The 141,823-nt window shown below is 46.6% G+C and overlaps 4 protein-coding genes across 21 annotated transcripts in view; 3 read left to right on the top strand and 1 right to left on the bottom strand.

The window, feature by feature from the left end:
• Window positions 1-1,822: 1,822 nt before the first annotated feature.
• On the bottom strand, window positions 1,823-5,923 carry CETN2 (centrin 2). 2 transcript variants are annotated; one of them, XM_026487509.4, is made up of 5 exons: window positions 5,818-5,923; window positions 4,730-4,888; window positions 4,276-4,404; window positions 2,788-2,925; window positions 1,823-2,333 (listed from the first exon to the last, which is right to left on the bottom strand). In XM_026487509.4, exons 1-5 carry the CDS (start codon window positions 5,914-5,916, stop codon window positions 2,244-2,246), a joined length of 615 nt encoding a protein of 204 aa, XP_026343294.3. In that variant the 5' UTR covers window positions 5,917-5,923; the 3' UTR covers window positions 1,823-2,243. The 2 variants fall into 2 exon arrangements, with proteins under 2 accessions (XP_026343294.3, XP_026343295.3); XM_026487510.4 differs by having other exon boundaries at window positions 4,730-4,870.
• A 138-nt stretch (window positions 5,924-6,061) lies between these two features.
• Window positions 6,062-37,145, top strand: NSDHL (NAD(P) dependent steroid dehydrogenase-like). Of its 5 annotated transcripts, none has more exons than XM_026487503.4 (11): window positions 6,062-6,197; window positions 13,806-13,846; window positions 14,180-14,279; window positions 15,063-15,177; window positions 15,971-16,082; window positions 19,435-19,593; window positions 27,010-27,156; window positions 30,710-30,838; window positions 33,020-33,162; window positions 34,260-34,362; window positions 35,445-37,145. In XM_026487503.4, exons 3-11 carry the CDS (start codon window positions 14,186-14,188, stop codon window positions 35,775-35,777), a joined length of 1,335 nt encoding a protein of 444 aa, XP_026343288.1. In that variant the 5' UTR covers window positions 6,062-6,197; window positions 13,806-13,846; window positions 14,180-14,185; the 3' UTR covers window positions 35,778-37,145. The 5 variants fall into 5 exon arrangements, with proteins under 5 accessions (XP_026343288.1, XP_026343289.1, XP_044235816.1 ...); XM_044379881.3 differs by having other exon boundaries at window positions 6,086-6,197; window positions 14,180-14,303; XM_026487506.4 differs by lacking the exon at window positions 15,063-15,177 and having other exon boundaries at window positions 6,086-6,197.
• Window positions 37,146-64,281: 27,136 nt separating this feature from the next.
• Window positions 64,282-123,314, top strand: ZNF185 (zinc finger protein 185 with LIM domain). Of its 12 annotated transcripts, none has more exons than XM_057314515.1 (23): window positions 64,283-64,489; window positions 77,942-78,020; window positions 78,189-78,312; window positions 78,695-78,760; window positions 80,805-80,843; window positions 80,935-81,012; window positions 81,637-81,726; window positions 82,602-82,688; window positions 83,684-83,767; window positions 84,082-84,120; window positions 85,295-85,378; window positions 90,962-91,048; window positions 93,461-93,565; window positions 94,620-94,715; window positions 100,051-100,248; window positions 104,302-104,373; window positions 110,778-110,975; window positions 113,737-113,847; window positions 114,920-115,000; window positions 117,204-117,275; window positions 118,916-119,018; window positions 119,851-119,949; window positions 120,895-123,314. In XM_057314515.1, exons 2-22 carry the CDS (start codon window positions 77,987-77,989, stop codon window positions 119,947-119,949), a joined length of 1,947 nt encoding a protein of 648 aa, XP_057170498.1. In that variant the 5' UTR covers window positions 64,283-64,489; window positions 77,942-77,986; the 3' UTR covers window positions 120,895-123,314. The 12 variants fall into 12 exon arrangements, with proteins under 12 accessions (XP_057170515.1, XP_057170511.1, XP_057170498.1 ...); XM_026487529.4 differs by having other exon boundaries at window positions 84,079-84,120; XM_057314517.1 differs by lacking the exon at window positions 84,082-84,120.
• A 15,366-nt stretch (window positions 123,315-138,680) lies between these two features.
• Window positions 138,681-141,823, top strand: part of PNMA3 (PNMA family member 3) — a 69,865-nt gene continuing 66,722 nt past the window's right edge. The window contains exon 1 of one of the 2 annotated variants that reach the window (XM_057314510.1): window positions 138,681-139,818. In XM_057314510.1, the coding sequence (XP_057170493.1) occupies window positions 139,256-139,818 (563 nt within the window). In that variant the 5' untranslated portion in view covers window positions 138,681-139,255. The remainder of the gene's footprint in view (window positions 139,819-141,823) is intronic. The other variant, XR_008960159.1, reaches the window with a different exon arrangement.

Here is a 141,823-nt window from a genome sequence, read left to right as displayed (position 1 = left end):
CTCCCTCCCCATCGCTCTGCACCCGCTCTACAACCCTCTGCATCATCTGCACCTGCACTGAACTCTCCTAACATTTCTTCCCCATCCCCTCCATTCCCTTCAGCTATCTGGTCCAGCTCTTCATAAACTGACCCCAGCCCCCTCACCATCCACATTCCCCCACCCCCTTGCAGCTCTCTTTTCTGCCTCCACATGAAGCAGTCCCAGCTGCCTTTCTGTCCCCATATTCTTGACCCCCACATGACTCTCTGTTCTAGTCCCGCACCCACTGATCTGTGCTGCTCCCTCTGTCCCCATCCCTTCCACTGAGCAATGGCAAACCTATTTTAAGGTGGCTGTCAGGCACCAATATGATGAGTACTTTATGCTTGTTTTTCTCCTTTGAGGATAACATGTTACTTATCACTCTCCCTTCCCCCAGTATTCCTACTCTATCTCATTTATGAGAACATTAAGGAGGAGGAGATAAGAATGTTTCCAGGGTGACAGCAGTAAAATGGAAAGTAGGGCCCAGTCTTCTCACTCCTTTCCAATAGTGTATGTCTTTTATCAGATCATATGCCTCTTATTAGAAAATAGCAATACGACAAAGGTCAAACCCTTCTGGTAAATGCTGTCAACTCGGCTTTGGGGGACAGTAAACATAAAAGCTTCACGGTTCCACATCTAACAACAAAGCTATGTGACAATCACACCAAAGAAATGAGATAGAGAACAAACACTTCTGAAATGCCTTCTTGGCCCTATGTGTGAGTCTGCCTTGGGTCCTCAGTGACTCTGACTTAAGCACAACTCTTCTCCCTGCTATGCAGACAAGGAACCCAAGGCACTTGGAGAAGGAACTTATCCCCAGTTACCCAGCCAGGAAGTGGTGGAGCCCATGAGGGAACCCAGATCTGAGGCTACTCTGGGCTCTCCTACCACACCCCAGTGTTTCTCAGGGAATGATCCCTCTGCAGGAGACCTATCTGGAGGGTGCCCAAGTCCTTCAGGATGCCAGTGTCCAGGGATGAGGCCCAGGGTCATGCCTCTTTGCCTGCTCCCTCTGTGGGGGGTACCACTTGAAATAAAGGAAATCCAAGTAAAGTTAAATTTCGGATCAACAATGGATAAATAACAAAAAGTCCAAATGAGATATACTTGTACTAAAAAATGATCTGAAATTCAAATTGACTGAGGTGTTCTCTTTGCATTCTAAATCAGGCAACCCCATCCTGGGATTAGGATGCCCCCAGAAGTTTGAAACCTATTCTCTCCATCTCCAGGTTTTCCATTTCCCCTTGGCCTTTCTTGTTCCCCACCCTCAGCCTGGGGCAGAGACTTTAATTTTATCTGCCAGGGCTTCTCTTATAGGTCTTCCCGTGTAGGGCCAAGAGGGGGCTGGACAAGGTCACTCAGCCCAACCTAACACTGAGTTCTGAGACACTGACCAGAGGTTGGCTGAATTCAACCTACTGTCATAGTAACTTGCCTTTCCCCAATTTGTCAAAGCACGAATTACCAATAGGACTCTCAGCTTTACACTTTGCCCAAACTATTTTTAAGGCAGCATTTAGGTGTAGGTAAAATGGAAATTCTTCTAGTTTTAACCCTGACAGATTCGCAAGGCAAGAAACAATTCAAGTCAATAGTAAAGGATGATTTCATTTTCAGTCCATGGGCTGGGAAGGAGTTGGGGATCTACCAGCCTGCCTTCAACACTGGTTTAGAAGATGAACTCATAATCAAGGCCAAGGAACTCATCCTTAGAGAACAAAAGTTTAAAATAAGAAAGGCTTTAAGACAAAACAAATAGCACAAACACACATCCAAACGCACGTGAGTAAGTTCACTGGGTTTTATAAAAGAGAAAGCTACACTCGGGTGTCAGTTATAACCAGAAACATCAAAGAGATGCCCCCTGCTTCTGGTGGCATGAGTACAACATGTGCTTGTCTAACAAGTCGTTCTGTGGTGGCATCAATGTGGAAATGCATGACAAGAGTGAGGTGCTACAGGCAGAAATGCAGGTGGGTGAAAGCTTTAAGTCACTTTTCGCCACCCTGGTGTGCTCTTGTTTTGCTCTGGGGAACTAAAGCAATCAGAAGGTCACCTTACAAAGAACTTAAATGTCAAAGAACACTTTCAAATACCCAAAAGAGATTCAAGATTGTTATTAAAGTTATGCAGGGAGGTCAGTAGGAGAAAATAGTTTATGTTCTCAAAACCCAGGTTTCACACAATATGGAAAGAAGAGACTGATCTTAGTAAAGGCTGGTCTTTTTCATGATGCGCAGGAACTCCTGCTCATTGACTTCTCCATCTCCATCTCGATCAGCCTCATCGATCATTTCCTGCAGGATAATAAAGATTCAGCTCAGATTAATTCATAAATGAAACTAAAATATGACTGAGCAATAGGTCTTTATAATGTTACATGAATAGACAGTTGTGGTCCACCCAATGCAAATATGCACTTTTTATAACAGCTTGGTTCCCAAAAAGCTACTTAAAAATCAGGCAATACTTTGTCACACATATCATCTAGAAGGCAACTTGAAGATAGTCCTGACCAGGGGAATTCCTAAAGCCTAAAATAGTAAGTAAAATTGTACATGTGTGCATTTTTCTGGGAGCAGGGCCCATAGGTCTGTCACTCTATCAAAGGAGAAATTAAGTGGTCAACAGAGGTTCTCTTGTCCCTCTTTTTCCCTTCACAGTGGGGCTCACATCACAGAAAATGCAACTCAGAAAAGTCACACAGGGGCTCCAAGCAGGAACTGAGCTCTGGTCTGATGCCTTACAAACCTGCAGCTCCTCATCAGTGAGGTTCTCACCCAACTCCTTGGCCACGCGCTTCAGATTTTTGAATGATATCTTTCCAGTTTCATCATCATCAAAGAGCTTGAAAGCTTTCAGAATTTCTTCTTTGGTATCTTTCTCAGACTTAACAAGTAAAAGAGAAAACACAGGAGCAATTATTCGTGCAGCAGCCCCACTAGCACCGAACCCCTCTACATGGTCTTGATGTTGGCCTTCATGACATAAGTCCTAGCTCACAGGAAATCAAACATCATCCAGGGTAGAAGAGGACAAACTCGGTGACATTATTATAAACACAGAGGCTGAAAAGGAAATATAAAGGATTAACTTAAAACATTCTTTCTGTACAAACCAAATAAAAATAGGAGTAGAGGGTAAAGTTAAAGCTAGGGGAAATACACTGCTTAAGGTGGTGGAAGAGGGATCCTCTTGGAGGGGGTAGGGAGTTGCAAGGAGGAAAGAGAGGGCTATTTAACTTGTTATAGGATCACAGAGAGTTATTGGGATCCCAAGTACTCTAAAAGAGGAAGAGAGGATAATCCCCAGGAACTCAAACTCCAGAAATTCCTGAAAGGTAGGTAAAGATAGAGAGAACCCCTCTAAGAAGAGCAATTTGGGAACCAACCCTCAATGTGGGATGGCTTTACTAGATAGTTACAGAATGTTAAGCTTCCTTATCTCTTAAATTGGTACACACAAAAAAACATAAGTATGATTAGATGTTTTCAAAGCAACAGAATTACCAGAGTAGGAATAGACCCATAACCTGAGACACACATGGAGTTACTTTTCCACAGGCCAGTCGAGCATAGATGAGCCACACAAAAGAGGAACCAGAAAGCCAAAGAAAGAGCAACGGCCCAAGGGGAACATAAATATACATCCTAGATGGGATGACATGCAGGGGCGTCAGGTGGATTGTTCAGGTGACATAGTCTTTCTTGACCCTCTGGATCCTTTAAAACGGTGACACCTGAGGGACTAGACAATGGGTGACTTCAACCTTCAAAGTGCTGAAAGGCCAAATTCCCAGTGCAGTGAAAAACACAGCTGTTGAAGTAACCTGCCCTCAGGCTAAAGATTCCCAGAATAACAAATGAGAGAGAAAAGAATTTTGACCTTTAATGTATAGGCATTTCATCTCGTCAGGCAGTGCAATATTGCTGTGTTTACAGGTTTTACTGCTTCTGGTTATCACATTGACTTATCATTTGGAGAAAAATAATCACAAGAGTGACGGCGGTAGTACTTTTATGAATTTGCAGAGGGTAAACTGACTTTTCCTGTGATTCTGTGGCCTTGAAGAAAGCCAAGTGAACCTAAGCATCGAATTGTGAGTCATAAATACCATCCTTTTTCAGCTAAACCCTCCAGTTTGTATTAACTTTTCTTCAGTGAGGCATTTTTATATCTAGATTCAAATTTATTCACCATTATGGGTGGAAAATATGCTAGTTATCCTAGCTAACTTACCATTTTCTGAGTCATCACAGTCAAAAAGTCACTAAAATTCATTTTTCCTGTACCTTCCTTATCGATTTCGCTTATCATTTTCTTGATCTCTTCTTTCTTCGGTTCAAAGCCCAGTGCCCTCATTGCCACCTACAATGAAAACAGGATCATCTCAATATGCACATCCAAACCTAGTAGGAGCAAAAATGACAGCATTCAGAACATTAAGCCAGCATCTGACACAATCATGTTAAAATGACTGGGAAACACTATAACATTACACAGATTGATATTTGTGCTCAATTTTATTTTATAGCACTTGAGGTAAATAAAGACAGGAAAACAGAGTACTGTACACCATCCACTGTTACTTTTTGCAGGGAGAAGAGCGCAAAAGGGGTAGAGCAGTGATGGGGAAGAATTAAAAGAAGTAGAGGAAAGGCAAGGCAGCAGAGTGGGAATGTAAATGGCTTGCCTTAAGTTCCTTAACATCTATGGTCCCAGTTCCATCAGCATCAAAGAGATCAAAAGCTTCCCGGATTTCCTGTTTCTGCTCTTCAGTAAGCTCTGGCTTAGGACTCATCCTTTTTCGCTGGGCAGATGATGCCATGCTTGCCTTTTTAAAGTTAGAGGCCTTTAGATATTTCACAAACACAGAAGCACAATATTATGTAATACAATCCATATTTTACATAAAATAGTTACAAAGTATTTTAAAAATATTTACACCAAGCAATTCCAAAGCTTTGCTTAACAGGGAAGAGTTAATGCTTTGCTGGAAAGAACAATGAATCTTTTCATGCACCTCTATCCCTTCCTCTTCTTTCCTATTGTTTCTAGAAGCAAGGAGACCCCTTGTTCCTTTGGACATCTCTTATTGAAAATCATCCCCAAAGAGATCTAGCCAAGGAGCTGACTGTGGATAACTATACAGATAATCAGCTGTCCTTGAATTTGGGGATCCTAATGCTAGAAATATCCTTATAACACCCGGTCGCAGGACTCAGCTTCCCTCTATGTACTCTGACTTTTTCTACATTTGGCCAAATATTACTACGTAGCTAAGGTGTATACTCTGCTAATACCGAATAATAAAACTCAATCCACTCGACACATCTGTGCCTCTTTCAAGAAGCTCAAAACCTCTCCCGAATGTCCCTGTACTTACTTAGAATGCACGTTAACAATCAAACATAATAAATCTCCCCCCGGTTCTGTGGGTAAACTTTGGTAGAACAAGGCGGCCAGCGGCTCAGGGTCTGAAGGATTAGCGCATGCGGGTAAGTTTTCTTTGAGCAAGGGCGGTCACCGAGGGGGCTGGCAGGCGGAGACCAGGAGAACCCGAAGAATGGGTGGGCGCAGACTGGGTGAAGGGGAGGCAGCGGAGAATCACAGGCCCAGCTGGGCGGCCGGCGTCTCTACCCTACTCTTCCGGGAAAGAGCTCAGAGGAAGTAGGGTCACTCCAAAGCCGAGAATGGCGCAAGAGAGCTGGCAGGGCCCGAAGAGGCCTGGAAAGAACTCAGCCTCTGGGCATAGGGCACCAAAGAGCGGCCCCCACTCACCATTGCCGATGGACTCCGCTGCCCGTTGTTACGGCAACCGACGAACACACTGACTCTGCGCCGTTCCCACCGCCCCCCGCGCGCGGCGCCGCTCCCCATTGGCGTAGGGCTGTGGTGGGTGGGGCTAACCGGACAAAGGCCAGGCCCAGGGCTCGGGGGCTGTGTACTCACAGCCGAAACCTGATTTTATTGGGCAGGATCGTGTTATGAGCGCTGATTGGCTGAGCTAGCGCCGAGCTGAGCCAATCCTCTTGGCGGAGGCGTCTCGGCAGATCCTCTGCTCATGCGGGCGGGGAGAAAAGCGTGGCCGCTGGGGTCGGAGGTCTTTGGGTGCAAGCTGAAGGTGCTCTGAGGCTGGCCAGGGGATCACCTACGGACGGGTAAGGGTCACGTCCTCACCCTTGGAGGCTGCCTTCTATCGGCTACTGAGCGGGAGGGTAGGGGGCTGGGTGGGGCCTTCCGGTCCGGGACTTTGTGAATTAGGGCCAGAGGGGCCGGAGAAGACCGTGACCTTGTGTGTTAGAGCGGAGACTGTACCCAAAGGGCAACTGAAACCCAGAGAAGGGAATGGGAATGTCACAGAGGTTTGGACGACTGGGACTTAGAAACCAAATCCAGCTGAGACTCTTTGAGGGTGTCCATTCTAGAGCACCGCCCCCTCCCCCGAACAGATTTTAAGAGAGGATCACTCCTCCTGACTAAAAGCAGCCCAGGAAGGTGAGATGGGGCTTGGGAACGGACTTTGAAGGAAGTGAAAGAGATATAAGCGAGCATGAGGGGAGAGGTCATCAAAATATATTCTTTTTGACACCCAAACACTCAGGCCGAGACACGGTCGTGAGCAAAGGCACACAAGAGTTTTGGAAGTGTGAGGAGTGATTGGAGACTTTTTTTTAATTTATTTTTTAAATTTAAATTTTAATTTTAAATTTATTTGTTGTTGTTGTTGTTTAATCATGATAAGTTTAGTCTTTACTCCCCATCACCTATGTAACTCATCCCCTCGCCTACTTTCCCTTCTGGTGACAGTTAGTGTGTTCTCTATAGTTAATTTTTCTTCGTATGCCTCTCTCTCTCTTTTTTGTTCCTTTGCTCGTTTCTTTTGTTTCTTAAATTACACACATAAGTGAAATCATATGGTATTTGTCTTTCCCTCATTTATTTCGCTTAGCAGAATATTCTCTAGCTCCATCCATGTCATTGCAAATGACAAGATTTCATTCTTTTTGATGGTTGAGTAATATTCCATTGTGTATATATGCCACATCTTCTTTATCCATTCATCTGTCGATGAACACTTGGACCATTTCCGTATCTTGCCTATCGTAAATAATGCTGCCATAAACATCAGTGTGCATGTATTCCTTTGAGTTTTTATTTTTGTTCTTTGGGTAAATACCCAGTAGTGAAATTACTGGATCATAGGGTAGTTCTATTTTTAATTTTTTGAGGAACCTCCATACTGTTTTCCAGAGTGGCTCCATCAGTTTACATTCCCACCAACAGTTCAAGAGGGTTCCCCTTTCTCCACATGCTCACCAATACTTGTTGTTACCTGTGTTGTTGATTTTAGCCATTCTGGCAGCTGAGGTGATATTGTAGTTTTGATTTGCATTCCCGATGCTGAGTGATGTTGAGCATATTTTCATGTGTCTGTTGGCCATCTGGATGTCTTCTTTAGAGAAATGTCTGTTCATGTCTTCGGCCCACTTTTTAATTAGATTATTTGTTTTTTGGAGGTTGAGTTGTATCAGTTCCTTATATATTTGGATACGAGCCCTTTATCAGATATGTCATTTGCAAATATCTTCTCCCATTCAATAAGTTACCTTTTAGTTTTGTTGATTGTTTCCTTTGCTGGTCAGATCCTTTTTATTTTGGTGTAGTCCTAATAGTTTATTTTTGCTTTTATTTCCCTTGCCTCAGGAGACATATCCAGAAAAATGTTGTTATAGGCGATGTCAGAAAGATCATTGCCTGTGCTCTCTTCAAGGATTTTTAGGGTTTCAGGTCTCATATTTACGTTTTTAATCCAAATTTCTAGTTTATTTTACTGTATGGTGAGTGGTCCAGTTTCGTTCTTCTGCATGTGGCTGTCCAGTGTTCCGAACACCATTTGTTGAAGAGACTGTCTTTTTCCCATTGGATATCCTTTCCTGCTTTGTCGAAAATTAATTGACCACATAGTTGTGGGTTTATTTCTGGGTTTTCTATTCTGTTTTATGGAGCTATGCGGTCTATTTTAATGCCAGTACCATACTGTTTTAATTACTACCTCTTTGTAATATAATTTGAAATCTGGGATTACGATACCTCCAGTTTTGTTTTTCTTTTTCAAAATTGCTCTGGCTATTCGAGGTCTTTCATGGTTCCATGCAAATTTTAGAATTGTTTGTTCTAGTTCTGTGAAAAATGCTGTTGGTACTCTGACAGGGATTGCATTAAATGTGTAGATTGCTTTTGGGTAGTGTGGACATTTTAACAGTATTTGTTCTTTCCGCCCATCAGAATGGAATGTCTTTCCATTGTTTGTGTCATCTTGAATTTCTTTCATCACTTTTTATAGTTTTCAGAGTACAGGTCTTTCACCTTTTTGGTTAAGTATCTTCCTAGATATTGTATTGTGTTGGTGCAGTTGTAAATGGGATTGTTTTATTAATTTCACTTTCTGCTGTTTCATTATTACTGTATAAGAATGCAACAGATTTCTGTACATTGATATTTTATCCTGTGACTTTACTGAATTCATTTATGAGTTCTCATTTTTTGGTGGAGTTTTTAGGGTTTTCTATATATAGTATGTCATCTGCAAATAGTGAGAGTTTCACTTCTTCCTTACCAGTTTGGATGCCTTTTATTTCTTTATGTTGTCTAATTGCTGTGGCAGGACTTTTAGTAGTATGTTGAATAAACTGGCGAGAGTGGGCATCCTTGTCTTCTTGTTTCTGACCTTAGGGGAAAAGCTCTCAGGTTTTCCCCATTGAGTGTGATGTTAGCCATGGCTTTTCCATATAAGGCCCTTATTATATTGAGGCATGTTTCCTCTAGACCCACTTTGTTGAGGGTTTTTATCATGAATGGGTGTTGTACTTTGTCAAATGCTTTTTCTGCATCTATTGAAATAATCATATGATTTTTATCCTTTCTCTTATACATGTGATATATCATGTTGATTGATTTGCAAACATGGACTCATGCTTGCATCCCAGGAATAAATCCCACTTGATCATAGTGTATGATTTTTTTTATTGTTCGATTTGGTTTGCTAAGGTTTTTTTTTTTTTTTAAAGATTTTATTTATTTGACAGAGATAGAGACGGCCAGCGAGAAAGGGAACACAAGCAGGGGGAGTGGGAGAGGAAGAAGCAGGCTCATAGCGGAAGAGCCTGATGTGGGGCTCGATCCCAGATCGCCGGGATCACGCCCTGAGCCGAAGGCAGACGCTTAACCGCTGTGCCACCCAGGCGCCCCATGGTTTGCTAAGGTTTTATTTAGGATTTTTTGCATCTATATTCGTGAGAGATATTGGCCTGTGGTTCTCTTTTTCTGTGGTGTCTTTATCGGGTTTTGGTATCAGGGTGATACTGACCTCATAGAAGAAATTTGGAAGTTTTCCTTCCTCTTGTATTTTTTGGAATAACTTGAGAAGAACAGGTGGAATTTACCTATGAAGCTGTCTGGTCCTGGACTTTTGCTTTCTGGGAGTTTTTAAATTGCCGATTCAATTTCGTTCCTGGTAATTGGTCTGTTCCAATTTTCTAATTCTTCCTGCTTAGTTTCGGTAGGTTATATATTTCTAGGAATTTATCCATTTCTTCTGAGTTGTCCAATTTGTTGGCATATAGGTTTTCATAATATTCTGTTACAATTGTTTGTATTTCTCTGGTGTTGGTTGTTATTTCTCCTCTTTCATTAGTTATTTTGCTTTTTTGGGTCCTCTCTTTTTTTGATGAGTCTTGCCAGAGGTTTATCAGTTTTATTGATCTTTTCAAAGAACCAGCTTCTGGTTTCATGCATGCTTGGAGAATGACAAGGGGGGTGTGCAAGGGTATGGGCTGAAGCAGTGGAGCTGGAGCTCCAGGATCTGCCCTTTGCAGCTAACCCAGTGTAAGAGGGTTCTGAGCCCTTACCTGCTTCCCCTTTGGGCATCGGGGCAGTATTTAGGGTGGCAGGGGACAGAATATGAGTTTCTCAGGCTGAGAAAGGCATGAAATATATTAGCATCCATTAAGTGAAAGTGTTGGCTGAATTTTTGCCCTTTTTTCCCTTCCTCTTTCAACATGAACCAGGTCCAAAACCATTCAGTCATATTTGACTCTTTTCCTGTCCCCTCCCCGTTAACTATCCTCCAAGTTCTATCAGTTCTCCCACTTAAATGCCATTCCTTTTCTCTTTTCCACCTCTGTTGCTCCTCTTCCAGTTCAGGCCTTTGTCAGCAGCCTCCCAAGTACTACAAGCCAGAGTTCTCACCATGGTCTGCAGGGCTGGCATGACATGCCCCTTCCTTTCACCAGGCTCACTCCAGCTGGGATACTAGGTTCCTTGCTGGGCCTCAAACATGCAGGCACACTCCTACCTCAGAACTTTTGCTTCAGCTGCTGCTTCTGCCTGCTTGTTGCACTTCTTTCCTCCCTCCAGGTCTTTGCTCCACTATCACCTTCTTGGGAAGCCACCTTAAACATCCTGTTCAGCACTGTAGCTCCCAACATGCTTGAGCCCCACATCTTGCTCTGCTGTTTTCCCATGGTACTTACTTATTTTGTTCCTTATTGCCCATCTACTAGAAGGTAAGCTCTAGAAGGGCAGGCATCTTTGTTCTGTTCACCGCCGGTACTCCAGTATCTGGAACAGTGAGGGGCATGCGTTAGGTGCTCAGTAAAACTTAGTTGAATGACTGGTGAATAATCTCCCTGTGCCTGCTTCTCGCCTGTCTAGTCTACCAGCTCCACCAGGTTTATCTTCCTGGTGACCAGCTTTGGTCAGGTCACCGTCCCCTGCTCTTAAACCTACAGAGTCTTCCTGTGACTACTGAGTGAAGTCCAGACTCAACCTGGCATCTGAGTCTCCTCCCCAGTTTTGCCTCTGCTAGTCCTTATACATCATGTCTCTCCACACCCTATTTTCCAGTCAGCGTGTGGGGTGGCAGCCTGACAGAGTAGAAAGAACAGTCACAAGTTCTGCCTTGGCTGTGTAACATCTGCGTGACTTTCGGCGAGTCAGTTGACCTCTCTGAGCCTGGGTTTCTCCTTTGTTGAATGAGGCCTAATTGGGTGCTTTTGGGATCTTAATGGTATAATATATTTAGATCTAAAAGGACTTGACATTTAGCAGCTTTTCGGGCAATATTATTTCTTTTCTTTGATTTGCTCTTTCCCCTACCTGGCATGCCCAAAGCCTTAGACTTGGGTAAAATCCCTTCTCCATGCTGCAGCCAGAGTGATGCTTCTGATCTTAACACTCACCCTGCTTACAACTTCCTGGGGCTCCCCCATCTCCTCTTAGTGTAACCCCTTAACGTGACACACAGCCCCTTCGTATTCTCAACTTTGCTCCCAATCTTGCTTCACACTCGTTGTGACACAACTTGTCACAGTTGCCAGAACATGCTGGCTCTGTGTCATCACTTTGTCCTTCCCATCCCTGGCCGTGGAATGTCTTTCGGGACATCCAACCCTGTGTTTGACTCACTCTTCCGTGGCCTTGAGAATTTGGCTCAGGGATCACCTTGGGCCAGCCTCCCTGCTCTGGGTTTACCTTCATCAGCGCTCAGAAGCGCTTCCACAGTTTCTGCTAAGTCCATCTCCCATACTACATGGTGGGCTCCCTGGAGGTTGGTGCTGTGCCCTATGCAGGTTCTGCTTAGCAGTGGCCAGCATTCAGTGAGTGAGCCGATATCTGAGTGCTCTTTTACAAGTTACCACTCTCCCTTTACCCTTGGGGCTTGTTTGAGGAACTCACCAAGGAGAGGGAAGATATTCCAGATGGAGGGAACAATATAAGGTAAAGTTTGCAGGCATGCTGATGGTTTTCTCAGGGGCCACCAGAAATTCAAAGCCAGGGCCTTTCTGTGTCCTAAAAATAGGCAAGCAGAGAGATGAATGACTGACAGAAACACCAGATACCTCAGATCTATGAAAGGACAAGATCGAGCTGATTTGAGTCCTTTGGGGAAGTGCATTTTGCCTTCATTCCTGTTTGTGTGTTCGTTTCTAGCACTGACTTCATGGAAGACAGCAGAAAGGGCCGCAATCACCCCCACACATCCTAACACGCCCCTCTGAATTGCTCTACATTTCATCTTTACAAAGAAGCTGATCTCCCATGTTTTCAAGGGAGAGAACACTTGTCTTTCTATCTGGTTGGAAATGGACGGACTGTCCCTTCCTTTTGCCTCCAGGACTTAGTTGTTGGGGACTTGCCCCAGCAGGAAGGAGGAGATTGGGTTCACTTGGTCTCTTCCTAGGAAGATTTTGCACATTGTGTGCAACTGTTATCACCATCCATCTCCAGAACTCTTCATCATGTAGAACTGAAACTATACCTACCATACACTAACTCCCCAGTTCCCTCCTCCTCCCAGCCCCTGGCACCCACCATTCTACTTTCTATGTGTATGAATTTGACTACTATAAATACTTCATAGAGGTAGAATCATATAGTATTTGTCCTTTTGTGACTGGCTGATTTCATTTAGCATACTGTCTTCAAGGTTCATCCATGTTGTTGCATATTATAGAATTTCCTTCCTTTTTAAGGCTAAATAGTATTCCAGTGCGTGGTTAGACCACATTTCCTTTATCCTTTCATCTGTCTGTGTATATTTAGGATGTTTGCATCTTGGCCATTGTGAATAGTGCTGTAATGAGCATAAGAGGGCTAATGTCTATCTCTTCGAGATCCTGGTTTCAATTCTTTTGGATATATATCCAGGAGTAGAATTACTGTATCATATGGTAGTTCTATTTTTAATTTTTTGAGGATCTTTTATACCGTTTTCCATAGGAGCAGTACCATTTTATATTCCATCCGACACTGCAAGGCTTCCAGTTTCTCCACATGCTCACCCACACTTACTTTTTGACTTTTTGATAATAGCCATCCTGACAGGAGTGAAGTGATATCTCATTGTGGTTTTGATTTGCATTTCCCTAATTGAGCATTTTTTCATGTACCTGTCTTTGGAGAAATGTCTGTTCAAGTCCTTATCCCATGTTTTAAAAACCCTTATTAGATACATGGTTTGCAGATGTTTTGTTCCATTCCATAGTTGCCAGAATTTCCTTCCTTTTTAAGGCAGAATGATACTGCATTTTGTTTATCTATTCATCCATTGGTGGACGCTTGGGTTACTTATACCTTTTAGCTATTGTGAATAGTGGTGTCAGTGAACAGGGGTGTACGAATATCTGTTCAAATTCCTGCTTTCGGTTTTTTGGGCTATATACCCAGACATGGAATTCCTTGATCCTGTGGTGATTCTATGTTTCATTTTTTTGAGGAACTTCATGCTGTCTCTCACAGTCCCAGCAGCAGTGCACAAGAGTTCCAGTTTTTCCACAGCTTTGTCAACACTTGTCATTTTATGTTTTCTGAGTTTCTTTGGATAATAGCCGTTCTAATGGGTGTGAGGTGCTATCTTGTTGTGGTTTCAATTTGCATTTCCCTCATGATGAGTGATGTTGAGCACGTTTTCATGTGTCTGTTGGCCATCTGTAAAGTATATCTTTTTTGAAGAAATGTCTATTCAATCAAAGCTATTCTTGGTGTTCATTTTAATTGGAGTGTATGTCATATGGGGGATTTAGGTTGGGTGAGGGGGTTACTAGTAGAATCTGACTCATTTCCTGAGGTAGTCTTGGGTACCCTAGTCCCTAGAAACAACTAAAGTATCACGAACATTCTGAACTGGCTCATAGTAATTACAACTTCAAAATAATTTGTATATAATTTGAGACAAAGGAGATTTGATTTTGTTTTTGTTTCTACAGGAGGCTGGTTTGCTGAGGATTGAGAGAGCACTGTTTGAACGGTATGGATCATGGCAGCAAAATGGGTTTCTTCTTTCACCTCCCAGATCTTCCCCTAGAGAACAAGTGGGGAATAGGCTTAAAGGCTTTTTGCTTTTCTAGAAGTACAGGGGGCTATGGAATTGGCAGCTGTGCTATTTGGATTTCAGAACTGCAAAGAATATTTGTTTTGATTTCCTATGGCTGCTGTAACAACCAACCACAAACGTGGAGGCTTAAAACAGGAGAAATGTTTTCTCTCCCAGTTCTGGAGGCCAGAAATGTGAAATGAAGTGTTTACAGAGCCATGCTCCCTCTGAAGGCACTAAGGCAGGAAACTTCCTTGCCTCTTCCAGCTTCTCATGGCTCCAGGTGTTCATTGGCTCATGGCCACATCACTCCAAATGCTATCTGCCCTCTCATTTCTTCATGCTTCTTCAAGTATCTGGAAACAGAGTAAGAAACCAGCAGTGGGTATTTGTGAGTATAGCACTGCCAAAATATCATAAACCCGTTGGCCCTCAGTGAAACTCCTGCATTTTAGATGGGTGTCTGTGTGGTAGAGAGCAGAAGGTGGTCTGCATGAGTGTGTACTCATGAGTCCAGTGGATATGTGAGTGCCCACTTTGTACCAGGCCCTGCACTTCACGCCAAAATACAGTGGTGAACAAGACAGACGGAATTCTGAGAGCTGTTTGCTAAGCCTTGGTGCAAGTACCCAAAAGTGCCCAAATCCTCATTCCCCATCTGATACACATTGAGCCAAATGAGTTAAAGCTCACCAATCACATCTGTTTAGAGTGAACAGGTGACAGAGCCTCTTGCCAACATAAAGAGGGTTATGAAATAGAGGGATGGGATAGGCATAGAAGTACAGGTCAGCTTTGCTTATTCATAATATGTATCTGAAAAGGTCATGAAAAGTGAATTTTGAAATACATTTTCCTGATAACTTCCATTATGTTTTCAGAGATATGTTTCCCTAAAACGGTCCCCATGGGACCTAGAGGTTCGTAATATCCATTTCAAGGCCTTTTCATCCACCCACAAAATCATTTCCTACAAGGACAGTGTGTGTGTGTGTGTGTGTGTGTGTGTGTAACTACAGGTGTGGAATTGGATTGGAGCAGTCATGGTGTTAGAGACCCAATCATGGCTGCCTGGCAACCATCTTCTCACCAATGAGTGTTCTCTGAGTCTAGCTTTTTGCAAGCAGTTAGACTGTTTTCTTTGTCACAGATTTCACCATCTCCAGATGCTACAAGATCCATGACTTAAGTACATTGACCACTATGAAGAAAACAGATGTAAGACCAAATACATCTCACCCAAAATTGAACGCTGCTCTTTGCAAGTCAGTATTATGGGTGAATGAAGAGAGGAGCATATCCTAAGGGCTGTCACAAAAGCTTCTCTTATAAACTACTCTTCTGTTTGGCGTTGTGTGTCTTTGTCAGCCGATAGACTTCACTGTCTCCCAGTTGTGAAGTGCTAGGTGCCCACCATACTGGGATCACTTCCTGAGGGCTTCTGATGGCCCCAGACACTGAGTTCTTCCATACATAGTTAGGGTGGCTTTAATTTCACCAAGAAGAAGAGCTCTGTCTCCTATTACACTCTTCCACTCCCAGCAGCCCCTGCCCTAGCATCGTGGGGATGAGCACTTAGTCCATTTAGGGGAAACTCGGTTGCAGCAAAGAGACAGGACTTGAGCAGATTTACTTAGTTTGTGGTAGGGCTGGCACCAGAACCTGGAAATTCCCAGGTCTGTGCATTTTCCCAGCGTACTACCACAGTGTAATGATAACACAGAGAAACAGGACAATGGAGCATGTGAGTGCCATGAAAAAGCTACAGTGCCATAGATGTTCCTTTTGTTGTAAATGACGAATGAGATCATTTAACTCGCTTTCCACTCTGCCTCTAATCCAAGTGTATGGTGAGTTATGGGCCCCGTTGTGCCCTTGCGTCAGAGAGAAGCTTGTTACAGGAGTGTTAAGTGGAGGGCTTCATTTAACAGCTATAGCTGTAGTTCAGCTCTTTGTGAAAACTCCACAGGAATGGCATCCACACAAAAACACAAACACCTAAAAGATGTTTCAGTTTATATAACACAAATGTCTGTCTCTAAATATGTCTTTATGAAGAGAAAACTTCATCGCAAGCATAACCATATTTGGAGCTGAAATGGAAAAAGCATTTGATGAGCCAATGAGAGACCAGGTCACACGGACACATTTGACAGAAGACATTCCAGATGTGAGTACTGACACAAAAAATGTTAACCAAAACAGATAAGGGGAAAGTCAAGCACACATACACCAGCAAGCCATTGATACTAGCTATTGGTCAAAAATTGCATTTGGTACGTTTATTATATTAATCAATGATGACTTTTTATGTAAGATACATGTATTTCTGCGATTCCAGCTGGGCCCAGCTTGGGGGTCCTTTGCTGATCTCATCTGGGCTCACCCACACACCTGCAGTCATGGGGACCCCCTGAGGTGTGTGTTCCACACAGCCTCACTCACATGCCTGGCAGTAACTGCTGGCTGTCAGCTGGGTGCCTCAGTTTGCCTTCGTGTGGCCTCCAGCAGGCTAGACTAGGCTTGGTAGAAGGCTTCCCCAGCAAGGACTCCTAAGATCTTGTGTTGCAGGTGTCAGAAAGGATTTTAAGGAATTGTCAGGCCCCCTGGACGTTCTTTGTGTAGATCTGCAAATGTTGGGTTTGATTCTTTGATTCACTTTTAATGAATGCTAACACTTCAGAAATGAAATCACACCAAGGTAAAATGTGTTTATATCAAATGTTAATAAATTATAGATGCCCAGGAGGTTTTCTGGACCACCAGATCATCCTGGTCTTTGTGTGTAGCTCAGAATAAAGCCTCTAATGTGCCTTTGTAGTTAAAGGTTAATGTGAGAGTCTAGTTGCCAAAAAAAAATGTAGATTTCAGTGGTTGTATCAATGGTGTTCCTTCTCATTGGTTGACTTTATAAGAAGTATAAGTTATAAATTTAAACTACTAAAATGAAAAGAACACTTTTGTCTTACCTTATGATATGTTCTGTGTAAGACTTCTCTGAAAAGAGACCCACTGCTAGAGACAAAGGAAAACAGAACAGGTTAAAAGAAACCCGGGAGCCCAGACCATTCTCTTAGCTCAAGGTCATAGTGCAATTGAAATCATTTGGACGGCTTTCTTTTCTATTCTTAAAACTCTCTCCAAGGTGTTGATTTTATAACTCCCCTCAGTAACCCGTTCTTGAGTCTCACTACCTGTTTTTAGTTTGGAGTTTTATTCTTACTTGTTAGTACATATTCCTTCTTGTCCGCTGTGCCCACTTCTCTGCATCATCTTTCCTGGCCATAAAAAGCAAGTAGTTATTTCACATGATCTCTAACCATGTAGTATTACAGGTGTGATTAAAGACATTATCCCATCACATACCTGACTTCTCTGGGGTGAATGCCAGTTAAGTTCTCATCGTTACAAAAAACTCTGAGGAATAGCCATTGGCCTGCTTATCCCAAGCAATATTGGTGCCGCATTTCAATATAACAAAAGAATCCACACCACTCTGTCAAAGGGAAGAATTAAGGATTGCCCCCATTTGGGGCTCCTGGGTGGCACATTCGTTAAGCCTCCAACTTTTGATTTCAGCTCAGGTCATGATCTCAGGGTCCTGGGATTGGGCCCCAAGTTGGCCTCTGCTCTCAGTGGGGAGTCTGCTTGGATTCTCACTCTCCCTTCTTCACCCTGCTTGCACACATGTGCTCTCTCCCTCTCTCTCAAATAAATAAATAAATCTTTTTAAAAAAAGGATTGCCTACATTTAAAATCATGAAATAAAATTACACTGGACATAATAGAAAGGTTATTTGATTTTTTTAAAAAAATTAGACTATCAAACTTTGAAACAACTGTAACTAGAAATGCCAGATAATATAAACAAAAGAATTTGAAATCCTTTGGGGTACTATCAGAACATGTCTCGTCTGAACCTCTTTGGATTCAGGCAAACCATGAAGATTTTAGCAAACCATGGAAAATCAGTTTGGGGAGCAGGGAGGCTTGGAGTTATTCTTAAAAACTGCATTTGCCTGTACAGCTGACTTGAGGAAAGGAGAAGGGCTAGCCCAAATGAGGATCAAATAGAATTTGCATATTTAATTTGCCTGTGTCCTGAGAATGTCTTAGAAATTTCAGTTAAAGTGCAAATTATTTAGCATGGTATGATTACACATAAATGGGAGTAATCAAAACAAAACTTAGACAGAAATGGGTTGAAGAGATCATTTGGTGGGGGGAGTGGAATGGCAAGGTTGATTATGTCAGTAGATTATGCATGCCTGAACCAATGATGTCAAAGCTCCAGAGCCATCTCCAGGTGGCCTAGTGGGCTCCAGTAAAAATGCCAGTCTAGACGGGACACCAGGTTGAAGGGTGAATCTGTAGAAGGGGCCCTGGCACCTCTTGAGTCTGCTGCATATCTCAATTGTATAGGTATTTAAGGAATAAATAAGGGGATTGGTTGTTTGCTTTCTAATCAGGAGCAGAATTTCTTTAACATCTTTTGTTTCCACACTCCCAACTTTGACTATACATGAGCTTAGGGAGAATGGGGGTTTGTCATCTTCAGGAAGCCCAGATACGGTTTTAGAAAGACCCCAGGGAGGAGGGATATCACAGGTCCTCCTTTGGAGACACTCAGAGCCAGCTTAATCAGTATGCAACAGACACAGTTTTGCATTGCCTCCCTGATGTCAGAATATTGAAGTGTCTGCATCTGGTGCTCTGTCCTTCCATTATCCCTAGTTACCAGAATTGGAATTTAGCCAAGAAAGTGCGCATGTTGCAAAAGCTGAAATGTAAACACTGTAACTTTTCCCTGATACCTCAACTTGCACAGAACTCAGAAGGGAAAGCAAAGCCCTGGGCCTGGCTGATTAACAGTTTACTGATCCTGCAACCCTCCAGGAGATCCCATCAGACAGCAACAGTCTTGGATATACTAAGGCAGGAAGAGGGTAGGTGACAAGCCTAAAGTCACACAGCCCAGCCCTGTAATGGTTGAAGAGGAAAAGGGGCTGACTCTCCTGAGAGTATAGAGACTTGGCTTTCTTCTCTCTGACAGTTTAAGTGGACATTATCAATTGAGTGGGTGGCATGTTGTATTGTGTTTTGGTTTTGTTTCTGTTTGTTTTGCCTTAGAAGTGCTCAGGGATCAGTTATTAGGAGCAAGAAGTTATCACTTTGGGGTTTTTTGTATTGTCCAGTTTTGATCATTGGTAGTTTCATTTTTTTCAGAGATATTTCCTGCTCCTTTCCTTAAACATGCGGTGTGCGCGTACGAGATCATCCAATCCGGCCAAAATCTATCTCAGTCTCATTTGCTATCTCTTTTTCCTCCTTAACTGATCCCAAGAGACGAGGCTGCCACTGGCGATAGAACACCAGAATTATATAAAGCTTCCAACTGGATGCAAGAAGAATTTCAAACAAGCAGATGGATGTGCCACGATAGTGGCTCGTGAACACGTGAGTCGAGCCTCTTTGGAGCTTCCAGTTCTCATGTACCACCTACCACCCCTTTCTTTCTGCAGGCCAATAAGTGCACAGTGATCGGAGGTTCTGGATTCCTGGGGCAGCACATGGTGGAGCAGTTGCTGGCAAGAGGCTACACTGTCAATGTATTTGATATGCGGCAAGGGTTTGACAATCCCCGGGTGCAGTTCTTTCTGGGAGACCTCTGCAGCCAACAGGTAACGGACCACCCAGCCTTGCCAGTTTTCCACAGGCCCCCAAAAGGAGACTACCAGGCTTCCTGTGCTCAGAGGTCAGTCACATTGTTTCAAAAAAAAAAACATTTTTGGAAAAATTTTAAAGTTGCAGGAAAGAACTTAACCCACATTCAGTCAGTACAACTCCACTCTGCCATCGTAGTGTGAAAGCAGCCGTGGTCCACACATGAATGAATGAGTGTGGCTGTGTGCCAATAAAACTTTATTTACAAACAAAGTTGTCCACAGTCTATCGTGTACCTACTACTGTTCCAGAGAATTCAGTTGACCTTGGAATGACATGGGTCAGGGGCACGGACTCCCATGCAGTTGAAAATCTGTGTACAACTTTTGACTCCCCAAAAGCTTGACTACTGATAGCCTGCTATTGACCAAGAAGCCTTTCTGATAGCATAAACAGTCAGTTAACAGGCATTTTGTATGTTGTATGTATTATATACTATATTCTTACAATAAAGTAAGCTACAGAAAAGAAAATGTTATTAATAAAACCACAAGGAATGGAATTTAAACAAAAACTTGAAAAAGAAAACCATAAGGAAGAGAAAATACATTCATGGTACTATCCTGTAATTATGTAAAAACCTCATGTAAGTGGTACAGTTCAAACCCATGTTGTTCAAGGGTCACCTGTATACCCAAAATGCAGTTGCTGGTTTTTAGGGTTGGTCGTTTTTTTTTTTTTTTTTTTTTAATTGAGATATGCTTCACATTCTGTAAATTTAACATTTTTTAAATATACAATTCAGTGGTTGTTAGTATATTCACACAGTTGTGTGACCATCATCTCTGTCTCATTCCCGAATATTTTTGTCATCCCAGAAGAAAATCCTGGGCCCATTAGCAGTTGTTCCCCTTTTCCTCTACTACCCTCCCAGCCATTGGCAACCACCCGTCTCCTGTTTCTATGAGTGTGCCTATCTAAGTGGAATCATGCAATATCTGTCCCTTTGTGACTGGCTTGTTTCAATGAACATCATGTTTGGAAGCTTTACCGGTGTCATAAGGGTATTAACATTTTGAATTTTATTAGATGTTGCCAGATTGCTCAACAAAGCTGCTATGTCAGTTTTCCATTCACACCAACAGTGTAGTAGGGTAGGATCACCATTGTTATATGTCTTTGCCAATACTTGATGTGGTTAGACTTTTTGGTGTTGCCATTCTGAAGGGTGTGGAATGGTACCTTGGTGAGGCTTACAGTCATGTGCCCTCCCTATTCAGGATTCCAGGCTCTGTGCTCTTTGTTGATCCTTTGTGAAGTTGCCTGTTGGTGACCTTTGTCCATTGTGTTTGGCTTACCTTGTTTTTCTTATGGCTCTGTAATTCCTTCCTATGTGGAACGCTGTATCACAGTTAGCTTCCCACAGCCTGTCAGTGTGCTCTTATTCTTGGCTTTGGCATCGTTTGCTATAGTTTTGTTACTTTGAATTTTAAGGACAAAGCTTCCCCTGCAGGCTTTTTTCTCTCCCACACTGCCCACGCCTCTGAGCCTGGAGATGGGGTAGAAGTCTTCCTTGTTTGTCATTGCCACTTCCTCACTGCCCTAAGATCCCTCTGGCTGTGCAGGGGATGCCAGCAGACTGTACATACCGCAGTGCCCTTCCTTGTGACAGTCCTCCATGGGCACCTGCTTCCTTTCCCACCTTTCCCAGGTGGCTCCATCTCATTGCTTAGTGATTTTAGTTCCTGGCCGAGGTCAGCTTTGTCATGATTGTTGATGAGTTCAGTATTCACATAGATGACCCTGCCGATACCCTCACTTCACCTCTCCTTGGCCTCCTCTCATTCACTCCTCTTGGCCTCCAAGGCCTGTTGTCATCCCCTGCCCCAGAGCTTGTTGTCACCCGTAAATGTGTCCTCCCCATGATCTTACTTGCAGGCCCTCCACTCTGAGCACCACCTCCTGTCTTTCTAGTTGAGGCCCTTTAATACCTGCACTGTACCAATTCTGAAGCCACACCCAGCCGTCTGGCTCTTTGCCATTGCCCCTCACCCGGTTTGTGTCCTCACTGCCTTTGAGTCCATGACTGACTTGCTTTCTTACATAACACTTATCCTCCTTGCCTCTTTCTTCTTGTCTCTATCAGTCAGGGTTCTCCAGAGAAACAACCAGTAAGGTATGTGTGTATGTAGACAGAGAAGAAGAGGGCAAAACCATGGTTTGCTCTGAAGGCCTTTTGAGTGATTAGATGAAGCCCACCCATAGTACAAGGGATAATGTCCTGTCCTTAAAGTCAACTGATTACAGATGTTAACCACAGCTGTAAGATACCTTTACAGCAGTACCTAGACCAGTGTTTGATGGACTAATGGGACTGGAGCCTCACCAAGTGGACACATAAACTTCTGTACTCCTAGGTATAACCCCAACCCTGTTTAAATGTGATTCTCCCTCCTCCCTGGGAGCCTTCAGGCAGCTGAACAGGGCTGGAGAAGAAAATAAAAGGTTTTTGCTTCTTTCGTCACAACCACGGCCTTCAAGACGGCCCCATGGTACCTCCAGACACCATATTCACAGACCCATGCAAATGCTCCAGAAGCCGCCCAGAACCGTCCCTCTTCCTACTCAGTGATTCCACTAGGGATTCTGGCCTTTTTCTCCCACATCAGCGGTGGATCCTTCTCTACCCAGTCATAGCCAACAGCACACAGACATGTTGCAGGATCACCCGTTTTAACAAAGCAAAATGCCCTGATGTGAGGTCCCACTTCTCTCTGCTGTCACAGGAGAGCTCAAAGAGCCATTTGCACTTGCCACCTCTGATTGCTTCATTCCATTGTGTCTTACAAGCCCTCCAGCTAGGTTGTCACTAACAGCCCCTGTCACAGCCACCGGGGACCTGGAGGCGACCAGATCCAGTGGCCAAGCCTAGGATGCCCCACTTGCCCATTTGTCCTCCTGCCATTCTGTCTCCTTATCTCTATAATTTCTAAATGTGGCAGTCTCCAGAGCTTATTGCTTAGATCTCTTTTCTTCTCCGGGCACACTCAGTGTCCAAACAAATCCCTCCTTCCCCTGGTTCACAGATGAAATACAGTCTAGGGGCTGACAAACCCAGCTGTCTGCTGGACATCTCTGTTTGGATATATAATAGACATTTTGGACTTGCCAAAATTCAGCTCCTGGTTCCCTGCTGCAAGTCCCCTCCCCGACTACATCAAATCTATTAAAGTCCTGTCCATCTCAGTAAATGGCCCACTCTGTCCTTCCAATTGCTTGGACCAAAAACATTAGATTTACCTTTGATTCCTTTCTCTTTTACCCTCCATCCCATTCATTAGCAGATTTTGTTGACTGCACTCTCGGAATAGATCCCCAGTCCAGCAACTTCTCATTCCTTCGTTTGTTACCATGCTGGTCCAAGCCACCACCCTGTTAACGCATGAATCAAATCACGATACCTCTCTGTTCAGAAGCCTCCAGTGATCCACTTCTGTTTAGAGCAAACATGTAGGCCCTTATCATCACCTTCAAGGCCCTGCATGATCTGCCCTCACTGCCTCTCTGGCCTCACCCTCTCCTATACTCTCTCATTGCTCTGCTCCCAGCATGCTGGCCTTTTTACTACTCCACAAACTCACCGAGTTTCTGCCTCAGGACCTTTGTACTCACTGCTCTTTCTGCCAAGAATGCTCTTTGTGAGCCACAGAGCTTGCTCCCCAAATTTGTTTAAGTCTCTGGCCAACTTACGCTAAGCAAAAAGCCCCTCTAGATCTCCTTTATTCTATCTTAGGTTTCTGTATAACATTTGGTACTGACATACTCTGTTTCTCCCGGTTTTCTGCCCACTGCCCCCATAGAAGGTAAGCTCCATGAAGGCAGGGATATTGTCTCTTTTGATCATTGCTGTGACCCCTCAAAGGAGATGAGGCTCCTTAGCAAACTCAGCTTCCCACCAAACTGCTCCCCCAACTCTCTACTAACTCCCATGTTCCGGGTATTTATTTACAGATTTTTTTAAAACACAAACTTAAAGTGAGACCCACCACCATGGTGCGTTGTTCTCAGGCACCAGCAGGGAGAAGGAGAGAGTTGCACTTAACCAGGGCTGGAGTTTGCCAGACCAACTTGATAAAGATAGACATGGGCAAGGCCAAGATTGCTATGATGGATCATGAAGTCCAAGCTAAGGAGGACATGAAGAGGGTGAAGGACATTTAGAAATGGGTTTGAAAGTCGCTGCTTAGGTTTTGTGCCATATTCCTAAATTCATTCATCAGTACTTCTTGTTTCCCATTTCTTTCTTCCAGGTTCCTTCCTCCTTCCTCTTCTTCCCGAAGCATTTCCTTTATCATCCCTCATTGAATATCTGGGCACTAAACTTTCTGAGTCCTCGTATGCCTGAGAATGTCTTTATTTCACCTCTCTCATAAATGCTGATTTGCTGGAGGGCGGAATTTTAGGTTCATAATTATTCCTCCTGACACTCAATCTGATCATCATTCCTTTGAGGGTCAACTGGGTTTTCCTCTCATGCCTTTTAGGATTTTCTTTTTCATCCTGTGTGTTTTGTAGAGAATATATCTAGGTCTTTGTTTTAGTTTTGTATTTAAAAGCCACTCAACACCTAGTGAACCTTTAAAATCTGAGGATTCATGCCTTTCCTCATTTCTGGAAAATTCTTCAAATATTGACTCTACCTCCATTCTCTCTTTTCTTTCTTTCTGAAAGCCTTACCAGACATATAGTAGAGTCTTTCATTGAAATCTACATGCCTGTTAGTTTCTCCTTCATGTGTTCTTTCACTTTCTGTCTTTGTAATATTTTATAGATTTCCTCTGTTTCATATCCACTCACAGACAGTCTTATTTCACCTATATCCCCACCCCACCCTCAGATTATTTTGAAGCGTATCCTAGGCACCATTATCCTTTTTTCCATAAATATTTCAGTATTCGTCTCTAAAAGATAAGGCAACTTTTTAAAGATGTATTTATTAATTTGAGAGAGAGCATGAACCAGGGGAGAGACAGAGGGAAAGGGAGAGAATCTCAAGCAGACTCAACTCCATGTTGAGCATGGAGCCCAACATGGAGCTTGATCTCACAACCCCCAAGATCAGACCTGAGCCAAACCAAGAGCCAGATGCTTAATTGACTCTGCCACCCAGGTGCCACCCCCCTTTTTTGTAAGACTTAAAGGAGCCTTTTTAAAAACACAATTCCATGACTACACCTAAAAATACCGACAATTCCTTAATTTCCAGCCTATGTTCAAATATCCCTGAATGTCTAATAAGTATTTTTATGTAGATTTCTTTCCAAATAAGGAAACAAAAAGGTTAAGATATTGAAGTTGATTGAACTAGTTAAGTCACTTCTGTAAGTTCCCCTTCACATTTTGTTTGTTGAATAACTGATGTTTATTTAAAACTGGATTATTCTCCTATAGCATTTCCCATGGACTGGATTTCACAGATTGCATGCCCATGGTTTGTTTGCTATGGCCCTCTGTTCTCTAGTGTTTCCTTTAAGACTGTCCAGTAAAGCAGACTTAGAGTAGAGAAAGGGAATATAGATAATTCATTAATAATTTTTCTATTGGTTTACATGTCAAAGTGGTAATATATTAAAATACATTACAATTATTTTCATCTATTTCTTTTTACTTTTTTGATGTGCGTACTACTAAATTTAAAGTTACATCTGTGCCTTGTATATTTCTAGTGGACTAAAAGCTGGATCTGACTCTGCTCAGATTTTGATTTCTAGACACCATTGCCCATATAAGGAACCAGGGCTCCCATTCAGGACTCTGAGCAGGGGTAGTCCATGTGAGCCTGAGACGTTTTCTTAGGACAAAATTAAGAAAGTGCTCAGGGGTGGTTCTATTCATTAAGCGTCTGACTCTTGATCTCAGCTCAGGTCTTGATCTCAGGGTTGTGATTTCAAGCCCCACGTTGAGCTCTACTCTGAGCATGGAGCCTACTTAAAAAGTGTTCAGAAACTAATGGGAATATGTCAAAAGGACACAGGAACCAACTTCAAGAACCCCCACTGGCCAATTTGGGACATTTTAAGCCTCACAAAAGACAATAGTAGTGGATTTTAATACATTGAATAAAATAAGAATCCATGTGTCCATGGAAATGCTAAAAAGAAAAATTAGTATAGAGGAAGGGGAACATCTACATTACAGAGGAATGCCAACTAATAAAAGTAAAAAGAATGCTGGAATTAGGATTTTACTATTTTGCAACCAGTATGTTAGTAAGTGTTCCAAGCAAGAATCATCACTGACTGTTCCAGATTCAAAGAGACAGAAGAGATATGAGGACTAAATATAATATGATCTATGATTGGATCCTGGATCCAAATATAAAAATGCCATTAAAGGACGTTATTAGGACAATGGGGGAAATTTGTATATAGACTAATTATTGGATAAGAGTGTCCTATCCTGTTACATTTCTTGTGTATGATCATTGTTTAGTGGATTTAGGAGGATGTCTTTGTTAGAAGATCAGTGAATCTAGGTACATAATTCATGATTGTCTTTCTTTTGGTAATGTTAATCTATTGATGATCATTCCTAGATCTTATTACACAGTGAACATTTCGTAAAATGATGACATGCTATCATTCTGTCTTTGTTTCATAATCCAGTTCTTTGCTTGACCATTTCCCTTTACTCATTAGTTTATAGAACGAATTCTTATTCTTACTCATGATGAAATTGTCCCTTTTTTGACCAGTGAGAGCCTCTTCTGGTTGACTCTTGAGTCCTTTTAACAGGACCCCAGGAGTCTTGGCTAGCTTCCTTACTTTCTGGTTTGACAAGGTGTTCCTGGCTCTTCTTGTCTGTTTCCCGCCCCAGATCTGTAATCAGCCATTGCTCCCAGGAGTTCTGGTTCCTTTTAGCAGTAAATTAAATGGACGTGTTTTCATTCCCTTTCAGCTTCCTCTCCTATATCTATTTATACAGAAAGGAATAGTCCTGTGTGTTGGCTATTTGCACTGTCTTTAATGGTGTGGGATTAATTCATATGATTCATAATTTGTATCTATGAGCTCATTTTCCCAGGAGTTTTACCCCCAGGTGCCCTGAATTGTCACACCCCCACCTGCATGGTGCACAGAGGTACAGATACTGCCGTTTTCTGGATCGCACAGGTTTCTCATACCCTAACCCAGTGTTTATTGGGGACAAGTCAATGGGGAGGGGCAATTGAAGGGACAACATGGTTTCCATCCTAGGTACTTCTGTATTTTTTTTGAAACTTTTACAATGAGATGGATTTTTATGTTAATTACAGAATTTTAAAAGGGCAAGACACCTACATGGCACAGATTGGAGAGTGGGAATGTGAGGAGGCTGTTTACTTGTCTAAAGCGGGAGTGATTTTTTTTTTTTGTCTTTGTTTGCTTTTCCAGGATCTGTACCCAGCTCTGAAAGGCGTAAGCACAGTTTTCCACTGTGCATCACCCCCACCATCCAGTAACAACAAGGAACTCTTTTATAGAGTGAATTACATTGGCACCAAGAATGTCATTGAAACTTGTAAAGAGGCTGGGGTTCAGGTAAGGGGAAAGCTGGAGTGAGTGCTGTCAGGAGCATGTCATGGCCCTTTCTAAGTGTGTGAGAGCCAAGATTCTTCTTCTCTTCCTGGGCCTAGCCAGGCTTGCTTCCTAAAGTGTTGTGGAGATCCTAGAAACTGAACCGCATTTGCTGCTGGGCCAGTTTGAGCTGCATCTCGATAGACCATCTGAGGATCCTAAGGCTTATTAGTCTTTGGTTAAAGAGCCATAAAATGTCGATATTGCTTATATTTTTTTATTGTGGTTAAATAAGTGTCATAAAATTTACCTTTTTAACCATTTTTTAAAGATTTTATTTGTTTATTTGACAGAGAGAGAGCAGGAGAGCACAGGCAGGGGGAGAGAGAGAACTAGGCTCCCCGCTGAGCAGGGAGCCCAATGTGGGGCTCGATCCCAGGACCCTGGGGGTCATGACCTGAGCCAAAGGCAGTCGCTTAACTAGCTGAGCCACCCAGGTGCCCCTTAGCCATTTTTTAATTTACAGTTCAGTGGCTCGAGTACATTCACATTGCTGACCTTTCATCTTCCCAAACTGAAACTCTATCCCCATTAAGCAACAGCTCCCCACCCCCTCCTTTCTAAGCGCTTTGCACCCACCATCCTATATTCTGTTTCCATGAATCTAGAAACATCAAAGAAGTGGACTCATATGGTATCTGTACTTTTATATCTAACTTCTTTCACTCAGCATAATGTCTTCTAGGTTCATCCATGTTGTAGCATGTGTCTGAATTTCCTTCTTGTTTACTACTGAATAACTTTATTGTGTGGATAGACCACATTTTGTTTAGCCATTTATCCATCAGTGGATGCTTCGGTTGTTTCCACTTCTGAAAAAGTATTATGAATCATGCTGCTAGGAACATAGGTATATAAATATCTGCTCCAGTCTCTGCTTTCAGTTCTTTTGGATAAATACCCAGAACTGGAATTCCCGGATCATGCAATAATTCTATGTTTAACCTTTTAAGGAACTGCCATTCTATTTTCCAGACCTTGCCTCTCTTTTCAAAGAAAAATAAACTATTTACTTTTCACCAATAGAAACCTGTTATAACTCAGACCTGAGGGGATATAAATTTCCACCGTGTCATAGATCCCTGCTTTGTTATAAATGCTGGTTCTCAGGATCACCTTTATGGGGCACTTGGCATCATCGGCTGGCCCAGCAAGAACAAGTGGGGAAGAAGCTCTTCAGGGCTCAGTGCCCTGGAAAGGATGGATCATGGTCAAAACCACCCCTTATGCTTTCCAAATGACTAGATACTTTGCCCTGTAGTTGTCACCTAGTTTGCTCCTCAATAGGTAACCAGGAGCTACTAATGTCACTTAACAGGTGAGGAAACAGATTTGGAAGGCTAAGTGATATCTCTTTGCTAGTAAATGAAAGAGGTGGGATTCAAGTCAGACCCTCTGATGCCAAATCCCAGACTCCTTAGTCTATTCCATGCTTGTATCACTAGAGCTCTGTGAATTTCACTGCTGCTGTTTTTTTAAATGGAGTAACCTAGTTATCCAGAAGAGATTCAAGAATAACATAACACTCATATAATCCTCACAGCATTTAAGTAACATTACCAGTAGAGTTGAAGTTCTGTGTGTATCCATTCTCGATGCCATTGCTGTCCTTCCCCATCCACGGGGAACCAGTGTTCTGAATTCGGGTTTATCGTTGCTATTTGCTCCATGTGCCACCAATATAAGTTACCAGTTTGCGTGTTTAAAACTTTATAAAAATGATATATTGAATATATCTTCCTGCAACTTGCTTTTTTTCCCCAACATTGTTTCTGAGATTTATCCATCTTGTGCTCCCTCTATCCCTCCCTCCCTCCCTCTCTCAAATAAAAAAAAAGAAAATGGGTTTTCATGTTGTATTTAGGAAACATTTCATAACACTGAAATCAAAAGATTGTTTAATATGGGGGTTTTTCCCCAAAGGTTTAAAATGTTACTTTGCACATTTAAATCTTTAATCCACCAGGAATTTGTGTTTGTATATGGTCCGAGGTAGTTATTAAATTTTTGTTGTTCATCACCATTTAATCTGTAATCCACCCTTTCCCCCCTGTTCAGTGCCCCATCCAGCACATCTCAGGTGTTGGTGCCTTGCGTGGGTCTGTTACCAGCTCTCTCTTCCGTTCCATCAGCCTCCGCCTGTGCCCAAGCCACTGTGCTCTGCCTTCACTAAGCAAACCTTAGGATGAATCTCAGTAACTGCTAGGACGAGTCACTCCCCCAACCATGTTCTTCAGAATCTGCTTGGCTATTCTTAGCCCTTTGCTCGTCCATCTAAATTTTAGAATCAGCTCGTCGAGTTCCTGTTGGAATTGTTCTTGTAATTGCATCAAATTTAGAGGCAGTTTGGGAGCATGGATACCTTGCCGGTATTGAGTCTTTTTTTGTATCCATAGATATATAATCTCTCTCTTGGATGCCTTTCAGTACTTTTATCCTTTACTTTAGAAAGGTTTTGCGCATCTTCTGTTAAGTTTATCCCTATGTACCTAATTTTTGGTTATTGAAATAATATCTTTCATATTGCATTTTTAATTGCTAATGCATAGAAACACAGTTGGGTTTTGTATATTGATTTCGTACTCGCCAGTTCTGCTGAACCCTAACTGTAAAATTTTCTGTATATTCATGATTTCTGTGTAGACATTTCCAACATCTGTGAATGGTGATAGTTTTGTTATTTCTTTTCAAATTATTTCTTGTTTGTCTTAACCCACTACGCTTGCTAGGACTTCCAGTACAATGTTGAATGAAAAGTAAAGCTATGATTTGAGCTAATGGTGTTCAGTGTTGCATGTGCTGCCCTTAACCAGAGGCCTGGAAGCTGGGACCCTCGCAAGAAAGCATTTCCTTTCAAATAGCATTTCTGAAGTGGGTGTGTGTACATGTGCTGACATGCCAGGGTTGGTCTCAGAATCACAAGGCATCTCTTTCAGACAGACATCTCGCTTAGAGTTTGTGGGCTATCCTTCTCCCTTGGGGAATCATTCCCATCCTGAGATACCAGAAATAATGGAAGTCTGTTCCATCTCTCAGTAGTGATAGGACAGAAAAAAGGTGAAATCCACTGTTTTAGAATGTAATAGAACGTGTCTCGAATCCACATAGCTACAGAAGATGGTGATCTTTGAATTTTTTTTTAAAGATTGTATTTATTTATTTGACAGAGAGAGAGAGACAGCCAGCGAGAGAGGGAACACAAGCAGGGGGAGTGGGAGAGGGAGAAGCAGGCTCATAGCAGAGGAACCTGATGTGGGGCTCGATCCCAGGACTCTGGGATCACGCCCTGAGCTGAGGGCAGACGCTTAACGACTGAGCCACCCAGGCGCCCCATCTTTGAATTATTTTAAGGAGGCCTGAAAAGCAAAGCATTGCAGTAAATCATTTATAGTGTGCCTTGCATGTGAGGGTTGCAAACAGGTGCCATTTGATTTTCTTTTATGTATGACCATTAGCTTGTTTAAACAATGATCATGTCTTACCTGTATTTTTTAAATCTTCCTTTCTCCTCTGCCAGAAACTCATTTTAACCAGCAGTGCCAGTGTCATCTTTGAGGGTGTCAACATCAAGAATGGAACTGAAGACCTCCCTTATGCCATGAAACCCATTGACTATTACACGGAGACAAAAATCTTACAGGAGAGAGTATGTACCTGAGAACTGGTTGAGTGACAAGTTCCATGAATATCTGGATGGTTTAGATTTTTAAGAAAAATATTTATGAAGTTAGTGTTCTCAGGCCTGCATACCTAACTTGGGAAGTAAAATTTGTGCTGAAATTCAATTTTTAAAATAATGACAATAGCTTAATGTGGCCAGACTCTGCTCCACGTATTGTACGGGAACTGCCTCGTTTAAACATCACAGTGACACCATAAGGTGCATACTGTTATCATCATCAGGTTATAGATGAGGACAGTTGATGCACAGAGATTCAGTTTCTTCTTGATGCCGTGCAGCACTCAGCCTCTGTGCCATGCAAGGTTACTCAGGTGCCATAGAAATCAGAGTTAATTTATGATGATCGCAAGCACACAGGCAGAACTCGAGCTTAACACACAAGTGTTTTCCTTTGAACACGCCTTCCTAGTGGCACTCTTGCCCCCTCCCTTATTTAAATTAAACAGTGAAAGGATCTTGCTTTATTTTAAGGAAAAGTACTTGATAAGGTACTGATTTCCACTTGGCAAACCAACTTTGCCAGGGAGCACCTGGTTTTAATAGCAGTCTGCATTGACTAACAGGCTAAGCCTTTGAACTCCAGGGCTCCAGGGACCCTGACAGCAGCTAGCTCCAGGACTAATGTCCAGGGAGAATATTACTGTAAGGACAGTCACTTGAAGGCCATGGGTGCTCGTTGACCACAGACAGCTTGCCTTAGCTGGGAAAGCGTAAGCACCTCTCCCAGGTGTTTGCAGCATGTCGCATCCACTGAGCTTGCGTTTCGCAGTCAGCACATATGGAACTAGAGCTTAGTGCTGAATTGGTGTGAGTTCTACTGAGCTGCCTGAGAGCCAGCTGCCTCCCATCTGTATGCTATCGCTCCAGGTCAGAAAGTTCCAAGAGAACTCGTCTGCAGGACACACAAGGGCCCACACAATCCAGGGGTGGAAGCCTGGCCTTTTGTAACCTGGAGTCCTGTTTCCAGGTTCTGCCACCCTGCTCCTTGGAGCACAGAGAGCCAGCCTCACAGAGAGCTCCCACCGCTAGGACTTAATCCAAGAAGCGCTGGTGCTTTTGCTGGGCCCTGTGTACCCTCATCCAAGGCACTGAGACTCCCACCTCCTGTGCTCGGGAGCTACAAGTGACAGCCATGGCTCAGACCATCGATGTCTCACTTGCATTGACTTTTGGGTGCTCGACTAAGCAAAGCCTGTAAATGCCTGCAACAGTAACTCTCCTGGAGCCCCCTGGCAGCCACTATTGGCACACAACTTGCCGTTGGCTTTCAGACCTCTCAACTGATAATAAACTCCGTCAAGTAGCTTAAAGTCACTGGGACCAAAATGTATACAGGAATTTTGCCACTATAGAGTAGAAATCTTAGGTGAGGTAATACAGTAAGTATACTTATCAAGCACATACTTCCTGAAACAGTTGACAGAGTCATCTCATTTAGTCAGTGCACAGCCCCATCCAGGTGGGAACTGTCTCCCCTTTTTACCAATAACATAACAAATCATTCAGGATGTTTTGTTACTTTTGAGGCAAACCCTGTTTGTACTTTAAGCCCTTAGGTTCTAGTTTGTCCACACAGAACACATCTAAAGACTTGACCTGTTTCTCCTAGGCTCTTTACCTTCTCCGTCCCTTCTTCCTGGCCCACTTGGGTTCATCAGAGTCCCTTCCTAGGAGGTGGTACTCAGAACCAATCAGAATAGCTCAGGACTGGTGGAAACAAGCACATGGAGCTTAAGGCAGGAGGGGCAGGAGGCTCATGGCTAACTCATTAACTGGAACCCTCAGATCTTTTCCACAAACTGCTGCCAAGGCTCATCTTCCCCTGGCTGCATTTGTGCATTTTAGTCTTTGAACCCAAACCCAGGCCTTTCTCTTTGATCATATTGTGGTGGTGGTGGTTGTAAGTAGGCTCCGTGCCCAATGTGGGGCTTGAACTCACAACCCTGAGATCAAGAGTCATATGCTCTACTGACTGAGCCAGCCAGGGGCCTCTGATCATACTGGTTTTGACCCAGCTGCCTCTCGTGTGTCTTCAAATTTGGGTGGTATGGGCGGAAGGGATAGAGAAGTAGCCTCCAATTATACCAGAGCAGAAGTCAGGCTCTGTGTCCGCTGCTGACATGCCCCTTCTGCTCTTTTTTACAGGCAGTCCTGGGTGCCAACGATCCTGAGGGGAATTTCTTAACCATAGCCATTCGCCCTCATGGCATTTTCGGCCCAAGGGACCCCCAGTTGGTCCCCATCCTCATCGAGGCAGCCAGGAAAGGCAAGATGAAGTTCATGATTGGGTAAGTTGGCCCACAGTTGGTCTTCTCCCTGACCCCAGACAAGCGTCAGTCTTGTTTGGTTGGCTCTTTTCTAATGCCGCCTTCTCTGCTGCCCTATGTGTTGGTTTCCTGGGGCTGCCACAACAAATGACCACAAACCAAGGGGCTTAAAACAACAGGGATTTATTCTTTCTCAGTTCTGGAGGCGAGAAGTCCGAAATCAAGGTGTTGGCAAGGGGGTTCCTTCTGGAAACTGAGGGAGAACTTGTTCCCAGGCCTTTCTCCCCAATTCTGGTGGTATTCCTTAGGTTGTAGACAAGTCACTCTAATCTCTGCCTCCGCCCTCATGTGAGCATCTTTTCTGTGTGTCTATATCCAAATTTCCCTCTTATAAAGATACCAGCCATTGGATTTAGGGCCTACCCTACCCCATCTTAACTTGACCTCATCTTAACTTGATTACGTCTTCAGAGACCCTATTTTCCAATAAGGTCACATCCAGAAGTTCGAGGGACACGTGAATTTGGGTAGGGCACTGTTCAACTTAGTACACCATCACGTAGCCTGGGAAAATATTTGTGTCCCTTTTTGGAAATTGAGGAAGTAGGCTCAGGGAGGGGGGAGACTGGCACAGGGTCAAGGGCCAGGCCTTCAACTCTCCTTGGATCTAGGAAGGCTGGTAGAGGTGTTCACATTCCTGCTCAAGGAAAGTGCAGGTGGCAAGGTCTTTGTGGGTGGTGACAGCATGTGGCTGTTTCCCCAGTACACCTTTGCCTCTTTTTTTTTTTTTACCTTGCCACTTTGCCTGCCTGCCTATTGCTTTGCCTTCCTACTACCCTGTCTGCTTGCTTTGAGGGTTTAGAAAGAGATGGTAGAAAAGTGTGAAGCCAAAGCAAGCCCTTAGCCCAGAGTGTCCTATGGGGAGTCAAAGAGCTGCTGCTCAAGTAGAAGCCTAGAGCAGTCCATACCTGTGTGGGCCATGCCAGGATGGGGCAGGCAGGGCACTGGGCTTTCAGACTCCTCGCTCAGCCCTTACATCTCCCACTGCCTCTGAGGGCCCCAGGAATCCTGGCCCCTGCACGTCTTTAACAGTGGAACCATGCCCCATACGCCCACAGAAACGGGGAGAACTTGGTGGACTTCACCTTTGTGGAGAACGTGGTACACGGACACATCCTGGCTGCAGAGCACCTCTCCCGAGATGCGGCCGTGAGTGGGAAGGTAAGGCACCTGCTTCTCCTGCCCTGTGCATGTTTGCCCGTCTTTGGACTGTGCGTCCCTGTGATTGGATTCATTGGCAAATTGCCTTTGTGATCCTGTGTCCTGGCTAATCTGCCTTAGGGTCCCATTGGTCCAAGGTTGATCCCCTGTGGTAAGGAGTGTGGTGACATTGCAGTGCCACATCCCTTGGGACAGCCCAAATCTGGAGCCAATGAGCTGGGATTGACCAAGCATTCAGGACCTGGTTCTCCATGTAACGTGACCTGGATGCCCACTGTGGACGTGACTGCTCCGAGAGGGTCCTATGTACATTTGGTGGGGTGCTTGCTACTCATCTTCCCTCCCAGTCATTCTGGAAATCTCTCCATTTCTCCCCCATTGCCCACCCTTGCTCATGCCTCTCACCCCTCTGGAGGGGTGGACGTATCTTAGTCTCTTGGCATCTGGCACCTGGTGGGCAGGATGGACAAGTCAGGGGAGGTGAGCCCTCATGCAGAGAGGGGAGAACGCATTAGGGTCCCTTCACCCTCTCCTCCCATTCATAAGGCCTCCCTCTTCCTTTTTTCTCACTGCTACCTTTGGAACCCCCTCTTTGGGTCTCATTTTTCTCCTGGACCTCTGCTGTTTTCACACTCCTGTAACACTTAGGGTGGTGGGGGTCAGGTGGGTATGGCTTTTGCTTTAGACCAAATACAGCACATTTGAGAAACGGCATGTGACCTGTTGTTGCATCTGAAGATAAGGAGTTTTACCATGATTAACATGATTATTAAATTAAATTAACGAACATACCTTCCTGAGTGCAGTCTAAGCTTCACTTAAAAATCTTGGCCCATAGATAAAACTCACCTTTCCTGTCTACACCTTAAGGATGCCCATAGCTCCAAATCAAAACATCTTTGCCACTGGTTGACATTTGCAGATTGGAGGTGCTGGGTGGGCAGGCAGGGAGAGGCCACTAGCTTCCCAGAATATTGGTCCCAGGCTGAGCCAGCAGCTTATGCCTGAGCTCCAAGTTCGAAGTGTGGCCTGCCCATCTCTCCAGCTGGGGAGCATTTTCTAACTTCTTGTTCTCTCTCCAGGCATTTCACATCACCAATGACGAACCCATCCCTTTCTGGACATTCCTGTCCCGCATCCTGACAGGCCTCAGCTACGAGGCCCCCAAGTACCACATCCCCTACTGGGTGGCCTACTACCTGGCCCTTCTGCTGTCCCTCCTAGTGATGGTGATCAGTCCTGTCATCCAGCTCCAGCCCACTTTCACACCAATGCGTGTCGCACTGGCTGGCACATTCCACTATTATAGCTGTGAGAGAGCCAAAAAGGTCATGGGCTACCGGCCACTGGTCACCATGGATGACGCCATAGAAAGGACCGTGCAGAGTTTTCATTACCTGCGGAAGGTCGAGTGATGCAGCCCGGAGACTGGGCCCTCTCAGTGCATTCCCCGGCTACTAACTCTCCCCTATGGACCAACAAACTAACCTCCTTCAAGTGAGTTTCTTCTGAGCTTAGGTCTCCTCCTGCCAATTAGATGAGAGCACACCCAGCTGTTCCATGACCACAAGGGTGGAGGAAACAGCAGGCATTTTTCCCATCTGTCGGCTCGGATTTCAGTTTCTTAAAGCAGGCAGCTTCATATCCTACTGTTTTGTGTTCTTTTTCTCTCTCCCTCCCCCCCACCTTCACCCCTCCTGTCTCCTGGCTTACTTATCATTCCAGTGTCCTTCTACATAATCAAGGAAGCTGTAGGGAGAAAACAATCCATTTGCTAATTAATGATGGGAAACTAGATTTATACTTCCACGCAAACCAATACCAGAGTAGAAGCCACAGACTATTCAAGGAGCCGCATATTACACATATCCTAGAAGAAAAGCAGAAGTTTTAAACACATGGTGAAACTTCAGATAGACACAGAATTTAAATCAAAAGCTTTTTAAAAGCTTAAATAATTGTCACCGCTCCCCCCACGGGTCCCTAGAGGGAAAAGACTTCTGGTTGGTCACCACCTTACATGTTTCCACGTTCTCTCTTCAGTACACCTGGTGTGCCTGCCTGTATTGTTTTTTCATAAAACATTCTTTCATGGACATGTCTCTCTCTCTCTTTTTTTTTTTAAGATTTTATCCATTTATTTGCCAGAGAGTGTGTGCACACGAGAGAGAGAGAGAGAGAGAGAGAGAGAATAAGCAGGGGCAGCGGCAGGCAGAGGGAGGGGGAGAAGCAGGCTCCCTGCTGAGCAAGGAGCCTGATGTAGGACTCAATCCCAGGACCCTGGGATCATGACCTGAGCCAAAGGCAGACACTTAACCAACTGAGCCACCCAGCCACCCCAACAGTTCTCTCTTTATCAGCAGCGCCCCATTGTCCTTTTTAGTTGCAAGGTGGTAGTGTGCCCTAGTGGCCTGCCATTTCAGCTGTGTAGCTCTTCTTCTAACATGGGACATGGGGCTGGTTGACAATAAGCCATTGAAGAGGTCAGAGAGAGGAGCATTCTTTATCTGCTTGAAGTTTGGGCAGAAACTCCATGAGATGATGCAGAAAGGACTATTTCTCTGCAGCTCACACTCATAGAATCCTTCAAGCCAGTTTCCAAAAGGCAAAGCACATAGGATTCAGTGTTCTCTATTTTCTGGTGATGTTCTGCTTGCAGAACCTGGTTTTTTCCCAGACTAGTCGAAATGTAATGTTAAAGACTTCTGTTTTCTTCTCTGCCTTTGTCCAGGGGTAGAGAGGCAGCCGAGGACACTGGAATAAAGTGAAGATATTGTACATGCCATGAGGTTTGTGTGTTAGGAACATCACGCCCACTTGCGGGGAGACTGTGCAAAGCTAATGGGGCAGGGGAGCACAAGTAGAAGTAAGACACGGTCTCTGCCCTTAAGGTACTTAGAATGGAGGAGCTCAAGATGTGTTCACAAGCCCCTGTAAAGCAGACAGAAAATGATGGACATACCTGAGACAAGGTGGTGTAAGTTCAAGGAGGGGAGACCACCAAAGAGGCTTCCAGTGAGGAGGTGACAGCACTGAATTGGACTTGAAGAATGGATAAAGAGTCAGTAGGTGGCACTTCAGGTTGAAAGGTCAGGTTCAGAGTCAGTGGCTTGTTATAATTTTATTAGCAGTTTGTTGTCTGTCTCGGATTCAGTGAAATACAGGAGTGACCAGCCTGGCTTGGGGTTGGGGGTGTGGGGCAGTGGGAGGTCGGGTTGGCTGAAGAGATAAGCAGGGCTGAGGATGCTAAGCCAAGAGGGCTAAACTGTCTCCTGTAGGCATGGGAAACCATTGACAGTTTATGCAGGGGAGGGCAAAAATCAAGAAACTTATTGTTGTCACCCTTTGTGGAGCCTGGGAGATCAGATAGGAAGTGACAAAGGTCTGGGTGATGATGCAGCCATGGAAATAGAAATGACTTAGCGGAAGCACCTGGAAAGGACTCAGAGGTTGCTACTTGGTTTCCTATGAGGAGTGGGAGGGAGGAGGAGGCCAGGGCATAGGACTGATAGATCTGCTTTCCGAGCTGCTAGGAGGAGACTCTCAGGCCTAAAAGAGTGAGGCTGGCAGACCAAAGTGCCCTTAGCTTTATCCTTCCAGCTCTCTTGGGAAAATGCTAGCAGCTGCCTCTACAGAAGATGTCCCTCATTGAACTCCAGACTGTCCAGTCCATTCGTATCTTCTTTTTAAAGATTTTATTTATTTATTTGACAGAGAGAGACAGCCAGTGAGAGAGGGAACACAAGCAGGGGGAGTGGGAGAGGAAGCAGCAGGCTCCCAGCGGGAGAGCCTGACATGGGGCTCGATCCCAGAACTCCAGGATCACGCCCCGAGCCGAAGGCAGACGCTTAACGACTGAGCCACTCAGGCGCCCCCCATTCGTATCTTCTACTTCCTCAGGGAACCTCTTGTTTTCTCACTTGTTTTGTTCACCCATTCTTTGTACACGTTTGTTGGGCACTGCCTGTTTTATTCACAGTCTGGAGCTGATATTGCAGTGGGAACACCCTCCCTACGCAAGACAGCTTTTGTGGCTGCTCCTTGCTCTGCAGTCCTGACTCAGACCTATGTCACCCCCATCTGTTTGGAGAAAGTCTGACTACCCAGAAAGCATAGCCTCTGCAACCCCTTGGGAGCTCGTTAGAAATGATAGGGCCCCACCTCGGACCTATTGAGCAGAGACTCAGTGGGCCTGCCGCTCTGTTTACAGGCCCCACCCATAGTTCCAGACCACCAAAGTGGACTCCCACCAGGTCACCAAGTCCATCTAGAACCTTGCCTCGGCCATTGCAAGACTGAGCTTGTCCCACTCACCAGCCGAAGTCCACAGGCCACTCCAACCCATCCCTTTTCTGATGGCTGATAACTTTGCAGCACACTTCCCTAAAATGACATCCTGGAGAACTGACCTAGGCCTGCACCTCCCTCCCCCACCCCGTGGCACATCCATCTGTAGAATCGGGCTGGAGGGACAGCAGTTGTCTGCCAGCTTGAGGACAGCTGAAAGTCCATGTTCAGTTCTGCATGTTCATTGGGGAGGTCTCTCATTTCAGTCCCTCTTCCCTCCCCATTGATAACTGACCTAGTTCAGCACTTGGCCCTATCTGACCTGGGTCAGGTGTACTGGAACAGCCAAACTGATCTGTCTGCCTCCCCTGATCCAGCCTTTATGTATCTCCAGGTTATCCTTCCTAAAGGAGATTTAGATCTGTCCCTCCTCTGTCAAAAACACTTCAGCGGGTCCTAACTTTCTCTTGAACACCTTCTGCAGCCAGTTTATCACAACCTGGTCTCAGCCCACCTTTCCAGCTTCTTCCACTGGGCTTCACACTTGTGCACCAGCCAAACTGCTCATGACCTGTCAGACATCCCCTTACTCAGGTTGCCTTGGCTCCCTGCCATGTCCTGTCCTCATTATGTCCCCAAATACAGAATGGCAAGATCCCTTTCCCCACAAAAGTCTGCCTGATCTGCCCAGTTGGAAATCATCTTCTTGTTCTGGGCTCCCAGGCTGTAGCTCTCAGTCTTTGCTGTATTTAGTGTGTTCCCTTGGTGTACTTTCTCCTACCCTCAACAGGCCAGGAGCTTCTTGAGCGCAGAGCCAACCAGTGTCCCCACAGAGTGGGTGCTCAAGAAATGTGGGTAACCACCTGCGTGGCCTGAAATTCTGGAGTAACAGCAGCAACAAAAGGAAAGAGCCAGTGGGACTGGTTGGAGCAGAGGTTCCAGGCCTGGTATTCGTGTGTGGACTTGGGAGTTCTGTGAACCCGGGAATTGGACACAGCCTTGGGGACATCCGTGCGTGTGTATCTTTTGTTGGGAGAGGGCACAGAGCCGTGGTTAGCTTTTCAAAGATGACTGCGGCCCAATACAAAATTCAAGCCAGTGGGGTGGGTGCCAGCAGCTGTAGGGAAGCCTGCTCTTGAGGAAGGGTCCAAGGGAGACAAGCAGAGGGGGAAGAGGCCAGAGTAGGGAGCCCAGGCTTCATTAGCATCTTCATCTGCATGTGGTCATGGACCAAGGGGTGGCTATGGCCAGCTGTTCTGTCTATGGGTCCTTGCCTGCCCTCTTTACACCTAACCCCAGCAGGCTAGCCTGTAAGTTCCCCGTGGCTCCTCAGCTGCATTCTCCTCTGCACAGCTCACCTCAGGGTATCTGGTCCTGCTGGGCCTGCAGCCTCCTTTTCTTTCAAACCTCATCTCCAACATCATTTCCTCCTCACAGCTTCCCCCCATGGTCTCTCTTCTGGCTTCCTGCAGAGCCCACCCTGCATTGCCGTCAGTCACTGGCTTAGCTGTCCAGACCTCCCAACAAGCCACTACATTCCTCAAGGGCCAGGGGCTTTTGATTTGTTTCTCTACCTAGTAAGTGTGACCAGACTGAAAGGGCATTAAGAGGACAAAGCGACTAACACCCACATTGACCAACTGGGGGAATCCCAGAGAGAAGAAGTCATGACCAAAGGCACTCAGACAATTAGCAGAGCCAGGACTAAACCACAAGCTCCTGATCCCCTAGGCCAGTGCACCCCACATACCCATCTAGATTCACAGCAAAGGCGCTCATCTGGGGAGGAAGGGACACAGGCTCTAATCTCAGGCTTTGCAACATAAAGGGCTGAAAGGACACAAAGAAGAGTTAGGAATAGAGACAAAAAAGAGGCATGTTGAGAGGCACTAGAACCTTCCATCAGTAACATGTACCCCTTTTCCCCAGCACTGCCTAGTTGTCAATTATGGAAGACTCCAAACCACAGTGGACCCAAATTAGAGCCTTCCCTTTGTCGGGTCAGTCTTTCACCTACTCAGCCCCCAGGAGGTGTGTTCATATTAGCTCCTTCAGCCCAGAAAGCTTTCTTGAGTGACCTGTGTAGGAGAGAAAAGGGGGAAAGAGGGTGAAAGCCTCTCAGCCTTTCCCTGTACTGCAACTGTTACGAGACACCTTCTGTAGTGAGTACTGGGAGACACACACACCACTGGCTTTATTCTCTGTGGGGACCATCAATTCGGAAAATCTTAACTGAGCAGCTGCTAAGTCCAAAGGGTTGCAGAAGTGACCAAAATAGAGCACTTACCCTCAGAGAGTCCCACAGAGAAAGTAAAAACCCAAGTGCTCTTTGCCTTAAGAACAAAGGTCCACAAACTGAACTTCTGGTCAAATCCTGTTTTCCTGTGCTTTAGTCAATAAAATATTATTGGCACACAGCCACATCCATTGGTTTATATATTGTCTATGGCTACATCCATGCTACAATGGCAGCGTTGACCAGTTATGAACAGAGATCATGTAACCCACAAAGCCTAAAGTAGTTACTACTTTCCCCCTTACAGAAAAAGTTTGCCAACCTCTGCTTAAGAATGACTGATAGGCTAACAGGCACATGAAAAGATGTTCAACATCACTCATCATCAGGGAAATAGACATCAAAACCATAATAATACACCACTTCATACTCATGAGGATGGCTACTTTCAAAAAATGAATGAATAAAACAGGATGAGTCCAATTTGGCCAGCTTGAGAAGATAAGGAGTGGCATTCCAGCTTCCAGGCCAAGGGAACCACCATGGTCTCTCACTGGAAATGCTAGGAAATGAGGTTGTAGGGGTTAAGGAGTTGGACTTGATTGTCCTCTGAAGAGTGATCTGGTGGCTTTTGTGTTTGGATGGTGGAAAGAGTTCAAGGAGAAGGACCAGGGGCAGGCACCACTATAAAAACGTGGCTTTTGGCCCCTTCCTCCATCTTCAGAGTGCATCACTTCAGTCTCCACTTCCATCAGCCCATCTCCTCAAGAGGTGGACATTTTGGGGAGCAATTATTCAGTCTACCACAGTGGCTAAAAGGTACATGAGATCTAGAAAAGCACTGCTCAGGGCTTTTCAGCAGGGCTGGAGTTTCCTGGTCCTCTAAGACTTGCCTAGCAAAACCAGTCAAGTGTGAGGTTCTGTCTGAACCCACGTGTAAGGTAGTGAGATGACTAGGGCATTGGCCAGATATAATTGTGTCTGAAGCCTGCATGGAAAGTATTGGGTCCTGGGTACAAGGCAGGCCTCCAGCTGGAAGGGGGCCAGAGGACAGGCAAGTCCCAATATACTCAACAGTCATGAATCTAGGGAGGGGCATCCCCTCACCAAACTGGCAGGGAGAGCCAGGCCCCTGGGTAAAGTGCCAATGCTCCAACTTATCTCTGACAGGCCCAGGGCTTTAAGCAAACTGCTGGATCCCTGCAGCCCTGTCTGCTAAATACTATTCAGATAATTCACTGGGCTAGTTTGGCTCACCTGATGATTGCAAAACCTGTACAGAGGTCACTAATAGGATGGTGCTGGCTTAGAAGGTGCTGAGAAATGTGGGTGGATCTGCAGGGCGGGTTTAGAAAGGCCTGAGAATCTAGTGGCCCAGGTGAGCAAGTGTTAAGTCTCAGCGCTGCCTCCAGGCCTGGGTCTCATTTCCTGGTAGGAGAGGAAGTAGGATTTAGACATGCCTCTTTGTGCTCTATTTGGGACTGGGATTAGTGTTTAGGAAAATGAAGCTCAGAAACGAAGCTTAAGGCCACCCAAAGACCATCTAGACATAGCCAATCAAAGGGGCTCCCAATGTGGGCCCAGGTGGTGCTGAGGCCAAGCCTGCAGAGATCAGGCCCTGCAAGAGAGGCAGAGACTAGATGCAAGGCCCCAAGTCACTGTAGGCTGTACAGGAGTGGGCACACCATGTTACTACAGAACCAAGGGTCCTGAGGTCCTCATCCTGTTAACAGTTGATTGTCTAATTGCTCTCTTCTCTGAAGCCAGTTCTGGCCAAACCACTGAATGCTAAGAAGCTGCTTTCAGTGTGGAGGGGCCCAAGATGATCTTTGACATCTAGGGCCCCTCTGGGCCAGGGGCTCCACAGGCAGTCTGCTCAGGAGCTTTAAAGGGAGTCCCACTGGACTAGGAAGCGCATTGCTAATGGCAGCATGCGAAGGCTTCTCCCTGGAATGCCTCCTGCCCTCTTTGCCTGGCTGACTCCTACAAGCGTGGACTGGGTGAAGCTCCTGATGTGCTCTCCCAGGCTCCCATTGGTGCCTGCCCAGGGCTTCTTCCGCCGATGACACTAGCACAAGATTCCTGGTTCTTGTACCTGCCTCCCTCCACACTAAGGAGTCCTCTAAGGCAGTGCCTGCTTGGGACCTCCCTGTGACCTCTGCAGTGCCAGTACAGACATTGGCACCCTGGAGCCCACCTGTCCCCACCCCAGCAGGAGTGCTTCACAGAGCCAGAGAGAACCCAGCAACAATGAGAAAACAGTAATGACCCATTTTCAAATCAGGTCACATTCACAGGCACTGGGAATTAGGACATCAACATATCTTTTGGGGGGATATAATGTAACCCATAACAGTGCCCATCTAATCTCTAGTGGCCAATGAGTGCTTCATGCCTGTGAGTTTCCCTCCAATCTTTTTCCTCAGCATAGGAACCTAGGGGTGACTGAGAGGGCCAAAGGCTTCCAGAAGGAGCTGGACAGAAGATTCTAGGTGTGCTACTGTTGTTCTCAAATTGATTTTTATCATTTACATTAATATGAGGTCATTCAGGTGGGTCCTAAAGCAATATGATGATGCCCTTATGAGAAGAGGAAATAGAGACGCAGACACAGGGAAGACAGCTTTGAGGACAACAGAGGCAGAGACTGGAGTGATGTGACCATGAGCCAAGGACTGAATGCCCAGGGCAACACTGGAGGCTGGAGGCTGGAAGCTGGACGAGGTAGGAAGGATCTCTTCTTAGAGGGAGTGTGGCCCTGCCGGCACCTTGATTTCAGACTTCTGGCCTCCAGAGCTGTGAGACAATAAATGTCTGTTGTCTTAGTCCCTCCACCACCACCAGTGTGTGGCACTTGATTGTGGCAGCCCCAGGACACTCCTACAGACACTGGCACAAATGTCTCCTATCTCCTCACAGCAAGACAGAAGCAGAAGCCTTGCCCATCTTCCCATTCTAATGTGCTGCTCCTCTGAGCTTGCCGCTCTCGCCCCAGTTGTGAATAAACAGTGCTCCTCAGCTTCAAAGCACTTTGGACATACTACTTAACTCTCAGTTAATTGGATGAAATAACGTGAAGCTCTAGTGACATCATTTCCATTCTGCGCCCAGATCTAGCCACATGCAGTCTGGTGACTGCTGGGCTGTGAGCCTCGTCTTGTGGTAACATGTTATGCTTTTTACAGCTGTCCCACAGAACACTGATCAGGGAGGGCCCTCTACCCTCCTCAGCTCCATGGGCTTCAGAAAATGACCATGTGACACAAATGGCTTCTGTGATTATCTGTGTCTGTGTCTGAACTACACACCCCTGCACTGAAATTCTCTTAATGGAAGTTCTAAACAAAAGTGTACAAAAAGTCAGATGTATCTTCAGATATTCCACAAAATAACCCTGTGGGGCTCGCTCTTTGACCCTTGGGGCCTGTGTACTCCCTTCCTTGTAGAACCAAGGAGAAGAATCCCCTTACCCTTTATGTTCAGGACCCCACCAGATGAACAGTACTTGAGCTGGGCAAGTAGCTGCTTGCAAGGCCTGGAGACAGGAGCCTGTTCCAAGTCAGAGTGGGGAGAATTTCAGACCAAGGACTGCCAGGCATGGTGCAGAGGGGCAGGGGTTGGGGCTATCCCCACCACACCAGGATCCCCCATGGATAGATAGTGGGTATGCTGTGGTGTACAGAATCAGGGGAACGGGTTGGAGTCCTGCCTTCAACTATGCCCCAATTTACCTGGATGGTGTTAACAGCCTCGTCCCAGGTCTCCCTCACTCTATTTGGGCTCACCTTTGTCCTCCACCCAGCATCCAGGGGCTCCATGAGCCAGGCAGTCTGCTCTTGCCATCTCTCACTGAATGCCAGGCAAAGGCTGCCCATTGCCCTAACCCTCTGTGTCCCAGCAGGTAGTCTAGAACATTATCGATGGTACTTATAACAAATAAAGACAGGCCATTCCTGTTTAATTCTCTTCCAATCCTGAAGATTATGGGGGGGGGGGGGGCTGGGGGAACCCTCCAAGTCTGGTGCTCTTGTGTTTTTAAACTTTGTAGTGAAGCAAAATAGACACAAAGATCAAGATGTCAGCAGGTTCAGTTTCTTCTATGGATTCACATGGTCTTCCCTCCATGCGTGTCTGTGTCCTAATCTCCTCTCCTTATAAAAAGTCAGAGAACACGTATCTTTACCTTTAATAGATAAGAACAATCTTCCAAAGTGGTTATACTCTGGCAATGTGCAAGTGTTCTAGTTGCCCCCATATCCTTGCCAGCACTTGGTATTCTCTGTCTTTTAAATGTTAGCTCTTATAACTTTAATGTGCATTTTCCTGAGAACTACTAAGACTGAGCACCTGTTCAGGTCTTTTACCTGCTTTCCTATTGGCTTGACTACCCTTAGTGCTGATTTATAGTAGTTGTTTGTTTGTTTGTTTGCTTGATGTATTCTGGATGAGTGTTATGTTGAATTTCCATATTGTGAAGATTTCCTCTCATATTTGGGGTGGCCTTGCATTTCAAGAGTGTGTTTTCAAAAACAGAAGTTCTTTGTTTTCATGTACTTCAGTTTATCAAATTTTTATTTTACATTTATCAGTTTTTGTGTCATAGTTAAGAAATCTTTGACCATGCCAAGTTTACAAAGATGTTCTCCTGTTTTTCTTTCTTTCCTTTTCTTTTTTTTTAGAAAGCATCTTTCTACTGGCATCTTTTTTTTTTTTTTAGTTTCAAAGGTAGAATTTAGTGATTCATCAGTTGCATATAACACCCAGTGTTCATCACTTCAAGTGCCCTCCTTAATGCCCATCACCCAGTTACCCCATCTTCCCACCAACCTCCTATTTTTCTTTTAAAATCTTTGTTGTTTGGGGCGCCTGGGTGGCTCAGTCGATTGAGGTTGAGCATCCAACTCTTGATCTCAGCTCAAGTTCACGCCCCACACTGGGCTCCACACTGGGTATGGAGCCTACATGAATAAATTAAGTAGGTAAGTAAATAAATAAATAAATAAATAAAATAAAAGCTCTGTGGTTTTTACCTTTCACATTTAGATCTGCAGTCTGCCTGCAACTAGTTTTTTGTATGACATGTGGCAGGATCCATGGACATTTTTTCAGTGAAGTGATGTTGTGTCCCTGTAAGGGTATCATCTAGATGATGTTAATTTTGATCACGCAGTCAAAGTGACAGCCAAGTTCTCCCCCGCATAGTTATATTCCCCCCCATGCAAATGATTTTCACAAAACTTGTCCACTCCCCTTAGATTTAACATCCATTGATGATTTTTGCAATGATGATTGCAAAATGACAAGAAAAGTGGTTTTTTTTTTTTGAAGATTTTATTTATTTATTCAACAGAGAGAGAGACAGCCAGCGAGAGAGGGAACACAAGCAGGGGGAGTGGGAGAGGAAGAAGCAGGCTCATAGCGGAGGAGCCTGATGTGGGGCTCGATCCCACAATGCCGGGATCACGCCCTGAGCCGAAGGCAGACGCTGAACCGCTGTGCCACCCAGGCGCCCCAAGAAAAGTGTTTTTAATATCATCTTATAGATACTGTTTATTGGAAAATCCATCCTTTTCCTGTGGTGCTAGCATTTCATTAGGTCCTCCAACACTTGGTAAATCTTCTATTATCACAATAAGAGAGCAGGCCTCAGCCTTAAAGTATTCATAAACCTACAATATTTTAGATAATGTGTCATTTTTCTTTTTATTGTAATTTTTCTTTTTATGGCTACCTTCAGTTTATGACAAATAACTAGTTTTCTATTTGCAATAGCAATATAAATTTTGCCTTTTATGTAAATATATATGAGTATTAAAGAGAGTCAATTTAACACATTTTAAGTAAATAATTATATATGTGGTACTTAGATATGGCAAAAATTGGTGAAGATAGCATGCAAGTAACTAATGGGTGGGGAATACTGACCTGCTGGTAACATGTCCTAGCTTCATAGGGATATACTAGCTCCACAGTTCAGCAGTCAGTCACTTTCCCAGGCTCACCTGAGACACCATTCCTTATCAGACACGTACTATAAAAGAACTACATTTACTATGTTTCAGGAAATGAATGAAAAACTCAAACGATATCTACAGGGAACAGGATTGAAATCACATAGAGTGTACCCTCTGACAACAATGCAAATAAGGTACACAGTGATAATAAAAACATAGCTGGAAAATCTTGGCATGTTTGGAAATTAAACAATATACTTCTAAATAACTATAGGTCAAAAAATCATAATGGAAAGTTGAAAATACTTTGAATATTTTAGTACAGAAAATACTGCATATAAATATTTTGTTTGAGGGGAGGTGTACCAGTCAGGGTTCAACCAAAGAAACAGAATCAATAGTAGCTATATAAAGAGATTTATTACCAGGAATTGGTTTACATCATGGTGGGGGCTGACTAGGAAGCCTGAAATGCCTAGGACAGGCTGTGAAGAAGGGCAGGCCTCCTGGGAATGGCAGCTTCAGCTCCTGCCAGAGAGTTCCAGCTTCTGCTCTAAGGCCTTTCAATGTTATTGAATCAGGCCCACCCAGATTATCCAGTGTAATCTCCCTTAAAGTCAATTGATTATGGGTTTAATCACATCAATAAAATACCTTCACAGCAACACCTAGAAGAGTGATTGAGTAACTGGGGAAGGTAACCTAGTCAAGTTGGCATGTAAAATCAACCATTATGGAATAGAGAACTTTTAATTGCTGATTCAATTTGTAAAAGGTTATAAAACTACTTGGACCTTTCTAAGTTGCATTTTTCTTCTGTGAATTTGTGTTTTGTTTCAAACTTCTAGATTATCCTGCAATTGCAAACCAAGTCTTGCAGGTTCAACTCATGTTAATGTAAATGATGAAATTCAATTTGAGAACAGTAACACACCAACAGTCAAACTTTCTAATGAAATGCATCCCAAATAACATCCTTCAGTTACCTTCATATGCTTGGTATCCTTGACACCTTCATGCCCCAGGGCTTAAGGCTGACAAATTGGGTTGAGGAAGGTTTCCAGCCCTGTAACTGCTCCAGCCCCACCCCTACATTGCTCTCCTGAAACTCCCTACCCCACCCTGGTGCCTTACTCAGGAGCAACAGTCCTTAATCTTTGGAGTACGCCTGAGTCTCACGGGACATTTGTTTAAAATGTAATAGTCAAACCTCATCTCAAAGAATTTGGAGCTCTGGGAATAGAGCCTGGACATGTGTATGTTTCAGAGGTTGTCCCTGCCCCTCCTGCCCTGCACCTTCAGAAAGGTTCCTCTCAAGATAACTTTTGACTTTTAGTCTAACAGAGGAAGAAGAATCTGTCAAATACGAAGTCTCTTGGCACCCCACCCATGCAAGAGGTATGCATCCATGTATGTGTACTGTCCCTTGTAGGGCTTTCAGAGCCAGGCAGCTGAGTCTCTTGGGGAAAGTTAGTGGGACCCAGCAGAGATGTTTTTCTGAAAGGCTCTGGCTACCTTAGATTGCTCACCAGGCTCACTCACTCCTGAGTGGAGGGGCCTTGGGCAAATGACCTCATTGCTCTGAGGTTCAGTGTCCCCATCTGGACCACGCGTAGTTCTCTCTTTCCTTGCAAGAAGCCAGATGGTCAAGGTTGGGCTGACCAAATAAATGTAAGTCATCCTCTGATCTTTCTAGAAATATCCTGCTAAAAGCCAATTACATGCTTTCTTTCAAATGTGGCTTTCTGCACAGATGTTTAAACTCTGGTATAAGCAGCAAGTTGCATCAGCCTCTCTTCTATTTAAGGCCCACACAATTCCAATAATTTAATTTTGACCAAAGGAAGAAAGTCTCCTTACAAGGTTGCAGAAAAAAAAGGAAGCCAAGGCCCTCAAGAGGATTTTCCAAGAACATCTAGTAACAGAGGCACTTAGCATTGTGTCTGGCACATAGTAACCCTTCAGTAAATATTAGTATCACTATTGGTATGACTAGTGCAGCTCCCACAAACGCCCCCAACCTGGTTCTGCATGTACTGGCTAATTGAGCTAATAGAAGTGGAGGTTAGGAGTCCAGCTCCACCACTTGTTAGCTGTGTGACCTTGGGCCTTCATCTCCTCACATAAAAAATGGGGATAATCATAGTGTTTACCTCATAGGGCTGCTGTGAGGATGAACTGAGATGATTTCTGTACAGCTCTGGGCACAGTGTCCAACGTAAAAGGCATTGAATAAATGTCAGCTATTTGTGTACCACTAATCACTCTCTTCAACTGAGCTATGTCAAGCAAGCCTTGCCCATCCATTAACAGCATCTTGAGCAGGTTTCAGAAGTTTCTCTTCTCTTTCAGTTATTAAGACTGAGAGTATATTCAAATGCCAATCTCATACTCAATTTAATTTATCCTTTCCCCCAGTGCAGCCTCTCTGAGGTCCGCTCGCCTCTACACCCTCTTTGAGAAAGTTAAGGGACACCAGCTCAGGGGAGAGTTGTGAACTCTTTGGAGGGTTCTTTGGGAGCCGCTCCATTGTCAGTCCCCTGCCATGCACCAGCCAGCTCCTGCTCTCCTTCCTTCCCTGGTGGGTTGAGGAGTGGGAGGGGAGGGGCTACAGCAGTGGCTAGTGACAGTGGCAAGGCCTGTATTGCCATCTTTTGTACACCCTGGGCATTTTTAGCTGGTGGCTAGAATAGTGCTTGGCTCTTAGTGGGAACAAATCATTTGGGAATGGCTCCTGGTGCCATTTTGGGAGCAAGCAGGTGAAACCTAGTGGGCATCCTGTTCCGTCTCTGCCATAGTCACTCCCTCCCAGATCAAGTTTCTGCTCCTTGTAACAGGATGTGTCTTGGCAAATGTGACTGCTGGTGCCTGATCTATGACCTCTTCTTCTCAGGCTCCTTCCTCATAGAGAATTCCTTTTGGTGGAGCTGGTCAGGGCTCCTCCCTGACCTTCCTTGTCATTCTACATGCACTCCACTTTTATCATACTGCCTAGGTGATGCCATGGCTTCTGTGGCCTCCAGAGTTCATTGAAAATTGCCTCTACCCCATCAGGCCTCCACCCTGGACCGTCCTTCTGAGCCCCAGCCCCATCATATCCTTCTGTCAGCTCATCTTCTCCACTTGGCTGTCACATGGGCCCTTCAGTCTCACTGTCTCCCAAGCCATTTTCATTATGTGCCCTTCAGAACGGCAGTCCGGAAGACTAAATTCTTACCCCATTCCCTTCCTCAGTTATTTCACATGAATAAATCTAATTTCCAAGTAAAATATTAGTCCAAATAACTGAAGCAAGTAGGCACCCTCTCTCTTTCTCATTCGTAGCACAATCTCCCTCCAGGTTAAGCCCATTCCTTGTTCTAATGAGCAACAGACATCCTCTTTGTGCATAGGCCTAACAGTTTAACCCCTCTAAACCGAGGGAGGAAAGGGCTAGTGGGGAACTCCCTTGTCGAACCTGGGAGTGGCAGCCAAGGAAAGGGGAGATGAAAGTACATCACTACCATATAGGAAAGTTTCTGCTGGTGCAAGAAACCTGCATCGGAGTGGCCACAGATGAACTAATAGAAGACAGACGAATGTGAGTCCACATTTACTTAGCTTTATGTGGAGTCCTGAGTTCATAGGGAGGTGCCCTGCCTATGCCGTTTTCCTGATCCCTTCCTCTCCTTCCCAAGCTCATGGAGCAAGAGGCCCCCTCTCTCAACCCACCTCCATTTAGGGTTGTTTTATGGCATTTAAGATTCTTTTTTTTTTTAAAGATTTTATTTATTTATTTATTTGACAGAGATAGAGACAGCCAGCGAGAGAGGGAACACAAGCAGGGGGAGTGGGAGAGGAAGAAGCAGGCTCATAGCAGAGGAGCCTGATGTGGGGCTCGATCCCGTAACACCAGGATCACGCCCTGAGCCGAAGGCAGACGCTTAACCGCTGTGCCACCCAGGCGCCCCGGCATTTAAGATTCTTATATCTTCTATCATTTTTTTCTTCCTTTTATTATTTTGAAGCACATGCTGACCCTCTCTCCCTCCCCTGCCTTTTTCCCTGGGGAAATTAATAAATGAATAGAGATTTATTCATCCTTAAAAAAGTGCTGTTGAGTCCAACTTTTACATGTAGGGAATGAGCTGCAAAGAACCTTAATCTGAGGGTGGCATTTCACTGATAGGAGATTCCCTCCTTCCTTCCCAATCTCCCTCCCTCCTTTCTGTCTTTTTGCAAACATTGGCAGAGCAACCTGTGTCCCCTGTGGGCACAGTTAGGGGCTAAGACCTGTGACCCGAAGGAGCTCTTAGCTACCCCAGGAAGATATGACTTCACCTTCTACCTCTGCATCCTTCTTCCTTGAGGCTTGAGGCTCGAAATAGGTATGGTCCCTGCCACATCCAAGCTCCCCGCCAGTCTACTCTTCCTAGCACCATCTCTCCATTTTCCCCAAACATCCCTCTCTCCTCTCCCCACTGGCTCCCACCACATCCTTGCCCTAGTCTTGCCCCAGGACTCAGTGGCTTTTTAAGTCCCTTAGGCACTTTTGTATCCCCTACCAGACAGAGCCACCTGGGACCAGGGCCTAGCCCAAAGCAGGCACTCAGGACATATGTGTGGCCACGTGAAACCTGCCCCTGGATTCATTTCCCTCTGTCCTATGCAGAGAGGAGCAAGGGATGGAGCTCAGGGAGCACCTTCTGGGGTGGCTTCATACAATGCTATATAATTTTGATATTTTACAGCAAATATGTATGACTTTTAAAAGAACTTTTTAAAAGCACAATTGAACCTGTTTTAAAAACACACCAAGTACTTACTGGGCTCCTACTTGTGAACAAATATTATCCTCATACGAATGTTAAGAGTGGCCAAATGTAATCATGGAAGGACAGCTAAAGGCTGGTGGAGGTTGGGGGGCTCACCATAAAGTCCCACCACTGGATCTCAGTTTTTGTTTTGTATGGCTGTTTTATTAAGGAGAAAGTATATATTCAAGAGTGTCGCCTCCTCCAAGCCACTCCCTGGAGAGGGACCCACTTGTCCAAGGAAGGAAGGTGTCTCAGTCTATAACGCAGCAGTTTGAGACAAGCCCCTGTGTTACCTACTTGGTGGGCATACTGGACCATAGCAGATTGGGCAATGATGCTGGGAGGTATCCAGCTATGACTTGTCTACCTGGAGTTTTGGAACTTGGGTGTTTGCAAAATGGCATCTTTGTTTTCTTTCTTTCTTTTTTTTTTTCTTCTTCTTCTGCTTCCTCCTCCTCCTCTTCTTCTTCTTCAATGTAGGCTCCACACCCAGCATGGAGACCAACACGGGGCTTGAACCCACAACCCCTGAGATCAAGACGTGAGCTGAGATAGAGAGTCAGACGCTTAACCAAGTGAGCCACCCAGGTGACCCTTTGTTTTCTTTCTATATTGGAGATGATCCTGTTCCACTGCCCCAACAGTTACTGAATTCTTAGTGTGTGCTAGGTCCCATGCCTGTTACAAAGAGTCAGGAGAGGAGTGGTTTTTGGCTTCTGGAGCTTGTGGGCTGTGAAGGAGATGGAGGAAAACCACATGATGACCACATGATACACCCCATGGAGGGACGGAGCTACATGTGTTGACGTGGTAGTCCCCCAGAGCTCAGAGGGGCTGCCATGAGGAGGAAGCATTCCCTTCTGATGGCTTTCAAGAAACTGCAACTGCTGACAGTCCCATTGTAGATCCAGTCCCTTGTGAAGTCTTTGTTTGTTTTAGGTCAAATTAATTATTTCTCAGTTCAGGATGATTTCTGATTCTGCCATCCAAGTGTGCTATAGATGAGTTCATGTTCACCATCTCTACATCTTTCTGATTTTGTGGAATTTATTTCTTCCTACCTCTGATCTTTACAGACTTAAAAGTGCTTTGTTAGGGACACAGGTTTTCATTATTGGAGCTTGCGCACCTCTGATAGTCAGCTCCTTGGCTATGTTAATGGTTTCTCTCTGGGCCCTCTAGGGGCCTGGCCTCTCCTTCCAGCACAAAGGGTGGGGGAGCCCACAGCCACAGGCTTTATGGGGGTGACACATTGCTTTTGGCTCAAGGCAGCACCCAGAAGCAGGAGGAACTCTTTCTTGGGCAGCCCAATGACTGGCCCTGGCTCCACAGCTTGAAAGCTCCCTGGCCAGAGGAGGTCTGGCACAACTTAAGTGGGTTCCTTGTGAAGTCTTTGGATCCTCAGCAGAGCTAGGTGGGCTGGGCTGGGCTGGGCTGTGCTGGCAGCAGCAGGGGCTGGCAGGGCTGGCTTGGGTGTTAAGAATAGCTCTCTTTTCTTTTTTGTTTTTATTAGTGGTTTTTTTTTATTATGAAAGTAATACACTCTCATAAAAATCAAAGAGTACAGAATGAAATAAAGAGAAAACTCCAAGTACCTTCCCACTTGGCCCACACAAACCCATTGCCTAGAAGCACCCGTTCTGATCAGTTTCATGTGAAACCTCCAGATACTTTCTGTCATGTACAAACAGAAATATAAGAATGTATTTTTTCAAAATCACTTTTTTAAAGAAAAAGGAGATATGTACACTTAAAAAGAATCAACATTACATTTTAAAAACAAAGAAAGTAAAGGTAACCCCAAATTCATCTCCTAAAGATAACAAGTGTTAACATTCTCCAAGGTGTTTCTCAATTCCTTTGAACAATTTTATAAAAATGAAATCACACTGTACATGCTGTCATGTACCTTATGTAAACTGCTTTCCCTCTCTTATTTAACAATATATTATAGGCATTTTCCATGTCCATAACAAAAGACCTATAATCATCATCTTGATCAGTCACATATTATCCTGTTGTAAACTCTGAAAGTACCTATTGATGGAAACCTAGATTGTTACCAAGTTTTTAATATCATAAACAATGTTACAACAAGTATACTTTTACTTTGTCTACACCCCCCCAGTATCCTATGCAATAGCCACCTGAGGATAAATACCAGTAATACCATGCAAAACCACAAAGACCTAACACTTTGTGTCTACTACTCTGGCCATACTAATACATCTGACAACATCAAGTGTTGACAGAGATGTGGAACACTAGGCATTCTCACACACTGCTGATAGGAATAAAAATCAGTGTTCAGTTGTCAGGTAGAACATGCGTGTATCCTATGATCCAGCATTTCCATTCCTGATTATAATATACCCTAGAGCTATAGATCTCCAAGTGTAATTTCCCCAACTAGTAGCATCAGCATCACCTGAGGTCTTGTTAGAAATGCAGATGGATTCCAAACCAAATCAGGAAATCTGCGGGTAAGGTCAAGCACTCTGGGTTTTAACAAGCCTTCCAGAGGATTCTGATGTCCACCAAAGCTTGAGAACAGCTCATCTAGAGACTCTCTTGCCTGTGTGATCAGATGTGTACAAGAATGTTCAGAGCAGTGTTGTTAACAGCAAAGCAACTATAAACTCACCAAATGGTAGAAATGGGGAGAAGTGGCCAGATTTCTGGATTTTTGAGAAGGTGAGGCTGAAGGATTTCCTCATGGATTAGATGGGAGGAGTGAGAGAAAGTGAGGAGTCAAAGATCACACCAAGGTTTTCTGCCCAAGCCACTAGTAGGGTAGTGTGACCACTAACTTTGTGGGGACAGCTGTGAGAAGAATGGGTTTGGGAGAAAAGGCTGACAAAGAGTTTGGTTTGGGACACCAAGTACAATGCTTAATAGATATTCAAGTGGAGATAGTGCCTAGCTCTTGTGTTATAGGAACCTGGAATTCAGGGGAAAAGCCTGAGTTGGAGATGTAAATATGGGAGTTACCAGCCTTCCGATGTTATTTAAAGACATGGGAGTTCTGGGTCCCTCCAAAGTTAACTTTGACAATGTAAGGGCAATGAGAAGAAGTCAAAGGAAACTTAAAAGGAACCAGTGAAGTAGAAGGGAAACCAAGAGAGTAAGGTGTCCTGGAAGCCAAGAGAAAGTGTTTCCAGAAGGAGTGTTTCTTGTGTCAAATGCTGCTGACATGTCTGGTAAAATGAGAACTGAAAACCATTGAATATGGCAACCTGGAAAGCACTGGTAGCTTTGACAAGAGCCATCTCTGTTGAGAGCTGGGAGTGAGATAGAAGGGAATCAGACACAGGGAGTGTGAGAAGAAGGGGAGAAGGGTAATAAATGGAGAGTAGCTGAAGAGAAAGATGGGATCAAGAGAAAACTTTTTTATGGTGGGAAAAATTATAGCATATTTGCATGCTGATCAGAATGATCCAGCCAAGAGGAAATAATTGGTGACCCAAGAGAAAGGGTGAAACTTTAGTGGGATTTCCTGAGTAGGTGGCAGGAGATGGGATTAAGAGCACAAGCAGAGAAGTTGGTGTTTCATCCCAAACCAGGACAGGTCATCGTGAGTACCAGGACTGAGGGCCAAGGCATAGATAGGATGCTGGCTAGTGGGTAGATGTTTATCGGCAACACATTTTATACAATTTACATATATACATATGTACATGTATGTACATATATTCAGAGCAGTATTGTACATATATACATATATACCATTATATATATCATATAATAAAAGCAATTTTTAAATTGTTGGTATTGCTGGGTCAAAGGGAGTCTTCATTGTTCATTTTGTTATGTATTTCTAGATGGCCATTCAAAAAAGGTTGCAACAATGAATACTCTCACCCCTAGGGCCCTGGGGCCTGAGAGGGACCATTTTTGCATACCCCGTTTTCACTTTTCCATATCTGAGGGAGGGATTGGAATTTCTGACTGCATTTGCATTTCCTTCATATGTTAATGAACTTCTTTTGTGAATTGTTTGCTCCCTTCCTTGCCCCCTGTTTGCCTATTGCTTGTTTTTGAAGGAGCCCTTTTGTATTTTAGGAAGATTAAGACTTTCCCTGTCATATATGGTGCAAATAGCAAATAACTCTTCCTCATTTGTCATTTGTCTAATGACAGTTCTAGTGGGTTTTGCCATACAGAAGTTTTCAATTTCTTTGTCTTTTCTTTTATGATTTCTGGTTTTCATGACATACTTAGAAAGGCCGTCCACACCCCAGGATTCCTTCTAGTACTTTTATGGTTTCAATTTTTTTACATTAAATTTCTGAGCCATCTGGAGTTTATTTCAGTGAGGAGTGTGAGGTAGGAAATCCAGCTTGTTTTTCCACATGACCAGTTGTTCCAACATCATCTATTGAATGATACACTTTTAATCCACTGATATGAAATGCCACCCTGATCATACACTGCATTTAAAATTACCCTTTATCCCTTCCTTCATTCCTTTGGCAAATATTTCTTGTGTGCCCACTCAGGCACTATACCAGGTTCTTGGGTAAGCGGGCAAGCATGAGCTGTCTTTCCTACCACATTCAGGAGGAAGGAAGAAGAAAGACAGGACACAGTGACTTTACAGAGTAATGAGTGCTGGGGCAGAAGGGCAGCCCAGGAAGAGACACTTAACTGGGTCTTGGAGTGGCAGAAGGAAAGAGGATTCTCAAATGGCACCCCAGTTTCCAGCTTGGACAGCTGGGTGAATGGAGTTACCTTATCACTCAGACTGAGAGCATAGAGGGACATGGCTCTGGATGACTTGATTTTCCTTCCCTCACCTCCACATCCAACCAATCAGTAAGTCCTGATTGCAGCTCTACTTTCAAAATACACCCAGACCCTGAGCATATCTGCCCACTTCTACTGCCACCACCATGCTAGTCCACAGGTCATCCAGAGCCATGTCCAATCAAGTTAGCCACCTAGTCCTTTCACCTGCACATCTGGGAGATGCCACTGATGAAGATGAGGAAGACCTGGAGAAGAGAGATTTCTCTCCCTTCAGATTTCCCTCCCTTCCCCTATGGTCCTCCATGCTATTGCTTATATTCCGCATATGAGTGAAACCATATGATAATTGTCTTTCTCTGATTGACTTATTTCACTTAGCATTATCTCCTCCAGTCCCATCCATGTTGATGTAAATGATGGGTATTCGTCCTTTTTGATGGCTGAGTAATATTCCATTGTATATATGGACCACATCTTCTTTAACTATTCATCTGTTGAAGGGCATCTGGGCTCCTTCCACAGTTTGACTATGGTGGACGTTGCTGCTATGAACACTGGGGTGCCTGTGCCCCTTCTTTTCACTACATCTGTATCTTTGGGGTAAATACCCAGTAGTGTAGTCGCTCTATTTTTAGGTAGCTCTATTTTTAACATCTTGAGGAACCTCCATATTGTTTGCCAGAGTGACCACCAACTTGCATTCCTACCAACAGTGTAAGAGGGTTCCCCTTTTTCCACATCCTCTCCAACATTTGTTGTTTCCGGTTTTGTTAATTTTTGCCATTGTAACTGGTGTAAGGTGGTATCTCATTGTGGTTTTGATTTGTATTTCCTGATGGCTAATGATGTTGAGCATTTTTTCATGTGTCTGTTGGCCATTTGTATGTCTTCTCAGGAGAAGTGTCTGTTCATGTCTTCTGCCTGTTTTTTGACTGGGTTATTTGTTTTTTGAGTGTTGAGTTTGAGAAGTTCTTTGTAGATCTTGGATATTAGCCCTTTATCTGTAAGTCATTTGCGAATACCTTCTCCCATTCCGTGGGTTGCCTCTTAGTTTTGTTGACTGTTTTCTTTGCTTTGCAGAAGCTTTTTATCTTAATGAAGTCCCAAAAGTTCATTTTTGTTTTTGTTTCCCTTGCCTTTGGAGACGTGTCGTGAAAGAAGTTGCTGTGGCCAGTGTCGAAGAGGTTACTGCCTATGTTCTCCTCTAGGATTTTGATGGATTCCTGTCTCACATTGAGGTCTTTCACCCATTTTGAGTTTATCTTTGTGTATGATGTAAGGGAATGGTCCAGTTTCATTCTTTTGCATGTAGCTGTCCAATTTTCCCAGCACCATTTACTGAAGAGACTGTCTTTTTTCCATTGGATGTTTTTTTCCTGATTTGTCAAAGATTAGTTGACCATAGATTTGAGGGTCCATTTCTGAAGTCTCTGTTCTGTTCCATTGGTCTATGTGTCTGTTTTTGTGCCAGTACCATGCTGTCTTGTTGATCACAGCTTTGTAATGTAGCTTGAAGTCAGACAACGTGATGCCTCCAGTTTTGTTTTTCTTTTTCATCATTCCCTTGGTGATTCAGGGTCTTTGCTGGTTCCACACGAATTTTAGGATTGTTTGATCCAGCTCCTTGAAAAATGCTAATTTTAATAGGGATGGCATTGAAAGTGTAAATTGCTCTGGGCAGGATAGACATTTTAACAATATTTAACCTTCCAATCCATGAACATGGAATGTTTTTCCATCTTTTTGTGTCTTTCTCAATTTATTTCATAAGTGTTCTGTAATTTCTAGAGTATAGATCCTTTACTTCTTTGGTTAGGTTTATTCCTAGGTATCTTATGGTTTTTGTTGCTATTGTAAATGGAATTGTATTATAAATGGAATCAATTGTAAATGGAATCAATTCCTTAATTTCTTTTTCTACAGTTACATTGTTAGTGTATAGAAAAGCATGGAGCTTTGTTTGAACATGTTTAGTTTAGTTTGGGGGCACCTGGGTGTCTCAATAGGTCAAGCGTCTGCCTTCAGCTCAGGTCATGATCCCGGGGTCCTGGGATTGAGCCCCGCATTGGACTCCCCACTCAGTGGAAAACCTGCCTCTCCTGCTCCCTCTGCCTGCCACTCCCCCTGCTTATGCTCTCTCTCTCTCTCTCTCTCTCTGTTAAATAAATAAATAAATAAATAAATAAATAAATAAATAAATAAATCCTTGAACGTGTTTAGTTTGAGTCAATGTTTAGACATTGAAAGGGAGGAAAAACTTTTCCTTGACCCTCTTAGGGTCTTTGGTTGTGTCTAAAAATTATACTGACACAGACAGATTAACAAGAGAGAAGCATACACATTTATTTAATGCAAGTTTTATGTGACATGGGAGACTTCCTAAGGAAGTGAAGACCTGAAGAAATGGTTAAACCTGAGTGTTTTCATACTAGGTTTGGTGAAGAATGGAAAGTTGTGAAAAGATGTGATAGGATAAAGAGTTTGAGCTAAGTGCAGTAAACTGTGTGTGTGGGGGGGGGGGAGATCTTAGCAAGGCCTGTCTGTTCCAGTACTTCTTGGCGTCCACCTGCCCCTTGGATGTTGTTTTCCTCAGGGTATATAGAGAGGGCACCTCTCACATGAGGGTCTTATGATCTGACCTGCTTCAGGGGGTAAGGGTGGGGAGGGGGGGAAGGTCAGAAAACTTCCTGCTTATGCTGTTCTCTCAAACTCCTTCATCTTAAAATATTCAATATACCAAAGTGCCATGTTTTGGGGTAGCATGTCCTAAACCTCATCCACAGCCATATGGTGATTTCATTGAGCATCTCTCCATGTAACAAGCTTTATTCTTAGTACTTTTCATGTAACCTTTACAAGCCTAGGAGGCAGATGCTGGTATTCTCACCTCTATTGTACAGGTTAGAAATGGAAACCAGAGAAGGCAAGTAATTTGCCCAAGGTCACACTGCTAGTAATTGGCACAATCAGGATTTGCACCCAGGCAGTCCAGTTCCAGAGGCTGTGCTCCTAGCCCTCAATACCTCCGGATAAGTGGAGTGTCAGGGGGGCCAAGAGCAGCGTGTTTTTCCAGAATGAAGGGCAGTGTGATTGACAGGGTCTTCAGAGATGTCAAGGTCAAAGAACTGAGAGGCCTGAATGGTGGTGACAAATGGTCCACAGGCACAGATGCTGAAGTCACACACTTATTATTCCACCTTCCAGTCACTTTCTCACATCCATGTGATCTGGGTGGAAGAGCAGGATGGATGATCCAGGTGTGAAGACTTGCCTGATACTGGATGGTGTGTTAGCCAGTTGGCCTGACCTGCAAGGAGAACTTTTCATCCAAGGGCAGAAGAGTCTATCTAGAGGTAGACGGGGTGTGGGAGAAGGAGGAGCCTCCACAGAGTAGGGCTGCAGGGAGACTTGTTTCAGTTAAGGAGGAAGTGGAGAGGTTCCCTCTAAGGAGAAGTGGAGCAGCTAGAGTGTCACTGCCCAATACAGAAAGTTCTGTCTGTACAGGAGCTGCTAGCCACATGTGGCCATTGAGCACTTGAAATGTGGCTATTGTGACTGAGGAACTGAATTTTCAATTTTACTTCATTGCAATCAAATTTAAAAAGCCACATGCAGCCAGTGGCCACTGTAATGGCCAGTGAAGCTCTAGAGAAATGTGCTGCTTAGGGAGCTGTAGTCCTCAAGGTCACGATTGAGCAGGTTGGGAAGGAAGAGAGGGGGCGCAGGACACAATGCCAGGGAGCCTAGAGCCACTTGGTCAAGGTATAGGTACAGGTTACTGGGGCCAAGTGGAATGGAGAGGGGACAGGTATGCCCCACATCCTGGCTTTTCTGATCCCTTATGATGAGAGCCAGACCCTTCCTTTGAGGAGATCAAGGCAGCTAAGCACCATGGAGGTTTCCAGAAAAGACTAATAGAGAAGCGTACATCCTGAAAGAGTTGAGTCACAGTAACCTGGCTCTCCTTTGTAAAAGAGTTTCAAGGATCCACTATGTTTCCCCTCCCCAGGTGGGCATTTCCCAAGTGCAAGGGCAATCTTTAACCAAAAAGAACAAATCAGAAACTCTTAGAGCTGGACAGACCCTCAGGTTGCTGTGGCCTCAGCTCTCCTGGCCAGTGGTTTAGCCATGCCAGGCTTAGCAGGGTCCCTGAGTGAGAGCTCCCATCCTTGCCAGACAAATCTAGCTTTTCAGGAGTCAGTTTTCCCTTGCAGCCTGCATCTCCCCTGCCGGGTCTCCCGGCCCAGGTCACCAGTCAGGTCAGAGGCACTCCACACACCTCAACACCAACTTTGGCCTTCCCATTTTTTGAGCAGGTGGTAGCTTCCACACCTTTTTTCTTCTGCGCCAGCACTCACAATGCAGGGGATATTGATCTTTCAAGTGGGTCCTGGGAGACTGGGCTGCTTCTGGGGCATCAGCAGGGCCTCTAGGGGGCAGGGCTTGGGATTGGCTTGGGGTAGGGGCTCCCAGCAGGGCCAGACAGTTTCCAGATTCCCCTGTCACTGGGACCCTCAGCATGGCCCCTTGCCCAGAGTAGATGAGCTTGGGGATGAGAGGGCACTGGGCAGGGAGCCCACTGTCTCCTTCTCATGACTTCCCTTCCTCCTCATCTCAGGAGCCTCCTTGCCGGCCAACTGTACTAAAACTCCGGAAAACCGTGGCGGGGAGGTTTTCCAATTAGAACATTCTTTTTCCGATCTGTGGATGATTCTCAAAGCAGCAAAAAGCCATTCTTCAGGGCATGTGGGGATTATCTGCCAGCGAGGCCTTGGCTCAGTTTGTGCACTCGTGCTCTGGAGGCCTGGCCTGGGGCTGCTTCAGAGCCAGAGACGAGAAGCAGTCTGAGTTCTGGGGCATCAGGTCACATAGGCCAAAACTGATGGCTGAGTGTTTCCTGGACTTATTCAAAATAGTGGATTCAAAAGGCAGTGGAGAGTGCAGCCTGTAGGGGTGGGAGATGTCAGCTTGAGCCTTAGGGGTGGGAGATGTCAACTTGACCCGACCTGCATGACCTGACCTCCCTGCTCCCAGTGGGGCCACTGTCCACAGAGCAAGAAATCCCAAGGCATGGATTCCACCCCTTGCAACTGAACTGGTGTGCCTTTCCCATCAGACTGGGAGCTGCTCCAAGACGGGACTGGGTCTGACTGGTGTCTAAGTGGGTGAAGGGTTTGGCAGTGTGGTGGGGAACTGGAGGCCCAAAGGGGACACTTGGTGAATGAGAGTATGCATTCGTGCCAGGGAAGGGGAAGAGCCCCTTAGCTGGGAATATAGGCTGAGGGCAGGGCAGGGGCTCCCCAAAGGCAAGACTGGGCACCCACAGCGGCCCTTACGGAGCTCTGAACCTGCACAGACTTCTGAATCTGTAACCAGCTCTCCAGGTTACTGGAAGCAGCCACAGCCACAGGGTCTTGGCCCTCAAATTGTAGGCCAAGGTGAAGTTCATGAAGGAGCCAGTGTTGTGGCTGAGAGTGGGTAGAAGATCACCACCAAGGGGACATCTTGTGCAGGGGCTCAGTGGTATGAAAGCACTTGCTGTGTCTGGGCCCAGGTGTCTGAGGACAAGGAGTCAAAGAAGAGGCTGATGAAGTAAGTTGGCAGGGGCCTTGAAACCTGGCTGAGGTGGCTGGGGGTGGCCCTGGCAGGAGTGGGGGGTTCTGTTGGGGCAGTGAACAGGTGGGCAAGGCAGGGCAGGGTAGGGCAAGGCAGTTACCATTCAAGTTAAACCTGTTTGTAGATGAGATCAGCTGCAGGGCCTGGCAGCCTGGGAGGGAGGGAGGGAGGAGTTGAGAAAAGGCTGGTCTCTTAGGCTGGCACAGTTGGCATATCTGGCCTGGGCAAGGGCTGAGTCACCTGGGACATGGGAAGAGCTCAAGGCCCCAGGGCAGCCCAACCCAGGACAGCCCTCACTGAGTGGCCATTGGTGTCCTTGGACCCCACTCTTGCTTGTGCTCTCTAGCTGGCCCACCCACACTTAAGGCTCTGGACCGAAGTGGCCCTTTCCCACTGGTGGCCTTGGGAAGCAAGGGCCACCCTCTTCCTCACCCTTACATCTAACCCATCACTGTGCCCTCCACATCCTACATCTTTAAGCTAGGGGTTCTTGAAAGAGAAGGGGGCCCAGAAAGGGGATGTGACACACCCTAGGTCATACAGTGAGTATATTTAGGAGTTAGGATGCCAAGCCAAATCCGTGGCTACCAGCAGCCCAAGGTGGGGGATGGGAAGTCATTACATGCTGGTCACCAGACTGGAAGCAGAAAAATGCTGACTGGCAAGAGACTGATGAACCGAAGTAACTTTGTATACAATTCCCCCATCTCTACTCCCACACACATAGTCACACAGACACAGGGTCACCTTCTCCCCACCTGACAAAGCCCAGGAAGAGAAAATGTGAATGGCTTCCAGAGTTTCAATCACCCGTCCATCCCCTCCTTCTGCAATCCCTCTCCAACCCCTTGTGCTTGTCTCTGTGTCCCAGTGATGACTCAGATGGGGCGCTGCCCTTCTGGAGCTCACCATCTCGAACAATAAGGGGCGATGGCTACTACGCTAGATCAATGTCAGCAGAGGGAACCAGGAGAAGGAAGCAATCTACTTGCCCAGGTGGAAAGGACGTACAGCCACTTGAGAGAAGCTTTGTAGAATGACTAAGACAAGGGGACAATGAACCTTCTAGGGAGTCTGAGTGCCAGGAGAAAAGGCCCCACGGAGATAGGAGATATTCAGAAGGCAGAAGGAGGGGAGTGTGGCTGGATCTGCAGAGAGAGGTTGGCGCCACCTATCCTTGGGCCCCCTTAAAGTTTAGCTTTTATCCTGAGAGCAATGGGAAGCCATCAAAGAGTTTCAAGCATGTAAACTATTAAACTGACCTCTGTGTGGAGACTGGATGGGAAGGAAGGCAAGGCCAGAGGCAGGGAAACCAGCAAGGAGGCTGGTCCCATAGCCCAGGCCTGGACTAGGGTGGTGGCAGTGGGCATGCACAGAAGTCCATAGATTGGCGGGCCATTTGGGACTTACACTTGACCTGTCATCCTGATAGGCCAAATTTTGGCCAACTCTATGCCTCTGTTGGACTGATTTAACTGTCCCTCACTTTGGAGGGATTCCCTGGACCCACAGGTAGGGTTGGGGCTTCTTTCGATGCTCCCTCCTTTCTAGCCCCTAGCCCTGTGCCTTGCACACAGCAAGTACTTAATAAGCATGATTCAATGACACAAGTACTCAAAAAGCATGAATGAATGACACTTACCAAACTGCACTGGCCCTAGGGGTCTGGATGTGTCACCTGTGAGGTGGCCCGGCTTGCTGGCAGGGTGCTCCCAGCACGGCCTTCCAGGGTGAGAACTTCCCTAGTGCCAGCAGTGAACCAGGCTCCCTCACTTTCTTCTCCTCCTTCCCAGCCTCTGGGACTTCCTGTATGATCTCAGCCTCTGGCCCCCCGGCCCCCCTCCCCGCCCCTGTCTGGGATTTTCATCTGTAAAATGGATCTAGGAACAGTAGTTCTCAAAAGAATTAACCCGCAGCATCTGTGGAAGTCATTGGCCCTGAGTGGGGGCCAGATCGCGTCGGCTGCGGGCAGGGGCGCAATAGGCAGCCGGGGCCCTTCATGTGGCGGAGACCTCCTCGCCTAGGGCCGCAAGCCCGAAGGAATTTGCCTGGAAGTTTTCCACCGAGGCAGAGTCTTCTGGAACTTGCTCTGGGCTCGGCGTGGGGAGCCCCGGCCTTGATTTCTCCAGCAGCCCCGCGGGGCGGGGCTGGGAAGGGGCGGGCGGGCCGAGGACACTGGCGGGAGAATGTGCGGAATGTGCCAGGCGCATCTACCTACCCCAAGAGAGGGCAGAGGAAGGGGGCCGGCCGAGGGGAGGGGCGAGGGGCGAGGCACTGGGCGCCGGTGAAAACCTGTTTGTTCTCCTGCGGGTGGAGCCCAGTCCGCGCCTTCTCGCTGCCCTGCGCTCTCTCCGCTGGACGGGGCCCGCCGCCCCGCACCCGCCGCCCCGGCCCGGCCCGGTCCGGCTGGGCGCTGTCCACCTGAGGGAGCCCGCACCCGGTGCCCGCCCGATCCTCGGCCCGCCCCGCGAGCCGGGCACCTGTGCCAGGTAGGGCTGTCGAGTCGCCGGTGGAGAGGCAGCGGGGGGCGCCTGGCCCATTACCAGCCAGTGGCAGGGACAGCTCAGGGCCTCAGTTTCCCCTTACATAATCCTCACCAGGCAGGCAGTGCAGTTGGTTTTCTGGTTTTCACTGTAAGCAAAGACACTAACCTAGAGAGGCAAAGAAGTCTGGCCTCCTCACCCTTTCTGGAGGAGAGGGTTTGATTGTTAGTGAATGGCCTGGGGCTAGGGTGCTCTGGGAGTTGATTGCAGGCAAAAGAATCAGGATATTTCAGATCAGCTAGTTCACTGTGTCCATTTTATAGGTAAGAACACTGAGTTCCAGAGGCTGGCTTTGCCTGAAGCCCAGAGCAGGGGGCTTGAGGGTTGCTTGTGTTGAGGATGTGCTGGGCACAGGGCTAACTCCTGGAGGGCTACCAGAAAGGTAGCTGCCCCAGACAGAAGGCGCCGAATCAAGTGTCACTGGGTGTTATCAACGGGATCTGCAGCAAACTGGCTCTGTAGCTGAATTGTTTGGATGGGGGCAGGGGAGCCAAGAGCCTGTCCTCTTTGGAAAAGCAGAGTGATACCCGACTGCTCTGCCACTTCTGAGCTGGGGGCACCCGAGCAGCTCCATCAGTCCAAGGAGGTGACATATCAGGACACCCAGGGCTGCCGGGGGCTCAGATGAGTTTAGTGTGAGTGGGACTGGGCTCTGAAACATCTGTGGTGTGGTCGGAATTGTATTTTCACTGAGCTGTTTACACTTAGCTTTGACATTGTGAAAGGCTGTGCATCTCAGGATCACACTCTGTGAACCCTGCGAGAGGGAACCCCCTCACACCCCATTCAGCAGTGGTTGAGGCCTTCTGCACCTGGACCCGCTCTTGCTTTGGTCTCATGACCCTTTAGATTTCTGGTCATGGTACCTGGCTGGGACAGGAAGCAGGGTCCCATGGGTGGATTGATAAGCCTGGGCAGTGGGGAAGGGCTCTGGGTTCCTGCTTCTCGCCAGCTCACATAATGCTGCAGGGCAAGTCTGGGGGGAAGGGGAAGAAGGGGGTGGTGCTTCCTTCCCAAGGCCTCCACAGCCCCATCTGAAAAATCAGGGGCAGCCCAGGGGCGAGGTCAGAGGCCCTGCTTGCCACTCGAAAGCATCTAGCCGGGCCATAAATGCACAGACCAGGGGCCAGCTGTTTGTCTCATTGCCCCTGGGCCATCCCAAGAGGGGAAGGAGCAGATCCACCTCACTTGCCCTACCCCCTCCTTCCACCAATTATGAGCCCCAGCCCTTGTGCCTTCCTGGCCTGGACTTCAGATGCTCTGGCCCGCCTGGAGGCTCTATACCCAGCTGTGGAATGTGGAAGGTACCCAGAGCAGCACACAGCAGGTGCTCCAGATCTGTTCATTTCCACCCTTTGGACATTCACAAGTCAGCGACAGAGGTGGCCCATGACCATATTGGGTGCTGCGGCTCTGAGTGGCATAAACACAAGGGGCCAAGGGAGCCTGAAACAGGGGAGCAGCTCTGACTCGGAGGATCAGGAAAGGCTTCTTAGAGAAGGAGGGCTTGGAAGCAAGGGGAGGAGCTCAGCAGCTGCCAGATCAATGTCTCCATATCCTTTGAGGCTGCATGAGTCTAGCCTCCCTCTTATTCCTGAAAAATCAAAGTGAGTTCTTCCTAAGTCCCTGTATGTTCTACATAGAGCTTGGCAGTGGGGACCTGGAGAGAAATCAGATGCAGGCTTTGCCTCAAGGCGTGACAGTCTGGCTGGGAAGATGGACAGTCACTCAGTAGGGAGCTACCACCAGCATCAAAAGTGCCCACCTCACTTCCTCCTCAGTTAGAGTCCAGAATTCAGACAGTCCCCCACCTGAGGGCAGTGACCCCAGGGGTGGCCAGTGTTTCACCTCAGCCTCCCCCGTGTTTCTGCCTAGTGGCCCTGATAGGCATCAGCACCTGGTCCCTGAACTGTCCTCCGTCTCAGGCCGAGAGAAGTCCCAAATCTGGCTCAGTGTACTCTGGAAGCTGGAAGTCTGCCTTCTTCCTTCCCCACTCAGCCTCCACGGGTGACTGATCCCTTTGGTCTGGATTTTGCTTCAAGCCACAGCCCATAAGGTGCCAGTTCATGCACAACACTAGCTTGCTTTCTGCTTGCTGAGCCCTGAGGTTTCCCAAGCTGCCGGGCCTTCCTGGGCTGGGATAGGACCATGGATGGAGAAGAGGAGAGCTGTTTTCTCCATGGCTTCAGAGCTCTGAACAGCAACCTACGTGGTGCCCCAGGACTTTGGGCTCCTGTGGTTGGGAATCATCAGGGACTCTGCATTCATTTCCAACATGCCTGGCTGATGGCAGGACAAGGGCAGTGCACCTGGGGGACCCACGTGCCTGAGAGTGCTGTTCGGGAGAAGTTGGCATCCTTGCTGCTGAGAGTCAGTGAGCTGGCGGGAGACTCATGAAGTGGAGCAAGGAGATGAATGGTAGTAGAGTGTGTGATGGAACAGGGAGGTGCCTCTACAGCCTAGTGGTAAGAGAGCAGCTCACAGGTCAGATTGGGTTCAAACCCCAGCTCAGCCACCATCTAGTTGTGCAAACCTGAGCACATCACCCAACCCCTGGAGGCCTCAGTTTTGTCACCTCTACGGAAGGGAGGCTGAAGCCAGGAGCCGCTGCTGCACAGCTGCAAGCAGCTGGAGGCTGACATAGATTGAGCCAGGACCACAGTGTCCTCCAGGGGCCATGGTGGCCAGGGGTGAGGTTGGGGCCAGGTTGGGAGGAATGTGGGCTCCCCACCTAAAGAAAAATGGTTTAAAAATCTCTGCTAGTCTGTTCCAATGAAGCATATGGTGTCTACCCACAGTTAAATTATTTGCCACAGAACATTTAATTCTTTGGTCATTTCTGGATGCCTACTAAAATTTGATTTGCTTTCTTTTTTAATGTTTGCTGTTTTCATTTTTAACTGTTTATCTTGGATTGATTTAAAACTCACAGAAAAGTTGTGAGAATGGTACCAAGAACTCCCTCAAAGCCTCATGTGGATCCCCTGCCGTGAACTTTTCTGATGATTCTCTTTAGGAGCACTTGTGTGACAGTAACATTCATTGAGGAGTGGCCATGGAGGGGTCAGGAAGTGGGCAGGGCTGGCGTCGGTTGTTTTTTCCAGAAAGGAAACTGAGGCACAGAGGGGCACTCGGTCAAGACTCATTTGAGAATTAGGAATGGAGTCAGGTTACCTTGTCTCACAGACAAGCATGTATGCAGTTGGTGAGTGTTTTCTGATTACTTGCCTGTGTTGGGCAATGACTGAGAACTGAGAAGGGTGGGGGCAGGAAAGCAGGAGGGACAGGTCTGGGTGGAGAAAGGCCTGGAAAATGAAAAGTTAAGAGGCCTGTTGTCAAACTCGAATGTGGGGAAGCATGAAACTACAGCTTAAGCACATGTCCCAGGAGTTTTGGATTCTAGAGGGACCCAGAGGCCATTTTCAGAAACACCGCCTAGGTTTTTCCCATGGTTAAGCATGCTCACTTCCCCCTTCAAGAGAGAGCCGCGAAGCAGAGCCATTAGTGGTGATGGTGGAGGTGGCTGTGGAGCCCTGTGGCTGTGACCTGGGTCAGAGAGGAGACCTGGCCTCTGGGGCCAGCGGTGGGCAGGCCCCGTGCTGCTGCAGGTTGTCGCTGATGGTCCTGGCCTTGGACCCCTTAGTCTCGTTCCTGTGATCATTGGCTCAGCACACCATTTTCTGATGACTAGGTCAGTTTTCCAGAGAGCTTGATGTGGCAAGGCGTTCCAGTCACAAGAATGGGCGAAAATGCTTACATCAGGCAGTGCCTGGTTTAGACTAAAAAAACAAAACAAAGACCCAGGATTTGTCTCACCGTTTCTGCCTGGTGAGCTCCTACTCATTCTTTCATTCTTTTGGGAAGGCCTGAGCCAACGGCACTTCCTTGGGAAATGCAGAACTCTGGCTGTGCCCTAGAAGGGCTGCTCTAGGTTCCTGTCTGTCTGTTTGTTTGCCCAGCACCCAGCCTGGCTGCCAACTTTCCATAAATGGTTGTTGAATAAATGAAAATGTGGCCTTGGGCAAATGCTTTCGCCTCTCTGAGTCTCCATATTCTTATCCAAAAAATGGGGACAATGATAATAGGTGAGGGTGGAGTGCAGGAGACTCTGGGTCTGGGGCTGACAGGAAGGGGAGAAAACAGCTGGGAGGAGGCCTGTCGGAGCTCTGCTGAGGTGGGAGGTGTTGTTGGGTGGGAAGAGGCGGCTGGGTACCTCCTTTCCTCTTGAGCTTTACTCATGATCACCTGTAACTAGGACAAAAGGAATTCTTTGGCCAGTGTTAGTCAGGAGCAAGTTGCGGGGGACTTCCGTGTCACCAAGCCTGCTCTGGCAAAGGCTGACTAAGTGGCAGTGGTGACAGTACAGGGGTATTCCTGAGGAGGGAGTTGGTTGAGCTGGGGGTGGGCTCCATGATCCCTGAGTCCCTTTCAACCCCTTTGGCTGTCTGTGTGCAGATTGGGATAGCATCTCTGCCCCACTGCGATAAGCTTAAGACCGCTTGGTTCCCAGGCTACAAGGGTACAGGGAGTGGAGGACAGAGCCAGCCCAGGCCCTGAAGGAAAACTCCCACAGTTCCACTGGGCCCCTTCTTCTGCTACAGCAGGGGAGGTGAAGGCCCTGGGAACAATGGTAATAATTCACATAGGTGGCTCTGGCAAGGGGTTCTGTTTGGAGTGAGGCCTCATGAGCTCTGCTATCCCCATCATTTTAGCCCTGCCCAGGCCCCTGGCCTCCACAGAACATCTCAGAGGGCCCTGCCCCGAAGCCCTTGCTGACCCTTGAGGCTAAGCCACCTCTGAAATGGCTCAGTCACCCCAAGCAGTCACTTGTATCCAGTCTATAGAGAACTAGAAAATGGGCACAGGAGAGCCAGGAGAAATCCCAGCCCCTCAGGAGGAACAGGCAGCCATGGATCCCTTTGCCCCCTTGGGGCTTGAACTCTTCACTGCCTCTGGAGAGAGCTGGCCCGCCTCAGACCCTCAGGCAGCTGCCTCCCAGAGCCCTCCAGCACTGACGCCGAGAAGTCTAGATTCTGGGATGTTGGGGGTGGGCTGGGGGAAGGTGAAATTCCAGACTTTCATGTAGAAGTCATTTACCTGTAAAGCACATTTACAAATACTCCCCCCCCACACGCGCACGCATTCTTTTTCCATATTACATTTTTCTCTCTGTAATCCGAGTCTCCTCCAACTCTTTCTTCCACGTGGTGCGCCTCCTTCTTGCTGCCCTATTAGCCTCCATGCAGGAATCCCTGGGACTGCAGTGTCATATGCAGGTCAAGGTACTCTGCTCTTCTGGGGTTCCTGGGAGCTGCATGCTGAGCAGAAGACTGGGGGGTGGGGGAGCTCTGACATGACCCAGCCACTCAGCCATCACTCTGGCAGGTCTCTGAAGGGCCCCCTACTCCTGGAGTGCTGCTGAGACTCTCTGGATCCTGGGAATCCTTGGAGCAGCAGCACCGTGCCTGCTCCACCCCTCCTGGAGGAAAGCAACCTGTCTGCATACTGTCCTCTAGCCAAATGCTGAGACTGGGAATCAGGATGTCTTCATTCGTGAGACCTGGCCACAAGCGGCTGCTTCATGAAACATTTGATCATTCCAGCCATTGGTTGCCTGAGTGTTGGCCTGGGTCTAAACTTAGACATTAGGCCAAGTACCTTCAGAAAAGATTGGGTGAGGGGTCGCACTCCCTGACTTTTGGCATTCCCAGCCCCTTCACACTCCATGCTATATCCTGCCTGTGGCCTCACTCCATTCATCTCTTTGTCCAGGCCTTTCTCAGCGTGGCATGTGGACTGCATGCCAGCTCATCCTTGGACTTCCCTCTGCAGCCTCCTGGGAGAGCCTGCCCCATGGCCTAGGCACTCCATAAGACGCTGGGCCTTTGACTCCGGGGGATGTTACAGAGGGAGGACAGAACAGGGAGGGAAGCTCCCTGAAAACCACACTACATGGGGTCTCGTGCCCTGGTGATGAGGTCATGCCTTCCCCCCCATGGCTAGGGACTTCATCTTCAACCAGAGAGTAACTGACATGTCCAGTGACTTGTTTGGACAGAACTAGGACTTGGACTCCTTGTCTAGTGCTCTTTCATTTGCACCTGAGTTGGAAGAGACATGATGGATGTGTGGCTTCTCAGCCTTGGCCAAGTCCTCCACATCTCTAACAGAATGAGTGTGCCCCTCCCATGAAATGGCACATAATGAATGCAGCTGGCTTGGCTCTACAGCTTTCTGAACAAGCATTGTCTCCTACCCCCTTCTTAGCTTCTATTTTTGCTGCTTAGAGGGAAAAGGTAGCAGTCAGGGTTGTCTAGCAGGCAAGTTTTGACTACCTCAGGGTTACCCTTCCCCTGGTAACCCAGACCACCCCATCTTGGTATAGTTCATTACCCTGTAGAAGCTTGAGGGGGGGCTCTCATGGGCATTTATGCACAAGGGAGGACTCTTACCTTGAAGCACAAAGACATTTGCTTGCAACACACCCAAAGAGGACCCAGATACCCATTCTGGAATGTGGATCTAAAGCACGGGTCTTTTCTTTGAGTCTTTCCCCCCATCCTGGGGCCACTGATGGCAGTTTGTCCAGAGGGAACATTTACAGTGAGAATAAGCAGGAGCCTCATCCCCATGCTCAGAATCCCCCATCACCAGTTGGGCCAGAAAGGAGGCACGGAGGGACTCTGGTCAGGGGAGCTATGTGGGTCCTAGCAGCCCAGAGCCTTGAGGTTGTAGAGCCCAAATCAGGCTGTTATAGGAAGGCAAGAGGGGACAGGTATGACAGCTGGGGTCCTCCTTGCAGGCTTTGTCTTTCTGTAGTTCAGTCATTGACACCCTCACCCAATGATGGGGAGCCAAGGTTCCATGGGGGAAAGGAGTATCCTTCCCTCCAGGCCAGCTATCTTCTGAGACTACCTAACAGTGCCCGGTGAAAGGATCAGAACTGGCTGGGTTTACCCATCTTAGGAACAAGTTGCTGAGAGACAAGGGACTTTTCATCATTTTACCTCTTCCCTCATGATCCAGATGGGAGCACTTACGTTTTTGCTGAAGTGATTCTTGGGTCTGCTTTGGAGCCCCATGAAAATGCTCACAGACAGAATTTTACTCCAACATGGCCTGAAGTTGGCCCAGCAACTGGCCTATGCACTGGGTGGCCCAAGGCCTTGATGCCTTTGTCTAGATGTCACTTGCCACATCCATATTTGATCACTGGGCTTGACCGTATGGGCCATGCTTTGGGTTGTGCCCTCTTGTCCTGGTCCACCGCTTCCTCAGCCAGCCCCTGACTTACACTTAAGGGGTCAGCCGAGAGTTGAGCTGCGGGCTCAGGTTCCAAAAGACAGAACTGCATGTGATCCCTGCTGGCCAGGGATGGGGCCCACAGAAAGTTGATACACATGGGGAAACACAGCCGGGCTCCCTCTCAGCCCTCTGGGTACAGATTGTCAAACCTCACCTCTGGGGAAGAAGTCCTGCCCTGCTCTTCTGTCTGTGGTGTGCCTACTCATGCTTGCTCACTGTGGCCAGCGCCCAGCACACACACATTCAGACAAGCCCCAACACCTGTGTCCTTTGGCTGCGGCTCCTTTGTGTGTGAAGCTAAGGGTGTTTTATTCCTCTTTCCTTCCAGTTTGCCTATGAGGTCCCTGCCTGGCATCCAGCACTCCCCCAGTCCCCAGCCACCCACTTGCTCAGCTTGCTGTCTTCTTTCACATAAGCCCTTGGCACAAAGATCCCAAGTCAGAGTCCCAGGGGCTAGGGTGGGCCCGTGGGACTGAGGGCTGCGCTGCCTATGTTTTCAGGCCCGGCGGCCTTACCCCCTCATTGTTGTTCACCCAGTTGTCTGGAAGAAGCCAGCCTCCTGTGCCAGGAGAGGCGGGGAAGGGCATTTCAATCCTGGGGCGGGCCGGTGTGGGGGCAGCTGCAGCACCAGAGTAAGGGTTCTGGGATGGGTGACACTCAGGGGCCAGAGACAGCCACCAGGGAAGATCCTGTGCTCTCTGATTGAGGTGGGCTCTGTGCCTCTACACCTTCTTCCTCTCCTATGGTTCCCTTTTCCTTCCAGGCTAGTGGGAAATGCAGACATTTTTAGTGCAGTGTGACTGAGAATGGGACCAGGCTGTGTTCCTCAGCCAAGGAGCTGTGGGACTTGAGGGCTCCTCTGGGAGATGCTGCCTGGGCTGAGGCTCGAGGCCATTTGGCAAGGAGGTAGCTGCAAGGGCAAAGACACTGAAGCCTGCTCGAGAAAAGGGGCATGCACAACATGGAAAGTCAAGCAGGGTGGCAATTCTAGAAAATTTTCTCTGAATTAGTCTTCTCATCTTGGAGGCAGAGCACGCCCTGTCCTTGTAGGGTGATGGGATGCCCCTCCTCCTGCTGCTTCTCTCTCCATCTCTGTCTCCTTGTGCATCAGCCAAGCATTTGCGTCACTGTCTTCCAACTCCCTGGCTCCCTCCCTCCTGCTAATCTGCCTGCATCAGCTCCTGCTTGCATCAGCTCCGACTCCACTTCCTGACCACACCAGGCTTGCTGTGGCCTGGGGAAAACAGGCTCCTTGCACTCCCTCGTTGGTTTTTTGCTTCTCTCTATCTAATCAGGGCCAGAGGCCCCTTCCTGGGAGGCTTCTGCAAAGCCTTTGAGAAGCTTCGGCAGTAGGGAGGAAGGAGCATTCAGAGGCCATCTCCATTAGGGAGGGGTTATCACCATCCTCCCCACTCATTCTTGCTAAGGATGCTCCCCCTGACTGCCCCAAGAGACATCTGCAGGCTAACAGGAGGATAGAAAGAAGGGTGTGAAGAGCCAAGAGGGTGGGACTAGTGTCTGAGGTGGCCTGGCCTGCTCAGGAGGATTCGGACTTGGTCCTGAGCTGCCCTGGGACAGGCTAGTGTAGTCTGAGTATAGGGCCTTGCTTGGAGTTGGCACAATGAGTTGTTCTATGGGGGATAGCTAGGGTGAAGGGTGGCAGATAAGCCACCTTGTTTCTTTAGTGGCCCAGACTAGGCCCCTAAGCAGGGCAATATGCCCATTCCTAAGGTACCGGGAGACTTCTCCGTATCAAGGGAGAAACAGGAGCTGTAGTACTGAAAGGGTGCACAGAGTGGCTGTCCTGACTAGAAATGCACTCACACAGGCCATTTAGGAGACAAGGACACCCACCAACATCATGATACCCAAACTATGGGATGGAAAATAGCTGGCACCAAATTCTAGGCAATGACACATGCTCTGGCTTAGGGGTATCCTACCAGGAGGAGACCCAATGAGTAGGTCCGTGGGCTTGGTGGCTTGACAACACTTTACAGATGAGGAAATTGAGGCCCATACAGTGGGACAACGTCACAGCCATGTGAAGCCACTTAGGGATGAGGAGCAAAGATGTGAGCTGTCAGGCCAGGTGGCCCTTCTGGATGGCAGGTCTCATGTGCCAGGGGGCCTAAGAGGGTTTGAAAGAAGCCCAAGTGCCCAGAAGAAGAGGAAGTCTAGAAGTGGGGTGGGAACATGCCTTGTTCTCCCTCCCACGTAAGCTGTGGGCAAAGAGAACCCAGCATCCTAGAGGAGGTCGTGTGTGCCTTCAGGTGGCAAGGCTCTACTCAGAGCAGCACAGAGGGTTCCTAGAGGCCCAGGGCACAACCCCCCCAGATGTTTATCCTGGGGGAGGGAGAGAATTCCCCATCATATCCGTTGGCTTTCCTCACTTCCCAGTCCTTCCTCAGCACTGCTCACCTGGCATCAACTTTTGAGATCCATCATTAGCTATCCAAGCAGCCCCAGCTCCCATTTCATTTGGTTAAGCTATGGTTTGTTTAGTCTTTATCACACGGGCAATGCACATTCATTATAGGAAAAATAGAATACACAAAGACCAAAGTATTTTGGTATATATCCATTCAAATGATTCTTTTCCTGTGCATTGTAATATACTTAGATTTTTAAGTAAATGACACTATCCTACACATCTTTTTTTAAAGATTTTATTTATTTATTTATTTATTTATTTATTTATTTATTTATTTAGAGTGTGGGGAGGGGCAGAGGGAGAGGGAGAGAGAGAATCTCAAGCAGACTCTGCCCTGAGCGTGGAGCCCAATGTGGGCCTCGGTCTCACAACCCTGAGATCATGACCTGAGCTGACTAATTGACTGAGCTACTGAGGCGCCCCTCTACACATTTTTTTTCAAGCTTTCTTTCACTTAGTGATATAAGGAAACCATATACATGAAGGCTTGTTAAATACCACTATATATCAATATCGTTTATAATGACTACATAGTATTTGCTTGAATAATGGATCAGAATATGTTTAAATATGACTGTTGGGAATTTAGATTATTGCCTAATTTTCACCATTATACTCAACGCTAGGATGCCATCCCTCTACTATACTTCATTCTGCTTACTCATTTGTCTCCCTAGGAGAGATTGCTGTGTTGGGGAGCTGAAGGACCAATGGTCTTACCCTGTCTAAGGCTTCCAATACATATAGAGATTTGTCCTCCAAAAAGATGTGTCCATTGACCTTTCCATCAACAGTGCATAAGAGCTGCCTGTCTGTAGTGAGGGTTTTCCCAGCTGTTGATGGGGGATGACAGGGATGGTGGTTCTGAAAGGAGACCTGGGTCCAAGGAGGGGTGGCAATGTTTGGTTAGTCATAAGCACGGCTCCTGCCAGCCTCCTGTGCAGGTAATCAGTGCAGGGTGTGTGTTGGGAGTGTGTGTATGGGGGTACCTGGGTTCTGTCCTTGGTGAGGCTGGGAGAGGGAGCAGGTCTTGTCTGGGAAGACTTTGATCAGCGGTACCAAAGCACTCAGGCTGGAAGAGGAGAGAGCCCAGTAGGAGCAGGAAAAAGCAAGACGAGTGGGCCCCTGAGGAAGAGGCAGGGCTTAGCTCAGCAGGCGGAGTTGGAGGGCATTCCAGGTGGGAGGGTACCAGCATAAGCAAAGGTGTAGGGATTACCATGGCAGGGCCACCTTCCAGGGATGTTGAGGCACATCGTCTTCTTGGAGCACAGTGTCAACATCGAGTGGCATTTGTGAGAAAAGTGTCTGGGGACTGGGGCGTTTGCCTCCAGGCTCAGAGACAATGGAGAGCCAGCAGAAGCTGAGTGAGAAGCAAGGGCTGATGTGGGCCAACGTGCAGGATGAGGCACAGATGAAAGCAGGGGTCCAGGGCTGTGTGGGGCAGGAAGAGGAAGGAGTGGTGAAGTGGAGGGAAAAGCCAGCTTTGTAGCTGGGACATGAATTCAAACCTCATATGTCCATCTGTCTGGCTGGGGCTCATCATTTTAAAGGCTCCTTGTTCCAAAGAGTTGCCTTCTTCAATCCTATGGGAAGACTCTATTTCCTCCCTCTTTCAGATGTATTATCCTATCAAAAAAGGACATTCGACTTGTGAGATGTGGCATCAGCCCTGCACTTTGCCTGGTGAGGCGGGGGCAATAAGCCTTGAGTCTTCTGAATGGAGTCTTAGCTGTAAAGATGGGACCTAAGGCAACTCCACTCCCTCTTGCTGTGGGCTCTTACACATGTCCCTGCCCCTCTGGCCAAGGAGTTCCTAATGGCCCCTCTGCCTCCATCATTCTGCATGTGTGTGCATCTGTCCTGATTTTGGAGGTGGCTGATTTGGTTCTGATTTGGCAGAAAACTTCTAGGCAATGTGGGCAACAGGTTTGTCAAGGGGAAACTGATGACTTCCTGAAGGAACGTAAAGACTCAGCAGTAGGAGGGCCTGAGCTGGGGCCCAGAGAAGGTGAGAGACTTGCCCAAGGTTTCACAGTCAGAAGCACCAGCAGACTGAGGTGCCAAGATCCCGGGTGGCAACTCTGTGTGCCCTGCCCAGTAGAGCTACTCCATGGGCTGCTGGGATGGAACAGTTGGACCTGTGAGGTCCAAGGATCACCTGTGGAATAAGTTCTGCTCAATAGAACTTTGACGTGGCAGCTTTGGTCAGGGGCTGGGCAGTGGGGCTGCCATTCGCTGTGATGAGGTGTCATTCCTGGCACGCAGCAGGCTTGGGCCTCCTGGGCTGCTCATTCAGTGTGGTTTATGGGAAAGCAAGCTCTTGCTGATGTGGCAAATTTGGTTTTCTCTTGGCCCTTGCCCACCTATTTTAGTGTGCCCCTAACCTCTAAAGAAACATGTCCAAGCTTTGCCAGCTGGCAGCAGGGCCTGGCCACTCCGGGTCTGGCCCTGGAGAGGTCCAGAGGGTGGCAGGCTTCTAAGAGGGAGACTGCTCTGCCTCAGAACTGTTCTAGCAGGGCTACAGCCCCTCCTTCCCATCATGCCTGCTTGTCTGAACCTCCAGCCCTTCCCTTGAGGTCCAAGGGGCCAGCTGTGGCAGGCCAGGGCTGGGATTAAACTCACAATATGGGCCTTCCATCTCCCTGAAGCATCATGCCAGTCCCAGCCTGGAGAGTCGGCTTCTTCACCCCAGCCACTTCTGAGGCAAAGACCTTCATGGTGCTGTGAAGGCCTCAGAGACCACCGTGGTCCACCCCTCACTGGCCACAGGAGGGAAGCACATGGCTTAAGGGCAGAGAAAACGCAAGGAGGGACAGCAGGGCAAGAATACAGAGAGGAAGAGCAAGAAAGCAGAGCACAGCAGGAAGTCCTTACAACTAGCCAACCCCTGAGCCACACAGGGCTGCACACCCTCAGGTTGTGCTTGTACTGATGGAAGACCACTGACGGTCCCCTCTCCCAATGAGGACAGGTTGAGAGTCACTGCTGCTTGGCTCCTGTCCAACTTCCCTGAGATCTTTGCTGTGCCAGGTGGTGCCTGGCATTTGTAAGAACATTGGTGCATTCTGCCTTCATAGCAGTCCTGAAGGGTAGACTTTTTAAAATCTCATTTTATAAATGAGGACACTGAGGCAGACTGGAGAGGTTAGCTGACCGGCCCAAAGTCTGTCAGACAGCTACTAAAGAGTAAGAGAGATGGTCCGACCCCAAAGCAGCTGGTCTCCCAGCCCCCACCCTAGTCCCTCTTTCTGAATCCACCAGTGCCAGCCCTCAGGAAGCCTGCTCTGTGGAGCCTCCACCGCTGCCACCCTCTCCCCTACACTCCCCTGATCCTGGAATCTGGCCATCAGAGCCCGCTCTAGGAGGGTTTGTAGCCTGCCCTTATCAGCTATCTCTTGAACAGACAGCCCCGGCAGCCCATGCCGTGTTCCCCAGGTGAGCAGCTCTGGGCAGACAGGTGGGTGTACCACCCGACAGTGGCAGAGCCGGTGTGTGCTCACTCCCTGGCCCCTGCCCACCACCCAGAACTCCACCAACTCTTGTTTCCCAATGCCGAAAGGACAGTCTGTGTGGTCTTGGTGTGTCAGGGACCACATGATGACCTGCGAGCCATTATAAACGCATGAAGTGACAAGCCATGTGCTTGCCTTTGCCCCCAGGAGCCCTGTCGAATCAACTGAGAAGGGATCTGCAGAGCAAGCACCATGAGTATCTCAGCTCTCGGAGGCAGCACTAAAGGTGAGGCCTGGGCTCCCTCTTGTCCCAGGCTTTGTGTGTGGCCTGCCCTGCAAAGGCCACAAGCACTGCAGCAGAGTGAGAGTGGCATATTGGGAGCACTGAAAGGGAGGCCTCAGGGTTCTGGGGCTGGGGTCCCCTTCTGAGGCTGCCTGGCCTTGCCCCCTCCAGGAAAGCCCCTACCACCAGGCGAGGAGGAACGCAATAATGTCCTCAAGCAGATGAAGGTTCGAACCACACTGAAGGGGGACAAGAGCTGGATCACCAAGCAGGATGAATCAGAGAGCCACACCCTGTAAGTCCAGGAAGCTGGGAGGCCAGCAAAAATGGGGTGGAGTGGGGCTGTGATCCACAGGGGCCTGTCAATACCTGGGGATGCTGAGGGACTTCTATCATTCAGACCTCTGCCGGGACATGTGGCCACAGGCCAGCTAGGGAGGGTGGAGCATGGGAAAGCAATCCAGCTGAGGCCAAACTCAACCAAAGTCACAGGGTGGGAAAGCCCTGGGGGCTGAGTGGGCATGTACATGCATGCCTGTGGAATGTAGGCCAAGTAATTGAGGTGCATGTGCTGCACCCCACCTTACCTGCTTTGGGTCAGCAGGCAGCCTCTAGGATGAAGGCTGCAGGGTGGCTGATGGTAGGGAGCCACTTTTTCATGACCCTTTTTTCCCCAGAGAGCTGCCCTCTGGTCGGAGTCGTGCCACATCCTTTTCATCAGCTGGGGAAGTGCCGAAGGCCAGGTAAGAGGTGGTTCGGGGATGGCTGGTGGGTGGACCTCATGCTGCAGTCTTCAGGGGATAAGGAGGAGCCCAAGCCTGGAAGACATGTCAGGGTCTGCAGTGAGTCATTTCAAATCCACAGGAAAGACAGGCTTTTCTGCTCTGTTCCCTCTTGGGAAAGGGAATGAAGGAGTCACTGGGTTCAGGTACCTGGCCTTGCTGTGTGACCATGAAGCTGGCTGCCCAATGAGCCTCCATGGTTCCAGCTGTCTACAGGACATTGAGAAGCCCCTGTAGGGGGTAAGACAACCTCTCTGAGGTGGTTCAGGCAGCCCTGATTGCTGAGTACACTTGATAATCAGCATGTCAGAGGAGACTCACAGATTGGTTCCAACAGTCTCCCAAGTTCAGGATGACATGTTTTGACAGCTGGCCAAAAGGAACAGCCCATCACCTCTCTATTTTGAGGACTTTCTGCATGTCAGTGTCTAGGGACGATCTGAAGCTCCTGAGACGTAAGAGGGTAGGGGCCTTGCTACACAGCTGGCACTCAACGGTGAGTGCAGTTGCCAGGGCCTTTCTCAGGTGGTGGTAGAGGCAGTGGCAGCAGCTGGAAGGGAGGGGTCCAAGTTCCCTGCTAAGTCCTAGGGGCTGCGTCTGGTAACTATGGACTTGCCCATCACCACCGTTTGCTGACTCAACACCCACTACCAGCCAAGCCAGGTCCTGTGCTTGGCACAGAGGACACAGCTCTCTCCTCAGGGAACTGACATCTTAGGGAACACAAGCATGACCCAAGTAGAGAGATGATCATAAAAGAGAGAATTATGCATTGTGATTGCTGCAGTTGGCAAAGTTGGTGAAGGCCTGAAGACGGTTTGAAGATAGTCTACTCATTGGGGAGCTTTTTTACTTTGGGTGGTACAGTTCTCACCCTGGGCTTCTGTTTGGAGGTATATTTGGAAAGCACATCCTGGGGCACTATGACTCAGGGCCTAAAGCAGGGATAGCTGAAAGTCTACATAAACTTTGGCTCTCATTCTCTCCTAGGCACAGGTATTTCAGCCAATACTGTTTGTGTGCCTAGACAGGGGAAAAATGACCTTTCTTTCTCAGGTCCCGCCCCAAGTGTTCTTGCAACTTTGTCACCTCCAGGAGGGTGTCAAGATGGACAACACTAAGGCTCTGGGCTGCCCTTCCCACCTGCTTGCATGAGGTTCCCTTAGACCCATTCCCCCACCCCCACTCCAACACCAAACTCTTCTGTTCCCAGACAGAAGGGCCATCTTCCAAATCCTTGTCTCCTGCCCCTGCACCCCAACCTCACAGCTCTTGGCTGCTTGCCACTACCAGTCCTCTGAGCCCCTTCAGGTGCTCCCAAGGAAGAGGCACCCAGCATGTGCAGTCTGTTTTCCACTTATGCCTTCCAGTCCCAAACTTTTGTCAAGACTGTGATGTGGGCATCTCAGAAGCTAGAGGAGGGAAGCCCCAAGCAGCAGGAAGGGACGGTCAGCTGGCTTTAGTTCTACCCCTTGGGCCCTCATGAGCCTCCCCAAAGGAGGCTGTGCAGAGATGTCAGGTCAGGGACCATGGACTCTCCCTGCCGTGCCTCAGCCCAGGCCTCTGACCATGGAGCCTCCAGTTCTGAGAGCAGAGGGTGAGAGGGCTCTCAGCAATCCCAAAAGACCTCTTTCTCATGGGAGTGTTGGGGCCCGGCAGGCCAGGGAAAAGCTGGAGTTTGGAGGAGAACCCTCTTCAGCAAATGCTCAGCCATAGAATACACCTTTCTGGACACTTGTGTGAGCCGGGATCATACTGAGCCAGTCCTGGAAGAATCAGCCATAGGTACCTGTCCTGGGGAGCGTGAGAGAGATGGGCAGAGCATAACAGGCACCCTGGCCTGGGTGAAGGGGTGGCTGCCTCTCTTGGGAAGTGGCTAGCCACTCTTGCTCCCCTCATTCTGACCACACTTGGACACCCACCGGCCAATCCACTTTGCTGTCATTGGGTGCAGGAGAAAGTAGGACATCCTTGCTTCACCTCATACCTTCTTTTCCCTTGGCAGGCCTCCAAGCACAAGGGCTCCCGCTGGCTATATCATCCGGTAGGTGCCCACTTCCCCATGCCTGCCTGCACTGCTCCCTGGCTTCTCACAGGGGAGCTCACTGTGCTACTTCTTCTGGGCTCTCTTTTAGGGGAGTGTTCACCAAGCCCATAGACAGCTCGTGTCAGCCCCAGCAGCACTTCCCCAAGGCCAACGGAACTCCAAAAAGGTGTGTGTGCATGGAGTGAGGGCCTAGGCCAAGCAGCAGGTATGAGGGCCTAAGCCAAGCTCATGGCAGAGACATTACTCTTTCTGTCACTCCGGGGGGCTGGGGAAAAGGGTGGTAGGGGGCAGCTCTCTGCCTGTGTAGGTCAGGACCCTGGATAGCAGTGCTGGGACAGAAAGCCCCCAGGTGGATGTATGGCCCAGTGTGGACACTTGGGTTCCCAGCAGCCATGCCTGTGGGAGACCCTGGGCCACTACCTGACTGACACTGATCACTGGGACAGAGACACAGGGAGGAGGGTGGGAAGTCTTCTTAGCCTTGACCTCTGGCTGACTGCACTGAGTGCTTTAGTCCACCTTTTTCCCGGCAGACTGAGGTGACATGTCGTCAAAGCACCTTGGTGTTAAGTTGAACCTGGGCTGCATCAGAAAGGCAGGGCCAAGGGGCCCAGGCCTACCTATAGCAGGAGGGCTGCCCTGCTCAGGGTGGTGCAGATGTTCTGGGTGTCTGTTAGGGCTGAAAGAAAAGAGGAAAGGCCACCAGCTACACGCCTGTTGGGACATGTGGGCAAACTGGAAGCAAGAGGGGGCCTGGGAGTGGGCACATGGAAACTTCTTTCCTCTCCAGTGCTGCTGGTGTGCTGAGAGCAGCTCCTACTGGGCCTCCCCGCCCCTCTTCCTCTGGCTATAAGATGACCACTGAGGATTACAAGAAACTGTAAGTACGCAGTTGCCGATCCAGCTCAGTTCCCTCCTCCAAGGACCAGCCCAAACACCAGGCCTGCTGAGGGCAGCTGGTTGGTTGCCTCTGAGCATGGCCAAGGAGTGCCAGTCCTGCCAGCCTGACATTCCTGCCAGTTGCCGCTGTGACCAAGAGGGTGACAAATCCCAGAAAGTTGGACAGCTCCACACATTGCACTTCTGATCTGAGGCAAAGCAGGGGCTGTAAAGAAGCTTATCGAAGGGGCCAGTGGGTTTTGGAGAAAGGGTTATGGATCATGGCTCTGGAGCTGCTGCTGGTTGACTCTGTTTCCTGGACATGGCTCTGCACCCCTCTGGGGTTCTGGCCAGGCTAGGCTGGGGCCTGATGACCCCAAGCGTCCTGATGGCCCTGGCAGCCTATTAGTTATTGGCATTTTGTCCTGAAATCTCAGCTGCTTCTTGGATATAAATCTTTGGGGCTTTCCTTCTGGCCCCTATCAAAGAAGCCCCCCACTATGTGCCCAAGGAGGGGGGATTCTGGGCAGAGGTGTGGGTTGTACTGTAGTTCCTAGGGGCCCCATGTTTTTATATTGCTTTATATCCCTTGGCACAATCATCCAGTGACATGGAGCAGCTAGGAAATCTTTCTGGAGAAGGGGAGAGGCTTGAACTGGGTCTTGAGGGACAGTTAAGGTTGGAATAAGGAGAGAGAAGAGGGCTGGCTCTTGAGGAGAAAGAAGTGGCATGAGCAAAGGCTCAGAGGTAACAATGCCAACATGTGCTATTGTTGTTATAAGTCAGGAAGCCAGGCTGCTGAGGGTGGCAGCCTGTGACAGCAGGGGCAGAGATGGGGGAGGAGGGGCCACAACCAACAGTATCCTCCCCCCCCAGGGCACCCTACAACGTCAGGCGCAGCTCAGCATCAGGGTCTGCTGAAGAGGAAGAGGTGCCCTTCTCATCTGATGAGCAGAAACGGAGGTAACGGTGCCCGCTGGGCATCCCACGGGCAAGACAGTAGCCCAAGTTTGCATGGACCAGTGACATAGGAATTGTGCCAGGTGGGGTGACAAAATGCACAACATGTATAATATCAGTGCTGGCTGCCAGCAACAGGTGTCATTTACTGAGTCCCAGAACCATCTACTCAGTGCTGGGTCAGTTCAGAGGACCGTCTTATGAATGGTTTATGGAGCAGAACCTAGGTAATGAGGGTCTGGGGGAAGCTTCAACTGTGGGTGGATAGACTGTGGGGAGGGAGGTGCTTTGGGACTTTATATCAATTTGTTAAAAAGGGTCCTGAGCAAATTGGACCAAAATAGACCATGCGCCTGGGAGGAGCCCTTTGTGTGTATGCTGTGTGCCCAGAGTCTGGGCAGGGCCTGCATGCCTGGATGGGAAGGTCAGTCTCCATAGGTGCCAGTGCCCCTTACCCCCAAATGAGGCCAGGTGTTTCGGCAGCAGCTAGGTCCTGAGGAAAAAAAGGCCCTGTGAGCTCGGCCTGACTCCAATCCCAATGTCTGTTGGGCTTTGCGAAGCTCCTGTGCTGAGGGTCTGGCAGATGGGCAGTTCTAAGGGCAGAGTCTACAGTGGCAGAGGTCCCTGGGCCTGGGGGGTACAGGGAAAGAGTCAGAAGCTCTGGAGCCAGGCTGCTGGGCATTGACTGTCCACTCTGCCACCGGCTAGATGTGTGGTATCTAAAGTCACTAAAGCTCCCCATGCCTCAGTTTCCTCAACTGTAAATTGTGGGTGAAACTAGCACCTACCTTCCTGGGTCTTAAGGATTCAATGAGCCAGCATCTAGCACAGGGCCGGGCCTCGTATGTCTCTCTGTTTCCTTTGAATCGTTCTGGGAGCAGGTGCTAATTTGGCTTCATGTGCTTGCCTCTCTGGGGTGGCCCACTAGCTGCTAGGCTATGCTGGCAGAGTGAGTCCTGCCTCAGGCCAGTAGATGTCCCCTCTCTGTGCCACCCCAGGTCAGAGGCTGCAAGCAGTGTGGTGAGGAAGACAGCTCCCCGGGAGCACTCCTATGTTCTGTCCGCAGCTAAGAAGAGTACCAGGTGAGTTATGCAGCAGGAGACACAGCAGGGCCTGGCTTCTGGGCCAGCTCAGCCACCAACTGGCTCCTGTCCCCTCAGGGCTTCAGGGTTCCTTTAGCTGGTGAGGGGTTGGTTGAGAGAACCCTCCTAGCCGGGCCGTCTGGGATTCTCAGATGTACTTTCTGGAAAACTGAGAGGTCTGGCTCCTGCCATCAGGACTAGTGAGGTACTGGGAATGAGAGAGAAGCCCAGGTCCCTGTAAAGCAGAGTGGTCATGATGTCACCTGTCCATGGGTTCTGTCCAACACGTTGCCTTTCTGCTTCCTTTTCAGCAGCCCTACTCAGGAGATGCAGGCCCCATTCATTGCGAAGAGGTAAATGTCAGCAAGGGAAGCCTTGCTAGCAGGGGCAGAGTATGGGCGCCATGGAAAGCAGGCACAGAGTGGGAAGTTGTGAGGGGCTGGTGGCTTCTATCTTCAACGGCCAGTTCTGTGTAGGCAGGATCTGGCCGACAGAACATATATACGGTACAGCCATAGTGTTTCCAAGGGCCTCTGAGGTTTTGAAGCAAAAGTAGCTACTAGGGTAAAAAGGACTTGTCCCCCTCCTTCCCACCCTGCCAGGGATAGGCTGGACAATGCCTTGGCAGGAGGGATTATTGGGCTGGGGTCCAGAGGTTTGTCACTGGGAGCCTCTTCCTGGCCAGGCTCTTGGAAGTGACCATGACATTGGAGATGGGCCCTAAAGGGCGAACAGGGTTCAACAGGGAATGATCAGGGTGTTAGTTGACACAAAACGTCTTCCGGGAGAGGAGACTATTTGGGGAGCACAGGGAAGAAACTTCTGGAAAGTTGGATTTCAGGAATATTCCATGAGGTAAACAAGGAAGGCATCCATGAGGTAGTGAGCTGAAGACAGGAATGGTTAGGAAAGGGTGGCGGCAGCACAAAGGAAGTGACCGTTTATCTTACTGGCTGTGTTAGATTCCCAGGGCTGCTGTAATAAAGTACCACAAACTGGGTGGCCTGGACCCCAGAAATGTGTTGTCTTTGAGTTCTGGAGGCTGTAAGTCCAAGGTCAAGGTGTGAGCAGGATTGGTTCCTTCTGGAGGCTGTGAGAGAGAAACCCTTGACATTTTTTGGCTTGTAGACACATCACTCCAATCTCTGCCTCTATCTTATGAACCTTCCTTTCTCTGTGTGTCTGTGTCCAAATTTCCCTCTTCTTGTAAGGACACTGGTCATTGGATTTAGGGCTCACCCTAGTCCGGTGTGACCTGATCTTAACTTGATTGCATGTGCCAAGACCCTATTTCCAAATAAGGTCACATTCACAGGTGCAAGGCAGACATGAATTTTGGAGGCACACTATTCAACCTGATATGCTGTCCTTATGCCAAACTGGAGTCGCTGAGCCTCCAGGCTGGGCCACCTCATGGCCACAGACACCACTGAAAGAAAGCATGTCCTTCGGGAGCCCCAAGCTCTAGGGCAGCTGAGCAATGCCACAGGGGACACGCAGTGCATCTGTTTCTCTTCTTGCCCCCAGGGTTGATGTGGTGGATGAGGACAGGCCTTCGGAGAAGAGCCAAGACCTACCTGCTCTAGCAAGATCCCCTCCTGGCTCAAGCAGGTAATCAATCACTCATCTCTGCCTGGTGCTGGTGGCTTCAAGGCTTGCCCTGCCACTGTCACGGTAGAACCTCTGCCAGGTCACCGCCTTGCAGGGCCTCAGGGTCAGTGTTCCCATGTGCCCAGTGACAAGATGAGGCACAGTAATCAGTAAGAGCCTGTCTGGCTGGATGTCCTACGGCTGAACAGAGCAAAACAGCCTGGCATCCAGGGAGAGTATGTCACTCTTGTCTGTTTAATGCTTATCCGTGTTAACTTAACCCAATGGCAGCCACGACATCTCAGGAAAAAGAACTAACCATAGGGTTTGAGAGGGCCTACCATTCTTGAGCTTGTCTATAGCTCTACCATAAGTTGTCCAAGTTCAACCTGCCAGCTGTGTCCTCTGCCTCCTCTGGAGAAGGAGGCTCCACAGTCCCCAGCCTTGCTCACAGCTGCCTTCTTTGCCAGTGTGGATGGAAGCAAAGCCAGAGTGTCTTGGGTAATTTCGATTGAGCGCATGCAGAGTCTGCCTAGCCCTGCAGGGTTCTGGGAGCCCAGGTGGGTGCTGTGAGCTGGCTCTGGCCTGTGAGCCAATTAGATGGGAGGGTCTGGGACAGGGGTGACAGGGCAGGGGCAGGCTGAGCACTGGTGCTCTCACTACAGACGGGGCCCTGATTTGCTCTGATTTCTGAGTCCTGAGTATCTGGGCAAATGATGGTGCTCACTTGTCTGCAAATAGAGAGCAATCAGTACCTCCTAGTACTTTGTGGTGAATTGAGCTAAGTCCTGTTGAGAGCGCCACTTCCCTGTTGTTACTGCTGTTTAAAGCTCCTGCCTAGACTGGGAGCTTTGTCCAAATCCAAGTCGGCTAAGTGGTATGTCTCCGTGGCACCCTTGGAAGATCCCGAGGCTAGAGAGGCAGAACACCTGTTCCTACAGGTCACTTTCAGGACTGTTCTAGCTCTCGTAATGCCACTGCAGGCCCCTACTCCCCTCCTCAGTTCAAGTCCCACAACCATTTAACCATTTGTATGTGACCACAGTCCCTCAGAGCCACCTCCTCTGTGCCAGGAGAAGGATAGGGCCATCTGCCATAGCACAGACTGATGAAGGAGAGCAAGGCTGCAGACCTTCTCTGTCTAGAGGGAGCAGGAGTGTGAGGCCATCCTGAGGTCATAGCCCCAGCAGCGGGACTGCCCCTCTTCTTCACTCCTTCCCTCTCTTGATCCTCCCTGTTTGTGTGAACTTTTGTTTGTAAGAACTTTAAAACAAATGGACGATTTGAGGGCTCTTCACAAGGCAGCATTGGTGGGACTTGGGGATTGATGGGACATGGGGGCTGTCTTAGTTAGCTAGGTCTGCCAGAACAAAGTACCACAAATTGGGTGGCTTAAAAACAGAAATGTATTGTCTTCCAGTTCTGGAGGCTCGAAGCCCAAAATCAAGGAGTATCAGGTTTGGTTCTTTCCGAGGGCTGGGAGGGAGGCCTCTCCTTGGTTTGTAGATAGCCACCTCTCCCTGCGTCTCTTCACAGGCTCTTCCCTGTGTGTGTCTGTTCTAATCTCCTCTCCTTATAAGGACATCAATCACTTTAGATTAGGGGCCCACCCTACTGTAGTGTAACCTCATCTTAACTAATTCCATCTGCAATGACCCTGTTTCCAAATAAGGCCACAGTCTGAGACACTGGGGGTTAGGACTTCAACATATAAATTTTGGAGAGGACATAATTTCAGCCCCAAAGAGTACATATCTCTGATTTCTCCTTATTTGTGTTTTGTGTAAAAAAACAAAAAACAAACCAAAATGATGAATGGTTTCAGATTTTTTAAAAAGACACCATAGAAGAATTAGGTTGTGCCGTATTATGTATTTGAGAGGCATTTTAACATTTATGCCAGAAAATTCCTTTGGATGTTTAATACCCATCATCTGGCTGTTATAGCAAGGTGGCTGTAGTGGTTTGCCAGGACAACAGTAACAAAGGCCCACAAACTGGTGGCTCGAACAACAGAAGTATATTGTCTCATAGTTCTGGAGGCCCGAAATCAAAGATCAAACTTGCCTGTGAGGCCCCAGGAAACAGAACTGGGACCAGATTACAGAATGTTCCAGACACTAAAGATGTCTCACAATGGGGCAGCCTCCGGTGGGAAGGAAGGAGTTGTCATCAGAAGTGTGCAACAGGGACTGGTCACGGAGGCTCAGTGTGATGCTTGTCATAATACTTCTTCGCTCAGATTCTGCAGTCACAAAATATCTGCAGCCCTCCAGACAGCTTCCAGGTGAGCTGCTGACTGGTTCCAGATTGCCTTCCTTTCTGACCCCACCGCATCAGAAAGGTCCTGCACTGGTCAGGTCAGGCAGCCACCATCAGTGCCCCACACCCAGCTTCACTGTGCCTAGTTATTCGAGAATTCCAGGCCTGGATGTGCCCTTGAAGGAGCCCAGCCCTGTGGGGAGCAGTGACTCAACCAAATTCTGGGTTTTGTAGCATTTCAGAAAAAGCTGATTTATGGCATAGTGGGGCAGGAGAACATCACAGTCTTGTCCCCAGCTATGGCCTTGCTGAGGCTGCCCCATCTCCCTTGGCTCAAGTCTGAGGTAAGTTCCTCATCTCATGCAGTGGGCCAACCAGGAGGGAAGTCCTTGTCTTAGGTGCCAAACCCTTGAGGGACTTCAAGGAGGGCTGAAAATTCGGGACAGAAAGAGTGCCACACAAGGAAACCCACAGGCTGTGTCCTTGGGGCTGTCCAACTGTCACTTTCCTTCCACTAGACACAAGACCTGCCTGGCAACCCAGAGACCTCTCAGGTCCAAGTATCCACATCTGAACTACTTGTCTCTACTGTCACCCCCACCACGCCCCCCCCAACCATGGAAGAGCCCTTCCCTCCATGCACCCTGGGGCTTGATTTCTTGGGTTCATCTTGTCTTTAACTTTCTCATTGTGGGGTAACTCCTACCCACCTTCTGGACGGAGGTTATTCAAATACCTTCTTCCAGAGAAACTGGCTACCATCCCCATCACAGCACTGGTCAAGTTTCCTTGGCTTTCTGCCTCACCCAATCATGGTAGGGCCTGTAGGCTGTGCTCCAGCATGCTGCCTGGCACAGTAAGCTGGAGAGCAGTAAGTAAAAGCACAGCCTCAGTTTTCTCACGTATACAATAGTAAGTAGTGATACCTACCTCCTGAGACTGCCCCAAATTCTCAATGGGATAATACATATAAAGTCCTGGTGCTTCCAGGTATAGGCTTGCTGATTTGCAGGGCCTTCTTCAAATGAAGAAACCAACATCGCCACCTTGCGGGCCTCTGAAGGAAAACTGCGGGTGTGGGTACTGCCGCGCGCAGCCGGGGCTCCTGGATGAGTTTGCTGAGGCTGCTGTAACAAGTTATCACAAACTGGGCAGATTAAACAACAGAAACTTATCCTCTCACAGTTCTGAAGGCCAGGAGTCCTAAATCAAGGTGTCAGCAGGGCTCCAAAGGCTCTGGGGGAAGAATCTGTTCCAGGCCTTTCTCTTAGCCTCTGGTATTGCTGGCAATCTTTGTTGGTTCTTAATTTTTAGATGCATCATTCCAATCTCTGCCCCTGTTTTCACATGGCTATATTCCTTCCATGTGTCCAAGTACAAATGTTCCCTTTTTATAAGAACATCAGTCACATTGGATTAGGACCCACTCTTCTCCAGTATGTTATGTTAATTACATCTGCAATGGCCCTATTTCCAATTAAGAGCACATTCACAGATACCGGTGGTTAGGACTTCAGCTTATCTTTTAGGGGAACACAGTGCAACCCATAACAGCCCCCGTGGAAGAGGTGCCATTTGAGCTGGGTCTTCAAGAAGGAATTGCTCAAGGGGGTGACAAAGAAGGAGGAAGGCATTGAAGGAGAGGCACCAGCTTGGACAGGCTTCAGTGATAATTTGTTCCTATTGCCTCTCTGACATAACAAAAAACACCAGTGAAGAAGTATGTTTTATTTGCCTGTGATGTTCTCCAGTGGGCTGTGTCCCAGCCAGGTGCTTTATGCTGTCATCATTGCTATCATGGGAGGACACAGAGATCAGAGCTGCCCTTGTGCACCAGGCACCCTATACCTGGAAGCCCTTGCATTTCCCTCTTGTCATCTCCAATGTGCTAGGTCTCAGCCTAAGCCCCAGGAGGGACATAGACAAGCAGCCCACTGACCCGGTCCTCTAAGGCCTCCAAGTTTAGGTTGGAGCCAGATGTTAGAATCAACTCCAAGGTGACTTTCCAAGGAGAGCAGCCAAGCCACCCTGGCTCACCCAAAGTGAAGACAACCTACCTCCCGGCCTTCACCCTGGCTCCTCCTTTCCTCTTCCTGGGACCCCAGAGGGGCCTTTCTAAACTGCCAGTCTGATCATGTGAAGCCCTTCACCCCCCACTTCAAGCCCATTCCTTGGCTTCCCTTTGCCACACCAGATCTGGTTTCCGCATTTAAGACTCCTGCCAGCTTCCACCTTCTCCTCCCCCACCTCCCTCCAGCTGGCCTCCAGTGGGGCTATATCTCCATGAAGTTTCTCGGGTGTCCTTGGGACTGGATTTGTGTACAGCCTTACACTTTACTAGAGTCAGGACCCATGCCACTGTGCCCCCCATTTTACCCCCCACTGGGCTGGAGGCTTCACCAGGGCAGGCCTGGGGCTCACCCCCATCTGTACTCCAGTACCCAGCCTAGTGCCCAGAGGCAGCTGAAGAAAGGAATTAGTTGCTGTAAGTGGGCTGGGTCTTAAAGGATGGCTCAAGCCTCACTTTGTGGACCTGGGTAGGTATGGTTTGGGATGAAGAGTATCCCCACAAAGCCAGGGAGCTCTAGATTCTCTCTGCTTCTGGCCATCACCATGGCCCAAGCCTGCTGGGTATCAGACCCTGCAGTGGAACCAAAAAGTACATCGCACTTGGAGGGATATGTGTGGTCACTTGTGGGCCAGGTTCTGAGCACGGGAATCCTCAAAGGGGCCCTCTGAGTGCTGAGAATGTCTGATCCTCTGTGAGCAGCTCACAGGCACCTGGTCACTTGCTTTCATTCCCCAAGTCTCTGATATCCTACACCCAGTGGCTCTCACTCCATATTTGGTCTGCAGGTTTCCAGAGTATCTTGTTTGTCATCAGTCCCCATCAGTCTATATACCCAGAATTCCCACTGGCCTCACAAATAGCCACTTGGGACATTCTAGTGGGACCACAGCCAGGGGTCACCTCTGCAAGTGGATAGCAGCATCATGGCAGCAGCAACAGACAGGCGTTGGAGCTGGGCGGTCCGATTTCCACCCAGAAGGCCACTTGCTGTGCCTGAAAGGGTCTGGGCTCATGGGTGGGGGATTAGTAAAGGGGTGTTTCACTCTTCTTCCTCTGGGGCCTGGAGGTCAGTGGCCCACACTCAGCTATAGCACCAAGAAAGCTTAAGGCCAAAGAGGAGACGAGAGGGGGGAAGAAGGCAATGGGTCTGGGTATCACACTGCATTAGCCAGGAGGCTCCTGAGGGAGAGTGCCCTTGGACCCCTGGCACAGATGGGGAAGGGGGAGGCTTTTCTTACCAACAACTCTCTGGGTCTCTTCCTTGGCTACAGTACAAGAGGTGAGGAGATTGTCCGCCTGCAGATCATGACACCTGGGACAGGACTCCGCCTGATGGCCCCAGACCTGGAAGGAATGAGGTATGGGGCCGCTGCTGGGCTCCTTCTAAGCCATTTTAGAGATGGGGTCAATAGGGAAGGGATGCAAATGATCAGGAGCAGGGGCTGGTTGGTGAGAGACATGGTCAACCCAGGTCCTCAACCCCCATCTCATTCTTTCCACCCCAGTGGTGACTGCCCCCTGGCCAGAGATGTTAACCATCGGATGCACCTGGTGCTGGGGAGGGTGAGGGCCAGGGGAACCACAACCAGCAGGGAGCTCAGAGGGCCCAGTCCCTGCCCCAAGATAGGAGGCAGAGAGTCATGCAACAGGCAAGCAGACTGGTGGGGTGGAGGGGGGAACTTGCAGGGTTTGCTAGGGGCTGGGCTCCAGAAAAGCTGGGGTGCGGGCAAGGGGAGATCTAAGCAGGGAGGGGCCAATTCTCTTTGGAGGGACAGGTGGAGGGAGGGATCCCGTCTTCTACTCATTTAGCTATTCACTCAACTAACATTTACTGAGCTCCTGATGCACACCTGACCCTTGTGCTAGGGCCTGGAAGGCAGCTGTGAAGCAGCCAGACTGAGACCCTGCCTCATGAAGCCCAGAGTCTGGGGAGGGAGGTCAGAGTGTATGCCCACTGGGGCAGTGGGAGCTCCAACCGGGGGCCTGTCACCAGCTAGAGGTGGGGATGGTTAAGGGAAGGCTTCCTGGGGAAAGAGGCATCCAAGATGAGTTCTGATGGATTTCTGGTTCCCTTTACTCTCCTCTTTGACTCCTCCTTCTCCACTTCCCCACCCCAGACAGGCACTGAGTCCTACCCATTTTACTTTAGGGATGTTTCCTATTCCTATTCTCCTATTGCCCAATCCCTAGACACTCCATATCTCTATGTACCTGTGTGAGATTTCTAAAAGGCAAAAGTAGTCATGCCAGCCTCCTGGGGAAAACCCTGCAATGCCTCCTACCCTGATTGGGCTCTGCAGCCTGAACTCACTACCCCTCATATATCCTTCCTCCTTGGGCCCTCAGTTCCAGCCTCACAAGCCTCCATATGGTGCCTGTGCACAATTGTCCACTCATAGATCAGTCTTCCCCAAGAACTCTGAGCTCCTGGAGGGCAGGGGCTGCAGTTAAGTGTTCTGTACATTCCCTTTGGCCCAGAACATTATGTTTGTTGCTGGAAAGCTAGAATTCACCAAGCCCTGCCCTGCCCCAACAGACTAGCAGGTATCCCCGTGCAGGATGTAAATGCAGTCACTATGTCCATTTTACAGATGTGGAAATTGAGACCCTGAATGGTCAAGTAACTTGCTCAAGGCAACACGGCCAAGAACAGGCAGATTCAAGCCTCCCACCCAGGCTGCTTGACTTCCACTCTGTGCCTTTTGCTCCATAATTCAGTACACCACTGGGGACCAGGGTGAAGGGGCAAGAAGGGGTGATATAAATACTTGATATTTTTTTATGGATATATGATGAGTATGTAATTACTGGGAAGCATTTGAGGGTTTGTAGTTGAGGTTTTGGAGAGAAGTTAGGGCTCAAGAAATTTCCATGTTATATGCAGACAAATGAGAGTGAAATAATGGGATTCAATGTTAGTGTGTACTGGGGTACAATGTCAAGGGAATCAAGGAGAGAAGGGCCAGCAGGCTGAGCACAGACCCCAGTGTGGAGGTGGCAACTGCCTGGTCATCCCCCTTGAGGGTGGCTGGGGATGGCAGTCAATTCTAGCAATGTTGGGGGTGAGCTTCCTGAGGGCCAGTCTGAAAGGCATTGGAGGTATGCATCAGTAGCACTGAGAGGTGGGAATAAGTGGAAGTCACTGGCTTGAGGGTAACAGTTGGCGCCATGGGAGCAGAGGAGGTGGGCAGGATGGTGGAGCATGCACATGGAAAGGAATGCTGAGAACACCAAAAGGTGAAGGAGCCTGGAAAGGTATGGTAAGGAAGGTAGGAGATGGTGTCACAGAGTCACGACAGACAGATGGGGAAAGAAAGCAGGAGTGGCCCACTAGGTCAGAGAGAATAGAGGGAGGTGGAATTAGGAGGCTAGGAGCAGTTTTGACATCATGGAGGATTATAATCCAGAACTCTGAAATCAGACTGTTTGGGTTCAAATCCTAGCTCTTTCCCTTGTTACCTGGGGAACTTGGGGGCAAATTGCTTGGGCTTTCTGTGCCCCCATTCACTCATCTGGAAAGTAGGCATGGATAAATACAGTACCCATATCCTGGGGTTTATGTGGAGGGTTCATGCATGCAGAACCGCGAGAATGGAGTCTGACCCTCAATCAACAGTGGCTATTAGTAATGAGAATTTGAGAATTGGCCAGTCCTACAATATCAAATTTTAAGTTCCTTGGAGACAGTTGGCATTTAGGGATGAGGTAACTGCCTTCATCTGAGTGTGGGTGGCTACTGGGTGATTAACTTATGTTTCTTTCCTCCATAGTTCTTCCCTGGGCTCCAAAGACAAAAAGGCCCACAGCCCTAGAGAGGCCAAGAGAGATTTGGTTGGTGATGAGGCCTTCAAGAGCCCCAGTTCAGACCCTGAAAGGTAACTCAGTGCAGGGACATAGAGCCCATGTGGCCCTTGGTCTAAGGTCAATGGATGGAGCTGGGACCAGGACTGTCCAGTTCCCCACTGTGTCTCCAGTGCCTGAGGCAGTATAGGTCCTCAATGAATATTTGTTGAAAGAATAAATGAAGGAATGTATGAGGCCTGGAGAGGGGCAGGCCCCTGCCAAAATCCCTCAAGGAGCCAATTGTAGAGCTAGACCAAACTCTAGGCCAGACCACCCCCACCCTAGCCCTTGGCCCAACTTCACTGTGACTTTTCCCCCATTGAAAGCAGTCCTGCTGATGGCCAGGGCAAGCAAGGCTGCCAAATCAGCAGTTTAGGGAAGTCAGTGACCAAAGGATACATGGGCCTCAATGGAGCATCTAGCATGGACTTCCAGGATGACCTGTGGATAAAGGGAGACATGGTAGAGGCTGGCAAGGATGTGAGGCAGAGCCAGTGGGGTATGATGAATCCAGAAGGGATGGTTGTGCCCAGCCATCCTGTCACCATCTCACTGAGTTGTCCTCCAAGCCAGACCAGGGAAGCCTAGGTGTGGTGAGCAGTGACTGAGAGCTAGATATTTCTTCAATGGGATGCTGGTAGCCGGTAATGGATAAGAGCCCACAACCTTGCCTGCTTGCCACCATTTTCTCAGTATGGAGTTCTGGATCCCCAGTAGGGACTAGCACGGAAATGAGGGAAGGGGACTCAGGATGTCTGGGGGAGCTTGTTTCTGTCCTGGGCTCTATGGTTTATTAGTGGCCCCAAATGCCTTGCCACTTGTTCTGTCAGCCATTGATCCATCCATTGTACCAGCCTCCTCCTGAGTTGCTACTTTGCTCTATTTTTTTGGCTCCACTCTTGCTCCCAGTCCATCAGGTTTGGAAGAAAAGCAGAAATACTTGCTGATGTCAGGTTGGCTCTAGTTGGAGCAGCGTAGGTTGGCAGCCGAGAGCCTGGGGTTCTAGTCTGTGAAGCTTGCTCTCAGGACATCTTAGTTAGATTAAAACTTAACCAGAGTCAGCAAATGCTTCTCTTCCCATAACAGGTCAAGTGCACAGTCAAGTGATGGCAATGTGGGATCCAGAGCCATGGGCTTCCTACCTGAAGTCTTGACAGCAGACATTGGCTCTGGGAAAGGAGGGTAAGCTGCCTGGAGGAGGCAGGTGGACCCAACTTATTTATTCTCTTGTATCTCTGGTGACAGGGTTAAGCTGCCAAAACTGTTTGGGTTGCTGGAGGCTGAGCCACTGTCATTTCCCATAGTCTTGTCTACAGCTTGCTTCTCCAGTTGCTGCCACCACATCCTTTGTCCCTGGGCTTTCCACTTAGGGGAATTGCCTACGCTTGAATCTTGCTCTTTCTACCCTCTGCCACTGGCTTTCAAGATCCTACGGAGCAGGCACAAGGGCCCACTTGCAGCTGGAGGCCCAGCCCCTGCCTGGGCAGGCATCAGGAGGTAGGATGAATGTGTGGGGAATGAGTGAAAGGACAAACTAACAAACAAATGGCCAAATGATGGATGAATCAGTGCCTTCTTTCTTCTTGGCTGACCTCTGAGATCAAGCTGAAGGAGGTCCTTCGTCTCTGCTTTCTCCTTTCCCTTCCAAAAGTCCCAAAGCTCCTTTTCCTGCCCCACCAGCCTTTCCTGACCAGTTATGCTCTGTGGTTCAGTGAGAGGAAAAGCAGTAGCCCCTCTGAGAAGACAAGCATGTCTGGATGGGCTCAAATTCTGGACCTGGGTGGAGTCAGGGGCCACTTTCTCAGGTGATTCAGAAAATATCAAGGTCAGTTGTGCTAACGCCCTTATGGTTCAGAGCAAATGGATAAAGAAGAATGACAAAACCAGTGTCTGCAGAGAGCCACAAGGGCATGCTGCCAGCCAGCACACCTGTCCTACCACTGTGCCTCAGTAGGTGCAAAGAAAGGCCACTGGGCTGGGACCTTGGCTCTTTGAGCTGCCACTAGTGGGGAGGACTGAGAGCCCAGCACTTGCAGCCTGCATCACTGTGTGCTGGCCAGAACAGTTGTGCTATTAATTTAATTTGCTGGCTGCTGTTGTAGACTTCTGTTTCATGTTTGAATATTCTTCCAGATTCTTGCTTACACACCTTCATAAAATGAAGTCCTTGCTTTCTGCTTTCATTTTCTTTAAAATGAAGCCAAACATCAAGTTACCTTGCAAAATAATCTGAAGAATAGTCTAGATATTTATGACTTTTAACCTTTCAAGATTCAAGAGTTTTTACGTTGTCTTACCTATCCTTATTTTGACAATGATTTTTATCTCTGAAAGAGATAACCAGGGTGCTGATGTAGAGTGGTGGCAGTGAAGAGGGCTACTAGTTACATGGGGTAACTCAGGCAAGCTCCTGTAAGGTTCCTAGGAAGAGCAAGAAGAAAAAGGCTGCAGCTAGAGAACTGACAACAAATCCTGCAGTGGGAATACACTAGGATGTTCCAAAGCAACCACATAAAATGAATAAGCTAGGGAAACTGAGGCACTGAAAGGTTAAGTGACTTGCCCAAGAGCTTACAAGCAGCAAAGCTGAGTTCCAATGCAAGAGCCTCTAAAAAAACAAAACAAAAGAAAAACAAACAAAAAACACTTCAGGAAAAACTTAAAAAAAAAAAACAACTATTTTATGCTGTCTGTCATGTGGAGGCTATTCTCAAAATCCAGGACCAGTAACTCTCAGCTAGTTAAAGTGTAAAGCATCCTGTCTGCATGATCTCATCTAATATTCCCCAAACCTGGGGCAGGATCTGGCTTCTTCTTATGCATTATGACAATGGAGAAAACTCTGGCTGCACTTGAGAATCACCAGGAAAGTGTTTAAAAAGAAATTAAGGAGGGCAAGTATTGCATGGTGCACGGGGTGTTATACGCAAGTAATGAATCATGGAACTTTACATAAAAAACTAGGGATGTACTGTATGGTGACTAACATAATATAATAAAAAAATATTATTAAAAAAAATAACAAACTTCCTGAGCCCCATGCAGAGGTTTAGACTTAATTGTTGTGGGGTGGCTTACACCATCCATGTTTTTAAAAAACCTCCCAGTTTATTTTCATGGCCAGTCTAGGTTGACAATCATTGCCGCCTTCGCGCGTGCGCTTTTGTTTGGACGCGCGCGCCTAGCGGAGCGCGACACCGTCTTTTGTGCGCCCGCGTGGCGGGGCGGGCGCGCTGAAGCTTGTGTGCGCCTGCGCGCACCGCCATTTCCTGCATCGGGGAGCTCGGGTCGCAGTGCCTATCAGGAAATGCGACCATCCACAAAGCGAAATGGCTGCTCAGGGCTACAAAAGCCTCGGTGTAGTTTCTCCTGCCGTGCTGGTTCCGGCCGCTAGATGGCGCGCGAGGATCAGAAATGGGCCGGGTCGTCCGTCTGGGACCACCCTGGGCTCTCACTGTGTTTGCACCGGTGGCCTGGCGGGCGCTGCTGGCGTCAGCGACCTTGCGGGTGCAGCAGGTCCCTCTGACCCCGTATGGACTATCGACGCCGTCCAGGCAGAGTCGGGAGACAGGGGGCGGCCTCCCCGCAAGGAGACGAAAGGGGCTCCTGTGGCCCCTGCCAAACAGGCCGGCCTTGGTCGTCTCTGGCCACTGATCTTCAGAGCTGCCCCTGGGGCAGGCGCTGTGGACACACGGGGAGGGCAGGCAATCCTCCATCCATGAGGGACCACTTGGGCGGATCTCCTCGGGCACGGCTCTGGGGCTCTGGAGAGGCAGCTCAATTCCCAAGAGTTGTGTGAGGAAGGGTGATGGGGGTGGGCAAGGAGATCCTATAGGGCAGTCGAACTGTCCCAAATTTGAGGAACTCTTCCCTATTCTAACTTAGTCTTGCTTCATTACATGTGCAGGAAGAGTCAGTATAGTATGATGATCAAGAGCATGTATTCCTGTGTACTGAAGCTCTATCACTTACTTGCTATGTGGCCTTGGGTATCTTTGTCATCTCCTCTTCAAACCGAATCCAAGCTCATTCTGCTCACTGCAGGACAGGCCAGTATGTGGAGAGGCAAGATGTTAGGGTAAGGAAAGCGACTTTATCCAGAAAGCCAGCAAACCAAGGAGATGGTGGACTATTATCCTAAGGCACTATCTCCTCTTGGCATGAAATTCGAGCTTCATAAAAAAAATCAAAAGAAAGTTAGCCAAGGGGGAAACAAGAAGGGGTGGAATTAAAAGGTGGTTGACATCTGTAGACATCCCAGGAAGGTTGTATAACTTCTGTGTCCTTGGTCAGTTTATCTTTGTTAACAGGAATCTGGTCATGTTGTTCCTGTAAATCTTAAACATAACATAGTCATTTTTGTGCATACTTATTTATCTCCTTGGGTGAGGTAAATTTTGGGTAAAGAGTGGTTTTTGCAAATCTTAGCTGTAGCATGCCTCTGTGCAGGGCTAAACAGAAGTTTCTAAGCTATACATCATAGTAGCAAGGAAAATAGAAGCAATATGGAGTCAAACATGCTAAGTTTGTTCCTATTACACTCTGTGTTTGAATTTCCTTACCTACAGAATAGTGGTAATAATGGTTCCTACCACACAGGGTTGTTGTGAGGGTTGAGTTTGTTTGTGGAAAGCATGTAGGACATTCCCTGGCACAAAGTACTATGTACTATGTCAAACTCTCCTTTTATAAAAACTTCAAGCTAAATAAAGCAGCCCCAAAGGAATACCTCCTTCTACCAGAACTATTCAAAAACACTGGGAAAGCTGACTTCTGTTCCCCTTTACAGTTTTATTGGCTGGATTTCTTTTAATAAGACACAGAGTAGTTCATCCTCTCCCCACCAAACTTTTGGTATTTTTTTATTTTTATGTTGCAAGCCTGGGCTTTCCACATTTATGTTCTTTCTGCATGACGAACAGGTAAACTTTAAGCACGTGTATTCACTGTGGACAACCATTATCATCCTGGGGGTGTTATCTTACATGTGGGGAGTGTGATTGTGTCCAGAATAGACAGTAACTGTATTAGGCTACTGAATCTCTGATCTAGTTACAGCCTGAAGTATTACCTTGCCCATACCTAAACTCTTGACTTCCAGGCAATTCATTAGGGGCATGGGAGACCTCTGGGGTATTACTTGTTCATCAAGAGTTCCTGTGAATGTTTTACTAAGATTTCCTTTTTACAGGTCAGATGGATTACACCTCCTGTAACTGTAGTGACTTTGCTCTGAGACCTAGGGCAAAGGTACCTTATTCATCCACTTGTCCCTGTGTTGCAGTGGACCCCCAAATTACTCTTTGCAGAGAATCTTGACTTGATTCACAAATTGATGAGGACAATCTCTGTTACCATAATTCTATAAAGGACAGGAGATGGGACAGGATTCTGATGAAGTCCATGGCAAAGCTAGTTCAGGGCTTACAGAGGCAGGAAACAAGCTCTTTAGGCCTTCTAGGTTTGTCTTTGGCTCAAGCATGTATGCCACAAGTATGGGTGGGGTGGGGGTGTGAGGGTATCCTGCTGGCTAAGGGATTGGCGTTATCTGAGCAGACCACTTTTGGGATCTGGCTGGGCTGCAGCAGACCATCAGGGTAGAAGCAGCACAGAGAGGGACAACACCCCCTTGCCTGAAGATTTGCCTGGGCAGCTGGTAGTGATAATAAGCTTATTATCCCTGCTAGGGTATTTTGATTCATTTCACTTGAGGCTGAAGAATCGCATTGCTTTCAGGGCATACTCCAAAAAGTATGGTCACTACTCCACTTGTTATTTCAGTTTAAAGGAAGGGAGCATACCTATTATGGGATTAATTTTCTATTAATAAGGAGTCCCAGGGCTAGAGGTAACTAGTAGTGTGATCTTCTTGTCCCATGGTAGCACCACCAGTGATTGGAGGTATGCTGCTGATGTTGGGAGGCTTGAGTTCAGGTTAAGCCAGTATCAAGGTGGTGATGAACTAGATTTTTATTTTCTAGAATGCTAGGCTTATGCTCTCAATAACCGGACTCAGTGTCCTTGGCCTAGTGGGCATTTAACATCTTTGAGGCCTCCAAGTAGCAGCACCATCACACATAGAGGTCATGGAGAAGGCACCAGAAGAAAGAACAAGGCCCTTGGAAGCACCTCAGAAGGGGATGGTGATGGGAGGGGTGTTCAAGTGTAGATGTGACATGAAGCCAGAGAGGAAGAAAGATTTCCCAAAGAGCTCGATGTGTGGGATAGCTGAGAAGCTACTTCCCCTTTGCCATATTCAGGGGATAGGAAAAGAATCAGAGGCTTTCTCTAGTATGAGTGGGAACTGCTTTTGTCAGTTGGAGGGGGAGCAGTAGTGCTGGGGTCATTCCAAAGAGGACACGGACTCTCTGTGTGGTGGGGGCCATGCTGGGGTCCTCTTCCCCATCTTCTGGAAGAGGAGGCCACTATAGCCAGAGGAGGTGACATCAGCAGGCAGTGGGTAAAGGAGGACTGGTCCCAAAGCACTTGCTCCATAAGGATGTTTACTCTTCCTCAGCACCTTGGCTGGTTCTGAAGAGAAGAATGTGGCTGCCAAAGTGGGAGAGACCTGGCAGGAGAAGCCCGTAGCCCTGAGGTGTGGCCACGGAGACCCAGCTGCACCCTCCCAGCAGCCTTCAGTCCCCAGGACCCTAGAGCCACAGGGCAGCCCCAGAAGACCTGAGCAACTTGCAGAACTGGACAGCCAGGCCAGCAGGTAAGGATTATGCTGTGCTGGGCCCCTGCCTTCCTGAGCCGAAATTTTGTCAGGGACCATGACCCAGGTAGGACCCACTTTTTTAAAACAAGATTTATTTACTTATTTTAGAGAGAGGGAGAGAGAGTGGGGGAAGGGTAGAGGGAGAGAATCCTGAAGCAGACCCCCCACCGCATGTGGAACACAATGCAAGGCTTGATCCCATGAGTCATGAGATCATGACCTGAGCTGAAACTAAGAGTCAGATGCTCAACCAACTGAGCCACCCAGGCAGCCCAGATGGGATCCACTTTTACCCCATGTTCATGCCAGTGCCTGGCACTCACACACCAGGTGCTCAAACTCCTGCCCCATGCGTGGAGTTGAGATGGTGACTCCCTGGGTGTGAAGCAGTGTTGAGGGGCTTACTGTGGTGCAAGTAGCTGGGATTGGGCCTGTGATAGGAGCAGGTGTATGTACCCAGAAGTAAGAATCCCTGGCTAATTTCTGACATGTGGAGCAGGAAGGTCTCCCAGGATGGGGGTCCCAAGTAGGATGAGGGTTATTTGTATGTATAAAATGGCGCTGTCAGAGAATGAGAGAGAGAGAAAGATTGACATTGAATAATAACTGACATTTTCAAGGTAACCTCATCCATTCTATAGTCCTCAGTATAACCTTCACTCAACTCCAGAACTGTTTACGCAATAGCCTACTGGACATTGTTATACAGATTCCCTACAGGCACTTTACATTCAGTGTAACTCAGATGACCTTATATCTCTGCATGGCACCTTCCCCCAACTTCCTTTCTGTCTCTCAGCTCATTCTTTCCGTTTTGGAACCATTACCATCTACCCAGTTGACCAATCCTGAAATCTTGGGAGAGCCTTGGCTGCTACTTCCCTTCACCTTTACCTTTTATAAGACAACAAGACTTGTGGCCTTATCATCTCTTCCTTGGCTGAGCACTTTCCAAACTGGTTTCCTGCGTCATCTTACTTTATACCTCCTGGCCTGATTCTCCACATGGCAGCTGGAAGAAATCTTCCTACAAGTCTTGTCTGGTCTGTTCATGATGAGTATAATATATTAATGTTATTAATGTCAATTTTGTTGTTGTTTAATGGATATGGAGTTTCCCTGATCTCTTGTTTATACTATTGGCCTCCTTTCCTCTTCCTCTTCTCTTGGGGAAGAATGGCTTATTGATTGCAAACTGGGAACAGGAACTGCATGAATCCAGCTTGGCCAGTAATTCTCCTTGTATTTGGAAGCAGATGGCTTCAGATGTGCAGCCACAAAGGTTCCCCTTGAATTCTTTGGTTCTATCTACAAGCCCCCAGGGCCAGTTGTCCAGCCAGGCCCTTGGCTGGGTGAGTAAGGACCTTTGGTTCAAGGGTGCATGGGGAGCTCTCCTTTTTGGCTCTACATGTAAAGCCATCTGCTTCATCAGCTGACATTTATCTCCATTTTCTGTTCTTCTTTTGTCTAAAAAAATAGGTGTTATTTATTGCCCCCTTAAAACTCTGAATGTATACAATGAAAAAAGGTAAAAGTAAGGGAGAAACAAGGGCAGATGGGTCAGAATTCTGGATAATGATATTGAAAGGTCTTGTAGCAGAAGAGGACCTGAAGAAGGGCACTGAGAAGGAAAGTTTTGGATAAATGGAAGAACCTGGGAAGAGTAGCATCATGGAAACCAAGCCAGGCTGAGTGAACTTTCCAGTATGCTGCAGACCCTTACATAAGCCCACAGATTTGGTAAAATGGAGTTTATGGCTGCCTTAAGCAGGGGGCAGATCAGGGGAGCAGAAAGATTATGGTTGACTTATGGTGGATTGAGGAAGAAATCGGTGGTGAAGTGGTGTAGTTGGTGGAGGTGTACAACTCTTTCTAAAATGTTGGCCAGGAATTGATGGAGATTGGATGGGTGAGCAGATAAATGCAGCTACAGGGTGATGGTAGGGGCTTTCTAAAGTGTATGCTTATATGTGCAGGTGAGGAAATACACTCTGGGTAAAGAGAGTTTGATATTTGAAGAAAGAGTGAGCAAACCCAAAGGTGAAGTGTCACTGAATTTATGGTAAGGGCTTAGGGTGGTAGGTTCTAGAGTCTTGGGAAGGAAGGAGATGGCTCTGTCTTAGAGACAGGAGGGAAGGATGAGTGCAAATGTAGTTTGGAGCGCAGTGGAAGGAATATGCAGAGTAATGTGGGCTCCTTGATTTTTTCTGTGAGTTAATGAGCTACACGTTCTATAATGTTACTTAGTAACTACTAGCCCATGTACTAAGCACTGGGGATACTGAGAAATAAGATTTGGTCCGTGACCTCAAGGAGGTATGGATAAGGTATAATGGCAGCACAGTAAGAGTATGTGACTTGAATCAGGGAAGGCTTCACAGAGGTGACAGTTGATGTTCTTCTTGAAGAACTTTGTGAGAAGGTGAAGGATTCCAGGACTAAGGGGAATCTCCTGTGCTGAGGGGTAGATGACAGTGTTGATGCTTGAGGAGCACCCTGTGGTTTGATATGGCTGTAGTTTATTGTGAGAAGGCAGTGGAAAAGTTGATATTGGGCAGATGGTGTACAGACAGTAGTTTTCTAAAAAAAAATATTTATTCATGTGTCAGAGAGAGAGAGAGTACACGCAGGGGGAGCAGCAGGCAGAGGGACAAGCAGGCTCCCCGCTGGGCAAAGAGTCCGATCCAGGTCTCCATCCCAAGATCCTGGCATCATGACCTGAGCCGAAGGCAGATGCTTAACCGACTGAGCCACCCAGGTGCCCCTGTACAGACAATAGTTAACCAAGCAGGCCTGAGACTGCTGTCTTTAGAAAGGGCTGCTTGTAAGATGTGCCTCTGAAAACGGGAAAAGGTAAACAGTTCTCTACACTGATATGAACCTTTCCCTAAATGTTAAGAGATAAGGCTGACCACCTGGATAACTAGTATAAACAATGTACTTTATGCTGAATCTCTGCTTGCCTCCTGGGAGTTGGGAATTTTGGTACATGCCAGGCAGAAAGTGCCTATGTAACCAGTCTCCAATCATAATCCTGGGCTGTGAATGAAAACACTGCCTTTTCCTTTCACTGATTTTGCTTGGTATCCTTTTATGGTCATAAATCTTAGCCTTGAGGATGACTATATGCTGAGTCTTGGGAGTCCTCCTAGTGAATCACCAACTCTGGGGGTAGTCTTAGAGACACCAACACACCATATCAGTCTAATAAAGGACAAAAGCCACGTGTTCACAGATAGGTCAGATCCTTATGCCTTTACAAGGATTTGGACTTTCTCCAAGGACGAAGAGAAGAGGGAAGAGAAGAGAAGAGACTTTCTCCAAGGACGAAGAGAAGTCAGGGAAGTTTTTTAAAAAAAATCATTGTAAAATTCACACAACATAAAAATTACTATCTTAACCATTTTTAAAGTGTGTAGTTCAGTAACATTAAGTACATTCATGTTGTTGTGCACCCAGTCTCCAGAATGATTTCTGTCTTACGAAACTGAAATACTTTCCCCATGAAATAACTCCCCAGCCCCTGGCACCCACCAATCTACTTCCTATCTCTATAAATTTGACTACTCTAGGTTCCTCATAGAAGTGGAATTATGCAGTATTTGTTCTTTTATAACTAGCATCTTTCAGTTAACCTAATGTCTTCAAGGTTCATCCATGTTGTAGCATATGTCAGTATGTCCTTCCTTTTTAAGGCTGATTAATATTGCATAATATAGACTCACTGCATTTTGTTCATCCATTCATTTGTCAGTAGACACTTGGGCTGCTTCCACCTTTTGGTCGTTGTGAATAATACTGCCGTAAACATGGGTGTGCAAATATCTCTTTGAGATCCTGCTTTCAGTACTTTTGGGTATATACCTGGAAGTGGAATTGCTGGATCATATAGTCATTCTATGTTTAATTTTTTTTTGAGAAACCGCCGTTTCTATTTTCCACAGTGGCTGTTTTCTACCATTTTACATCCCCATATACAGAGCCAAAAAGTTTTAAGCAGGGGAGTGATATGGTCATAGTTTTGATTTAGAGTTATCTCTGTGTTGGCAGTGTGAAGAATGAACTGGAAGTGGGAAGAGTAGAGGCAGGAAGAAGAGCTACAAAGTGGTTCCAGTCCATCAAGTAAGAGATGAAGGGGCCCCAACTAGGGCAGTACCTATGGATATGGAAACAGAACTGTTAAATAAATATAATGGACCTAGAGTTGGGCAACTGATAAGACTTGGGGGAACGGTGACGGAAGGGGAGTTGTTAAGTCAGAAAGCCATATTTGGGGGCGCCTGGGTGGCACAGCGGTTAAGCATCTGCCTTCGGCTCAGGGCGTGATCCCGGCGTTATGGGATCGAGCCCCACATCAGACTCCTCCACGGTGAGCCTGCTTCTTCCTCTCCCACTCCCTCTGCTTGTGTTCCCTCTCTCGCTGGCTGTCTCTCTCTCTGTCAAATAAATAAATAAAATCTTAAAAAAAAAGAAAGCCATATTTGTGGCTCACGTGGCATGGTGGAGTGTGTGACCCCTCTGGCCCAGGTTGTGGGCAGGTTATCTCCAAGCTACTGCTTCACTGCCTGGAGCCAATAGAGCAAATGCCTAGTCCGTGGAAATACCAAGCCAGGCCAGCACACTCAAACAAATTGGCAGACAAGCGCACCTGAGGCAAGGGTCTGGCTTTCAGTTGGAAACTCTGCCTAGGCCAGCCTGGACGAGTTGCCCTGGCAACACTGTTCTATTTCTAAGATGTGCAGCAACACCCGGAAAATGTCTTTCCTTTCTTCCTCCTAGTAGTCCAAATCCTGGAGTGTGCTGGATATTACTGTAGACAGTCTTCTTTCTAGAACCGGCTGGGTTTTCTATTTCCAGTCTTTGGGTCTGACCAGTCATAGCATCTCAGTAGACTAGGCTCATTAGGAAGGGTGGCATTTGGAATTTGTGGGCCAGGGGATTAAGGACCACTACTGCTAATAGTCCAAAGTAGCAAGCAGTCCCTCAGCTCCGGTCTGGGCATAGAACAGGAGGAAAACCAGTCAATGCAAACCTACTAGTGGATAAGGCTTAACTCGCCTGGGATTGCAGGAAGTGTAGGGGTGGCAGACCGAGAACAGCAGGGATTAGGCAATAATAACAGCAGAATTTTAAGGGAGAGTGGACAGAGGATTGGAAAAATCATTGTATTTTAGAATGTCTGAATTGACCATGTTAAACTCTTCCAAAGCCCAGACAGAATAGGGATTTCTCCTGGGTGGACCAGATATTTCACATGGGGAGAGTTGGTGTGACCCAGCAGAAGAGGATCAGAGGACAATTGGTGCTAAGGGTAAAACCTTAGGCCATGGGAGATTGAGTTCTTCCATCAGTTTAGCAAACTACTTTTTTAAAAAATATTCTATTTTTAAGTAATCTCGACACCCAAAGTGGGGCTTGAACTTACAACCACGAGATCAAGAGTCTCGTGCTCCACCAACTGAGTCAGCCAGGTGTCCCTGCAAGTTGTAATTGTTATAGTTTGTTAGCTCTGTCATTTCAGAAAACCAAGGACAATGTAATTGGGGGATAGAGGAAGAACTTATTGGATTTCTTTCTTTTATTTTTAAGAAGATTTAATTTATTTTCTAGAGAGTGAGTGCGCGCAAGCAGGGGGAGCAGCAGGCAGAGAGAGAAGCAAGCTCCCCGCTGAGCAAGGAACCCTATTTGGGACTCGATCTCAGGACCCTGAGATTATGACCTGAGCCAAAGGCAGATGCTTAACTGACTGAGACACCCAGGCGTCCCAAACTTGTTGGATTTCCTAGATGATTTAACTGGAGAAATGCATTTCTGAGTCACTTAAAAGAGCCAGAAATCCCCACCTGGGTGTATTTGTTCTAACAAAAGTTTAGCAGCCCTTTTCTAACAAAAGTAGTGGCCCTTTTAAAAGGGGAAGTTTCAAACTAGTGAGAGAACAAACATATGGTAGTAAGAACATATTTAAGTTACCTTTAAAAAATAATTGAAATTATGACTGATAACATTGAGCTGTTGTTGTTTAATATTGGGCAGGGCAGCACCAGGACCCTGAGAAATATCACGGACAGTGAGGGCACTAACAAATTTCTAGGAGTTTTATATAATTTCTGAAATATTTATATAGTTGAAATTTTAGTCCTTAAAATTTAATTTAGGAAAGACTCAGAATTATCATTATTTTGGATTTGACAGTGCTTTCCATAAAATGTATACAATATTAAATAAACCTAATTAGTTTAGTACTTCTCTTGTTACAAGGTGAAAGAACAAATAAACTGTTTGGGCCCCCTGGGAAATCCCAATGTCAGTTTTAGGTATAAAAGATATTTCAGATTTGATTTGCGGAAGGCAAAATGTCAAATGTTATCAGGAGTTTTGAACATTCGATGAAGATTATGGGATAGTGAGAAATAATACTTGGTTATTAAATCAAAATGACAAAAAATTTAAAATAAACAGAGATTGTAAACACTTTTAGCTCCTTTAAAATTAAGGCCTTTTCAAAATAATTGAGGACATGATAAAGTCAACATAAAGAATAAGACATTAGTTTGATAAGACATAAAAACTTAGCTTTTTAGATCGTGTTACCCTTAAAAATAAAATAGGCAGTTATTTTACCAGCAAAATGGATTTAGTTGGGAATAGCAGAGAATTGCAATTCACGACATAAAAACTACAGCAAAACCAAGGCTGAGAACAAAGGAGAGGAACACTCTTTTATAGAAGAAAGGGAAACACATTAGGAGGGCTTGTTATAAACAAAACGTCCATTGGAGTAAACTGGGACTTCTAAGTGTAGTAGTGGCTTCTCATTGGCTGAGTTGTGACAGGCTATCATGGGCTTGGCTGTTGCCAGGCAAGGATAAAATCTTCCTCCTGCTGGAGTAGTAAAATATAGGCTTCTTCCTGTTGGTTTTGCAAAGGGCGTGAAAGAGTGGTAGGGCATGAGAGCTCCACTTCTGGCCTCCTGACTCCATTTTAATGAGGTTTCCCTTCATTAATTTTCACAGTAGATTACTGAGGAAAAAAGAAAGACCATTAACCTTTTATTAACTGCAGGCCAATGAGCCAAGAAAATCTTTTTTTTTAAGGTTCTATTTATTTATTGGGGGGGAGGGGCAGAAGGAGAGGGAGAGAGAGAATACCAAGCAAACTCCAAGCTGAGTACCAAGCTGAATACCAAGCAGAGCCTGACATGGAGCTCAGTCTCACAAGCCTGAGATAACGACCTGAACCGAAATCAAGAGTCGGATGCTCAACCAACTGAGCCACCCAGGCACAACAAGAAAATCTTGTTATTTCAACAGAGAGAAAGCCAAATTTTAGTTTTCTATCAGTACAATACTTGATATTAGAGCTCTTTTTGAAAATATTATAAATAGTCTAATTAAACTTTAGTAAATTTTGACCATGACAAATAAAATTTCTTTTCTGTAAACCTTTTATAATTTTAAAAATATCCATTTACATCTCATCTTACAAAATTTTGGAACCACTGGTTAATTTAGGACAAAACTGTTCTTTTTCCTTAACAAAAATATATTTGCATACCTTCCATACAAAGTTGTTCTCCTTTGCCATTATTACTTTTGGTAGTCTTATTTATACATATTGATTATAATTTTTAACTGTTAGTAACTTCTATTTTATAGAGAAAACTAGGAGGTAGATCATTTTGAACTATTTGTCATATACCAGCATTTTACAATAGACTAGTAAAGCTTATGAATATATATCTCATAAAATTTTATAGTTATATACTTTTTTATAATATAATTTTTCAGTGTGGACAAATGAAGACATTTATTAACAAATCTATCTACAGCCTGTCTGTACTATAAAAAATAAGCAGCAAAAAGTATATAAACTTAGGCTTGGTAACTAATGTTTCAGTATTTTATCTTCCTTAGAAATGATCGAGGTATTTAGTGAATATCTGTTAATTTAGCATGAATGTAAGGTTTTAAATTTCCAAAAAGATCTTGGAAACCATCTTTAAGCCAACATATTACAAAACATAATTACAGTTGAAACAGAGTTTGTCAGAATACTGACTCAATTTGACTAAAAGCAAATTTATATTTTTGTAATCTTAAACATCTAGTAGATTTAATACTAGCTTATTGGGCTAGTAAACCCATTAAGTTTAGGAAGATTATACTCAAGTAGAATAAAAATATGTGCTTATATTATATGTAAGGTTGATAACTCACGAGACATAGCTGTTCTTATTAAACTAGGAATATTAAACTAGTGTTGTTTGCCAACGATTTAGCTAAATGTTTTGAACTTGAATTTTTAAAACATTTGGGTTAGTTTTTATAATACTGGTTTTTACATTCAAAGTTTAGAAAGTGCTTATTTAATTAATGAAAGTCTTAGGAATATTTAATTAGTGTAAGTGCTTATTTATCTCTAAGTCATTTGGAATAGAAAATAAAGGACTTTGTAAGTGAATTTGGTATACTTTCCAGAGATAGGAAAATATTACACATATATAACATATGTATATACATAAACATACAGACAGACACAAAAAAGATCTCATGGCTTTAATTCTAAGTTTTCAGCCGTGAGTCAGTTATAAACACACAAATGCAAAATTCATTGATTTTATAAGTGTTGGCTCTCATCTTTGCCCCACTTTATTTTTTTATGAGAGTTGTGTTTGTGGCAGATGGGACAAGTTGAGGTTACCTGCTTAACATGAAGACTAAAGCTTCCTACTAATATTTGTAGAGGAGGCTTTTAAGAAACTTTTTTTGTCCTGAGAGTAATCTTATGGAGACTGTAGACTAAGTTTGGAGTGACGGAACAAGGAGAAACAGCCCTTGGGGTGTCTCTAAAGTTCGTCTACCTGGATAAAATATCCAGAGCATTCAAATTAGGTTTTTCAGCTTCAAATGGTTGCTTTTGGGATCCCCAAGATCCTGGAGAGCCCCCAGTGGGGGCAGGGACCTAAAGGATCACATAGTGGCACTAGGCACAGATAATTTGGGATATTGGGAAGCACTAGTAGCTTCAGGGGAGAGTCGGCAAGGAAAACGGAATGAAGTCACAAGAGTGAGTGTAGATAGCTCTTTCATAATGTTTGGCTGTTGTGGGGGAGGAAACTGAAGTTGAGAAGGGCCTTTTTGTTTGTTTATTTGTTTGGGACATTTAAGTAATGAACTCTTGCTTCTGCTTCTACCCCAGTTCCATCTCCACTTAGTGATGGGAAGTGTAGAGCTGGCTATATGGTCACACTGAGCCCCAGGAGGGGATTGAAGTTCTATCTTCGTTGCCATTAAAAAAAAAAATTATATATATATATATATATGTGTATATATATATATATATATATATATATAATTTATTTATTTGAGAGAGAGAGAGAGAGCAAGCACAAGCAGGGGGAGGAGCAGAGGGAGAGGAAGAAGCAGGCTCCCCAGTGAGCAAGGATCCTGACACGGGACTCCATCCCAGGACCCTGGGATCATGACCTGAGCTGAAGGCAGACGCTGAACTGACTGAGCCACCCAGGCACCCTTTGATTGCCATTTATGAGCTACAAAGGATCCCTCACCCCAGATTGTTCATCTGTAAAAAGGGGATGAAAATGCAATTGCCTCATAATAATAGCTGTGATTACTTAGCAATAAAGGCCAAATTACTCTTAACTGTGAAAATAAAGCTGCCACAACAATACGTATGTGCCTGCTTGTGCGTGTGCCGGGCTCCTACACATTTCAGCTTGTGTGCATCTGCGTGCACAGCCATTTCCTGCAGCCAAGAGCTTCGACCGCGGTGCCCTCTGGGAAATGTGACCATCAATAAGGAAAATGGCTGCCCTGGGCAAGATGGATCTTGGCATCGTTTAAGCTGCAGTCTTGCCAGCGCCATCCAGCAGATGGCGCTCGAGGATCACAAATGGGGCCAAGTCACACATTTCTGGTCTGGCTGGGTCTTTGGGTGTTGCTGACCCATTGTGGGGTCACCAGCCTCTTTGAAAATTAGCGAGCATAATGATACTGTTTCCCTTTTGTCACCCTCACCCAGCCCGCCAGGGAAGCCTAGGGGAGAAGCTCTTTGCAAGAGAGCTGGGCCCCTGCGGGGCTGCCTGTGTTCTTAAGTCTTCTGAGCGCCAGGGCCTGGGAAGGAGACCAGATGACTTGAGTCTTTTTAGGCAGGACAGATGGACTGGGACGGGGAAGGCTTGGAGAAAAGAAAGATTGCAGTGGGAGGAGGGGCACAGGAATGCCACTATTTGTTTCCAGCTAGAAGATGTCTTTTAAAACCTCATTGAAGTCATCACGTGTTCTCAGAGACTCTTTGTCAAGTGGGAAGGGAGCAGTGGTACTGGGGTTCTCCCAAAGATGAGAAAGACTGGTCTCTGTGTGGTGGGGACCATACTGGGCTCTTCTCTTCCCTATCTTCTGGAAGAGGAAGCCACTATGGCCAGAGGAGGTGACATCAGCAGGCAGTGGATAAAGGAGGCCTGGTCCCAAAGCATTTGCTCCATAAGGATGTTTACTCTTCCTCAGCACCTTGGCTCGTTCTGAAGAGAAGAATGTGGCTGCCAAGGTGGGAGAGACCTGGCAGGAGAAGCCCGCAGCCCTGAGAGGTGGCCACGGAGACCCAGCTGTACCCTCCCAGCAGCCTTCAGTCCCCAGGACCCTAGAGCCACAGGGCAGCCCCAGAAGACCTGAGCAACTTGTGGAACTGGACAGCCAGGCCAGCAGGTAAGGGTTATGCTGTGCTGGGCCCCTGCTACAGCCCAGGTTTTTTTGATGGTCCACCACGCAGAACAAACCCTATCATGTTAGGTAAATCTGTTGCTCTCTGCAGGTGTGAGTGGCTAGGAGGTATTGGGAAGGTGACCAGCGATTAATGCCCCAGGGGTAGGTCTTCATGGGCTTCAGTTTGGAGCTATAGCATCCAACTGTTAGGCCAAGCATGGAACAGAGAAAGTGCACAGAGTACCATGTTTTCTGGCATCCCTTTGGAGCATGAAAACCTGGGTTAGGAGAGGATATGGAATGCCTTTGCCATTAACAGAGATGGAAGGTCTCTGACGAAGGTGTGTCCTGGGATGGGAGCTCCCTGGAGATAAACAGTGTTGGGTGAACCCTTCCACTGCCACCACTGACAGCCAGGGTGACCTCGTATGGCAACATTTGGGTACTCCCTTTGCTCTCTGGAGATCTTTCCCTAAGGTGGTGATGAGTTTGGAAATAACCAAGAGCCATGAGCCTAGAGACAATGTATAAGTACCTCCTGTGAGCCATTTGTAGGTAGCAGCCACATACACATTGAACAAGAAGGCAAGGGCCCTGCCCACTCACCTTCAGGGAGCGCATGATGCACCAACAAATAAACACTATAACAATAACACCATAATGATAACCATTAGCATTTGCTGTACTAAAAATGTGCAGGCACTGTTCTTGTGCTTTGTGTGTACTCATTTGATTCTCACACCAGTCATATAGGGGAGGTACTATTATCTCAGATCTACAGAACAGAAACTGAAGCAGGGGAAGGTTGAATAGCTTGCCAGCAGTCATTCAGCCAGGCAGTGGCCTAACAGGGATTAGAAAGCAGACAGAGTCCAGAGCCTGTACTGCTTATCACTGTGCTGTATCTGTTGCCTCTCCATTTGTGATAAGCCCAGAAAAGAAGGAAACTGTGTCCTCTAATGGAGAGAGGCCGGGACAGGGGGTATTGTAGCTAGGATGGTCAGGGAAAGCTATTCTGCTAAGAAGGGTACAGTTCAGTTGAGACCTGAAGCACAAGGAAGAGCCAGACTGGAAGAGAACCTGGGAAGACACAAGTGGGCAGCATGTACAAAGACCAAGATGGCAGAGGGAGTTGAGGAGAAGAGACTGAAAGAAGGGCTCTGTGGTTGGAGGGTAGGAAATGAGGTGAGGAGGGGGTAGGAGACCAGGTGGGCAGGGCCAGGGCTGGCCCTTGTAGACTAGAAGGAGGAGGCTATGGGAGGGAGATGGGATCTTACCTGACCAGGGATAGGAGTCATCCTGGTGGAGGTCTGTCATTGCTCACATTGCAGTCCTAGAAGGATCCCCATGGGATATTTTCTTACCTTGCCCCCGCAGCTCTACTGTCCCTTCAACTATTGTGCTGGGCGTGTATGGCACACTGGCACAGTATGCCAGACACTTGCTAGTTGTTCCTTCCTCTTGCAGTCAGTTTCTTCTCACTCTCTGGCTCTGTATTTTATCCCCTGTCTTTCCAGGTTCCCATGGGGCCTCCCCTCCCAGATAGTCCACCTCCTCCAGTTTCCATGGTTCGTTCTTATATCATAAAGTGACATAGGAATAGGTACAGGATGACTGGGCACACGGAAACAGGGTACTTCACCCAGCCTGGGGTGAGAGAGCAAGTACTCCAGAAGGTCTTCCCAGAGGAGAAGGTGGTGTTATGTGCGAAGGTATGAGACAGATCAGTCACTATGGCCAGAGATTCAGGTACATATGACAAAGTTTGAGAAGATGAGACTGGGGAGCTGCGCAAATGTAAGATCATGATTGTTTTCCTCCGTCCCCACTCTTAAACTAGTTGTGTTCTTGGGCACTGGATTCTCTAACAAGGGAGTGATGCCCCAGAGCCCAGGCCAGGTGGAAGCAGCCACACTCAGAAGCTGATCTGAGCAGCAACATGTTGGAAAGAAGTCAAATTCAGTCCAGGACAGTGTGTGCCCATAGAGCTGTCCCAAGGCCACTGGAGAGTGGGTATATGTAAAGTAGATGGCACACAATGGGGAAGGCAGTGGTGCCCAACAGAATGCCCTGACATGCAGTGGGCAGAGTGAGAGCAAGTAAGGTCCTGGTCAGAGAAAAACCTTGTGAGCCAGCTAGGAGGTCAGCTTCCAGGCCAACAGCTGTGTGTGCAGCCAAGTGGTAGATATTCAGAAAAACCATCATACCTGTCAGTCTCTTGCCTGTGCTCACGGCAGATGCCTTCCAGAATGAGGTGCATTCAAGTCTCTTCTTTGGTGCTGCCTAAATTCATTTGTTCCTCTCTCCCTCGGTGTTCTATTCTCCAGAGAGTTCTCTGGAGGATGGGGGATAGAGCTCATCCTAGGAAGGGGCTGTCCCATCCAGCAAGGACGTGAGCTGGATGTGTCTGTCAAGGCCCTGGTAGCCCCCATGCTCTCCTCAAACCAAGTGAATCACAGGCCAAGGCTTTTGGCTCTAGTGGGGGAGGATACTCTAAGATTAAAGTCTTGTCACTGACTCACGGTGTTACCTGGTCACTTAGCCTGGGTTTTCTTATATGTAAAGTAAGTGGTTCTACCCACTGATCTCAGGAATCTTGTAAAACACAAGCTCAGTGATTTGCATGCACTGTTGAAAAACATTGGCGTATTTTTAAACTCCTTGAAGTGGCAGTCTCAGGAGTAGGCCCCCCAAACCCTGTTTGATGCTAGAAGATGTCAGCTCTCAATGTTTACACACTCACCCCTCCATTTACTTCCTTCAGGGTGAGAAACCCATCGAGTTGTATGGTCACTCTTACTGTCACTGCCTCTACTGAGCAGCCTCATGTTTACATCCCAACCTCCCCAAGTGAATTGGACTCTAGTTCAACCAGGTAAGAAGAGACAACCTGGGAAATGTTCTTTGGACTATATCCTCCCTAGAGCTAAAGGACTTGGTTTTGATCCCATGTCACTTCCCTGATATTAGCTCTAGTACTGCCCCCAACTCCCAGCATCCCGTTGGTCAACTGGCCACATAGTGTAGCCCAGATCTCCCCAACATAAAGTCCTGTTTGTAGGCCTGGACAGAGTCTCATTATATCCCCTTCCCCTTATCCCAGTAAGAAGCTGAGGTAGCACTTCCTGGTGCTGTGCCATCTGTAATACCCTGCTAATAATATTTTTTGAGGAACATGTGTGGGAAGGCCAGAGAAAGCCCATATTACTCACTGTAGGGCAGGTGTACACCCACCGCTTCACCTGCACTCCTGGCCTCACCTGCAATATTAGCTATTGCGGGGAAGCTGAAGAGGTGAAAGGGGGTAGGGAGATCAGAGGGCCCTCTGATAACATCAGGCCAGCTTGATAAAGGCCAAATTCAGAGCCATGGTGAGCCCAACGTGAGGCAGACTTCCAATGTTGCCAGGGACCTATCTAGGACTGAGAAGGGAGAGATTAGATTGTTGGTGGAGATTCACACAGAGTGGCAAGGACCAACAGTCTATGTCTGAAACTTGGAGGCTATCCTGGGCCAGATAAAAGGGAAAGAAAATGCAGTCAGAGAGAAGGATGGAAAGTTCACTGTAGTGGAGTCTGGGGAGGTGGGGGACAAGCCTCCCATAGTGTAGAGATCTGCATCAAGAAGGAAAGCATATTGACATTGTTTCCAGGGAGCCTTTTTCTAGGGTTCTTAAATATGCACATAGCAAGCTGAACCCACAGGCTTCAATTTCAGCCCAGTCCACAGTGCGCTCAGCAGGGCAGCAGCTCCCATTTGCCATTTTCCTTGCCTGGTGGTGGCTAGAACCCATCAGCACTTCTACTCCCAGGACTTGCCATAAGTTCCTTCAGTTCCTTCAAACCAGGTGGGAACCCTCCCAGCCCTAGACCCCTCCTTTGGGCCAGGCCCTGTCCCCTAGAATCTTTCAGTATACCTCTTTCTGGTCTACTGTGCTCCTCCTACAGCAAAGGGATTCTCTTTGTGAAAGAATACACAAATGCTAGTGAGGTGTCCTCCGGGAAGCCAGTGTCTTCATGCTACGGCAGGTAAGAGCAAGTCCCAGATCCTTCCATGATCCTGGATCCCCAGTACCTCATCCAGGGCTTGGCCCAGAGTTGTTTCTGTATAATCATTTATTGAATGGTGGATGATGTAATTGCCTACAGACATGATTCATGAATTTCAAGCTGTTCTACCAAGTCAGTGCCTTTGTGTTCCTCCTCTATTGTTAATTCATCCTACATCCCACTTCCAGTGCCATCCCTTTCTGTCTAGTTTTGCTTCTTGGTAGACAAGCTTTCTTTAGTAAAATTCTTTTTACTCTTTACAGAACTGGCGAGGCCCTTAGGGACTTTTTACCTAGTTAATTCCATTGTGTTTCAGAGCACAGGGCTCCTCTCTTAAGCTCCCATGCTCTTTGCAGCATGCCAGGGTGCCTCACATTTGACTGCACACATTTGAACACACATTTGACTGCAGGTCCTGATATATGTATAACTTTTCACTCATCATCTGTTCATCTGGTTGCTTCGTGATGCCACGTGGAAAGATACCTTCATGCCACCTCAGTTAAAAAGTAATCTGCACTGACACAGCATTCCTCTGGGAACGTTTTTTTTTGTTTTTGTTTTGTTTTTGTTTTTATGACACATCATCTCACTGCTAGGATGAGGATTTTAGTAACAGAGAGGAACACCCTGGCCTTATTTCAGGATTGGGCCTCTGGGGACTCTGAACCACCTTTCACTGGTACTGTGGAATAATGGCCATAGGTGTCAAGTTCAAGCCCCAGCTTGACCCCATTGATTGGGTCATTTTTGATGCTCAAGCTTTCTGAGCCTTAGTTTCTTCATCTGTAACTCCTTACGGTGGTTTTTGTGAATAACTTTATTGAGATACAACTCACATATCATAAAATTCACTCTAAAGAGTGAACATTTTCACCACCCCAAAAGGAAACCCCATACCCATTAGCAATCCCCCACACCACCAGCTACAGCCCCTGGCCACCATTGATCTATTTTCTGTCTCTGTGGCTTTTTTTTTCTTCAGGGAGCTGTCCTTGCCATGTAGCATTTGCCTCTATGAGTGTCACTTGACTGTGCTCTGTCTCCTGGTTTTTCTTCACCCATTCCCACCACTCTGTCAAGTTTAATTCTTACACAGTCTTACAATTAAATTTATTTTAAAAGTGAATTTTACATTCAGTTAAAATGCTATATCTTATGAAAAAAGCAGTAGAGTTTCTTTACTGGAGGATTGTATAGTTTAGTGTGATTTCCCCTTTTGCTTTACCTTCCAGGAAGCTTAGAGATAAACTTAATGCTCAGGAAAAAACAACCAACAACAACAACAACAACAACAACAACAACAGAACCTGGACTGAAATTCTAGCTCACAGCTTACTCCAAGCATGACCTTAACCTCTGTGCAACAGTTTTTCTGGCTACCTCTTAGGGCTACCACATGGCTCCTGTGAGAATGGCAGTATCACTAAAGTGTGTCCCATGGCATGTAGCTAGTCACACTTCCCTGGCAATAGGTTTTTTTTTTAACCATTTGTTTTTATTATCAAAAGTCATATTATTGGGGCGCCTGGGTGGCTCAGTCATTAAGCGTCTGCCTTCAGCTCAGGGCGTGATCCCAGGGTCCTGGGATCGAGTCCCACATTGGGCTCCTCTGCTGGGAGCCTGCTTCTTCCTCTCCCACTCCCCCTGCTTGTGTTCCCTCTCTCGCTGTGTCTCTCTCTGTCAAATAAATAAAATCTTAAAAAAAGTCATATTATTGAAAAATGAAGATACAAAAAGGAAAAAAAAAAACTTTTACCTCAATCCCCCTGTAACCCAAGCGCAGGTAATATGTTAGAATGTTTCCTTCTTTTATTTGTTCCCATTCCTAATGTCTGATTTCTGCTGTGAGTGGGCCTCTGGTGACTGTCACATTGTGACACAGACACATATGTGGGGAGAAAAGCCCTGATCCTGTCCTACAGGTCAGTGAATCATAGCCATCCCTCTTGTCATCTTCCTCAGCATAGCAGGTATTCTTTGCCCCCCATTGGAAGGGCTCTTCTCCAAGAGAATTATGCCTCCCTGGCATGAAGTTCAAAGCTTTCCCTGCCATTCAGCATAACAGATGATGGCAGGTCATGCAGAATCATGTTTCATAGCAAAGCATGTCCACTCATGACCGTGGTAGTCATCTTGCTCCTATATTCTGCCCTTCTCTTCCCCATCACACTCTCTGCAGTATTAGAAGCACTGAGGACTCATGTGACATGGACAAGAAACTTGCATGTGACAGCTCTCTGTACTCTGAGAGGTAAGTCTATTATCTTACCAGGGAGCTCTCAGGTCAACAGAGAAGAAACAGCTGAGGAACATTTCCTCACTAAGTCCATTTGCTTTTGTCTTCTGCTTAGCTTCTGATCCACTTGCAGATCTGTCACACTGCTGCTTGGATCATGCTTCCCTTATTGGGATGTCACACTTGTGGCAACCTTTGAACCCAGCTCAGACCAGAGGGTAAACTCAAAGGGCTATTGAGAAGGGAAATGGTGGTATCTGAAGCCCAGGGAGCTCATGTCAGCAGGAGAGGCCCTTGGGATTAGAATATAAATGATCACTTAATAAACCTGCACATATGACCAGAAAGAAAAAAAACTAAACTTAACTACAAAAGAGAGTGGTGGGTGGAAAATGAAGAAAAGTGGGTTGCTATCATCAAGAAGCCAGAGAGAGCCATTCATTTGAATTGAATGAGGGTGCAGAGAGTGCCCCATTCAGCAGTTTCAAAAGCTGTCACTAGATGACAGTGGTCACAGGATGGTCTTAAATGATAAAGAAGTCCTATTTTAAAATTCTTGAAACAGAAGAGAAAGGAATCTTAGAGATGCAGTTCACTCAGGTCACAGTGGAGGAAACAAGCCTGGAAAGAATAAATAATGTGCCTTATGTTACACAGTGAGTTAGTGGCAGAGCCAGGACTAAACCCCAGGTCCCTGACTACTCCTAGGTCAGGGATGTTTCTACTGTGTTATCTGACTAACTGTGAGCTGAAACTGGTGATGGTAAAATACAGGGCTTTAATAAAGGCAGGAGTCTTTAGCAACACTGTCAAGAGACTGAGCCCTGGGCCAGCAGCATGATGGAGGCACCTGAGATGCTAACGGTGATTCTGGGCCCTTGAAGGGAGGAGCCTATGTGGCTCCAGGTTGGTAGTACCACCCCTAGCTCCTGTCAAAAGCATACTCAAATCTCTGGAAGAAAGCACTCCCAATTTACACCTGAAGGATCAGGGCAGGCAGGCACTTTCAGCAGGTTCTCTCTGAGGAGGGAAAGCAGGGGTGACTTTCAAGAACAAAGACAGGAATCCTCAAAGTGGGGAGATACTCAACCTAGAAGTTAGTATTTAAAACTTCAACATGAGGTCCCATCAGGCTCTACAGCCATACTGTCTTTGTGATGCTCCTTGGAGTATCGTGGGGCAGGGTGAGTTCAAGAGTGTAGGGTCTGAGAATCAGGGTTTAGTGGTCCCAGGCATGAAGAGAAGGGTCATCAAGACAGGGGGCCAGGGAGGGCATACAAGGGCATGTCTGCTGTAGAAGAAGACATGGGTCTTCCTGTTCTAGAGGGGGTAGTACCCCAGTATGCTAGGCAAGGGGTCAGGGAGAGGCAAGCTGCCTGGAATAAGAATCATACCAGGAGGTCCTGTGGTCCTCATATGATTGCAAGTAGGGAGAAGATACATGACCAATTTCTGGAAATATCATGAGGGTCTATAGTGGGCTGAGACCCAGTCCAGCCCAAGGATATGCAACCAATTGTACACTACAGAAAAAGATGGCAGGCTGAGAATCTGGGCATCTAGGCCTGGATGTATCAAACCAGAAGATCTGGCTACATGACATCAGTAGTCTGCATGTCAACCTGACTGCCAAGTTCTTGTTTTTTATCTCACAGAACAAGTGGAAGGATCTGTACTTACTGCAACCAGGAGATCAGAGATTGTCCAAAGATTACCCTAGAGCATCTTCACATTTGCTGCCATGACTATTGCTTTAAGGTAAGCAAGAACAGTGGTGCTGCTGACATGGTCCAGAGTTAGGGAGCCTTCGTGGATCAAAGAGTGTGAAGAAAGCTTGATCTCTGTGTGATTGTGCTCCATGTCAGAGGCTTGGCAGGACTGGGAGCTGAATGAGCAGAAGGCTCAGCCCAGGGCAGGCTTGGAGATCGCTGGAGACCCAGACACCTGGAGACTCATGACTCCTCTTATTCAAGACTGTCTGCCAGAAGGCCTGCTGCAGATAGCTGGCCACTCTTGTCCTTCAGGTGTCCACTAGAGTGGCAGGTACAAGAGTCATGAGGACAGCAGAGCTACGCTCCTGTAATAGCCTTCCCTTTTATTTAATTTTCATATCACCTTCTTTGGACCTTAAACATCACAACTGAAGTCCCACAGCCCTCCTATAACAGCAATGACTTACTTTGTGTATGACCCCAGATTGAATACTACATGGCGACTACCTCACTATATCCTCATGGTAACCTGCCACTGTGCCTGTTTTATATATGAAGAAACAGAGGCTCAGAGAGCCTCAGTAACTTGCTCAAGCTCACCCAGCTAGTAAGTAGTGGATTTAGGGCTCAAACTCAGGCCCATTTCTGAAACCTGGGCTCCTAATTACTATGTGATCATCCTGCCTGCTAGTTTGTGTGAGGTTTTTTTGTTTGTTTGTTTGCTTGAGGTTTGTCTCTGTTTTCTACTCTTTTTTATTGTCTGCTTCAAAGTCCAGAGTGTGCCATCAGCTCAGTGTCTGCTCAGGTGCACCCTCCACACTCCACCCATTTATGTTGCTTCATTTGCAAGTTGACCTCTAGTTTGCTTTCTTTTTCAGTGTGGGATTTGCAGTGAACCAATGGGTGAGCTCTTGGATCAGATCTTCATTCACCGTGACACCATCCATTGCAGGAAATGCTATGAGAAGCTCTTCTAGGTGGGTGCCAAGTAGCCAGGAAAGTTATTAGGGAGAAGAAATGTGCCCTGATCTCTCTCCGAGTCTCAACCCAGGATACTGTTATCTCTCTTAACCTTTATGTTTAGGGAAGCCCTATGAGCCTTTGAAGTTTTAGGTGGCACAGATAAAGACCCTCTCCACAGACACTTCTAAGTTGCAGGGGTCATGATCTCTTCCTCTCAAGAAGCACCTTCCAGACACCACCTCAGTTGAGCCCTCCAGCTGTCTTGGGATGCTGGGCAGGCCTATGTTGTTAGCCTTATTTGAGGACAAGCAAATAAAGACCTAAAAAGGAAAAGGGCCTGGGGAAACACCTAGCTAGTGGATGACAGAATCAGGATCTAACCGAGGATTTCAAATTCAAATCCAAGGTTCTCTGCTACATTCCCTTGGACCACCTCCACCATTGCTTGTATAGCATCAGATCAGGACTCAAAAGCCAAGGTGTTCAGTAAAACAAGATACAGGTGGGAGTCTAGCAGCAGGGGAGCATGTGTAGGAGGGGATGGTGCCATCCTAGGGCTGGCCTAACCGGGAAGGGCTGCTTGGGCAGCCTCTGGACTGCATTTTCAACACTGCCTGAAGACAGGTTTGCATGCTAAAAGCCGGAAGAATTGACCGAGGTGTCTAAGTTGCATGGGGCCCGGTGCCCATAGGACACTGCCTTTCCAAATCCTGGCAGCCCCTCCTCCTTCACACCTCCTCAGCTAGAAGCACAGAGCAGCATATGTACCTTGAAGACAACGGGAATGGGTAGCAATCAGGCTGTCCACCAGCTATAAGCCTGTTCTGCCTTCTCTCTAGAAGGCACATTAACCTAGACTGTTACTCCTAATGCCTGGAAATATCAACCACCCCAAGATTGACTGGTTATTGAATTGGATGTGTATTTCCAATCTCATGGCTACTACTATTTTCTTTTAGCTCTTCCAGGCTGAGAAGAAGCTGATGACTCCTGGACAAGTTTGGCTGTCCCCAGTTGCCCCAAGTTGCTGGCTCTTCCTCCCTCACTTTCTCCCTCCCCATTTAATTTCTTCATGCTTTTGTCCCTCTCCAGTTGAACTGCTTACATCCAGTAGAGTATGATGTTATGATAATTATTTGTGTGTGTAGCTTTTTATACCTTAGAAAGCACTTTATGTCCATGATTTTATTTCAGGCTCAAGAAAAAAGGATTGAAGAAGAATTTAATCTTAGCTTTCCTAAAACAGGTTGGCCTCCTGATGAGTTTAGGCGGCCTGGTACAATAGGCAGGAGCATGGTTTTCAGTGTGTCCTGACTTTAGGGACAGAAGCAAACCCACATTCTAGTCACAGTTCTAAGTGTACCTTTGGGACTTGAAAGCAAGAGATCCCCTGAAGCTTCTGAGGGGCCAGGTTGAAGACTTTTGATGATATCCAGTGGGTAAGTTGTAGACATTGAATGCTAGGGATTGGCATAGAGTAATATTTGGCTTGTCTATTTGAGATATATCTATATCTATATAGATAGGTATATATAGATATATATATATGTCTATAATTAACTTTCCATACACGTTTAAAAGTAGTTAGTTGCCTTTGATTGAGTTATATAGCAGATTTTCATTATCTTCTCCTTCCCACTTTTCATTATAATTGAGGTGGTTTTTTTTCCTGCAGGCATGTAGGCATGTATTAGGGTGTATCAACTCCAGCAGGATTAAGAAAGGAGAAAAGCAGTTAGCATTTCTCAAGGCCTTACTACATTATCCTGCATTATCACAAAGTGATGGCATTAATTCCCATAGTAATCCTATGCAGAGGGTATTCTTTTTTTTTTAAGATTCTATTTATTTATTTGACACAGAGAGAGAGAGCCAGCGAGAGAGGGAACACAAGCAGGGGGAGCAGGAGAGGAAGAAGCAGGCTCCTAGTGGAGAAGCCCGATATGGGGCTCGATCCCAGAACTCCGGGATCACGCCCTGAGCTGAAGGCAGACGTTTAATGACTGCGCCACCCAGGCGCCCCAGAGGGTATTCTTGTCCCCAGTTTACAGATGAAGATATTGAGGCTCAGAAGATGGTCATTGCATTGAGTGGAACCATTACTGTCTCTCTCCAGAACCCATGTTCTCTTCAGTAACAGTAACCACAATACCAAGCATTGATATAGTAGTGACTGTGTACCAAGCACTGTGCGGAGGTTACCTCATTTTACCAGGTAACACTGCCCTCCTCAGGCCTCCCCTAAGGCATACTCTTACAAAGACAGGAAAGTTTTAAATCATGCTTCTCCTCTGGGCATCCTAGGTCTCCCCATAAAGTACCACAAATGCCAAACTGCTCGCCTTCCCTCTCCTCCCCTTCCCATGAAAACAATTCTGAACTAAGATGCTCTTCTGAACTCAGATTTCTCTGTTGGGTAGAGATTTGACTCACAGACCTTCCCAAAGAACAGCTTGTCAACCCAGGGAAACCCCAGTAAACTAGCTGATCTGAGCCCAGGGCCTTCAGTAACTTATTTTTCACTACAGACTGTCCCAAGATAGCAGCAACTACTGGGGTCCCAAGTACCTGGGACACAGAAACCTGTTGGCCATTCTAACAGACTGCAGGCCCATCCATGTAGTCAGCTGATACTCTGCTCAGGTTCAGCTAAGCCCCTCTGCCTTTGGGATGAGCATCACTCTGCAAGGTCCTTGAGAGGAAGAACAACCTGAAAGTTTTTCTGATGAAAAATGAGGGTCTCTTCTCTTGATTTAATCAGAAAATGTCTCCATCTCGCTCCAGTTTGTGAGTCCTATGCACATTGGATGGTGAATTTGTCTTCCCACCAAATGAATAGAGAGGAACACTCCATTTATTTGCATAGATGTGCATTAGATTTGCTCTGGAGGGGAAAAGTGGCACAATATGTCATGCACCAACACTAAATGTGAGCTGGTATTCCTCACGTATAGCCCACAGCATGGGACTCAGCACATGGGAGGCACTGATACATAGGTGCTGAATGAATGAGTAAAAGGGAAAGAAAGGCTGCTCCTTAGTGAGAGAGGTACCAACTCCGAGTCAGTATAGGCCCAGTTAGTAGAGTACAGATAAAGATGTCCAAGACAGGCTGACTTCTCCCCTTTTAAGCTACACTCTGCCTTTAAAGGGGTTTTAAAATCAATATGCAAGAAATTGATAGAAAGCTTGTAAGATCAATATTGATTTCTATTCAAAACAGCCTCTTTCATGTCTAAGAAGACACAGACTTCTGCAGACTTAAGAGTGGTGGTTGCATTATACTTTTGCTTCTTTTTAATTGTCTTGTGTTTTAATCACATTTGCTTAACTTGAATTAGTGTACACAATTATAATAAATGTTGAGGTATTACATGTGTCAGTGTTGTCAATGTTAAGGTTTCCTTTTTAAAGTGCAATAACTTGGTGTATTTCCCTGTGTAATTTATTTTCTTCTATTACCTGAAGCCATTCTTTTTTTTTTTTGGTTTTATTTATTTATTTATTTATTTGACACACACAGAGAAGGCATACAAGCATGGGGAGTGGCAGGCAGAGGGAGAGGGAGAAGCAGGCTCCCCAGTGAGCAAGGAGCCCAACTTGGGGTTCAGTCCCAGGACCCTGGGATCATTACCTGAGCCGAAGGCAGATGCTTAACTAACTGAGCCACCCAGGTGCCCCTAAAGCTTTTCTTTACAAAAGTAAATAAATACTTTAAGAAGTATCCAATCTAAAGAGAAAAAAATAGCAGAACCTAGAAATCATGCATGTAAGGAAGTGTGGAATTCTAGACTCGTCAGCCCTTAGTAAAGAATATTTTATTTTTTTGGTTCCATCCTCCTCTTCATTACCATTGCAGACAGATGGCCATCTAGTCTTTATCACACACTTGCAATGACCAGCTCAGTCCCATACAAGCTCATTCTGTCTGTGGACAGGTCCAGTTTCAGAAAATGCGTTCTTCAGTTGAGTTAGAATCTGTTTCCCTTTAGCTATTACCCACTGGTAATCTATCATCCCTGTCCTATATGCTAAGCCCTAAATTAAATGATGATGCTTATTGGATTTTCCCTTCATCAACTCTTCTCCCATTTAAACACCCCTGGCCCCATCAACTCTTCTTTGACAGTAATTCTAAATATATGTATCTCTCAAACACCTCTCAAAGGTGCACACACACACACATATATCCAACCCCATTCCTCCAGATGTGTACCAATAGTCAAGACTTTAATCTTTCTCACTGAAGCCAGTGCTACAGAATCCTGTTGAATTGTCATTCTGTCTGTCAAGTGATCCATGCTTCTGAGTTTTGTATCCAAAAATATAATTTGCATGCTATCTATGTCTTGATCCAGCTCAGGGACCAAAAAAAAAAAAAGTGATCAAAAAGTCAGTCCAGGGGTGCCTGGGTGGCTCAGGTGGTTGTCTGCCTTCAGGTCAGGTCATGATCCCAGAGTCCTGGGATCAAGCCCCACATCAGGCTCTCTGCTCGGCAGGGAGTCTGCTTCTCCCTCTCCCTCTGCCTGATGCTTCCCCTGCTTGTGTGCTCGCTCACGCTCTCTTTCTCTCTCTCTCAAATAAATAAATAAAATCTTTTAAAAAAAAGTCAGTCCAAAGATAGCAGACATGACAGAGGAATCCTTCACTACTGAGCAGGGACCTTGGAACCCAATGTTCAATAGCTATTGAATTAGTGTCCCTGGAGCTACTTTCTCACCCTAACCTCAGTCACCATCTTGGCCACATGAGTACAATTGGGAAAGGAAGAAGAGGATTTACTACTTCAAAAGACAAGGACTACAGTAGTAGCTCCTAACCAGATATTTCTACGGCTCTGTTGGTGACAGTATATGGCACAAATACCTAAAAGAAAAATATAGTAGTGTTATTTTGAAAAATCACTTAGCATACCAGGTTTCCACCAAGCAGGTTGATCCCAGTACTTAGTCTCCTCCCCCATAGATCTACACCTGTGAGGGCCCCCAGCCCATTCATCCTCATGTGGTGTCCTCTAAGGACTCTGCTTATGAATGTCTTCCACCCGTGAGTCTCCACGGAATGCATTCCTCTTGTGATAAAGATAGGGTACACGTGATGCTTCTTTGCACAATATTGTCTCCCTGTGAAGGTCCCAAGGGAGGAAAGGTTTCACAAGGGGAACCAACACTGGTTCCATTGAATTGAAAGTTAGACTGCCACCTGGCAATTTGGGGCCCCTCATACCACTGAACCAACAAAGAAGAGGGTTACTGGATGGTTGATTGCTCCTGATTATCAAGGGAAAGTAGGATTGCTGCTACACAGTGGGGGCAGGAAGGACCATGTCTGCAACCTAGAAGGCTGATCCTCTGAGAGTGTCTTTTAGTGTTCCTTGTCCAATAATATAAGTTAATGGAAAACTATAGTGACTCGTGCAGGCAGGACCACTAAGGGCTGAGACTGGTCAAGAATGAGGGTTTGTATCTTCCCATCAGGTAAACAACCACAACCACCTGAATGAGGTCATAGGGAACTTGAAATACTGGTGGAAGAAGGAAGTTATAAATACTATGACCCATATAGCTGAAATAAGAGCTATAGAAGCTATGCATATTTTGTCTTGCTTTGTTATTATATATTTGAATCTACTAGCTCAATTTTTCCTTCTCTCATTTATTAATCTTCATTTAAATTGTATGGATGGTGCTTAATCTTATAATGTAGTTTATGGATTACAGCATATCAAAGTGTAATTGTGACAGAACTAGAAGAGGAACAGACATCCTCCAGATAATGAGAGTGTGTCTAATGGGATTTTTGACACCCCTTCTTGGAGAAGGTGAAGTCATAGTCACCTATATGAAGGATGTTTGCATTATACTAAGCAGAAGCATAGTGTTCCTATTGATCATTTAGGAGAAAAATATGGATAGAAGAGTATTATGGGTGATGAGTGGTCAAAGAGGTGGGCCATGCTGGATTGACTGTTAGCAACTAGACAGCATGCTTTCCTCTTTGTACATTCTCTCCTCAATATAAGGGAGAATCCTGAGAAATACACATCCCAGAATCCATCATTAGAGTACTTCTGGGATCAGTCCTCCAGGTACTCAAGTACTCTGAGAGATACTTATAGCAGATTTGGAAGGCAGAAGAGAAGAAGCCCTTATTCTCCAGCAGCACCAATGGACACTATGGGGTGTCAAAAATAGGGTACACATGTTTTTTTTTCCCAGTGGCTTCTGGAAAATTTGCTGAGGATCATCCATGACAGTCCTTTAGGCAGCTTCAATCATTTGGTTTTTTCCTTACGTTCCAGTGGCAGCCTCCCTGATCTTTGCTGATTCAGCCTTATATTGACTGTGTAAACCACTGATTGCCTGTTCTCTGCAACATGCTCTCTGCCTGTGAATGTTTTCTACCACACCATCTGTTCTGTGAAAGACCCATGCTCCAGGCCCTCCTTTCTATGCACTGTTTTTGAACACTTCCTGCACAGTGCTGTCTCCCAGGGAGCGACTTATGTGCCAGGCCTGTTATCTAACACCATCTGTAGGATTCCTTTCTCTCTAAATATCTTCTGAACACTGGGCCCTGCCCATGAATGCTGCCTGTGACCCCCCAGGGATTCCTTTTGTCTGCTGCATTCTTCATAATGTGATCAGCACAATTTCTTCCTCTGGGTGCTTCCTAACCTACTTTCTGCTTGGAAATATGTGTATGTCTCTCTAAAGTTTTATCTGGCTGTGAGAGATGACTACAGGGCATTTTCTGTGAATATTGTTTGCACATTCGTATTTTTTATTAGGTTCAGGGGTAGAATTTAGTGATTCATCAGTTGCATGTAACACCCAGGGCTCATTACATCAAGTACCCTCCTTAATGCCCATCACCCAGTTATCCTATCCCCTCACCTATCTCCCCTCCAGCAGCCCACAGTTTATTTCCTATAGTTAAGAGTCTCTCATGGTTTGTCTCCCTCTCTGATTTCTTCCCATTCAGTTTTCCCTCCCTTCCCCTATGTACATCTGTTTTGTTTCTTAAATTCCAGGCATGAGTGAAGTCATATTGTACTTGTCTTTCTCTGACTGACTTATTTCCCTTAGCATAATAGCCTCCAGTTCCATCCATTTAGTTGCAAATGGCAAGATTTCATTCTTTTTGATGGCTGAGTAATATTCCACTGTATATATGCACCACATCTTCTTTATCCCTTCATCGGTTGATGGACATCTGGGTTCTTTCCACATTTTGGCTATTGTGGACATTGATGCTATAAACATTGGGGTGCATGTACCCCTTTGAATCACTATGTATCCTTTAGATAAATTTAGTGCAATTGCTGAGTCATAGGGTAGCTCTATTTTTAACTTTTTGAGGAACCTCCATACTGTTTTTCAGAGTGGCTGCACCAGTTTGCATTCCCATCAACAGTGCAAGAGGGTTGCCTGCATATTCGTATTTTTAACAGCTTTATTAATAGATATTTAGCATATAAGAAATGACACATACTTAAAAAGTGTACATGTTTAATTTTATTAATAGATATTTAACATATAAGAAATAGCACATGTTTAAAGTGTACATATTTGGTTTTCACACATGTATACACCTGTGAACCCATCACTCCATTAAAATAGTGAATGTATGCATCCACTTTCCTTGTGCCTTTTTGTAATCCTTCCATCCTGAAGCCACAAGTCTATTTTCTGTCACTGTGGATTAGTTGTCCATTTTTAAGAGTTTTACGGAGTGATGGAAACATTCTGAATCTTGATTGGGATGGTGATTATATAGATGCACACATTTGTCAAAACTCACTGGACTATACACTTAAATTGGATGTGTTTTATTGCATGTTAAGTATTGTCAAATAAAAAATATAGATTTACAAAGAAGAGTCTTTTATTCAGAAGACTTACTACAAGAGGGGAAAGGGACTATTGCAATAGGGAGAATGCTGTGTTGTGACCATAAGGTCTGCAAGCATCTGAAGAGTTATGCAAAAGGAAGAGTAAGAAAGGCTAGAATGAATCAAATGTGGAAAAGTGGGCTGAAAGGGTGGCATGATCACATAGTATGTCAGAGAGTATTTTCCCCTGAGGTCAGCCAAATCTCAGGAGGGGCTTAGGCTGTGGGTAGGCCAAAGTTCAGAGCCCTGGAGAAAGGAGAGAAGCTGAACCAAATTTTTATTAACAAACATTTTGTCAAGTTCATCAGTGGGTACAAAACAATTTAATTATTTATGAATCAAAAATAGGGAATTTGAAGGGTCTGTGTCTGGCCTTATTATAAGAAAAAAAGAGGGTCATCCTTGAGTTTTAATCTAGGTCCCAGAAAGGCATGGGATGGGGCTCTTTGCAGAACACAAAGGAGATTTCTTGGCTGCTTTTCAGGTTCACAGAACTCATGTAAAATTCAGCATTGTCAGTTCCTCCTTTCGTTCACGATGAATGACATTCATTTATCACTGAACAGCTTAGAGAGATCATTGATCTGAGTAGGTAAAGCAAGGTCTAAGAAATAGTCTCCTAAGGACTCTTGGAAGCATCACTCCTATAAAATCAGCCGAACTATTTGTTGGGAGGTGATGGCCAAGGGCAGTTATTTTAGCATCAGGCATCTTAAAAGCGGGATGCCTCTCATACAAGAACATGCATGCCTTTCCTCACTGACTTGTTCCAGAGAGATTTGACCCATGCATGGTTTGCAGGAGTGATAAGTCTTTTGAAGTATGTATTAAGTCATTGGCCTTTTACTGTCAGTGCTTCTTCAGATTCTGGGAGAAAAGAACAGCTTCAAGGCAGTCTAGAGCCTTGATAAGGATCTGGGTTTTCAGATTTTAGGCCTCAGTGATGCCATTTCAGGAGGGAGGGAGAAATGTTATTTTCTCATTTCTTAACCCTCGAGGAGGATTAGTAGCCAAATCATAAAGGAAATTGGAATAACTGAAAATTTGTTAAGGATTGACAATGTGTGAAAGATTACAGAATTTAACCCAATTTACAGGTAAGTAACAAAGCCATGAAATTTACAAAGAGGTACAAAATATCTCAAAGACAATCAATAGGACCAGAATCTCATAACCCATAATAGTGTGCTATAGTTTTCCTTCAAAATGCAAAATTTCTACTGTCACCCCCTTTTTGATCAAAAATAATCTCAAAGTGAGGTTATTATTGATTGCTAAATAACTCTGGTCTCATTAGATTTGGCCTGATTATTTGCACAGGTGCAACAAGAATAGTAATTGACTATACAGGACCTTTAATGTTTTCTTTTCTGGAAGTTTTTATAAGGAATTTTAGATTGCACATTTAAAAGCCTCTCAAGGCTAAGAATCCATGTCAAGAACTCACCACCAGATTTCACAGTTCCTATATATTTTGTTGAATTCCTTGAGGTCCTCCAAATACCCTAATTTTCCCAAGAGAGTTTTTTAAGCTTTGGCTTCATAAACTCAATCTTAGTTACTCAAAATTGTCAGGTCATATCTGATTTCTGTGAGCATCATTCTCAAATACAACATTTCTGTCAAAGCCTTGGTTATATAGCCAGTGTTTCCAATTACATTCTGTTAACAAGGAGGGCAGGTTCTTGTTGAACCCAGGCAAATAATTGTATTGCCACGAAAATAAGAATGCTCAAAAAGAATTATCAAATTCTGGAGGGATTGGGCTGGGAGAAAAAGATAAATGTTTCATTTCTCTTGCTAAAAGCATAGTTTTGAATTGTTATGAGTTACAGATAGTTTAAGAGAAATGAGAAAGGAGGTCCTTATATCTAGAAAATAGAACATTGAAGCATCAGCAATATTCCAAACCAAACCCATAATCATCCTTCATGAGTTCATTCAGTCCTATGTAATCAATTCTTACCCTGCTCAGTCTTGGGCTGGCAGTTTCATGAAACCACCATCTTCTTCACCAGAGTTCTGGAAATTCTGGCTCATTTAAGTGGTAGAATCTTTTTTTAAAAAGATTTTTATTTATTTGACACAGAGAGACAGCCAGCGAGAGAGGGAACACAGGCAGGGGTGGTGGGAGAGGAAGAAGCAGGCTCCCAGCAGAGGAGCCTGATGTGGGGCTTGATCCCAGGACTCTGGGATCATGCCCTGAGCCAAAGGCAGACGCTTAACGATTGAGCCACCCAGGCTCCACATAAGTGGTAGAATCTTAAAATTATTTAAGCCATGCCGCCAGAAACCCATGTCCCAGAGTATCTGCCATAGTCCTTTCCATGGGGGTTTGAGACTGTCCCTTTTTCTTGCAGATGAGGCATCCTGGCCTATAGCTGACAGCAAGTGCTTTCAGGGAAAACTCAGTGTAAAACAAGAAACTATCTGTGCATGACAAAAAACTTAGAATGCCAAGGATTAAAGATCTGATGAAAATGCCAATGATTAAAGGGCTGATGAGTGTTCATTACAAAAATAATGCAATTGAGAGGGAAATACGGTTGTTTCTGTGGCATGTCACAAATAGCAAGGGCACTGGCAAATCTCTAGGAACTTCATACAATTTCTGAAATATATATATTAATAACATTTTACTTATACAAATTTAACCTAAGGAAGGTCGGGCATCTCTTCTAATTTGATAAAACTTCTCATGCAACTCAATGTATCAAATAAATCTAATTATTTCTAGGACTTCTGTTTTTTTTTTTTATTTTTTTAAAAGATTTTATTTATTCATTTGACAGACAGAGAGACAGCCAGCGAGAGACGGAATACAGGCAGGGGGAGTGGGAGAGGAAGAGGCAGGCTCCCAGCGGAGGAACCTGATGTGGGGCTCGATCCCAGAACGCCGGGATCACGCCCTGAGCCGAAGGCAGATGCTTAACGACTGAGCCACCCAGGCGCCCCAGGACTTCTGTTTTTATAAGGTAAAAGATCTTTTGTGATTTTCCACGGTCACTCTGTGAAAACTCAAATAAAAAAAAGCTTGAAATCAAGAATATATCACTTAGGATTTGAGTTTAAGATGGCAAAATATCGAAGTTATCAGGAGGTTTGAACACTTGGTTAAATAACATCATGGGTCAATGAGGAATACTACTTGGCTATCTATTTATCCAAAGTGACAAAATATTTTGAAAGTAAATATAGGAGTTGACACATTGTGAAAACCTTAGTTTGTTTTTTTTTTTTTTCTTCAAAAGTGAGAAGATTTCTTAGGGCACATGGGTGGCAGAGTCGGTTAAGCATCTGATTCTTGATTTTGGCTCAGGTTGTGATCTCAGGGTCATGAGATAGAGCTCTGCATCAGGGTCCGCTCTCAGCACAGAGTCTGCATTAGACTCTCTTTCCCTCTCCCTCTGCCCCTTCCGCCACCACGCTCTCCCTCTCTCTCTTTCTCTCTCAAATAAATAAATAAGTCTGTAAAAAAGTGAGAAGACTTCTCAAGTAATTAAGAACATAATAGGCCAACATAAAGAAAAGAAAATCATTCTGATAAGACAGACTCTTTCCTTACTAGGCAGATTACTCAAAAAGTAAAGAAAAAAATTTTACTACCTCTTATTAAAAGCAGACCGATAATCTAAGAATACAGTTCTATTTTAACAGAGAAAAAAAAATTTTAGTTTTGCATCAGTGTACTATTTAATAACCCAACTCATTCTTTAAAAAAAATCTCATAAATAAACCTATCAAACTTTAGCAGCTTTGACCACAAGAAATGAAATTCCTTTTCTGTGAACATTCTACAACTTTTCATACCCATTCAGGTTTCATCCTACACTTTCATCTTTCTTATTCTGAAACAACCAGTCATTTTACTTTAGGATAAAAGTACTCTTTTTCCGGGGCGCCTGGGTGGCACAGCGGTTGAACGTCTGCCTTCGGCTCAGGGCGTGATCCCGGCGTTCTGGGATCGAGCCCCACATCTGGCCCCTCCGCTATGAGCCTGCTTCTTCCTCTCCCACTCCCCCTGCTTGTGTTCCCTCTCTCGCTGGCTGTCTCTATCTCTGTCGAATAAATGAATAAAATCTTTTAAAAAAAAGTACTCTTTTTCCTTAACAAAACCACATTCTGCATACCTTGCACACTGAATTTAACATAAGTTAAAGATCTTAGAATCTATCGTTAGGACTGACATACTACATATGAAACATAGTTACTGTTATTGAAGTTTTTCAAAATAAGTTCTTTTTTAAAATTAATTCCTGAGAATTTAAAGAGTATTCAACTTATAAAAGCACTTGATTATCACTAAACCAATAAAAATGGAGCTCCTCAAAGAGATTTTTAAATTTAATTTGGCAATACCATCAGGGGCAGAAAATAGTATATATGCATATATACACACAAAAACATACATATAAATAAGTCCTGGGGATGTAATGCACAGCATGGTGACTATAATTAATAATACCATATCATATATTTGAAAGTTGCTAGGAGATCTTAAAAGTTCTCATTACAAGGAAAAAATTTGTAACTAAGTGTAGTAATGGCTGTTAACTTGACTTATTGTGGTGATCATTTTGGATTATACACAAATATCAAATCATTATGTTGTACACCTAAAACTAATACAGTGTTGTAAGTTTTCAGGGGTTTTTCTTAACTTTTGCTGTTTTCCAGGATCACAGAGCCATACCACCTCTTTCCATGGTATCCTTTTGTGATACCTTGTGATACTTGTAATAATAGGTGACTGAGTGGTAACTTCACAGAGCCACAATGAACTGGTGTTATGAGAGCTCTCAGGTAAAATGTCCACCTGGTGTTGGTGACTCTGTGACAACACCAGGTAACTACTTTTTCTATGCAGTGGAAGGAGATTGATTTAATAGACTCTCAGTAGCGTATTAAGGCATGTTGAGGTCTGTGTTCCCCTTCTTATTTTTTTAAAGGTTTATTTATTAGAGAGATGGAGAGAGAGAGGCAGAGAATCTCAAGTAGGCTCCCCACTGAGCATGGAGCCCAACACGGGGCTTGATCCCACGACCGCAAGATCATGACTTGAGCTGAATCCAAGAGTTGGATGCCCAACTTACTGAGCCACTCAGGAGCTCTTGTGTTCCCCTTCTTAGACATAGGAAACACCTGCAGTTACAGGAGAATGAGGTGATGTCTGCAAATATCTTGTTCAGTAACCTTCAAATCAAAATTTTGTTTGCTTTAAATATTTCATTAAACATTATAGAAAAGTCTGTTCTTTTGTGTACCAAATAAAACAAAAGAAATCTGTTTTCTCACCAAAGCTCCAGAAGTTCTGGTCCTGAAAACTAATTACAGGCTTCAGAACCTTGGTTCTCAAAGTATAGTGAGGGATTTGTAACATCAGAATCACTGAGCTTTCAAGAAATGCAGAATTTCAGTTCACTCCAGTCCTCCTGACTCAGACCAGCATTTTTTACAGAAAGATTTATTTATTTATTTATTTATTTATTTATTTATTTATTTATTTATTTGACAGAGTGAGAGAGCACAAGCAGGGGGAGTGGCAGAGGGAGAGGGAAAAGCAAGCTCCCCACAGAACAGGGAGCCCGATGCAGGGCTCGATCCTGACACCGTGGGACCATGATCTGAGCCAAAGGAGACGCTTAGCTGACTGAACCACCCAGGCGCCCCTCAGACCAGCATTTTTTTCAAGATCTCCTGGGGTTTTGTATATACCTTCCAGTATGGTGCCTGTGCCCTGCCCATGTTCCTTTCCCAAACAGTGTTTTAGGATCCTGTGGGTCTCAGAGCAAATATTCGTTCTTCCCTCTATGGAAGAAACCTCCTTCATAAAAGGGCTAGAAGCAGTTTGGTTACCAGGTGAGTAATACTTGGTTAGTAAGTCACGGGAATAATTGGAAAATAGAATCTTTTGATAGTTTTCTATTTCTTGATGAACCCTAAAAATGTTCATGCCCTTGTGAAACACAGGAAGCAGCTATATTTTTGCCATCTTCACCTAGAACATAGCACAATAAAAAATATACAGGGATAAGAGTTTTCCTTTATTAGGAACTCAGTGAGACTTTACTTTTGTACCCAGACCCTGTGATAACTGGAATATTCAAATGCGGAGAGCAACTGGTGACTGTCACACCACAGCTTCTGTCCAATGGGAGAAGAGACATATGCAACAGGAACTGCAATGACTGCTAGGCCTGGTGTGGCACGTGGCAGGCCTGCTGGTGCCCTTTTAGCAAAGTCAAGGCTAGACTAGGTCCAGTTCTGTAATGTAAGCTGCCCTCAGTTTAATTCAAACTCTGTCACCCCAGGCACAGCAGGGACAGGGGCAGGAGGCAGGAATAAAAGCCCTCTTTTGAGGGGGTAGGTGGGTGCCATATTGCTAAGGAGCAGCTGTGAGCAGGCCTTGTGTGCATCTCCGTGGGGGGTTTGTCACCCAACAACCTCTTCCCTCCACCACCATTTCCCCGCCCAGTCTGCAACACAGCAGCAGCAGCAAGAGACACCCTTATGGCAAGGGTGCTCTAGCTTGGATGCATCTCCAGGAAGTATGGCATAGGTCCCGGGGCACAGAGAGCAACCGAAACCACAGGGGATACCCCCCCACAACAACTCTTGCCATCTTCCTTGGCATCCCAGCGGCTGGTGGCTCTAAGTTTCCCCTGGAAGTGGGATCCCACTAGATCAAGTCTGGCACCCCACCAGCTCCCTGCCATTTCCTAGCATTATGACCAGCCTGAGAACTGCAGCTAACCTTGCCGAGAGCCACTGCAGTCCTGTGGCTCTGGGCCTTCCCTTGGAAGGAAAGTGGCTTTAGCCTTCCTCTCTTGGCCATAGCCAACCTCCACTAACCAGATACATCCATGCTCCAGAATGGGTGGTATTTGAGGTGGGGGTGTATGAAGGAGTTGGGAGGCTTAGAAAGGTAGGCTTAGGGTGAGGGTGGGTAGCACATGGAAATGAGGGCAGGAGTCTTTGGTAGGGGCAGTATTTGGGACAAGGATTGGGCTTGAAAAGGGGTGGAACATACCATGAGTGGGGGAAGGAGTTGGGCTTCAGTGGGGGCAGTGCTTGGTTAAGGATGGGGCTTGAGTGGAGGATGGGACATGGGAGGATTGGGGCATGGGTGGCAGACGTAGGATTTAGTTGGGGACAAGGATTTAGCTTCTGTGGGGGTAGGACTCTCATTGAGACTTGGACTTATGTGGGGATGGGGCCTGGTGGAGACAAGGCTTTACATTGGGCAGAGCTTGTGAAGGAGTGGGGTTTGGTATGGGTATTTGGGCCAGAAGTTGAGATTCAGTGGGGGTGGGACTTGATGGCAGGGGTGGGGCATGGGAAGGGGTGGGAACTGGCAGTGAGATCAGGGTTTACTGCAGGATTGCTTCTGCTCTAGCAGTGGATCCCTGTAATACTGCCTGATCGTGGATAGAACTAAAGACCAGACTGACTGTTGAGTGTGGTGGTGAGAGACTCTGAGGTAGGCCTATGTTGGGAGGGACCTCTGTACCCTGGCAAAGAGGAGGAGGGGAGGGGCTGCCTGAGAAGATTTATAGTCTCTGTAGGGCAGGATCACCTCTAAGGTGAGAATTGTCTATCTCTTGCAATGTGACACTGGAGACCCTTTCTAGGTCCTTTTTCTGCCTTCACATAACTGAAACCGTAAGGTTTGTTTTTGTTTTTGTTTTTGTTTTTTTAGCACTGGATCCTTGCTGCCCATTCCCCATCTCCCCTCCCTCCCTCACATCCCCATTACTAGGACTGGTTAGAGGCCAGTGACATCACCTGTTGCTCCTCAAGGATCTTAACCTCACCACGTGACATTCCTCTGTGATAGAAACCCACAGTCCTTGTGTTCTCAGTATCCATGGCAACAATGCAACTTGTCACATGCTCTCCACACCCATCAGTTTCAGTTTCATTGCATTGTGCAGAGCTCCAGCCATCTTCTCATCTGTCAGGCATTTTATGAGAAAGGGGAATTCTGCATCTCCTTCCTTTAGCCTTTTCCCTGAGAAAAGAGGTGCCAAGTGCCCTGGGCCTGCACAGCCCTAAGGTGGGGAGTGGAATAGTCTCATGTTCTCTCCTGCTTAGACATTCAGGAAGGAAGACAATGCTAAAACAGTCTTCATCGAATTGGCTGACTCAATTACACTATGATAGTCAGATACCAGGAAAGGGAGGTGTTTGGGAAGTGGTAGTAAAACCTTGGAATCCAGATGACAAATTTATCAACAGACTACACTAATTCCTGAAAGAGAAGGGCCAGAGAATGGTAGAAATAGCCATAGGTTTTGGTCCAAGTCAAACCACCAGTTTTGCAACCTTTGAAAGAAAGCAGGTGGTACCAAAACCTGAAAGTGTTTTCAGGAAGCACTTTCCCAGGCCCACATGAAGAAAACTTTGAAATCTGGCAGGAGCAGGTCATTGAGATGATGCAGATGTGGCAAGTGTCTGAGGTAGAGAAGAGGTGGAATTTGCTGGAAAGCATACATGGCTCATCAATCATTCAGGTGCTTGGGCAGCAATGACTCTATGATGGTGGCACAGTGCCTGGATGCCTTGAAGCAGATCTTTGGGAATAGAAAGGACTATAGAACCTCACAGTTTAACTTTCTTCACACCTTTCAGAAATCTGGAGAGAAAATTTCTGCTTTTTTGCTATGATTAGAGGCCCTGTTACAGAAAGGCTTGCAGCCCAGTCCATTGTCAGTGCGAAGCACAGACATGATTCACCTGAAACATATGCTAGTTCTGGCCTACATGATCACTACAGTCCAGGGAAAGCTAGAGCTCCTGGATCAGTGAAGCTGTGCTCCCACTTTTTTAGAGTTAATGAAGCTCATTCAAGATGAAGAGGAGTGGAAGACCACCATGGCTGTGACAAAGGAGAAACAGAGACAAGTGGAGAGGGGCCACAGAGGGTGCAGTCCCATCACAGAAGCACAGGTGAATCCCATGCTGCTACAGTAGTGGGGAGGAAGGCCACAGCCAGGCAGCATGTCCTAGAACAAGAGCCAACCTCTAGCAAAGCAGAAGTTTCACCTCGAGGCAGAGGAGTTGGGAAACAACACAGAGGCTGGGACCAGGAACTACCCCAAGCCCTAGGAAGCATAGGCTCAAGAGATCCAGGCATCCCTTCCCCTAGCAGGCAACAGAAAGATTTTAACAAGGGGGAGGGGCAGTTCACACACCAGCAGGGAACTTGAGTGGGGCAGAGGCACAGGAGAGTTGGGCCCAGACCAAGAACCCTCCCTCTACATTAGCTGGAAGGGACTCTACCCACAAAGCCAAACTTGGCTCAGGGAGGTGCCACCAATGCAAGTAAGGGGCCACCACATGCAGCACATGGGGTGTCCTAACCTCAGACAAGGACCCCAACACAACAGAGGCTGAAGAAGGTGCAGCTGGGCACTCAGTCATCAACTCCATCATCTTGGCCACCCTCAAATGCCCACACCATGGGCTCTGAGCTAAAGATGACTAGTGGTCCCCAGGCCACATGGGAAGCCTACTTGTGTCTCTGTAGGGCCCTTTGTGACCCACGTGTCCAGTTACTCCCCCTCCCCGCTAGTTACCATTCCTGTGCAGAGCCTTGAGGTGTGCAGGAGCCCGCGGTGGGTGTCCTGGCCTACCGGGGCAGCCACCTCTCAGCCCGGGAGCGTGCCATGAGCTGCGGTGGGAACCAAGGCTCTGCTCGCTCTCTTCCCGTGCTGTGAGCTCAACCTCTGCTTTCTCGGTGTAGATTTAGGCCAGCCGCTGCTTGTTCTTGTGGAGATGTGTGTGTGTTCTTATCCGAGCAGCTGCCCCCACCCCACCCCGGAGTTCCGGAGCCCGGTTCCAGGAGATGGCGGGAAGGATGCCCCCAGGGCACGGCTGGTGCTCACCCCGTGACCTCAGGAAGGAAGAACCGGACCAAGGATAGAGGTGGCCGGCGGGAGTCTCCACGGCAACTGTGCTCTGATGTGCCACCCTGTTGTTACTTGTGACTCTGTTTCCTTGGCTTGGCCGAGTGTCCCCTGCTGCGTTTTCCAGCGTCCTGGGACTGTCCTGTGCAGGCCACGGGGCAGGACCAGGCCCCAGCATGCCGGCCAGAGGGGAGGGTGCCCTGGAGTGAGGGGACGTGGCCAGCGTCCATCGTCCTGGCCAGAGGTGGATCGAGGGGCCCTCAGGAAGGGAGACTGAGGCAGGAGGGCCACGGTGTTGGGGGAAGCAGAGGCACCTCGTGTGGGACCCCAAGAGGAGGGGGTCCGTGACCTATGGGCTCTAGTGGCCGTTAGATGTCCCTCTGTCTGTTGTCATTCCCTTTCTTTGATGGTTTCAGTAAATGTTTCTCTTCAATAAATTTCATTGAATGTTTCAGGTGAGTCTCGCTTCTGCTGTGGGCAATTGAGGGAAGGGTCTGCTGAGGTGGGAGTGAGCCAACAGTTGCCTGTTACTCAGAGTTGGCTTTGTTGTATGGTTAGGGCATGGTCCGAGCGGGGATGTGGGTTGCCTTATTTGCAAAATTTGTCACCACACAGCAGTGGCTTATGGATCCAATAAAGGGACTGAGTATGTGGGATTTTGCCACTCAGCAGGAGTCTGCTGTGTGGGCACAGTGGCTCATTGGGTCGCCAGGGCACACACCATATGCCTTAATGCTCCAGTACAGATATAGATTTAATAGCTCCTCAGTTTATTCTTATATCTATTCAGTCACTACACCTCCTGTGACTGATGCTTTAAGATACCTGTGGGAAACAGGAGATTCTCGATTGGGAAGAAAAAAGGGTGATATTCCACCCATGTTCCAGGGGTCTGGGCAGCGGGAATGATGAGGTTGTGGGATATAGCTGAGGTTCAGTGGGGTGGAGTCTGGAGCCGACGACCAAGAAAGAATTCTTGAGACGTCTTTGGTGCAAAATTGGTAGTTTATTAAAGCACGGGGACAGGACCCGTAGGCAGAAAGAGCTGCTGCCCCGGGTTGTGAGGGGTGGTTGATTATATACTTGGGAGCTGTGGAGATGAGGACAAAGAGAGGGTCCAGAAGGACTGTCATATGCTGAAGAAGACTCTCAGGATAATGGATATCTGGTTATTGTCAAGCCAAGGCTGTCCCTCCGTCTAATGAGGTACTAACATGAAGACAGTTGGGAGTCTCCCGGAGGAATGTTACATTCCTCCTATCACAAGTCCTTGTCAATGGGCTTCAGGTTTAAAAGAAATTCTATTTTATTTACATTTCCTTCTGCCTCAGCCTCCCTCAATTTTATGGAAGGGATGGTAATGTTAGAGCTTCAGGAAACTGAATTATGGGTCTCTGGAAGTTAGGCTATTGATAAGAAAGCTTCTTCCTTGTCAATCACTAGGACATGTGTATCGTGATCTGTTAACTATTTGTTTTTTCTTTCCTTAGCTTTAGGGCAGCCAGGAGTGCCTGAGGAATGTCACGTACATCCCATGGGGGGGAGGGTTGCAGGGTGTCAGTTTCTGCTTTGTCCTCGGCTTGCCTTCTGTTCCCTCATCAGGAACACAAAGCGTTCAGCCTCGCGTGTGCACTCCTGATTGGCTCCTGGTGGAGCGCGACGCTGTCTTTTGTGCGCCTGCGCGGCGGGGCGAGCGCGCTGAAGTTTGTGTGCGCCTGCGCGCACCGCCATTTCCTGCATGGGGGAGCTCGGGTCGCAGTGCCTATCGGGAAATGCGACCATCCACAAAGCGAAATGCCTGCTCAGGGCTGCAAAAGCCTCGGTGTAGCTTCTCCTTCCGCCGTGCTGGTTCCGGCCGCTAGATGGCGCGCGAGGATCAGAAATGGGCCGGGTCGTCCGTCTGGGGCAGCCCTGGGCTTTCACTGTCCTTGCACTGGTGGCCTGGTGGGCGCTGCTGGTGTCAGCGACGTTGCGGTTGCAGCAGGTCCCTCTGACCCCGTGTGGACCATCGACGCCGTCCAGGCAGAGTCGGGAGACAGGGGACAGCCTCCCGCAAGGAGACGAAAGGGGCTTTCAAATATGTAAGTAGTGAACTTTTTTTTTTTTTTGCCTCTTTGTGTTTTGTGTCATCAGTCTGGACATCCAAAACAAATCTTAGGTGTGGAGGAAGTGTCTATCTATGTCTTGGGAAACCATAACGTTGTTAAAAGTCATGTGAAAGTCTATGCTATTGCACCACCTGCCGCACACACACAGCCAAGAAACTGAATTACAAACAGTGTCACAAGAGGCATTGTGGAGATTAGAGCCACTCTTAGAGATCTAAAGTATGTAGGGATTGTGGTACCCATCATATCCCATCTGCTTTGCCAGTCTGAACGACTCTACTTACTACCCAGAACTTCACCAACTAGTAGTTCCAGTTATAGATGCTGTGTGCTGGACATGGTATCATAGCCCAAGCAGATTAATAAGGCCTTAGGTAACAAGACAACCAAATATAAAAGCAGATGTTGAGGAGTGCCTGGGTGGCTCAGTGGGTTAAGTGCTGGACTCTTGGTTTACAGCTCAGGTTGGGATCTCCTGGTGGTGGTGGAATTGAGCCGCAGGTGGGGTTCCATGCTCAGCTTGGAATCTGCTTCAGATTCTCTCTCCCTCCCCCTCTGCTCCTCACCCACTCTCCACTCACTTGCACTCTCTCTTTTTCTCTAAGATGGATAAATAAAATCTTTTTTAAAAAATAAAATAAGGGACGCCTGGGTGGCTTAGTTGGTTAAGCGTCTGCCTTTGGCTCAGGTCATGATCCCAGGGTCCTGAGATCAAGTCCTGCATCAGGCCCCTTGCTCAGCAGGGAGCTTACTTTTCCCTCTGCCTGTCGTTCCCCCTGCTTGTGTGCTCGCTCTCTCTCTCTCTCTGTCAAATAAATAAATAAAATCTTTAAAAAAATAAAATAAAAGCAGATGGTGGAACACCTGGGTGGCTCAGTGGATTAAGCCTTGTACTGTTGATTTCGGCTCAGTTAATGATCTCAGGCTGTGGGATCCAGTTCCACATCTGGCTTCTGGCTGGGCATGGAGCCTGCTTGAGATTTGCTCTCTCCCTCTCTCTCTGCCCCTCCCCACACCACGTGTAGGCGCTGTCTCTCAAAAAACCAGATGTTGAGGCCACTCTTTCTCTCATGAAAGTAGGGCATGTCTCCACCTCAGGAATGAATCTGTTGGTGGATCTTTTTGGTGCCGGTCATAGTGGTTAAGATTTTTGTTCTTGTTGTTTGTCTTAATGTTTCAACTGTTACTACAAAATAGTTTTGGAACAATAGTTTTATTTTAATTCTGGAAAGAAAAAGAACTAAAAACCCAAGGAACATTTTAATACCCATTTGTTAACATTTATTGAATGACTTACACATTTTCAATTAAAAGTTCTTAATTTAAGTAAAATAAATTTATTTACAGTTTTTTTTAAATAAGGCCTTAGGTACATGGTATATGGCCACTGACCTGATAAATGCATTCCTTTCTATCCCAGCCAATCAAGAAAAGGATAAGAAGCAGTTCTCAATCATGTGTACAGACAAAAATCTTTATTTACTATTTGTTCCATGGCCATGTTAATTCTACTGCCCTATGCCACACCTATCCTCTCATGATTTAGTCAGAGATGTGAATCAACTGGAGAGCCTATAGAACATCAGAACATCAGTCATACTCATTACACTGACACCATCATGCTGATTGGAAAGGATGAGTAAAAGGCTTCTGTAAGAAACAACATGTTCCAGAGGGTAGGAGATAAACCCTGTGAAGATTCAGGAAGTTATCAATTCAGTGAAGTTTTTAGGAGTCCAATAGTCAGGGGCATATCAGGATTCCACCTCCAAAGTATAAGACAAATCGTGTCTTGAATCTTCCACCACAAAGAAGGAAGTAGTGTATCTGGTAGGCCTCTTTGGGTTCTGGAAACAAAACATCTCACCCCAGGATTATTTCTCTGGTCCCTTTATCAGGTGACATAGAAGGCTGAGAGCTTTGAGAGAGGTGTGGTGCAGGACATTAATCTGCAGGAGGTGCAGGCTACTGTGCAAGG

Source organism: Ursus arctos, chromosome X (genome assembly GCF_023065955.2).
Source record: "Ursus arctos isolate Adak ecotype North America chromosome X, UrsArc2.0, whole genome shotgun sequence".
NCBI classification, from domain to species: domain Eukaryota; kingdom Metazoa; phylum Chordata; class Mammalia; order Carnivora; family Ursidae; genus Ursus; species Ursus arctos.
This window is presented reverse-complemented; position numbering and strand designations above follow the sequence as displayed.

Coding starts and splice junctions, on each gene's coding strand:
- CETN2 (XM_026487509.4), bottom strand. CDS start 5,916: ATGGGGAGCGGCGCCGCGCGCGGGGGGCGGTGGGAACGGCGCAGAGTC. Junction 4,405..4,729: donor TAGATGTTAAGGAACTTAAG/GCAAGCCATTTA, acceptor TTTTCATTGTAG/GTGGCAATGAGGGCACTGGG. Junction 2,334..2,787: donor TCACTGATGAGGAGCTGCAG/GTTTGTAAGGCA, acceptor ATTATCCTGCAG/GAAATGATCGATGAGGCTGA.
- NSDHL (XM_044379881.3), top strand. CDS start 14,186: ATGGCTCCAGGTGTTCATTGGCTCATGGCCACATCACTCCAAATGCTA. Junction 19,594..27,009: donor GAGACCTCTGCAGCCAACAG/GTAACGGACCAC, acceptor TTGCTTTTCCAG/GATCTGTACCCAGCTCTGAA. Junction 30,839..33,019: donor CAAAAATCTTACAGGAGAGA/GTATGTACCTGA, acceptor TCTTTTTTACAG/GCAGTCCTGGGTGCCAACGA.
- ZNF185 (XM_026487529.4), top strand. CDS start 77,987: ATGAGTATCTCAGCTCTCGGAGGCAGCACTAAAG. Junction 104,374..110,777: donor AAGTGGTTCCAGTCCATCAA/GTAAGAGATGAA, acceptor ACTCTTCCTCAG/CACCTTGGCTCGTTCTGAAG. Junction 115,001..117,203: donor GTGTCTTCATGCTACGGCAG/GTAAGAGCAAGT, acceptor CACTCTCTGCAG/TATTAGAAGCACTGAGGACT.